We start from the raw sequence: 144,179 nt of genomic DNA, 5'->3' as shown, positions 1-144,179 counted from the left end.
CGTTTGATATAACGTGACTAGCCTTTAGCCTCATATCTAGCTTCCCAGAAAAAAGACGAGACGAAAACTGCGATAAAGCTTATATTCACGACGCTATAAAATGACAACCAACCGATGGATTTTTATTTTCTTTAAGCCATTATGAAGGCACGGTTTATGCACTCAAGTGACAATGAGGGGGGGGGGAGTCGGACTGTGTAATCGCAGACGTTACTAGTCTGTAGCCTGTAGTAGGTAGAGTAGAGTTAGAGTAGACAACTCACTTACCGTCCGGCCGTCTGGACGGTCTGGGCTGGGCTTCCACAGCACATTCCATGATAAAAAAATTCCGATCGTTGTACTAATAATAGTCCCCACGGCCACCGGAGCAGCACCAGCCGCAGGTGTAATTGCACCTGTAGATGATCCGATTCCCGCCTCCTGCTGCTCTGTCAGCTTCACTGTCTTCGTGAAACCAAAATTGGTTAGGCTTACTTGTTTTCGTTTAGACATTTTACTGGCTGTCAAAACGATCACTGTCTGTGTCAACAAGTAACAGCCACAGCACAGGTTACATACAAAGTGGGTCAAGTTTGATGTGTGCCGTGCAGGCTGCAGCGCCGCCGCGCTCCGAATGGTAATTGCAAGAATAGCATGCATGTTGCCATATTACGTGTGAATTAGTGCGCAAATCATTAATCATACATCCAAAATAGCATACGTTTATTATTATACACGATGATGATACAGAAAATTACAGAAAAATGAGAAATGCATGGCAAAAGTAGCATTTATTTTCAGTAATTTAGAGACCCCCCAAAAAATCGCAAATCAAGTTTGCAGGGGAGCTGATGTCTGATCTAGGGGAGCTATAGCGGACCGAGCTCCCCTCGTGGATCGCACCCTGATTACCTCTGATTACCTCTGATTGATTTTGTAGCCTGATATTTGAGAAAAGCTCTCAATAATGTTCATGACACCTGGAATAGAGGAAGCTGGGCTTGATAGTAACAACAAAATGTCGCCTGCGTACAACAACATGCTTTATGTTCTCTGCCTCCCGCTAGCACTCGTTAATTCTCGTTCCACAAAGGTGTCTTTGACAATGCTGCGTGTCTTGCTCAGACAGATCCAAGATGGCACCTTTAGATTTTTTGGGGACCAAAGAAATAACCTGAAGTAGACCCCCTTTCATCACAGAGTGAATTGCATCACATGCCCCAGCCTCAGTGTTCTCTCCAGCCATCCGATAATATTGCATTTCCCTTGCCATATTGGGTAGAAATCACACTGGAAAACATGCTCTCGCTGTACCAGCTCCCTGCCAGAGTAGTCCCCCATCCATGGCATCGGGTTCACGAGCAGGGGGGGGGGGGGGGGGGGGGGGGGTAGTCTCTCTCTCCCACTGCTGTAATACAGTATAAAATTGCCCTTTTCTCTCCAAAGACTCAGAGCTGTTCATTCCCAGTAATGGCACCTTAATGACTTAATTATTTCCCCAGGAAAACCACAGAAGAAGGCACCATTACTGGAAATGAACAGCTTGGAGACTTTGGAGAAAAAGGGTGATTTCCTACTGTATTTCGGCAGCGGCTTGTGTTTTCACCCCACGGCCTTTGTCGAGCTTTCTATTGATCCCAAAAACACAATGCAAATATAAATAAATGGTAAATGGCTGCATTTATATAGCGCCTTTATCCAAAGCGCTTTACAATTTGTTCCTCACATTTGACCCATTCACTCACACATTCACACACCGACGGTGGAGGCAACCATGCAAAGTGCCAACCTGCTCATCAGGAGCAATTAGGGGTTAAGTGTCTTGCTCAAGGACACTTCGACACGCTGCCTGGGATGACCGGGAATCGAACTGGGACCCTCCGGATTACCAGACGACTGCTCTACCTCCCGATAATTAGTTAGGAGCAATTTTGACTTAACCCTTAGAATCTGCGGTGGAGCGTTGTATATAAATACAGTATACATACAAGGCTCAATAGAGCTACTGTAGGGTTTGAGATGCTATTGAAGGACCAGAGGAGTGATCCTCCAATCACAACTGTTGCTTTTCCTGAATGCGGGATGACACTGTGAGGTGAGGTGTAGCGGCAGTCGAAGCTCTCAGGACGTACCTACGTAGGCAGTAGGCACACCATTTGAACCCTTTCACTACCATACTACAGAAGGTTAACCTTTCACTACCACACTACTGTCTGTAGTGTGGTAGTGAAATGGTTAACCTTCTGTAGTGTGGTAGTGAAAGGGTTAACCCTTTGTCGTGTGCAGTGATACCACGCCGTCTCAGCAGTTTTCTGAGCAGAAGTATGCACAGTTGCGCACGGATGTGCACGCACGCGCACACAAAAATGCGTTCACAACTTCACTCGACTCGTCGTCCGTGCGCCAAGTACCCGGTACTCAGCTATCACCTAGTCTTTGCATAACAATGGCATAGCAATAGCATAACAAAGAACGAGAAGTGCAAAACCAAAATACAAGCCCTGTGGGGGTTTGCTTGAGCTGTGGAGCTCTCACTATGTGACAAATGGTCCCGACTGGAAGGATGAGGCAGGGGACATGTACTGCTATTCCTAGCACTATTTGGGCAACTTTACACAATTCCTGTTAGTCTATTGAAGACATCTGTAAGGTTTTTTAAAAAAAAATGCATTGTTTTATATTTCTAACCAAGTACTCAAAACCATCATTTTCCAGCTTCAAGATTTCAGGCTGTTATGGCCTGGCTCCGCCCATAAGCACTTTGAGTGACAGTCAGTTCACACAGTCTGCGACTGGTAGACAGAGAGAGATAGAGAGAGAGAGAGAGAGAGAGGGGGGGGGGGGGCGAGAGAGAGAGAGAAAAAAAAGACAGGCCGTCTCTTCCTTTAGTTTTTTCTCTCCCTGCGGCAGCTTGTGGGGGGGGGGGGCCTCCCTTCCTCCCCTCTCCCGTGTGGCGCGGCAGGTCCCCCCCCCCCTCCCCCAAGTGCTCCCTCCCTCTCTCTCTCTGTCTCCCTCTCTCTCTCTCTCTCTCTGTCTCTCCCTCTCTCTCCCTCTCTCTCTCCCTCTCTATCTCTCTCTCTCTCTCTCCCTCCAGAGTATGCAGAGGTGTCGGGTTTCACTGCCTCGCAGTATGAGGAAGTGGTTTTCCACTCGCTGTCTAGTCTATGTAGATTGTGGGCGGGCATTAGCTACAACCACAGAGCCAATCACATCACTGTCTTCTACCCAGAGCCTGAATGACGTGACTCAGGCCTTCAAATCAGGATGGACTAATTTACTGGAGCAGGAAATTATCTGAGCTGAATCAGAGCAATCCGCCAATATGGTATTTAGACACTAAAACACATTGATACTAACTCCTATTACTATAATACAATGCTAGAGACTGAAAAATGACATTTATAGTACATGTCCCCTTTAAGTTGTGCTTCAGAAGGAAACGTAAGGTTATGTATATAACCTAGTTATATGAGTACTGGCTAAGCGTCCCGCTCTTAAAGCCTATCGAGATACCTCATCTCATGTACCTATTGTACTCCATCAACGGAAAAAACACGTACACCTACACCTGCCGGGTCCCGCCCCTATGGAGGCGTAGCCTATAAGACAGTGGGCCTGGTCACCAAACACTCTTCCTCGCCAAAATCCCGTTTCCAGTAAAAGATCCCTCAAAAGGGAACTCAGGGCCGCTTAAGAGCGGGACGCTTAGCCAGTACTCATATAACTAGGTTATATACATAACCTTACGTTATATTATCGTACTTGGCCATCGCGTCCCGCTCTTAAAGCCTATCGAGATAGGGGTTAGAGCGGACGCGAGGCCCGACAGATGCACCCCCTGAGGACCCGTAAGCCCACATCAAGGGGTTCGGGGAGCCCCGTCACCCCATCCTTCCTAATGAAGGGGGGGCGCAGTCAACTCCACCTGAGTGCGAGCAAGAGGGAACTAGAACCCCTTGAACACACAGCACAGGCGGAACCACGTGTGACCTACACACTGTGGCCCATACCCACACACTCCTGCTACCCTACCAAAGGACGGGAAGCAGGAAAGGCCACAGACCCCAGAACCACCTGGGAGACATGAGGTAAAACCTTACAAAGGGGCCCGGGGAGGACCATGAAGCTGCAGCACAGATGTCCTCCACCGAGGCCCCACCCAGGAGAGCGGCAGAGGCAGCCACTCCACGAGTGGAGTGCGCCCTGACGCCCCCAGGGGGATCCTGCCCAGCCAGCGTGTAGCAGAGGGCAATGCCCTCGCACAACCAATGGGACAGGCGCTGTTTCGACAGTGCCTTACCGGCATGAGAACCACCGTGACAGACAAAAAGCTGATCGGTAACCCTGAGGTCCTGAGTACGGCTGAGGTAAATTCCCAAAGCACGGACCGGACATGACAGGTGAAGGCCCGCATCTAACTCACTAGTGTGAGGAGGAGGACGAAACGCCTGAACCACAATATCCCGGGAGCGGAAGGAACTCCGGATATTCTTAGGCATGAAAGCAGGATTAGGTCGCAGACTGTCACCACAATCGGCCCGAAAAGACAGGCACTCTGGACGTACCGAAAGAGCACAGAGCTCACTCACGCGTTTAGCGGAGGTGACAGCCAGCAGGAACGCGGTCTTGAAAGACAGCTGTCCCAACGGCGCCTGCTCGAGCAGCTCAAACGGGGCCAAGGACAACCGACGAGGACCAATTGAAGATCCCAAGTCGGAGCCAAAGAGCGTTGCACCGGCTTAACGCGTCGAGCGCCAAGCAGGAAACGCTTCACAAGAGGGTGGCTGAACAAGACATTCCCCTCAAATCCCTCATGATAGGAGGATATAGCCGCCGCATATACCCTCACCGTTGAAGTCGACAGTCTACCAAGGAGAGACTGGAGATAACGCAGGACAGCATCCAGGGGGCAGGAGACTGGGTCTCGGCCCCCCGCCTTACACCACTCTTGGAACATACGCCATCTGCCCGCGTAAAGCGCGACAGTGGAGGGAGCATGTGCATTCCGGATGGTATCAACCACAGAAGGGTCCATCCTCTCCAGACTCACCCTCCCACCAGCCACACCAACAGTCATTGGCCCAACATCGGGTACTGGAACAGTGACCCGTTGTGCTGTGAGAGGGCCGTCGCTGACCAAGGAATGACCCAAGGAGGAGCGACCAGAAGCTGGATCAAGACCGGGAACCACACTGCCGTGCCCCGGTCCGGCGCGACCAGGATCACCGTCCTGCGCTCCCTCCGTATCCGCTCCACAGCTGACCCAACAGCTGTACAGGAGGAAAGGCGTACAGAAGACCGGGCGGCCATGGAAAGGTCGAGAAGGCATCCACCCCCAAGGGGAGATGATCTGCTCGACTGACCGAGAACCACAAGCGGCACTTGTGAGAGCGTCGGCACGCAAACAGATCTACCGAGGCCTCCCCGAACCGATCCCAGATCTGTCTGACTATGTCGGGGCGGAGTTCCCACTCGTCGTAATGAGGACCGCCCCGAGACATCATATCCGCGCCCATATTCTCTGTACCAGGAATGTGGAGCGCCCTCAGACTGCGCAGCCTGCGGGATGCCCATAGCCAAAGTTCGACCGCCGCCCGGAGCAGGCGGATGGAACGAGTCCCACCCTGCCTGTTGATATATGCCGCTGCCGTCATACTGTCTGTCCTGACCAAAACGTGCTCGCCTACCACCAGGTGGTCGAACCGTTTGAGGACCAGGAGGACCGCCTTCAATTCCAACACATTGATGTGCGGGGTAGATGGGCCAGCATGAACCTCCGTCCAGCTGCCCCCCACTGCGTGGGTCCGACACGTCCCTCCCCAACCCGTGAGAGAGGCGTCGGTGAAGACCGTGACGTGTGAGCGCCTGCTGCCCATGGGGACCCCAATGGTGAGGATACCCAGCCTCCTCCAATGGGCGAGATCTCCCCATATCGACAAAGGAACCGTCAACCGTTTCCATTTGTCCCTCACCGGATCTATTCTCATAGAGAAAAACCACCTCTGTATCCTCCTCATGAAGAGGAGGCCAAGAGGAACCACCGTGTGAGCAGATGCCATCATGCCGAGCAGACGCATCACTTGCAGCGCCGTGACCGTCCCTCCCAGATGGAACCCCCCGAGCGCGCGAAGGATAGACACCCGGCACTGCTCCGAGAGGGTTACAATCATGGGCCTCGACCTCAACGTCAAGCCCAAGTACTCCACCTGTTGACTGGGAAGAGGCGTACTCTTCTTCCAATTCACAGCAAAACCCAGCCTGGTGAGGAATTCCACCACCAGCCTGGTATGAGACCTGGCAACCTCCTCCGAACGACTGAGGAGTAGAATGTCGTCGAGATAGAATAGAACTCGTATCCCCCAACGACGTAAAGGCTCCAGCGCAGTCGCCACGCACTTGGTGAATGTGCGGGGAGCCAGAGAATAGCCGAACGGCAACCTCTGGTACTCGTACGCTACGCCCTGAAACAGGAACCGTAGGAACTTCCTGTGAGGAGGGAAAATCGGGATGTGAAAATACGCATCCTTCAGGTCTATGGAGGTGAACCAGTCTCCCCTTCTGACAGCAAGCAGAAGGAGTTTTACGGTCAACATTCTGAACGGTCTCGCTACAATCAACCGATTGAACGCGGACAGATCCAGTATAGGTCTGACCCCCCCTGTTTTCTTGGGTACCAGAAAATAACGGGAGTAGACGCCTGACATCGCGTCCTCTCTCGGAACCACGACGACGGCCTGCTTCGCCAACAGAGATAGGATCTCGTCGGCCAGGGCTGTCACTGCTTCTGACCCTGACAATAGGGTCGGCACTAAACCTGAGAACGGAGGGTGGGGTTGTGCGAACTGCAAAACAAGCCCCTCCCTCAACGTTCTCTCCACCCCTCCAAACGGCATTCTTGTCGCCATATGTGAAAATAATCCCACAGCGCACCCGCCGTCAACTGACGCTGGGCCGCAAGGAACAGTAGATAGTTGGCCCGGTCCCTCCCGCTATGCGACGCACCCAAGGGGGGACCCCGACAGAAAGGGCCGGTTTGATACGGGAGAAGCTGTCATCAAACTGGTTGACACACAGGGGGGGGCCCTGAACACCCCTCTAGCGCATGCTGAGGAGTTGTTCCGCAGCTAGACACGCAAGGCATGAGGACCCCATGGGCTCCTACACGCAGAAGCCCTGCAGTGATATTGCTACCACCCAAATCACGCTCGCCTCTTCTTTGCAGACCACTGCCGCTCTCACGGGAGTGGGAGGCATCAGCGCGATACCCCGCCTGGCGAAGGTGAGGCCGGGGTAACCCTTGCTGTACATTCAACAGAAGAGGTCTCGAGTCCCCCTGCTGACCACCGTAGCTAGTGGCAGCTGTAACACCTGGCTCATCCATCACACAACGTGTGGTGCAGGAGCCACGCGACAGTACAACATTCTCACGGACAGACCCAGGCTCAGCCATCAACTGGGTGTCAGCCCCTGTCCCCATGAGAAGTGAAGAATGGGGCCGCATGCGCTTCAAAGAAGGTTTGCGGCCCGCAGCCAAAGGAGAACGATCAGAGCCCCGCTTCCGTGGGTAACAGAGAGAGAATTGAACGGGGAGCGGGCTGCTCGCGGCAAAGTGACGACGGCTTGTTTTATCCAAGCCGAATTCACCCAAAATGGCCGATCCCTCGGCCGCCAAGGCTGTCGGCCTTGTGGAACCCTGTTGACTCTCCACCCAGGGCACCACTGGCGGGGGAAACATGGCCGCCTGTCGAGGATCTCGCCACAGTCGTTGACGCGACCGTGCTCCCACCTCTGGCTGCACAGCGTGAGGCGGTGTAGGACCCAGATCAACAACCGCCTGCGCCTCCACAGAATGACCAAAAAGACTTTCCGTGGAAAAAGGAGTCGTGAGGAGAGAAAACCTATCCTCTTCCCCAAGAGGAGATTGCTCCAACCAAACATGCCTAACAACAAACGTTGATAGCATCCTAATCCTCCCGCAGTTATAGCTTGCGACTGAGTCAAGATCTCTATAACACCACAAACATGCAACATGTTTACAATGTCGGCTGGACCCATAGCCCTACTACCCGACGCCAATGTGGATAGGAAACTAGCCAGCTGAGCCATAACACTGGCCGCCGCTACAAACCATCCTGCAGCAGTATACCACTCATCCGTCCATACTGCCACCCTCCGAGCCGATTCGCTCTCAAGCATCGGCCGGGTGGGACATCGTTCATCCCCGCCGGGGCACAGGAACAAAGCTACCTGGCTACGTAGCCACGGTACACCCAGCCTGCACCCTGTTGTTAGCCCGTTTACCCGTAAAAAAGGTAAATAGGACTCAGCGAAACCCCCCACATTAGCAACCGACTGACCTTCATCAATGAAGCGGGCAAGAGGAGGGAAAAGCGGCAATGTCCCGCGGCGGGGATTATTAGAACAACGACCCATTTCAGCGTCAACATTAGCATTAGCAGTAGTAGCATTAGTAGCATTAGCGTTAGCAGCGTGCTCCAGGATCGCCAGGAAAACGTCCACTGCAGTGGAACGATCACCAAGCCACCCCGGCCCTGGCGCCGAAACATACTCCACAGCATTACCAATACCAACATTGATGCCTGATGACACAGGGCCTACCTTTGTACAAGCCGGCTTGATAGCCAAACCTTGTACGCTGCCCCTTGGTCTGCCGCCGTCAGACGAGGAAACATCAACACAGGCCCGACGTGTCGCTGAAACATGCCTCGAAGATGCCAGGGGTAAGCAAACCTCCGGTAAGCCTTCAACATTACGCAATTTATCTAATCTTTTCATAACAACTAATTAACATAAGGTGCACTGCATCCGTTCTGATGGAAACGAAAATAGAGGAAGAGTGTTTGGTGACCAGGCCCACTGTCTTATAGGCTACGCCTCCATAGGGGCGGGACGCGGCAGGTGTAGGTGTACGTGTTTTTTTCGTTGATGGAGTACAATAGGTACATGAGATGAGGTATCTCGATAGGCTTTAAGAGCGGGACGCGATGGCCAAGTACGATAATATAACTGTCCGCCTGTAAACTGTAAATTACATTGTTAATTTAGTTTGTATTTACTTTTCTAGTTTAAGTTAATTCAATTAAAGAAATTGTAACTACAATATTGTATCTACAATTACATTTAAAACATTGTTTGTTTTTCAACCATATCTGTTGACAATATAATTTCTTTATATTGAAGGCTACATCCTGCTACCTTATTCAGCTTCTCTATTTCAAGGCAATATTTACAAAAACTAAACTAAAACTAGTAATTTCCTATACAAACATGTTTCCTACTATTTATGCATAATAATCATCTGTTCTGTGCGCACGCGAGGAAACATGTATGCGCATGCGCGTGCACGTGCAGTGAAAGGGTTGTCCTTCTGTAGTGTCGCAGTGAAAGGGTTAACCCTTTGGTAGAGTGGTAGTGAAATGGTTAATAGATTCCACTCCGCATGTTTTTCACACACCGCTGCAACAACAAAGGGATGCCATGAGATGTTTTTTTTAAGTGTCATACTGAATTGTAATTCCCACCACAAATCTGAAATCTGAAATATCACAGTTTCCATAAACAACTACCTTTAAGTTCAAGTTTTGTTTTATTTGTCACGTATAAAGTACATGTGCAGTACATTACAGTGAAATGCTTGGTTCTGTATGAACCCCCTGAGCATGTGCTTCATACAGTAAAACGAGTAAAAAGAATAAAGTCCAAACACTACACAAAATATACAATACAATATACAAACGAAAGTACAACCTAAAGTACAAAATGAAGTACAAAATGCAAACAATGAGGAACAAAAATGCTAACTTTTTCTTTCAGGAGTTCGCTTAAACTTTCAGGTGTATGTCTTGTGGAATGTGGAATGTGACGTCATCATCAGAATGTCAGTTTGTTCTAATCTCGCGAGTGCGAGCCCCGGCCCCGGGACACCTGGAGGTGTGTTGATGGAGAGCGCGGTCTGAAACACCTCCTTGACCTCCTCGACCCCCATGTCTCTGTGATGTCCTGATAGCTGGTCCCTCTGTCCTGTCTCGTTATAATACTGTAGCTCTTGCCAGTGATCTCTCCGGTGACCCTGTTAAATTGCTGCTGGTGTCCTGCAGCTTCTGGAGCCAACTGGGGGGGGGGGGGAGTTCACGCATATACGTGTTTGTCCGCCAAACGAATAACACCAACCATGCACGTATATATACGTTATTGAATCGTTATTTCTTTTATTCGCTATTTCCATTCATAAACATGCAGGCAGCTGTGTGTTATCACTGGGGATGGGTCTGAGATTGCAAAAGTCCAATACCGCCACCTAACGCCTTGCGGCCGCTATTGCACTCTGTTTGAAACGATGTGGCTTAGTGTCTGGGCCGAGCTGTGGCGTGCGGGCAGGGTCTAAATACTCGGGCAAGACAAGCGGTTATAACGGATGCATCGACAAGGGTAATTTAGCGTTGATTTCAGATTGATTATTGATCCAGGCGAGGAATGGCACGATTGATAGTGAAATGCAGTAAACGCTGTTTGGCAGAGTTTCCTGGGATTACACAGAATTACTCTGAAACTATACTCATATTCACCACGGTATAAAACGGGAATGTATTTGTTGAAGGTAGAGGCTCTGTGTAGGATTGTTAGTATCTGTCTAACTGCATATGTAACTGTTGTAACACTCTGGAGTACTACCAGGTAGCATAAGTATCTGTGTCTCCTCCCCCTTCTTTCTCTCCTCCCCCTTCTTTCTCTCCCCCCCAGTCTCTCAGTAAGAGAGGACTCATGTGTTAATGCTCCCACCATGTGAATAAACAAACCAAGCCAGTTAAAGGCTAAAGACTGGAAACCATGCCTCTTGACCACATTATTGTCGCCCTATAGCCGGATTCTGTTAACACTTTGCCGCCCAAGCACGAGTTACTCGTGATTTGGTGCCATGCGTTGTGGACCAGAGCCACGAGTTAACTCGTGGCGAGTTGTTATTGTTTTATTCCATATTAATAACGCTATTAACGTCCCCGATCGACTTGCAGGACCTACCTGCATATTTGATTTTCGAAACATGCAATACCGGCCAGATCCGCTTAGGGGCGCCATCGCTCCACTGCAGTATCATTGAGGGCGATTGAAAAAAAAAAGTACTGTCTGTGGGCGTTTCATATGAGCCTCGATCCCAGCAGAACATACTCCATCTTTGATCACGTTACCGAACGCAGATTTCAGCCTGGAATAATGGGATTTATGATCAGCCAATGGACATATCGATCTACCAGATTCCGATGACTAATGACGAAATGCTGCCGGCGATCACATGGGCTGACGGTAGGATACTATTCCCCCAAATTACAGCTGGATTGGACATTGTTTTAAAACGCAACGTGATCGATCAGTGAAAATGGCTACTTGAACGCACACTGTATTGCTAATCAATAATAGTAATCGGCGTCCCCCGCCACCCCCATTTCATCCATAGATGCTCTGTAATAGTCCGGATGCTACAAAGTTTGTTTTATTTCATTCGTATATATACAGCAAAAATGGCGTTTGATATAACGTGACTAGCTTTTAGCCTCATATCTATTGCAAATCTGGTATGTCATAAATGTATAGATGTAGCAGTACTGTCTATCTGTATGTCATGTATGTCATATATGTTACGATGAATTGAAAATGGGGGACCCTGATGTAAACAAGACGAAAGTCTTTCTCTGGTCTGCATCCCCTTAACAATTGTATGTATTGAGCTGTACTGTACTGTACCCATTCTGCAATCTGTTAATAAAGTTTTCAATCAATCAATCAATCAGCTCCCCAGAAAAAAGACGAGGCGAAAACTGCGATAAACCTTATATTCACGCTGCTATAAAATGACAACCAACCGATGGATTTTTATTTTCTTTAAGCCATTATGAAGGCACGGTTTATGCACTCAAGTGACAATGAGAATGGACAGATAGCAATACTATAAAGTATATATATATAGCTGTTAGAAAGTACATCGGTTTGTTGACAAAGCTCGGTCCTCTGGACTATAAATCGCTGCGGGACTTTGGTCGCCAAAGTGTTAACAGGTTATGGGCCCAGATAACGCTGGGGCAAATAGTGGAGGTACTGTAGTAAGCTTAGCTGAAGTTATAGGCTAGGATAGCACCGGGAGCACCGCGTGGCTAGTCGCTAGGCCAACAAGAGTAAAAGCTAAGCATACCATTAACGAAGAGAATGAAAGCCAAGAAGACCCACAGGAGAGCCAAGAAGGCAGCAGCCGGGAGTCGCTGGAAGGCAAGAGCCCAGAGGAGGCGGCGCCGGGGGAGACGGAGCATGCTGAGCACGGCGGAGGCGAGGGGGAGAACCCCACCTCGGAGTGCGTGGCGCCCGCTGGGCACGGCGGAGGCGAGGGGGAGAACCCCACCTTGGAACGCGTGGCGGCCACAGGGAGTAACAAAGGGCCACCATTCAATGGAAAAGCAGAGAACTATGAAGTCTGGGAAGAGCGCATTCTATGCTACATGCACGGTACGGGGCTGAAGGAGACGATCCTGACGGCCCCCACGGGAGAACTGACCGCGGAAGAGCAAGCCCTGGACGACCAACGGAATGCCAGCACGTACTGCGAGTTAGCGCCGATGCTCGACGACACCAGCCTGGGGCTGATATTTCGCGACACTAAAGACGGAGGCCGAGAAAGCCTGGCGGTACTGAGAGAGCATTTCATCGGGCGAGGAAGACCCCGTGTCATGGCCCTCTACATAGCACTGACGACCCTGAGGAAGGGACCAACCGAGACTGTGACAGAATACGTCAACAGAGCGGAGCGAATCACGACGTCATTGAGGGGTGCCGGAGAAGCACCAAGCGATGGGCTAATGATAGCGATGATAATGAGAGGACTACCGGAGCTGTACAAACCGTTCACACTCCTGGTAACACACGGTTCAACGGACATGACGTTGGGACAGTTCAAGGCTAAGCTAAGGAACTTCGAGGCCTCAGAAGATACCCAACCAGCCACCGCGGAGGCGAGAGAGAGGGCGCTAAAGGTCCGAGCGACACCAAAGGGAGAGGACCAGGACCGCGACAGAGCAAGCGTGTTGGCGATGTGGAGAGAAAGGCCATCAGAGAAGTAACTGCACGAGGACTGTCTGGTGTGGCCCCTGCAGATCGCCGCGGCACGCAAGCAGAGCGTGCATGATGAAACGCGACCAGGGCGCGCGACACGCACATGGACAAGATGGCGGCGATGGTCGGCGTGAGACGGATCGAGGCGACGACTGGAGAGTAGCGGAACGAGAGGACTTCATCCCCAGGGCACAGAGGGCGTACGTCACTAGGCCAACGCAGCTGCAACAGGCCCAAAGGAAGGGACTGATCGTGGACACAGGTGCGTCGTCCCACGTCATCAACGACAGGAGTTTGTTCAAGAACTTTGACAGAACCTTCCGCCCGGAGGGACACAGCATGGAGCTGGCAGACAGAAGGCGCATCCACGGGTTGGCGAGAGGGAGAGGGGACGCACAGGTATACCTCACGGACAGCGGGGGGCGTCGGCGTACAGTGACGTTAAGGAACGCTCTCTATGTGCCATCGTTCCCACAAGGACTATTCTCTGTAATGGCTGCTTCTGCGAACGGGGCCAGAGTGTCCTTCATGGAAGGTAAAAATTTTCTTGTAGAGCCCAACGGTATACAATTTGACATAGACGTGTATCAGAGAATGTATTACCTGAAAACAGAGTGTAATGACAATAATATGTGTAAAGTAACCGCCAGCCACGATATTCAGACATGGCATGAGATTATGGGTCATTGTAATTACGAGGATTTACTGAAACTGCAAATGGTGACAGAAGGCATGCACATTGAAGGCGACAAGCGTAGGCCTGATAAAGAATGTGTCGTGTGCATAAAGGGGAAGTTTGCTCAATCGAGAAACAGGAATCCCACAGAAAAAGTAAAAGTACCACTTGCGTTGGTTAACACAGACCATGCCGGTCCAGTAAGGAACGAGTCCATAGGAGGCTTTAGATATGTACAGTATTTTACAGACGTGTACACAGGGGCAGTGTTTGTTTACTTTCTTAAAGCAAAAAGTGACACACTCCAGGCCACGGAAAAATTCCTGGCGGACATAGCCCCTTATGGTACAGTAAGATGTTTGAGGTCCGACAACGGGACCGAATTCACAAACAGAGAGTTTCAATCACTGTTGAGGAAGAACAGGATAAGACAAGACGTCATGTCCATACTCCCCACACCAGAACGGAGTGGCAGAGAGAGAATGGCGCACCCTTTTCGAGATGGCTAGGTGTAAGCTAGTAGGCAGTAACTTACCTAAGAGCCTATGGCACTATACGGTACAAGAAGCCGCCTACACCAGAAACAGGTGCTTCAATAAGGACACAGGCACCACCCCATATACAGCACTGACAGGAAAGAAGTGTAGTCTAGCCAGAATGCACCATTTTGGATCAGAGTGTTATGCGTACCTGCAGGACAGAGGAAAGCTAGAGTCCAGGTGTGTGAAAGGGCTCTTTGTAGGGCACGACAAGGGAAGCCCCGCTTTCCTGGTTTATTATCCCGGTAAAGGGATAGTGCAGAAACACAGGCTAGTCAAGTTTGTCACAAAGACAACATGTGAGGGCGAGACACAGACAGAGGAGCCAGAGCTGGACTCCAGAGTAAGGTGCGTAGAAACCGAGACACACCAGCCCAGTGTACTTGGCACAGGCGTGCAGGGAGACAGTCAGCCACCCCCAGAGGGCGGTGACGAGGAGCACCCGAGGGTGGCGCCGAGTGCCCCAAGCAGTGGGAGGTACCCCTCGAGGGAACACAGACCCCCAAAGTATCTGACAGACTATGCTCGGAAAGGGAGTGATGAGGAGGACAGTACACCCATCACCGTTGATTACTGCTACAGGGTAGTCAGTGGGGTCCCGCAGACCTTTAAAGAGGCCATAATGTCCCCTGAAGCAAGTAAATGAGAGAGAGCGATGGACGAGGAGATGAGGTCCCTAGAGGACAACCACACCTTCACTCTCACCAAATTACCGGAGGGCAGACAGACAGTGGGAGGAAAATGGGTGTATTCAATCAAGGAGGGAATTGAAGGCCACGATAAATACAAAGCTAGGTTTGTAGCTAAGGGCTTCAGTCAGAGGGAGGGGATAGACTATGGTGAAACATTCTCCCCCACCGCCAATCTGACCAGTGTAAGGGTAGTGGTTCAGAAAGCAGCTGAGGACAATCTGATTCTACATCAGATGGATGTGAAGACAGCCTATCTGCACGCACCCATAGATCTATATGGAACAACCCGAGGGTTACGAAAAGGAAGGAGAGAAGTTAGTGTGTAAGCTGTAAAAATCCATTTACGGCCTAAAACAGTCTGGGCGAAATTGGAACGAGATGCTTCATACATGCCTTATCGAAGATCACTTCCTACAGAACCCAGTAGACCCCTGTGTTTACTCGAGGGAATCAAAGGAGTCGGGAAAGTGATCATCGTCATCTGGGTAGACGATTTGATCATAGCAGCGGACAACACCAGGGCCCTCATTTATCAACAGTTCTTAGAAAGTCTTCTACTTTCGTTCGTAAGCACAGAATTTAGAATGTGTGTACGCACAAAAAAAACTGGCGACGGATTTTCCGTCAATTTTCTACCTGCTGCATATGATTTCTAGAGGCATACAATCTATTTTGATGTCAGTATTGGGTAGCCTATATAAACAATAATACGAGAGCATATACAAGAACAATGAATCTCACTGCCATGTATGATGTAGCCTATACGCCATGTGTAGCCTGCCTATGTGATCAATACAAACATGAACTTGAATCCCATCATCATATTTACATAGTCTGTCCACTATGTTTATTACTTTGTTATTTCCCCCCCCTATCTATGTAAAATGACCTTGCATGGGTCTCTTGAAAGGCGCTATATAAAATGAAGCTATTATTATTATTGTTATTATTATTATTATTATTATTATTATTATTATTATTATTATTATTATTATTATTATTATTATTATTATTATTATTATTATTATTATCACGTCTGTGCGCGGAGCTCACAAAAAAGAAAAAAACTGTCTTTTACTGTTAGTCTCAGTGAAGTTTCAACGGAGCGAGGTAATCTATTCTAACCAACAAATTGAAGTAGAAAGCATTTCGTTGTGGCCAATCTTATTTGGAAACATGACACAAAATAATAGTATGTCGCTTTTTATTTGAAACAATATTTAATCGCGTTTGGAGGTGGGTGTTCTGCGTCTGCCCCCCGTGCCAAACAAGCAAGCCAACCTCTTGTGCATGAGCCCGTTATAATTACACTACTGTCGCTATTTCACAATGAACTATAATGAATTACGGTTCATACAGAACACGCGCCAGTGTCGGGAGTAATGCACGAAAGCTTATTTCCGCATTGAAACTAATGCATGAACTGAGGAGCGCATATGCCGTCCGTCTGCAGTAACGATATTCTACCACCGGGCGTCAGCTACACATGCTCCGAGCTGTGTGTAGATATACGCACAAAGTAAATTTCACGTTCAAATTGATAAATCCCACACTTTGCTTAGAAATGATCGTACGCACGGGTTACGCACATATCTGTGCGTACGCAACGTTGATAAATGAGGGCCCAGGAGCCTAGCTCAGGTGAAAGAGATGCTCTCCAATAGATTTAAGATGAAAGACCTTGGGAGGTTAAAACACTTTCTAGCAGTGGAGGTTTCTCTATGACAACACGTGAAACACAAATTCACTCATAATTCATAATTATTATTAATTTACATATACCTATATATATAAAAAAAAAAAAACTATATATATATATATATATTTTTTTTTAAATTATTATTATTATTCTTTTTTATTATAAATGTTTTCCACTGTAAAAAAAATGCCAGTGAATTTTTTTTTCTTCAAAAATGGCCAAAATTGACAGCTCTGAGCAGGCCTGCACTGCAGTATTGCCTGCAGTAATTATTCGTGAAGAAAACTTCACAGGTGTGACCCATTGTTAAATAAATAATAAATAACAGCGAATCAAAATAGGCTATTAACTTCATCTAAGAACGGTCTGTGCAGTTAAACTCTTGCCATTGAATGGAGGATTGATTGATTGACAGCCCTTGACATCCAATACACGGAGGTTGAATATGATTGGCAGCCTTGCAAATCCAATCAGAGATTTCTGCATTGCAAAGTCAAAATGGGTCCAGCTGCATGTGAGGAGGATAGGTTTAGCTCGGGCCAATCTCAAGTTTCTCAAGTTTCTTTATTAGTTGTCATACAGAAGTACAGAATACTTTTATACAAAATGTAACATAAAGAAGCATTTTGTATAAAAGTATTCTGTACTTCTGTATGACAACTAATAAAGAAACTTGAGAAACTTGAGATTGGCCCGAGCTAAACCTATCCTCCTCACATGCAGCTGGACCCATTTTGACTATGTGAAAGTTGAGACTATGAGAAAGTTGTTGTTTAGTAGTTAGTAAGCTGTACAGCTATAACAAGTCAGGCTAAATTAAACTTTGCGCCAACATTAGGACCGAAGTATAAACCAGCAACTGAGCAACATGAAGAAGTGGATTTATGCATCTGGATCAGAAAAAACGTTGTGGATGAAAAAGTAAGTAGGTTACAGTGCTTGTATGCTAACAGTAGCTAGGCAGCTTAGCCTACATCACAATGATAATCACCAAGCTAACTTACTGTACACACTGTAGGGCTGGGCAATTAATCGAAAACAGAATCGCGATATCGATTCATAGACCTATGCAATCTAATTTCTAAGTTATGACTATTTTCTTTTATTAAAAAAAAACGTTTTTTTCTTTTTTTGTTTTTTTATTATTATTTTATCTGGGTTGAACATGATTTGTGGAACTCCCTCTGGTGTTGTGGTCGTGGTATTCACTGACCTTTGGGAAGTATTTCGACATGCACATGGGTATCTTAGTGGTGTAGTGTATCTTGTAGACCAGGCCCATTGCAAGTTGCTGTACTCTGTCGTCTACTCTAAGCCATCCTATGTTGTCAAAGTGGACAGGGGTGAGGTGGGTTTTAGGAGTAAGGTCAAGCAGTAGTCTGACCAGTTTGTTTTGTGATGTTTGTAATCTTGTTTTTAGTGCCTTTGAGGTGCTTTGGTACCATGAGGTGCAAGCATAGTCGTAGTACCCTTGAATGAGTGCTCCTGTTAGAGTCTTCAAGGTATTCTTGTTTACCAGAGAGGAGATCCGGTACAGGAATCTAGTTCGTTGGTTGACTTAGTTTTATTACATTGGATCCCATTTTGTCACAGGAAAGATTTGCCTCTATAGGATGGAACCCAGGTAGGTAATTTCATCTTTCCTTTTAAGATAAGATAAGATATTCCTTTATTGATCCCCTTGGGGAAATTCAGGCATCATAGCAGCATGGGGGAAGGGGGGGGGGGTACAGGTAGTGAAAACAACACAAGCAGTGTAAACAAATAGGTCAATATAATTTACTATCTAACTAACTGAAATATACATTATTCATTATTCACAGTATCACAGTATCCACATAAGGTGCAGTATGCATAAGGTAGTGTTATTGTCCTACTTGGGTTCCTATTAGTTCTAGGTCGATGTCTGGCAGCAGTCGCTGCCCACTGTTGTGGAGCCTGATGGCCACTGGTATGAAGGACTGTCCGAGGCGGTTAGTTGAGTGTCGGGGGGGGTATGAGTCTGTGGCTTCCTTGTCACCTTCACCTAATATGTTTTGATCTGGTCAGGTGCGCTGTCACCTAAAATGTTTTGATCTGATCAGGTGCGCTGTCACCTAATATGATTTCATCTGGTCAGGTGCGCTGTCACCTAATATGTTTTCATCTGGTCAGGTCCGCTGTCACCTAATGTTAATATGTTTTCATCTGTGTCCACTGACCACTGACACACAGTGGGGGATGTTTTAAAAATATTATTTAATATATAATATAATATAATAATTTGTGCTTCACCTAAAAATTTGGTCAGCAGCCTCCACTGCTTTCTAGGTATGGATTTTTTTTTCTATGTCTGCCAATTGTGTATCAGTATCCCAGAAGAGATATGTGGAAAAGATTCTGAAACGTTTTGACATGCAGGTCTTAATACACCATGTGATCAAAAGCTGGACTACCAGGAGGATGCTCAGAAACTGACAGATGTGAAAATGTACAGGGAAGCAGTGGGTAGCCTTATCTATTTGACGACATGTACTCGCCCTGACCTATGTTTTGTAGTGAGTAAGTTGTCACAGCATTTTGCTGATCCCACAGAGGAGCACTGGATTACGGTAAAACATGTTTTTCGTTATCTTAAAGGTACAGCCGACAGACAACTGTGTTTCAGAAAGAGCAGCAAGGGCCTAGGGCTTAAAGCCTACAGTGATGCAGACTGGGCAGCTGACACCACAGATAGAAGGAGTACCACCGGATATTGTGTGAGTTTGAACCCAAACAGCTCATTGGTTTCGTGGAAAACAAAGAAACAGCCCACCGTGGCTTTATCAACTTGTGAAGCCGAATATATGGCTCTAGCTATGACCATACAGGAGTGCATCTACCTGGAACAACTGCTCGAAGGGATGGATACCTATGTATACAAGAATACTGTTGTTTATGAGGACAACCAGGGAACCATTGCGATTGCCAGAAACCCTGTGTGTTGGCAGAGATGTAACCATGTCGATATAAAATATAATTTCATTAGATCTGTCATCAGAGAAGAAAGGATGACACTGATGTATTGTCCCACGGACGACATGGTGGCAGATGCAATGACGAAACCTGCCTCCAAATTGAAATTGAAGAGATTTGCAAAGGCCATGTTTGGTGTGTAGATATTGACTGCCATGTTCTGTTGATGTTTTTGTGATTATATCATTTCCCACCCTCCAGAACATTTACAACAAGCGGTGCAGGGGGAAGGCGAAGAGAATCATCAAGGACTCCAGCCACCCGAACAACTGCCTCTTTGAACTGCTGCGGTCAGGCAAGCGATACCTGAGTCTTAAGGCGAGCACAGAAAGACTCAGAAGAAGCTTCTATCCCCAGGCCATCAGGCTGCTCAACGAACAATAAACACTATGCAACAACCATCAATTGCACATAGCACACACACCCACACGCACACACTCACTCAAACAAACATCACACTGCAGCACCCACTCTCCACACTTTAGATCACACAAACACACTTTATATTTATTGATAAAGGATTTGCACTACAACTCGTACACCTACTGTAAATTGTACCTAAATTGTACCTCATCCCATTTCTGCTTTGCACTATATAGTATTGTATATTAGTACACTGCATGGTATATTGTTATATGGTAACTCAGTTATGTCTATTATGCATCAAACATTGTACATATGTCTATACTGAACACTGTGACCTCATTTTTTACTTCTAATTTACATGCTATACTATGTTTTTTTATTTCATACTTATCTTGTCTTGCACTGGAGCGTAACAGTAAGAAGCATTTTGTATAAAAGTATTCTGTACTTCTGTATGACAACTATTAAAGAAACTTGAACCTTTGTAAAAATGTTTTTCCAAGAAGTCAGCCAGTATACTAAAAAGTGGGAGTGTTGAAGGTAGAGGCTCTGTGTAGGATTGTTAGTATCTGTCTAACTGCATATGTAACTGTTCACATTAGTGTCTGTCTACCTGCATATATATCTGTGTCCACTGGAGGGCGTTCTAGGCGGAGACACTCTGGAGTACTACCAGGTAGCATAAGTATCTGTGTCTCCTCCCCCTTCTTTCTCTCCCCCCCAGTCTCTCAGTAAGATAGGACTCATGTGTTAATGCTCCCACCATGTGAATAAACAAACCAAGCCAGTTAAAGGCTAAAGACTGGAAACCATGCCTCTTGACCACATTATTGTCACCCTATAGCCGGATTCTGTTAACAGTATTTTTTTGCATCTTGAAACTCAATGACAATCAACTATATCATTAGATCCATAGCTATAATATTTAATATAGTTTTAGCACTACAAACACCGGCATGTACTGTACCCCCATTTCATTACAGCGCTGGCACACACGGCCATACGCCCACAGCGACCTTTGGCGTCCAATGAGTTAATGTTGACGTGTCTGTCTGTGTATGTGTGTGTGTGTTTGCGTGTGTGCAGTTGTTGTTGTTGTATACTCATTCAGACAGATTAGAATGGATGAGAGTTTTTCTCTCGCCCGCTCGCATGCATGACCCCTTGAACCTCCATGGCTGAAGGAGAGGAGGAGTCACTGTGATGAAGGACAGGCCATAACTCTCTGCCACATTGCCCGGTGTGTTTTCCCCCCTTTAGTTTGTTTTTTTCACTCACCCTCATCACTCTCCTTTATCGCCCCCCTCTCACCTATCCCTCTCTTCATCGCCGAGACAAAGACCTGACTCGGCTTTTGCTTATTTCATTACAAGTTCATAACTCTCTCTCTCTCTCTCTCTCTCTCTCTCTCTCTCTCTCTCTCTCTCTCTCTCTCTCTCTCTCTCTGTGTCCTGCGAATGAGGACACTGATGTGATTGAATTACCCCTCCTCCTCCTATTCTGTCTCTCTCACTGTCTCTCTCTGTCTCTCTCTCTCTCTCTCTCCCTCTCTCTTGTGTTCGTGTGCCGTTGGCACTTTCCCCCTCCTCCGAGCTAGGGTTCAATGCTGGTGTTGCACTTTCTCTTGTCTTGCATAATGCTGCACAGCGGTCGTGTTGCGTTGCGCTGCTCGCCTCTCCTCTCCTCTGCTTTTCCCCAGGCATGCTGGTCACCATGGGAAACGGTGGCCCAGAAAACTGACCTTCATTCCTATATATTCTAGAAAGCCTCTTCCCTTCGTGGGTTTCTTCTTTACAGTTCTAGCTCTGAGGAGAAGGGAGTCTTCTGATTCGTTTGACCTCTACCCCGAGTGGCATGACACAGCAAGGCGATATGCAGGACATACCATTTAATTTGTCTCTGAATGACGCAATTACTGTCAGTTACCCAGTGGTCTTAAAGTTGCACTCTGTGCCGTGGTGTAGGAATGTACTGTACAACTGGAATAAGCATGTAACCTAGTGGTTGAGTGTACTGACTCCTCAGCGGGGGGCATAAAGGTTCGAGAGACGGGGTTGTAACCGGGAGGTCGTCGGTGAATAATGCTCTCCCTGGGGCCGTCCCTCAATACCAACCTCTGAAGTGTCCTTGAGCAAGGCACTTAACTCCCCCAAGTGCACAGTGTCAGACTGTGGCAGCTCCCAAGTGTGAATGTATGTAACTGTGTGAATGTGAAGCAGGGTGTTGCTGAACAAGCCTGCAGTAGTGGAAGAAGTAAAAGTAGAAATACTCTGTTAAATACCCTTTAAAAGTAAAAGTCCTCCATTCAAATTCTGATTAAGTAAAAGTAGAGTAGAGTGTCTAAAGTAAAAGTATGTATTCTACATGATGTTTGTGTATTCCAGTCCTTGGGAGCATTCAACCCTCGATCCATTGACCTCTAAAGGTCATGTTAAAGTGGTATGTGGTCCAGTTATGCTGCTCTGATTAAAGGTCATGTTAAAGTGGTATGTGGACCAGTTATGCTGCTCTGATTACGCCCTCTTGAAGTTGTCAGGTTTCAAATGTGAAAGTATATAATAATCTTCATACATTTGTGGGATATTTGTGGATATCCTGAAGAAGAATGTTCTCAGTCAACCGAGGTTTGGATTAGATACAGGGGAGGGGAATCATTCTATTATACCACACATTTATGCCATGTTTTCTATGCAAAGTCCTTTTTTTCAAAGTAACTAGTAACTGATGGATTCAGATAAATGTAATGGAGTAAAAGTATAAAGTTCCCTAAAATGAAAATACTCATGTAAAGTACAAGTAGCTCAAAATTGTACTAAAGTACAGAACAGTAAAAATACCTGCACCCGACAAAACGCCCCTGCCAGATCGTCCGTGGGTGAGTGAGTGATCAGAATTTGCAATACATAGTCCCAGTGGCAGTCCGGGTGGGAAAGAGAGCATCCAAGAGAACGTATGAATTTAGCACATTTGTACATGGGTAAGTGTACATAATCTTACAGTGTGCACCTTACATTTATAAAAGATTATTGCTGATTATTAAGTATATAGTGATGATGGTGAATTGTAAATATATGAATATCCACAACATCATGTTCAGAAATACTGCAAACTCATTGGGGGCCAACAGCAGAGGGCGCTGATGGCCCGTCAGCGCCAATGCTTTATCCAATGTATGGATAGCTTTACTTGCGAGTGCTTAAAATATATGAAATATTATAGCTATGGATCTAATTAACACATTGATTGTCAGTGAGTTGCTTCCAGTCAACATGCACAAAACAGATAATTTTTTCATACATACATTTCCGTTTTATACCGTGGTGAATATGAATATATTTCTAGAGCGTTCTGTCTAATCTCAATAAACTCATAACGATTTATGAATCGTTTTCAAATAAACGCTAGATTATCGATATTATATGTGTCATCATGCACGAACAGAAACGAGGTCTGAAAAATCGCTTCTCCGTACTTTGGTCGGCGCGAACCGCACACACACGCGTGCGCGCGCTCCGATGGCGGTAAAAGAAACATCTGATCAACCCAAGATTCGTAACATAGAGTCCTTACCTCACATCTGATGTCCTGCAAAAAGATTAATCCAATTCCTGATCGCCATTCCAAATATTGATCGTGTTTATTGATCCAATGTTATATGTCCAAAACACATAATCCACGCTGCTCCGATTGTCCCCAGTCCATGTGTGATAAACATTACTCTTGCCCGAGAAGGAAAACCTGGACCGGACTTCTTAGATCGATGCACAGCCCCAGCCAGAGGGATTCCAATGATGTGCAATACCGGCCGGGAGGCGTAGGTATTATCCCTTTGCGAGCTCAGACTCATTCCCAATGATAACATCAGGCTGGATGGATGAAAAATGTATGGATATAGCTAATAAAAGAAACAACGATTAAAACCAGAGATTTCTCGGGTTTGGCGCCCAGCGCATGGCGAGTTAACCCGAGATATCTCGGGTCTGGCCCCGAATGTGTTAATACAGTTCACACAGTTCAAACATAAGTCACAGGTTGACAGGACAGAGCTCTCTCTTCAACTAATCATAATCTAGTGTAATTTTAACAATTACCTTGTTTTTTTAATTATACCATTTTTATACCATTGGATGACCAGTAATGTTGGAGTAATGCTAATATGCTGTGGATTATTGCATAACTGAGACTAACTGTGTGTTGCGGGACGTCTCTTCCACAGCTGTGCCCAGAAAATCTTCTGACATTATTGACTAATTGATACATGATTGGGTGCAGCTGTGGACAAACAACTGTGTCAGAAGGGAACCTGGGGATTGGCTGATGGGCGCCTCCCTCAGCTCTCTGCTAGTTTTCCATAGGTGTGTGATGAGACCATGGAGACAAACCTGGGCTTTATAACGGGAGCTCACAGTCAACATGGCAGACCATTCCTTACGGAAGTCTCCGAATGTAAGTGCACAAACTCCCTTGGCTTTAGTTGCATCTTCCATCTTCTCCTCCACTGCGGGCGTGGAGGTCTACTCATCTGGGGGCTCCTCAATGCAACATCTACCCCAGTTAAGTGCCATTTTGTTAAACTGGGAACAGCAAGTTACCTGATAGAAGTGTCCTCTCCATTCCATCACCAGGCTGCACTGCGTTCAGGCCACCGTTAAGCAGCCCCAAATTAGGAGATTTCCTGCCCCCGTGTTTTGTGACGTAAATCCTCCAAATCCTCCTATACCTCTGTTAGACCTTCATCTGTTGTCCTGATGTGTTACTGTGTGTTATGTGTACTTTCACATGGTGGAGGGTATACTTACGGTCTTTTGTGTTACATTCACATGGTGGTGTGGGTGTAGTGGTCACTAATTGATGTCTTGTAATGAACACAGGTGTTTCTTGTAATTAGACACAGGTGCGGTGATGAGAGGCTCCACACTATATCAGCAGACCGGGGAGTGTTGTCACGGTCTCTCTCACCCTTCTTGTTTTTGTCCATGTTATTTTATGTCCTGAACCAAGGAGGCTGGTGTAACCAGCTCTCCACAATTGTCATTTAGAGACATAGGAAATAAATATAGTTATTTTTGCTAAAAACGTGTCAGACTACAACGCCGGAGACGCTGGATTCGCCTGTTCGAATCCAGCTCCCGGTGTGTCACCAGCTTGGCTGGCCGTTCACACTAAGGGTGCTTTCACATATAGTTTTGGTGGACTCTGTGCGGTTCTGGTGGTGAAGTTGCAACATTGTTGCATTCATCATTTGGTTCGTCTGCATTCACACAGCAATTTGTCAGGCGCACCAAACTATCTGAACAATGTCACATGGTCGAAAAGGGCGCTCGTCTATTGGACAATAGAGAGTGGAAATGTGTGTGTGTGGCTGCGAGCCTGTGTGTGCGCGCGCGCGCGTGTGTGTCTGTGTGTGTGGACTGATAGATAGTGTTGTTTTGCAGTGAATGCCGCACGCGCGGTAATAATAATAATATGCCGGGTGTTCCTTCGACCCAAGATGCACAGTTAGATAGATAGATAGATAGATAGTGTTGTTTTGCATAATAATAATAATAATAATAATAAGCCGGGTGTTCCTTCGACCCAAGATGCACAGTTATATAGATAGATAGTGTTGTTTTGCAGTGAATGCCGCGCGCGGTAGTAATAATAATAATAAGCACTTCCTATGGTCCGCGTTTGGTCCGATGAAGCGAACCGAGACCTATGTTTTTGGTCGGACCAGAGTTTGCGTGTTTGGTCTGCGGACCGAGTTCGACGCGCATTCACACAAACGCCAAAAAGCGGAATATCGAATTCTGGTCCGATAGTCCGGACCAAACAGCCCCTGTGTGAAAGCGACCTAATACAATTGGCAGTATTAGAGGGTGGGAAAGCTGGCGGGGTGGGTCCGGGTCGTTGTAAACAGCGACTCCTACAGTTCGGTCGGGGCCCCTGCTCAGCACGGATAGGATCTAAGGGGGGTAGTGTGATCCTTCCACATGTTACACCCTCTCAGTGAGAGTCCGCGCTGCCAGGTGAAAAGAAGCGGTTGATTGGCTAGACGTGTGTCGGAGGAAGCACGTGATAGCCTCCACTCTCCCAGACCGACTGTGGGGGGTAAGTGCGCAGCGACCAGGAAGGGGATTGGGAATTGGCATAACGACTAACATTGGGATGGGAGAAAATCGGAGGAAAAAAGGAGGGGGAAAAAGATAATAAAAAAAAAAAAAAAAAATCCACCACGTTGCAACCAAGGCCTAGGGGTAAACGAGCCATCTCAGCTTGACTGTTGAGGCCTTAGGGCAAAACATCCAGGCTTGGTTGTAACACTGTGTTAGTCCTTCATCTGTTGCCCTGCTGTGTTACTGTGTTAGACCTTCATCTGTTGCCCTGCTGTGTTACTGTCAGTGTTGGGACTAACGCGTTAAAGTAACGCGTTACAGTAACGAAGTTACTTTTGGCGATAACTAGTACTCTAACGCATTACTTTTGAAATTCAGTAACGCTACTTACGTTACTGAATGGTTCGTTAATGCGTTATTTGCGTTATATACGGCGTAGATTGATAGCGAGCGGTAGTGATTATTATTATTATTATTATTATCCTCATATCCTGTCTGGCTGCGGGGAAACGCTATGCTGGGGGCGTGTTTTGTTTACTATTCCTGATCCTGACTGATAATGGCAGCGCCCAGCTACTCGCGTATTTCTCTTTTGTCGAGCGAAAAGAAAATAACGTTTTAGTTATGTCATTTGTGTTTTGGCTCAAAGATACTGGAGTCTAACGTTAACTACCAGGACTCATCCAAATCCACTCGCCACCCGCATAGAATGATACCAGGCGACACACAGCAAATGGGACGGAAAACTTTTTACAACTACTTGGAGAGAGAATATACAGTACAACATGGAAATGAGATAAAGAAAATGTTTAAGGGGCTGCTGGTCTAACGTTACATCTCGACAGACACTGGTGAGTGCAGTGATGTGAATGTAAATGAATGGAAACTCAAGTTGATCAATCGAAATTTTGAATACAAATCTGCCAGGCAATCTCATCAATACTAATCAAACAATATAAATATAGTCCTTTCATGCACAATTGATATCCTAACTATTCTAACGTTGCAATGCACGATTGATATCTTAAACAACGTTGCAAGACGGTTATAATGAAACGCTCCGGCGACAGATATCAAGGCTGTTCCTCAAGCACTTATTTTCAACCTAAACGTGCATGCGCGCAACCTAAACGTGCATGCGCGCAACCTAAACGTGCCTGCGCTCAACCTCCCTGAGCAATTAGGCACGGTGCATTTCTTATTACGTCGGGACATTTGTGTTTGTGTCAGATTTGTATTTGTATCTAGACCACATTGCTTAGCAGAGTTCAGTGATGTGAATGGAAACTGTCAAGTTGATCAACTGATTTTGAGTATCTGTATCTGCATGGGAGCAATTTTTTTCTTCTTCAAGTAACTAAATAGTTACTTTTCACAGTAACGCATTACTTTTGGGTGTAAGTAACTAGTAACGTAACGGAGTTACTTTTGAAATGAGTAACTAGTAAAGTAACTGAGTTACTATTTTTCAGTAACTAGCACAACACTGGTTACTGTGTTACACCTTCATCTGTTGCCCTGCTGTGTTACTGTGTTACACCTTCATCTCTTGCCCTGCTGTGTTACTGTGTTGGGAATCAAACAGCCGGCGTCCAGGTCCATTTCCTCAACCTGTGATGACACATGTTGGCTGGCATGCGGTGGCAGGGGGACGGCTTCCTCTCAGATTGCTTACCAGGCTCACACCACGGCATGCCACTGTGTGCTTCTGATTGAGCCGATTCAAAAAGCACTCTCCCGAATTAGCCAAAGGATAGTGTTTCACCGTGAACTTGTTTACTGTAACTGAGTCCTTCATTTCCACAGATCATAAGACTATAGCCCAAGCTGGAGGATCATGGTCGGAAGAAACCATCATCAAGGCCTTTCTTTTGTGAGAGTTCCCTTAACACTTTGAGTGCCAGCAGGGGGCGCACGATTTAGCGCTTGAGTGCCAGCGCTGTAGTCAATGGGAGGGCGAGCACATTTGCGAACGCATAAACTATATCTTAAATGATGGCTATGTGTCTAATACGCCCGTTGCTTATCAATGACTTGTTCGCAGTCAACATTGTCGAAACGGATTGTTTTTTAATCGGTACATTTCCGTTTGATACCATTTTTGAAAAACTTTAGTTTTTGGAAACTTCCAGAAAAAAAGGTGATTCTGCAGGAATCGCCCTTTAGTGGAATACACAAAACACGTTGTCATTTTTCGGCCTATTTATGAATCGTTTTCAAATAAATGCTAGATTATCGATAGTATATGTGTACTTATGCACGCTAGAGAAGCGGGCTGAAAAATCGATTATCCATTTCCTGATCAGCACACACACGCACACACACACATATGGGACACGCTGAGATATAGGTGAAATCACTGACTGCGCCCAGAGACGAGTGGTTAGGCAAAAAATTGTTCAGAGTATATTTGCTTAGAAAACGTAATTGTCGAATTCAATTATTTTAAATTTCTCCACGTGGTAAATACACAGGTCACAACATGTTTACAGGAACGTTTTGGAGTTGTATTTGGAGTGTATTTCGTGACTGTAGGGCACTGTAGGGAACGTCAGGCTCTAACTCTGCCCCACTTCCAGTGATGAAGCTAAGCTACGCTAACGGAGCGGCTGTTTTAAGCCTAATGCATGCACAGAGACAAAAAAGGTATGTATCTTCTTGTCTAACTCCAGGGAAGATGTTAAATAAGCTAATTTCCCAAAATGTTGGAGTTTTCCTTTAACAAAAGAATACTACTTACAGCACCTGTAAGTGTCAAACTCTTCATTGTTCACACTTACAGTCCGGCAGATGGGTACAAAGTACAAACAACACCTACATCTTGGCAGGACAACCATGCTTTTTATAAAGCAGTCGTGGGCACTCTCCACTGAACCAAGTCTAAACCAACCAAACAAACACAAGTGTGTTCCACTCAGGGAACACTCACACACTCTTTAGAGGAGGTGGTCTGAAGCCATTATAGTACTTGAGGTCCTGCTGTATTGTGGTTATTGGCACTGGTTCACTGCCGTCATAGAAACAACAAAGGCCTGTCGGCCGAGTTCCGTAGATCAGCACAGCGGTGCCAATAACCACAGTGCGGCCTTGAGTGTGTTATTGCTTACATACAACTTTTTCTTTGGATATTCCACAACTTTTTCTTTGGATATTCCACATTCCCTTATTAGTACTTTTTTATTGAGACAGTAGGAAGGCTGACAGGGTGACCGGGGATACACAGGTGAGGGATCTTACCATATAGGCCAGCAGGGGGTTCGAGGGGTCTTGACCACCACACCATCATACAACCTTTTTTTGTTTGACTTTTTTGTTTTACATTTATATTTCGTAATTTAACTGACGCTTCTGTACAACAAGTTATGTACAACAAGGATACAACTCTGCTAAGGATAAGTAACAATGTTCATCAAACAGTGTTGAACTTCAGTGCTAAAGTCTTGAGTGCATATTAGTGTAGACATATTAGTTTAAATAGTTTAAATAGTTTTAAAATATATATATATATATGTATATTTTTCAGATATTGATTGAAGAAGTGTGTTTTTAGTCAACAGCAGAAAATAAGATTTTTATACTGTATATATATAATTGTGTAAAACATTAAACAGACAGAAGATCAGGGTTTTAATCGATTTATTTTGGTGCTCCGCAAAGAAAAATCATAGTTTTTATTACGTTAGTAGCTTAGTTGTAGCTGTATAGTGGCTATAATGCAACAGGTGATTGTAATCTTGAATGAGTTAATTAAATAAGACAGGGAATGTACCGTTTCCTATTGCAGCTAGCTAAGCACTACCTACAAAAAAAAAAAAAAAACATTAACAAAACCTGTCAGAGTTTTTCTTTCCACTACTTTTATTCGATCCATCATGTGCCATGACATGTGGAAAATCCAGTGGATAGGTAACTGGATATTTGTCTTTTCAAGAGGCACAATGTGAGCAGCAGTGGCAGACCCACCTGCACCTCCTATGCTGGAGCTTTCAGGAGGACGTCTCCTTCGCACACAAACACCAGTGTGTCTGACTCTTAACACATTGGTTGCCAGCCGGATATGACGATTTATCACTTGGATGCCACCACGTTAATCAATGGGAGGACGAGCACATTTGCGAACGCATAAACTATATCTTAAATTATGGTTATGTGTCTAATACACCCGTCGCTTATCAATGACTTGCTTGCAGTCAACATGTACAACACGGATTGTTTTTTCATCAGTACATTTCCGTTTTATACCGTTTTGAATACGAGTATAGTTTCGGAGAGTTCTAGTAATTTCAGAGAAATTCCGCGAAAATAGCCATTTACTGGAATACACAAAACACGTTGTCATTTTCCGGCTGATTTATGAATAGTTTTCAAATAAACGCTAGATTATCGAGAGTATTTGTGTTCTTATGCACGAAACAAAAGCGGGCTGAAAAATAATTTATTCGTGCCGCGCTCAGCGCCTAACGCCACACACACGTTGTGAAATCTGTGAAAAACAACTCTGATTAACCCAAAACTGGTAACATAGATTCCTTACCTCAGATCAGATGTTCTGCAAAAAGATGAATCCAATTCCTGATCGCCATTCCAAATATTGATCACGTTTATTGATCCAACGTTATAGTCCGAAACGCATGATCCAAGCTGCTTCCAGCCTCGCCAGTGAATCTGGTAACACGACACTGCTTGCCAGAGGTGGGGAAACCCTGGGGCGTTTTTCTCTGCTGCACTTTTTCACTCAATCCAATCCAATGATGTGCATTACCATTTGGGAGACGATAGGGGGCGGTATTTGCCCTTTCGAGCTCAGAGCCATTCCCAATGATAATGTCAGGCTGGACGGATGAAAAATGAATGGATATTGCTAATAAAAGAAATAACGATTAAATAACGAGAAATCTCGTTATTGGCAACCAACGCATGGCGGCCAACAACAAGAACCAATGTGGTTAACCACCAAAACCTGCACAGACTACAACATATGACGTATATCATGCCAGTTAGGGTACCTTGTGTATACTGTTTAAATGTACTCTTGCTCATAGTATACATTCAGATTCAAATTCTTTATTGACATATTTATTGTAACATATAATATAACACAGACCCTCATCTGCACCTTTGTTTACAGAGTTAATTATATTGTCTATTTTCTCTCATATTTCTATATCCAGATCTAATTTCATTGCCTATATTTATGCCTTTCTACTATTACCCTGCCCATACCTGTACCTCCCCTGCCCCCCCCCCCCCCCCCCCCCCCCATGCTGCTATTCTCTCAGGAGAGGACGGCTTGCTTCCAACTCCCAACTTTCAGGTTATTGAAACAGTTGTGTAATCAATTGTTTCCAGATGGTTGGCTTTCTGAGAAGCCTGCTGAACGGAGCTTCTCGAGTTTCTGTAACATCACTGTGACCCCCGGCTTGTGTCTATTGACCACCACATGACCACTATCAACCCCCAGCTGCAGATATACCTCCGTTGAAAAGTGAAACCACCTGTGAGTCCCAAGAACAAACGCCAGCCGCCTGGTTTGGGTGGGCGAATAATAATACGATCCTAATCCCATTCAAATCACGTGTTCACGGCTCAAGGTTTGACTGAATAGAGCCCTCAGAGATACTGTGGACAGTGGCGTCGCCCCCAGAGCCTTTTTAGGGGGTGGGGGGCACCCTTTTAAATTTGTATAGATCCCCTAAAAATATTTTTCCCCCTAGAGGAGCATAGGGCTATGTAGTCAGGAGACAGCTGAAATCCGGCCAATTTTCCACCGTCGACTGAAAACACACCTGAAATTTTAAAAGGAAAAGAGAAAAAATATATATATTTTACCGTCTTTTTACTATTATGTACCTTACTACTATGTTACTATACCTATAATACTATCTATCATGCTATATATCTATACTACTATGATCTCAGAGTGTAACACCCAATTCGATACTATTTGACAAACAATGCCACTGACCCTTAGCTGCCAGAGATGTACCCCTCCTGGTGACTTGTTGTAAGTCGCTTTGGATAGAAGTGTCAGCTAAATTACTAAATGTAAATGTACATGTGAATGTCGTTTTGACATACCAAGCTCTAGCCCCATCATTAAGTGTAGAATAGAGGAAAATATTAGGAAACATAAGAAATGGTTGTTTTCAAAGAAGACAGAGAAATAACAGTTGTCAGGCCTGGTCAGCTCTGTCTGGGCCCTCCAGGGATGGAGTGACCAGTAAATCCGATAATAGTTAAAGTTTTTTTTATATAGTTGGTTGGTCTGGTGACAAAACAAAAAATGTGTTTTCTAAACACAGGTACCAGCAGGGGTGTAAAGTACTTGAGTAATTGTACTTTGTTACAATACTTTAGTACAGTTTTTGGGGATTTGTACTTTACTCGAGTATTATTAGGTTTGTATACTTTTACTCAATTACATTTCAGAGAAAAAATACATACTTTTTACTCCTTTTATTTAAAATGCAGACCTACAAAGTGCAAAGTACAAATCTCGAAGGTCCAACTATTTTAATTAGTATATTTATTTCTCTGGCCGAACTAACGTTAACATTATTAATCCTGCAGCCGCACTTTATTTAAAAACAGCCAATAAAATCCCCATCAGTGGAAAATGAACCCGCCCATACCCATGCTGATTGGTCCTTGTGCAAGACTAGAAAGCGGGGATCTTTGATTAAACACCTGCTATCAGAAGAATAGACAGTCAGAAAAAAAGTTTTTACTTTAACTTTTTAGTACTTACCGGTAAGTACATTTAAAAGTAGAAACTTTTGGACTTTTACTTGTGTGTTTTTAGCCAGATACTCTGACTTTTACTTGAGTACGATTTTTACACCTCTGGGTACCAGGAACACCATATTAGTTTGTTGGGAAGGGGGCTAAATAATGCTCCAAACCTTTGACTCCAATTTATGCTAATTCCATGCAGCCTTTTGCATGAAATACAAATATATAATTTTTGCCTTTTCTTTTTAGAAATGGTGTATTAGCCTATTTCTGTATATTGTAGTCCCTAAACAGGGAATTGTATACATTGGGAAGCTGATACACTCCTGTGTCTCCAATGATCCAATGCTAGTCACCATAGTATCCATTTCCATGTAGTGAGAGCCTATTTTGAAACTTGACCTCACTGTATAAAATGACCTATTGTGACCTCTAGGATAATCACAGCCTCGTGAAAATGTACAACTGCAAACCAAAGACCTGGGCCATTCAGAGTATCTATGGCATGCCTAGGTATATTGAAAATAAGGGGGGGGGGGACATTTTAAGAAAAGAGGTGGTCACCATCCATTCACCGAAAAATGTAATTCTTGCAGAAGTCTCAAGATGTCAAAGGTTTTTGATACCAGATCATACATTTTTCAAAGGTGTTCCTCAAGGTCCTGGGCCCTCATTTATCAATTTTTCTTAGAAAGTATTCTATTTCCATATGTAAGCACAGAATTTATAATGTGTGCACGCACAAAAAAAACTGGATTTATCAACCGTGCGTACACTACGCTCCTCCGTGTTGATAAATACCTCTTTGTTCTACCGTCAATGCTCGTGCATGATTATCCATATATGGTCATGAAACACCCCCCATGGGATGTGAAATAATGGACTGACCCGAGCGGAACTCTGAGAAACTCCACGGGAGATTGTTCACTGAGGCGCTGTCGAACCAAGAAGACACAACCGGTGTTATGGGATAAATAAAAGGCTGACTTGTACACGGTGATGTCAGATATCAACGGCTCCCTAAGACCATTGCTGCAATTCTGCCTGGACAGCTCAAAATACTAATAAAGACCGTTCGTTGACCACTGTTTGGCGTTGGTGGTTTGATTGATTGATTGATTGAAAAGTTTATTAACAGATTGCAGAATGGGTACAGTACAGTACAGCTCAATACATACAATTGTTAAGGGGATGCAGACCAGAGAAAGACTTTCGTCTTGTTTACATCAGGGTCCCCCATTTTCAATTCATCATGTGTGTGTCATTATAACCGTGCTGTAATATGAATGCCTTTATTAGTTGTGTTCGATTGGCTATAATATGATTTTTAGAGGCATCTATTTTGAATGAATGAATGAATGAAAACTTTATTTAACAGATTGCAGAATGGGTACAATACAGTACGGCTCAATACACACAATTGTTAACACTTTAATCGCCGATGACGTGTTTAGACGTCATTCCTCGCCATGCTCATTCTGCCGAAGATGCCGTAACTCGTCTTTGATATCAATAATTCAAAAATCTGTGATCGAAATCATATTTCTCCTCCGGAGACATGAGATGTACTGGTGAGCTCCACTCAACTGTCTAACGGTTCAAGAGCGCCATCTGGTGGCCGATCGGTAGGGGGGGCGCGCCAAACAGGAAGTGCTCATCCATAATCCGTCCGGGCACTCGCGATCGGTAGCCGGACTCCATCTCAACACACTAGATAATCAATCGCTCGCCCTAACTCAATAAACAACGTTATTTGGACGTATATAGTATTATACAACCTGGAAATGGTTCATCAGGATCAACATCCCATAATCGAAAACTGTCTACTCCACGCTGATCGTCCAACGGCGCGAGGAACATACGGTAAGATCCAGCGTTATTTTCTAACGTATTCTATACTAACTGATCTGATGATCATATGACCCACACTAGATGAATGGTATAACGTTGCCCACGGAATTATAAACGCCCCCTCGCCCATCCGGTCAATATCAGATGATACGTAGTAACAAATCAAGTTCTGGAGAAAGCTGCAGAAAACGATAAAAACATACTTATACTTTAGACCATATTTTAGTATGAATATGTGAATGAAAAAGTATATCGTTGCTACACCCTGAACAATGGATATAGGACATTGAATGGGCCATAATAATGGCAATTTAGCAATAGAATTTAAAAAGTTATAGCCCTGCAAAGAAGGGGAACTTCTCCATAGACAAATAGAGCTGGCTAGGGATGGTAAATTATGAATTTGAACCATGGCGATCAAAGTGTTAATGGTATGCAGACCAGAGAAAGACGTTTGTCTTGTTTACAGTTGTTGTCGGTATTAGCCTAATACCGACAACAAAATAGATGCCTCTAAAAATCATATACTATTAGGTAGCCTATATGAATTACATCAGCCATAGCCTACATTATGCAACAGTAACTTGCGCATACCAGTGTATGCGACGGACCAGTGTATACCTTATATCATATCATATTCATATTCATATAATAGTTTACTCTATCAGCATACCAGCATGTAATACGTTCTGAGTGTGTATCTACCTCAACTCCTTATTATTTTGCGCATAGATTGCAGAAATACGGGAACGTTTTGATTTATATTAAAAGGCTTTGACATTGTAAAACTAAATACGTGGAATTCTGTAAGCATAATACAAGTCATATCACCCACACGATATATGCTCTGTGTCCAGAGCATGTATGCTTTTCATTCATTTAAGACACATTATTGCAAGGGTTTTGTAATACACATACACCCTGTTCTCATTGCAATGCGTTTTTTATTCTTTCTTATACAGTAGGAAGGGGGAAGAACACTATATCGTGGGTGTTCATATGACTTGTATTCTGCTTACAGCTTCGAAATTCCACTTGTTTCGTTTAACGTAAAGCCTTTTAAATATAATCAAGACCTATTATTCCAAATGCTATTTATAGGGTTTTGACCATAATTACACTACTGTTGCTATTTTACAATTAACTATAATGAATTACGGTTCATACAGAACACGCCAGTGTTGAAACTAATGCACAGAAGCTTATTTCCTTGTTGTAATAATATATTCTACCAACGGGCGCCAGCTACGCATGCTCTGGGCTGTACGTAGACATACGCACAAAGTCAAGTTCACGTTCAAATTGATAAATCCCACACTTTGCTTAGAAATGGTCGTACGCATGGGTTAAGCATATATCTGTGCGTACGCAACGTTGATGAATGAGGGCCCTGGTGTCTTAATGGGATATTTTGGAAAGATTCATGACCATGTTTAAATTTTGCACCAAAACTGTGTAATAAATGGTATCAACCCCCCTAAAATGTTTGCAACATCTTTTGAGACATAATTGAGCACAGCAATGGCCATCAATGGCATAGATATAATGTCCCAAGCCTCTATACCAGGGGTAGGCAACCCTAGGCACGCGTGCCTGCATAGGCACGCGGGGGCATTTGCATAGGCACAGGGGGCAGCACTAAAAAAAAATAAAAAAAAATAATTTTTTTTTTTTTTTTTGAAATATTATAGTGAACTATTTTGCACTGTTGTCGCATTTATCTTGTTGAAATCCTCCCACAGGTTCTTTTTACTTCCACATATTTAATTGAGACCCTTTATTTGTTTATTATTTCAATTTAGCTGGAAATACATTGCTACATCATTCAGTAACATTTGCAGAGCCTTATAACAAAAACATTATTACGGTCACCATTGTGACCAGTGGGATTAATCAACAAATTGTATTATTTATTTTTCTATTTCATTGAACATTGCACATGTTAAAAGCCATTTTTTTACTCAAAATGTGAGTATTACCAAGTCAACTTGTGTTCTTAAAACAATGACAATAAACATAGTTTTATTAGGTCGAAATAATGTGGTTGTGTACTTATTTTTCTGTTAACTTATTATGGATTGAAAACTGAAAACCTTAATGCACAGTAACTGAACTCAATATTTTTAAGTTCTGGTAACTAATAATCTTTTTTTTACAGTGTAGTCTTGCGATCAATCAAAACTTATTTACACGATATACCTCACATTCACCCTCCATTCACATCCTGGTGTTCTCCTGGTGTTCTCTATTAGGCCTGTAGGTGGAGCTATGACAGCACACGTACAGTACACACACCGATGGTGTGTGATGTGTCCAAAAATGAATGGGCAAATGTGAGTGAAATGGTCGCACTGTATGCAGCTGTTTGTCTGCATTGCATTCCCCCCCCCCCCCAACTCAGATTTAGGGTTGATACAACCATCATAATAATATTGTTAATAATAACAATAACAATAATGATGTAATAATGTAAAAATTATCATTAAAAAGACCTGATTATGAGAAAAAAAAATTACGATGCATGGAATATTGTTGAGGCACACTAGTTACAACTATATTTCAAACAGGCACTCCATGTCAAAAAGGTTGCTGACCCCTGCTCTATACACTCAGGATTCTAATAATTTGAATAGGCAAGATTCAAAACACGTTTATTGCATATTGACATACAGTGTCTAACTGCATCTCAAATGATCCCTTAGGGTCCCAGCTTTCCAGTGGCACTTGTATGTGACACCTACTGCTGACTTTGACCTCTACCTCGGAACCACCTTGAAAAGGTATTAGGGCTTAAGTGGTTAATGACCCCTTTAGTGAGCTTTTGTTTTGAATCATTCTCGGGCAAAAACGGTCGCTCATGGTCCAAGTTCTGATTGAAAAGTTGTCTCCATTCCCCTGTCAAAACGCATGGGAGATTTGAGGATTAGAGGATGTTTATTTAAAATGTTTATTTAGCTTTTCCCGGCGGAGGGGCATGACCCCGGACCCCCTAGAGCAGGGGTGGGCAATTATTTTTCCCAGGGGGCCGAATGAGCAACTGAAAATATGTTGGAGGGCCGGGCCAAAATTCCAAACTCAATTATGCATAATATACATTTTTATTTCTATATAAAAAGGAGTAAATGGCATTGTTTTGACCCCTGGTAAGAGTGTATGTTATTATTTGGCAATTAAAAGGTGAGGTTAGCTTTCAAAAATATCATTTATTCAAATAGAATTTATTTCCAAAATGATAAACAAAATGTGAAACATTAATAACAAAGGGCATTTTGAGTTTCATATACTATTGAAACAAGGATTTTCTTAGCTTTCTAAAGACATAGCATCATCTTATAGCAAAAATAAACAAGACATGTCACTGAACTGTGTAAAGAAAAGTGTCCCAGTTTTGTAGCCTTTTTTACTTTACATGCCTATATTAAACATTTAATGTTTTCAGAACTGTGCAAAACAAAGAAAAAAAAAGATCAAGTGTCCCATTTCACTTGTTATATTTCCACATTTGAGTGTTCTTCAGTTCTTTTTTTTTCATTCAGTGTGAGAAATCCAGTCTCTGTTGAGCTTTAACAAGTCCATCAAAGTCAGGTTGCATGTCTGAGGTGGAGATGCGAAGCACAGCTGCCAGATGTTCATCAGTGAGAGAGGATCTGTACCTGGACTTGGTAAACGTCATGACTGAGAATGTCTGTTCACGTAGGTGGATCCAAAGAGAACCAACATCTTCTGAGCATGTCTCCATGTTTGGAAAGTTCTCCTCCTTGAGAGCAGAGTAGAACTCTAGCAGTGATGCTGACTTAAAGTGCTCTTTCAGTAGTGAATCAGACTGCAGGTCAATGAGTTCAAGCTGAACAACTATCAACACTGCAGGTAAAGGGAGAGGAAACCAGCTGCATTTCATCCTCAATCTTTTTGAAATCTTGAAAACGCCTTGAAAATTCATCATGCAGTGCTCCCAACAGTGCCGGTGATCAGCTGATGGTTTGACTTCTTTCAGGGTTTTCATGTGTTTGAGATTGTTGCTGCCTAGTTGCCTTGAAATTAATTGCAACTTTGTCATGAAGGCTTTCACATGGCTATGCATTTCATGAGCAAAAATGCCCTTGCCCTGCAGTTGTGTGTTCAGTAGGGATGGGTACCGTTCACATTTGAACCGATACGGTACCTGTGAATCGATACCGGTACCCAACGGTACCTTTTTTCTGTACTTTAGTCTCTAAAAATGTAATCTACCTACCTCAGTTGTGAAAAAATCCAAACTTCAAATAACCACACTTTCGACCGTTTTCGGCTTGCCCCGACTGCTTTGTTGTTGAATCAAGTCAAATCCTAGGTAAGCGTATATTGTGCGTGTGAACGTTGACATGAAGAAAAAAAAAAAAAAAGAAAAAAAAAATTATTATCATGTAATCCAGGGGTGGCCAACCAGTCAGAGACTAAGAGCCACAAAAAAATGACTGTGGTACCACAAAGAGCCACACCATATACCAGCGTTTCTCAACCTTTTTTTTCAGTCACGGCACCCTTCATGTGTTTATAGGTCTCACCCTCTGGCCTCTGAAGTTGCTAATGTCTTTTTTATTTGGGCCTCACAGGGTTAAAAGTACCCTGTGAGACCCACGGTTGCAAAATTACAAAATCACTTTTAGCCATTTAAAAAAAATAATGTTTATTTAAAAAATGTTAAAGGGGAACTATTTTACTATTTCTTTCACTATTTGGGCACTTTTACACAATTCCTGTGAGTCTATGGAACACCTAGGTTTTTTTCCAAAAAATGCATTGTTTTGTATTTCTAATCAAGTACTAAAAACCGCATTTTTCTACCTCAAGATCTTAAGCCGTTTTGAGGCTGGGCTCCAACCACTGTGTGGCCTGGTGCCAACTGCCACATCAACTGCCACATTATTATGCAGCTGAGAAATCTCTGACATCACAGATATGCACATTTTCAGATGACTCAGTTCAGTGAGGGTGAATATTGTGAGAGGAGAATTGGAAGAATTCGCCAATATGAGAATTAGAGACATATATCCTATTAATATAAGTCCACATAGCTAAGAAACAATGGTAAACACTGAAAAAAGCCATTTATAAGATAGTTCCCCTTTAAGCACATGTATAGTCAATTGGTCCTGTTCAGCCTTACAATGCTATTTGATAGTAAATGTGTTTATATGTCCCACCCTCTGGCCTCTGAAGTTGCTAATTTCTTTTTAATTTGGGCCTCACAGGGTTAACCTCTTAAGCCCGAGATATACAGTAAAAGTGTATATTTTCAGCATTATGTTTGTTTACCAATTATTTTAACTGTTATTAGTGAAATATAAGATTATAGAAATCTCAGGGCATTGAGTCGGAAACCGGCGCATATTGACAGGAGGAAGTGGCACAGCCAAAAGTGAGTGTAGTCTTTTGAAGGAAGAGACTCAGGGCTTTCAAATTTCGAAAAACTACCCTACCCAGCTCACACCAGCCCCTGTCAATCATCTGACTTCTGGATTTACTTTTTAATTTCTCTTATTTTTTGGGATTATCTCCCACAAACCTGAACGTTATTGCCATAAAACAGAACACAGTTAGTTTCTCTACCTTTCTGTGAACGTCTTGCAAAAAACGGTGTTGCAATATGATGAAGAATGGTGGAGAAATTTACATTATAAAAAAGATGGCAGAATTCAGTACTGTATCTACAAAACCTTCTGTTTAATCATCTTCCCTTTATTCATTTGCTTAAATTTTTCAGGTCTGGTCAATTTTAGCATGGTGTTATTTACAGTCAAAGATAATTTTTTTTTAAATAGAATTGATATTCTCCTTTGGTTCATTACAATTTACTCAAGCCTAGTAACAGACACACTATTTCTGACACTGATCCATATATGTCCCTAGATTCAGATACCAAGAACATGCAAATGGACCATTTAAAAAAAAAATGTAAATGTTTATTCTACGTCCTTATGGAATGAGTGACATAAAAAAAAAAAAAGCAAAAAAAAAAAAAAAAGTAAAAAAAAGCAAAAAAAAAAATTTTTTTATTTTTTTTTTATGGATGGAAGAGCCGCACATTGACGGGCAAAGAGCCGCATGCGGCTCGCGAGCCGCGGGTTGGCCACCCCTGATGTAATCTTTCGCGGGCCGGTCAGAATCATCCCGCGGGCCGCATCCGGCCCGCGGGCCGTACAATGCCCAGGTCTGCCCTAGAGGGAGCTTAGCCCCTGGCTGTGGATGTCTGCCTTCCAGCACCAGTTCCTGCCCCCTGTGGCTCACAGGTCAGCAAACCGCAGATCACATGTGAGGCCTTCAGATTCCTGCCACACAGAGGTCGAGTCCAACATGGCGGCCACTCTGAATATCTCTAGCTAACTTTTGGCTCATTATTCAGAAAGTTACCGGCTCGTTGTGTAACACGATGATGCAGCGGCTGAATTCACAACGTCTGTAGCTGGGAAGGTACAGATCTGTGGCTGCCGGTTGTGGATGTTCCTGTGGAATTGAGAAGGCGAGCGATGCGGACAGGAGCCGGTTATTAGCAGTGACCTTGTTGAACTTCAGGTGAGAGGAGAAGAAACAGCCCTCCCCCCGACACACCGTGTCAGTGTCAACGCTGCGGCTGCAGGGTAAGATCATTAGGCTGATGTCCTGGGACCCATCTCACTTCAGGACAAGTGTCCCCTGGACTGACTAGCTGTGAAGTATTTTGAACTTATTCATATATACAGTGGTGGAAAGTAGCTAAATATTTTCACTCAAGTACTGTACTTAAGTACAATTTCGAGCGACTTGTACTTTTAGGGAACTTCATACACTCCACCAAATTTCAATGGAAATGTTGTACTTTTTACCCCACTACATTTATCTGAACAAATCAGTTACTAGTTACTTTGAAGAAAAGGATTTTGCATAGAAAACATGGCAAAGATGTATGAAGATTATATACTTTCACATTTGAAGCCTGTCAACTTCAAGAGGACGTAATCAGAGTAGCATAACTGGACCACATACCACTTTAAAGGGGAACTCCACTTTTTTTTGGAAATTAGCTTATTTAACATCTTCCCTGGAGTTAGACAAGAAGATGCATACCTTTTTTGTCTCTGTGCGTGCATTTTAGCTTTGGGAATAGACGCTCCGTTAGCATAGCTTAGCTTCATCACTGGAAGTGAGGCAGGACAGTAGCCTTACAGTGCCTTACAGTGTATTGCAAGGTCTGACATTGACCAAACTTGATATGCATGACCTTGGTGGGCTCTAGGTCAACTCCTGAAAAGGGGGTCAATGTCAGACCTTGCAATCAAAAGTTAGGGGGCGCACTGAAATTATGGCAAGGGTTATTAGCCCCCTAACTTTTGATTGCAAAGTCTGACATTGACCCCCTTTTCAGGAGTTGACCTAGAGCCCACCAAGGTCATGCATATCAAGTTTGGTCAATGTCAGACCTTGCAATACACTGTAAGGCACTGTAAGGCTACTGTCCTGCCTCACTTCCAGTGATGAAGCTAAGCTATGCTAATGGAGCGTCTATTCCCAAAGCTAAAATGCACGCACAGAGACAAAAAAGGTATGCATCTTCTTGTCTAACTCCAGGGAAGATGTTAAATAAGCTAATTTCCAAAAAAAGTGGAGTTCCCCTTTAACACAACATTTAATCAGAGCAGCATGACTGGACCACATATCACTTTAAAGGGGAACTATCTTACTGTTTATTTCACTATTTGGGCAATTTTACACAATTCCTGTGAGTCTATCGAACACATCTGTAAGTAAAAAAAAAAATGCATTGTTTTGTATTTCTAATCAAGTACTCTAAAGCAGCATTTTTCCACTTCAAGATTTCAAGCTGTTTGTGGCTAGGCTCCGCCCATACTCAGAATGCGATTTGAGTGACAGACCCCCACCTGTAGCTCCGCCCATACTACTCTACTAACGTCAAAGTGAACCTAATACACAAACAAATATGGCTCAAGCATACGTTTTCGAATACAATACAATCCACAAAGGGATGACACCGGTACCCATGCCATACGATATGAAATGCACACACACACACACGGAAGAGTACCGTAATACACAAACGGATGAATGAACGAGGTCCTACTGCTAAATAACTAATTACGACGTACTTACTGATTCGATGCTTTCTTTCGGTCCCGAAGACTTGGTACAGGCTAGCTCCCTTCTTCTTTAGCAACAGCCAGGAAATCACGGCAGCATTCCTCTTCATAATAATATCCAATAGTTGCCATTGTAGGCGAACGCCCAGCTGTAGTCTGGGGAGCTCTCAACTCGGCGACAAATAATGTTACCTCCTCGGCCGGTTTGACTATAGTATTTTTATGATTTACCAGAAGTGTTGAGTCCAATGTAGTCTGGTGAAAATGCACGTTATCATCCATAAGTGTGATTGTTTTGTCCTCTTCTAATAGTCTCCACAAGTCGCGATTGCCATAGCTCACAAACTTGGCCCAACATATCTTGCCCGTTTTGCTCATAACGTTTTTTAAATGCTAACCCAATGCTAACTCACTGTTAAACTTCAATTCCACGCATTTGCTTGCATACTGCAATAAATAATGGTTGAGTGTGTGCGCCTGGTGGCAACAAACATAGAGGGGGCGGGCGTTATTATGCAGATGAGAATTATTGGACGTCAGAGGTACACGTAGGGTTCGAATGACTCAGTTCAGCGAGGGAGAATCTTGTGACATGTGAATTGGAAGAATGCGCCAAAATGAGAATTAGAGACATAGACCCCATTGATACAAACCCACATTGCTAGAAAACAATGCTAAACACCGGAAAAGGCCATTTATAAGATAGTTCCCCTTTAACATAACCTACCTGTATAGAGGTTAATGGAACAAGGTTTGAATACTCCCAACATACACACGTCATGTAGAAATAAAATGCATAATCTTCCTTCAGATACTTAAGTACATTCAATAGCAAATACTTCGCTACTTTTACTTAAGTAGAATTTGAATGGAGGACTTTTACCAGAGTACTAATTTATCTGGGTATTTCTACTTTTAGTTAAGTATAGGAACTGTGTATGTAGTGGCCGACTGTCATTCCTGGGTGTGCTGACAGTCGTCCACGATGCACCCGCTAATGTGCCTTTTCACGCTGTACCAAAGTTGTGATGTTGAATGAATTGAATGTCCAAAGTTGCCGCCGGTTCGGTTTACAGGGTTTATTGTTGTCCAAAGGTAAATGATAGTAAATGAAGGGTTAAACAGAACAGTCATCAATTGCTCCGTGGTCAGTTCCAACAGTGAAACAGTTTTTGAGGTAAATCCTCAGCAGGTGCATGGGATTGTAGTGATCACCTAGGATATTTATAGAAGTGGGCTATATTGGGTGGTGAGCCCTCTAGTGTCCAAACATAATAAGACAGTCTAAACAGTGCATGGTTCTAATATATAATATAATATATATATATAATAATATATAAATCCACCAAGTCGGTTTCTGCCTCTACACACCGGCCCCTTAATTGTGCACCAAAACACAATTATAAAATTATATATGCATCAAAGAGGCAAAGAAGCCGACATAACCTACAGTCAATGCTAATGTCCTCAATAATAATAAACAATATGAAATCACAATTCTAAACACGAAGAAGTCAAATCAAGTCAAGAGTTTTATTTGTCACGGCATACAAGTATACAATGAAATGCGGGACCTGGGTCCTGGTTTTCGCTTGTTGTCCCTGTGCATGGGAAGAACAAATTAATTAGTGGCTCAAATAACAGTCAAGGTAACTCAATGATAATATTCAAAGTGTTTTTTTTTGTTTTGTTTTAACAAACAGAGCCATATAGCTCTGATAGACTTATAGCCAATGTCTATTCAAAGTTCAACAGAGCCCTATAGCGCTGATAGGCATACAGCCAATGTCTAATCAATGGTCAACATAGCCCTATAGCTCTATAGGCATATAGCCAATGTTTACCGGTTGTGACTCTCCATCAGGGTCATCAGGACTGTCAGCGGTAAGTCGGTCGGGAGGTCTCAGCCATTCTTCCCCAGGTTTCCTTACGCCGTCGTCTTTTGTAGTTTCTCCTCTTGGAAACTGGCATATTCAAAAGTGTTTGGCCATCACCGGCCCCGGTAACACCATGGGCTTCCATGGGCTTCACTTGATAAGCTTCTTCAGGTAGTTGCTTTTCCATTTCTTTGTCTTTGTTTTCATTGTCGCAGGCTCCTGTAGTGATGTCAAAACTCTTGCTCCGTTTCTCGTATTCTTTTGAAGTTGTATCATCTTTCTTAGATGTTCTGTCTTTCTTCCCTCTCTGAGACTCAGCGGTCAGAGAATCATCTACTGGCTCATCCTCCACAGAATCTACAATCTGATATGAATCCCACACTTCTTCTGATACTTCTATCTTGGTGCTGCTCTTTCCCGTTGGCTTGTCATCTCCTCCAACACTCTTATCCTCCTCAGCAGGTCTTTGCAGAGTAGAGCTACGTTTTAGGAGATGCACTTCTATGCTTGTTTGATGTAGATCAGTGTGAGACTGAGGGGCTTGGGTATGAGAGGTTGTTGGCAGCACATGCCGGCTTCGACCAGCAGGGGCAGCACATCTTGTTTTAGCAGTATGGCTTGGCCACTGGTCCACCTCTTCTACTCCATCGTCTTCCTCTTCTTTATCACTGTACTCCTCCTCGTCTTCATCACTGTCCTCCTCGTCCTCATCACTGTCCTCCTCTCCTTCATCACTATTGTCTTCAGCAGGTCCTTGCAGAGTAGAGCTACGTTTTGGGAGATGCACTTCTATGCTGCCGTCTTTCTCCTCTTCAGGACGGTGCCGCTTGGTCAGCCCTTTTGGACTGGCTGCGACTGCTGTTGTCCTGCTTCTGGGAGCTCTTGTTTTAAACACTGGAGGGTCAGTAGTGGTTTTGTTATGTGCATCTTCCTCTTCCTCTGCTTCATTCTCTGAGGAGCTGCAGTCGTGCACATCATCTGGTTTCCCAGTACACTCTTCATCTGTGGAATCATCTGATGCCTTTCTCTCATCATCATTTTCCTCGTCTTCATCAGGTGTACATGTAGCAGAGTTAGTGGTTGGTTTTGCTGGTGCCGTTTCAGGTTCTTCTTGCATTTCATTTGCAGCACTCTCCTCCACAGCTGCCACACTGTATTTCTCCCTTTCAATGTCTGCCACAGTGATTTCCTCTGTCACTGCTTCTTCCTCTTTGTTTTCGTCATCAGCGTCCTATTCTTCATCATCGACGTCGTCCTTCTCACTGTCCGATTGCGATGGTTCTACTTCTAATACGGCGTATAGTCCGTTCTATAATCCACAGCATCACAATTTAATTAGTCCGACGCTAGAATGCTCCACAGCGTTCGCAAGGAAGCGCAACAAGGTAATGTCCCGAGTCAGTTCCATTCATAATACAGCAGCGTCCACCAAACAATTCCACATCGCGGTAGGCCATTTGGCTATCCACGTCCTTCAATATCCGTTATTCAGGTCTTCATCAACAGAGGTATTATTTATGAATCTTCTTACCTCTGCTTTTCCTTGGTGAGGGAGGTTATCCAACTTTTTACTCACGTCCTTCTTTCACGAGGAGACCTTCAAACTTTGTAGTGGCCAACTGTCATTCCTGGGTGTGCTGACAGTCGTCCACGATGCACCCGTGGCTTCTTTCATGAGGAGAGTTTCAAACTTTGTACTCACGTCCTTCTTTCAGGAGGAGACCTTCAAACTTTGTAGTGGCCGACTGTCATTCCTGGGTGTGGTGACAGTCGTCCACGATGCACCCGCTAATGTGCCTTTTCACGCTGTACCAAAGTTGTGATATTGAATGAATTGAATGTTGAGGTTCGGTTTACAGGGTTTATTGTTGTCCAAAGGTAAATGATAGTAAATGAAGGGTTAAACAGAACAGTCGTCAATTGCTCCGTGGTCAGTTCCAACAGTGAAACAGTTCTTCCACCACTGCATATTGTCTGTAAAGTGAAATAGTCTTTTTTGAAGGAGAGGCTTCACTTAATATTACTTCGCAATGTGTTTTTGATATGATTTGATGTGATTTTATTATAGTGTTGTGAACAGATTCTGGTAGTACATCACAGCGGACAGATGACAGGGTAATCGAACGCTATATACAATAAGATCTAGTAACGAAAAGTAATTATTTGTCATTATGATCAGGTCTCAGGTCGTGCACTTGTCCATGTTATTACACAGTAATTACCCTGTAATTGTAAAATAAATGTGATCGGTTGATCTAGAGGACAAAACCCCTATATTCCTCAACACCTGCCCATTCTGTCCCCTAGTGCCAGTTAATCCCATCAGTGCGTGGCCGTGGATTATGCCAGAGCTATTTCTGGGGGTAAACACAACTTTCTCTCTTTTAGATGTCTTTTTTTATCCTTGTTGGGAATCTCAAACCCTGTCCTCTTTTATCGATCCTCCAATCACAACAGTTGCTTCCCTCGGTTGTGATTGGAGGAGCAAGAAAATATCACAGGACACACCCCCTCTCACGAGTTGTGTTTTGATGAGACATAAATTCAAGTTTCAAGTTTAGTTTTATTTGTCACATATAAGGCTCATTATATGATCCTCCTGAAATTGTGCTTCATACAGTAAAAAGTTAAATAATGAAGACCAAACACCATACAAAACATATATGTTGTTACTACTGTATTGCACATCGTTGCGGGCAAGACCACCCGCATTTCATTGTATACTTGTATGCTGCCGTGATAAATAAAACTCTTGACTTGACTATACAATATACAAAACGAAAATGTACAAAATGCCAAAATAAGGTAGAGAGGTAGTGCAAATCTTTTAGGAATAAATAGAAAAAATGTAGTGTGTAAAAAATATGGTGTGTTTAAAAAGTGTTAACGTGTTGAGGTGAATTCGTCAATCATTTCAACTCCCCGTGTCTAATAGTTTTCTGTTTTTTTTCTACCAAGGAGGCTCATTTGGTAACTCCCTGTGGCCTCGCTGTGTGTAGGCTGGTACGTTTGGAGGCAGACAGAGAGGGCTCATTTTAATGGTACGTTTGGAGGCAGACAGAGAGGGCTCATTTTAATGGTACGTTTGGAGGCAGACAGAGAGGGCTCATTTTAATGGTACGTTTGGAGGCAGACAGAGAGGGCTCATTTTAACCCAACCACCTCCAATGCATAGCCCCCCCCCCCTACCCAACCTCCCCCAATGTACAGTTTTTACGTCAAATGTATATACTCTTTTTTCTGGACTCTTTTTGTATCACAAACTACTGTATTTGCAAATCTGGTATGTCATAAATGTATAGATGTAGCAGTACTGTCTATCTGTATGTCATGTATGTCATATATGTCCTGATGAATTGAAAATGGGGGACCCTGATGTAAACAAGACAAAAGTCTTTCTCTGGTCTGCATCCCCTTAACAATTGTGTGTATTAGGGCGGCTACGTGGCGTAGTGGGCAAGGCGCTCGCCACGAATGACGGAGACGCTGGGCTTGCCTGTTCGAGCCCAGCGCTCCACATTGCTTTCAGTTTAGCTGGTCGTTCATACTAATACACATTGGCCGTATTAGGGGGTGGGAAACTGATGGGTGGGGATCGGGCGTTGTGAACAGCGACTCCTACAGGTCGGTTGGTGCGCCTGCTCAGTAGAATCAGGAAGTGTCGGGGGCAGCGTGAGCCTCCCACACGTTACTCCTTGCCACTGAGAGATCGAGCTGCGCAGGTGAAAAGATGCGACTGCTGTTACCTCAAGTACCGGAGGGGACTTGTGCTATGTATGACTTAGTCCACATTGCAGCCGGCTTGTGGGAGGCAAGAAACAGCGTTCGTGACAGGGGAGGGTTGAATTGGATGATACGAAATTGGGATGGGAGAAAATATAGAAAATGGGAGAAAAAGTTAGTTTTAATGGTACGTTTGAAGGCAGACAGAGAGGGCTCATTTTAATGGTACGTTTGTGTCACAGCTCCTACCTGGCTTCTCTCTCTCTCTCTTTCTCTCTCTCTCCCTCTCTTGTTAAGCCAGGTGGAGAGTGCAGGTGTGCCGCTGCCACGTCTGTGGGCCAATTACGTCAGTAATATAACCCCGCCCCAGATGTCATGAGGCTGCCAGATCGTAACTTCGTATTTCCCAGTTAGTCATGTTATTCTGCTCTCTCTCATATTTATTGTTCTCTAGTCCATTGTGCTTCGACAATGTCTAACCCTTGTTCTCATCCTTCCCCGCAGTCCTACCCTGTGCTCTGACCCCTGCCTGCCTGACAAACTCTCCTTGCCTTTCCCGGAACATATGAGGACCTGCACCCATTTTGATCCCTGCCTGGCTAACTACCCTGTACCCGCTCTGACCCCTGCCATTTTAATGACCCCTGAGCTCACACTAATGCAATGCAACACATCCACTTAATCTTCTTTGGCTCTGAGCAGAGAGGATGTCCTCAGACTCCACACCTATACGATCAACACAGAGAGACTTAATGAATGTGTCAGAGAGAAGAGAAATAGAGAGAGAGAGATAAAGAAAGAATGAATGAATGAATGAATGAATGAGTGAGTGAATGAATGAAAGAAAGAAAGAGAGAGATGGATGACTCAGAGCAATGATGTGTTCTAAGATTCCCTGGCTTTAAGCACAAACTCTATACACATGTAGAGATTATTATTATTAGAGATGATTATATACACACACACACGCGCATATGCAGGCATGCATGCACACACACACACACATCCTTGGATTGTCACAATTGACGTTTCCTGGGTACGAAGACATGTTCATGATTCATATCTTGGTAGATACACTGTGTTATACAAGTGTGATTATATGCTACATGAAAAGCTGGGATGTTACAAGTGCCGTATTATCCACCATCCCCCACTATATTCACTTCATGTCACAAGCCTTCCAGTCTCTCCTCTTGATTTAAAAACGGTGTGCTGTATTGCAGCTGAGGACAATACACTATACTAAAGCAATTACATTGTCCTATCCACCAGTGGATCCAGGACTCTTTTGATATAGTGCATATTTACATACGTAATCATATCGCGTGACGTGGAAACGCCGGCGCTCTGCTCTGGAAAACAAAGGATGACACACATCCACCCCACTTGTGTCTGGATCATAATATAATCACAAAATTGCCGGCGGAGCCAAGGTCTTCAGCAGCAAGGTCGTCAGCACCAAGGTGAGAACCCCACTTGATTTCCCTTTCCACTAATAAAGAAGAGGAGGACTACTGGTCTCTGCTGCAGGGATGAAGAGATCTGTTTTTTTGGATGAACGGGGAAGGTAGGTGTCTGAGCACCTAGCAGTAAAAGGTAAAGACGGAGTGTTTATGGAGCTATCGGTTTACAGATTTACGGAGCGAGGCAACCCTCCCTGTGTAGTTTACGACTTAATGCAGAGTTTAGTTTCCTGTTGTAATCAAGTTCATGTATTGGTATTGTGACTTTGGCAGTAATTCCCCTTTACTGCAGCTGGCTCCGCCCTCACACTCTAGGGTTGTTTCATCTTTACTGCAGCTGGCTCCGCCGTCACACTCTTGTTTCATCTTTACTGCAGCTGGCTCCGCCCTCACACTCTAGGGTTGTTTCATCTTTACTGCAGCTGGCTCCGCCCTCACACTCTCGGTTGTTTTATCTTTACTGTAGCTGGCTCCGCCCTCACACTCTAGGGTTGTTTCATCTTTACTGCAGCTGGCTCCGCCGTCACACTCTTGTTTCATCTCTACTGCAGCTGGCTCCGCCCTCACACTCTAGGGTTGTTTCATCTTTACTGCAGCTGGCTCCGCCCTCACACTCTCGGTTGTTTCATCTTTACTGCAGCTGGCTCCGCCCTCACACTCTTGGCTGTTTCATCTTTACTGTAGCTGGCTCCGCCCTCACACTCTCGGTTGTTTCATCTTTACTGTAGCTGGCTCCGCCCTCACACTCTTGGTTGTTTCATCTTTACTGTAGCTGGCTCCGCCCTCACACTTTGTTTCATCTTTACTGTAGCTGGCTCCGCCCTCACACTCTGTTGTTTCATCTTTACTGTAGCTGGCTCCGCTCTCACACTCTTGGTTGTTTCATCTTTACTGTAGCTGGCTCCGCCCTCACACTCTCTGTTGTTTCATCTTTACTGTAGCTGGCTCCGCTCTCACACTCTTGGTTGTTTCATCTTTACTGTAGCTGGCTCCGCTCTCACACTCTTGGTTGTTTCATCTTTCACCATTAAAAATGTCACGTCATAATCTGTACCAAAAGAAAAACTGCGAAAGTCCAAACATGGTTATAAGTTGTAACTAATATAACTAATTCACACTATCACTATGCTAGTGACGCGGACCAATCAGAAACGAGAAAAAGTAGGAGTGACCTTCGTGGTATTAAAGAGATAAATCCGGTATGTCGGTATATAAGAACCAAGAGGAATAAACACACACACAAACAACACAAGATTGTACATCACTATGACATTTATCGCTTCTTGCACTCGCACTCCAAAACAATTCATCACAAAAGTTCTTCACCTGCATGAGTCAAATTCAAATGTTTAGTCGGCGCTCAACTCTTTATTTATTGATTGAAAAGGTCACGTCGCTGGATAACGTGATATCCTTTTCTCTTTATAGTGGAACTGATGGACTGCTATCACAACACTGGTTATTGTTATTGGACACGACTGTGTGTATCCTGGTAGTAGAGGCTGGTGTAGCCTGCAGAGAGGGCTGTAGAGTCGGTGCTGTGCTCTTTACGTGCTGTCGAGACTCCAGAGCAGCAGGTAGAGAGAGAGAGAGGTGGAGAGAAATATGGAGAGAGGGAGATAAAGAGATATAAGGAGAGAGAGGGAGAGAGATGGAGAGATAGAGAGATGGAGATGTAGATAAAGAGATAGAGATGTAGATAAAGAGAGTGAGAGATGGAGAAAAATATGGAGGGAGAGAGAGATGGAGATGTAGATAAAGAGAGAGAGAGATGGAGATAAAGAGAGAGAGATGGAGAGAGATAGAGAGAGAGAAAACGGAAGAATAAAAAGTTAAATTAGTAATATGGCCAGAGCCCAGTGGCAGCAGGAGGGAGGTGCTGTAATATTGATGAGTGGAGAGCGGAGTGAATGACTCACCCGGCACTGGAGACAAGGGGAGAAAACACGAAGACCTGCACACCTTCAACTCTATACCTCCAGAAGAAATCTACCCTTCTCAAGAGCAAAGTCTCCGGGAGTAGTTTGTTCGTAGTGTTTTCTTTTTTCATTACCCTGGTAGGGACGCGGAACGTTGAGATTCATCTTAGTCAGGCGGCCGCCGAGGACTAATTATTTCACCAAATGAAGCTTGGCAGGGTCACGGCTGCAGCTCTGGGAGCTCACGGCAAGCTTCACGGCACACTGCCGACGGCACCAGCGCTGACCCGGCTATGCGTGTTTAAAACGCCGGGTGCATTTGCATAAAGTTCCCAAAAGAAAAAACACCTTATGGTAATGTGTGTTTGTGTTTGTGATGGATAATGACTTGTGTTTATGCGTGTTGATCATTTACCTTACCCGGTAAAATGAGACATTTGAAAATGTTTAGAGCCAAAATAAGAAGTGCGATGGAGCTGAAAGGACGATGAAACGATGTTGACTGGAAACGATGTATTCCTTTTTATTTTCAGTGATCTGTCTTCTTGGTGACAGCACACAGATTTATTTATTTATTTATTTAGTTTGTTTATTTCCTATCCCTCATTCCCCACAGGATTTATGGGAATCCTATTTGATGTATAATCGTTCGGTTTTTAGAAGCTTTGTGCAGCACCCCTGGGGGACTTGTTTGGGGGCCTTCAAAACAAACGATCGATACCTTCAATCTGTGATGGTCATGACTAAGCATATTTACAGCACACACACACACACACATACACACACACTCCCCATTCCAATACTCAAGTGAGCCACAACCCCGCCCCTATTACCCCCACCACTAACAAGACCCCCACATATACATACATGACATGCATGAGCTGCATAAGTCACGGACAGACAGTGGTGATGGTAGGGTGACTATGAAGCATAAGTGCATCACACACACACACACACACATTTTAATACTTTATTTGGTTCCACAAATTATATTACATAAACAGGGAATCAAATGTATCTGGGCCAAGCAGCACTGAACACTTAAGGGTACACATAGCACCTCCTTCTCCACGTGCCAATAATAGCTGAGACAGAGCAATATTTGGCAATTTGTTTGGCTTTTCTTTTAGACATTGCAGCAATTCTCAGACCGGTCATGGTGCATTTGTGTACATGGCCAAGACTTCCGAACACAAGTACACTATATCTACACCTATACCCAAGGTCAGCCATCACACTGAGCAGTGGTTGGTATTTGATATACTTGTCCCAGAAGGCCTGGTCCATGTACAGATCAAAGGTACAGCCTACTTCTATGACCAGCACCTCCCTGTGGCTGGTGTCAACAAAAACAACGTCCGGTGTATTTGGTATGTTAGCAAAAACATCGTTGGTAAGGCCAAACCACTCTGGTTTCACTCTGGCATGTTTGTACATTGCTGCACTAGATGGTGATATGTTCCGTACCACATCAGACACAATGTCCACAATACGGTCATGACGAGCGATGTACAGGTGTTTGTATGCATTACATCCGTTTGTTATGTGTGCAATGTCTAGGTGTTGTGAATCCTGATGGTTTAAACAGAATGGACTGTGAGTTTGAGGATACCAAGTGGACAGATTGTATTGAGTGGGTAATACCTGCAGTCTTGCTTTGATGGTCAATTTTAAAACATCCTCACCAACAGCGGCGTTCTTATACACTGAGTGTGAGACTGAGTGGTCAGCAAACTCCAAACAAGCTTGCTTTCCCTGTAGTCTGAGTCCACACCAGTGCTGCCTGATCTCAGACTGCTTCATGCTAAGCAGAACCCTCCTTGCAGAGTCTCTGTGCAGTCTCTTCCTGCGGTGTTGTGATGTTGGCCTTCACAACCACCCAGGAGGGGTCTGTGATAAGTTCATCAGAGACAGGGACTTCAGTCTGTGTGTTGGTGGGTCTTGTCCATTTCAGCTGAACTCCAGTCTGGTTGCAGAGGTCATTGAGATCTGGCCAGTCAGACCAGACCCCGAAGCCCTTGGCCCGAGAGTCCAGTTTCCCAGAGTCTTTCTTCCTGAAGCCAAGGAAGTTATTCTGGTCTGCGGTGGCCAGGGGGATCTTCCTTCTGCGTAGATCCAGCAGGAGAGAGGCCCTGGTCATTTCTCTGACGGTGACATCATCATTGTTAAGCATGTGGAGCAGGTGGGCTAGCCTGGTGGCTATGTAGGTCCACTCGACATTGGGGACTCCCAGCCCTCCCTCTCCACATGGGAGAAAGATCATGCCCCATGTGGAGTGTGTGTTGAGGCCTACCCACTTTCTGACCAGCTGAACAGTTGTTTGTCATTTCTCTCAGTGCCTTGAGAGGGATGTGTACATTGGCAAAAAGGTGTTGGATTTTAGCCAGAGCCACCTCTCTCACAGCCTGGAACTTCATGATGACGGGGAGGGGGGGCAGGTCAATCAGGTGTAGACGATGGAGAAACTCTGTAGTGAGCTCCTCGACCTGCTCCCCCCACTCTCCAGCGATGTTAAACCTGTGGCCAAGGTATGGGTAGGTCTCATTACGGGAATACACCTTGATGGGTTGGCCCATTACAAGAAAGGAGGGGGGCTTGTCGTTCTTGGCCTTATACCAGCGGTTGCCTCCACTGCGGCGCTCATGGAGTACGGCGCACTTGGCTTGCTTCACCTCCAGCCCTGACCACTGGAGGAACTCATCAGTGCGTGCCAGCATGTTAATGATGACATCTTCCTGTCGTGATGACACCTGCACGTCGTCCACGTATCCCTGAACAGGATTTGGGGATCGGACATGCAGAGGAGCGCACTGGTAAATCCACTTCATCCACTGGTTGAGTGCTAGGATGAAGTTCACGGCACTCCAGGGACAACCAGTTTTTATTCCCACCTTCAGTGCAATCGGCTCTGTGAGCTGCTGCCCATAGATAACTTGGATAAATGAAAAGGCAGGTGTATTTCCTCTAATATTTTTAACATCACCTCATGGGAGAGTGTACCAAATGCGTCTCTAAAGTCCAAAAACACTGTGTAGAATTTGGATGATTCATGTTTGAAATAGTCTATTCCGGTTTTTAAGCAAAACACATGTTCGTTCATTCCCTGTCTGTTTATATAAGCTTTCTGATGGGGGGATAGAATCCCTATGTCCACCAGCCAGGGTAAGATGCGGGTGAGTAGGCACTTCATAAAGACTTTATATATAGTGGGCAATAGTGAAATGTCACACCAAGTGGAAGGATCATCTGGGATATTTTCCTTTTTTGGGATATTTTCCTTTTTTGGTATTCTATGGATGAGGGCCCCTTTCCATGAATCAGGCACCTTCTCATTGATCAGGCAGGCATTGAAGATATGTGTGAGTGTCTGTGTTGACGTGGGCCTGGTAGCTCTCAACGTCTCATAGATGACACACACACACACACACACACAGCAATGAGCCACAATTGGCGTGTGAGTCATGGCAGCCCCAGGATGTGATAATGGTACCGCGAGCCTGTCGAGCGACCGGGTCTGCGGGTCACAGAGACGTCACGGTGGTATCTTGTGGAAAAAAAACTACAAGTTGGCTCATGATCAGAAGGTCGCCGGGTTCGAAAATCTGGGTGGGGGGATGTGACTGAGCCATCCTCCCCCGTCCCTCAATAACCACGGCTGACGTGCCCCTGAGCGAGAGCCAATTAACCACGGCTGACGTGCCCCTGAGCAAGAGCCAATTAACCACGGCTGACATGCCCCTGAGCAAGAGCCAATTGACCACCCGCTGCACCAACAGCAGGAGCAGCAGCGCTGGGCAGCGCTGGGCAGCGGAGGTGGGGGAGTGCGCGGAGGTGTGCGAGTGCGTAGCAGGGTGTTTATTGAAACAAGAATGCACTTATTAGCACATTGTTCCTGGATAAAGGTTATAGATGAAAACATCGGCGTTCACAGTGTATCTGCGACGCTGAGGGGTTCAGGTTTGATTTGTTCACTCCTGCATCCTCCCTCTCACTCTCCACTGCGTTATATTTCTATAAAAACACATCATAAAAAAGAAAATGACTTGGGTCCTTGGGCTAATACTGCCTGTTTGATGTGTGTGTGTACGCGTGTGTGTGTGTGTATGCACGTGTGTTTATTGGGGTTTGATGTTTGCGAGCTGCATTAATGAGCTGCGGTCTCTGGGGGCCTCTGCTATGGATCTTAAAAGTATTGGATTCTCACCTCGTTAGCATGCTAAAGCACGGTGACCAGTGTGGCCCGCAGGGGTGTCGCATCGGCATGGAAACCCAACTGGAAGTAACGGATGATAGACGTCCACTCTACTGTCGTGGTTCCACCCCCGCTACACCTCTGTCTTTGCTGTGAATGCTTGATAAACACCTACACCCCTGCACACACACACACACACATTTGAAATGTTTATTTATATCCACATGAACAGAAGTACAAGGAAGCCTCATACAAAGGACATAAACACCGCCAGTGCAGTCAGAAAGTATGAAAGAGCAGCCAGTTACAAAGTGCATGGGCGGTTCATTTCCATTTTATACCATTTTGAAAAACCCTCGTTTTTTAAACGTTCAGAAAAAATTTAAGATTCTGCAGAAATCGCGTTTTACTGTAATACACAAACACGTTGTCATTTTTCTGCCTATTTATGAATAGTTTTCAAATAAACGCTAGATTATCGATAGTATATGTGTACTTATGCACGCTATAGAAGCGGGCTGAAAAATCAATTATCCATTTCCTGATCAGCACACACACACACACATACACACATATGGCACACGCTGATATATAGGTGGTAAAATAGATTCCTTACCTCAGATCAGATGTTCTCCAAAAAGATTATTCCAATTCCTGATCGTTATTCCAAATATCGATCGTGTTTATTGATCCAACGCTGGATACTCGAAACACATTATTCTCCACTGTTCTGATGGTCCACAATGAATCCGATCGGCTCGAGTTACATGCCTGAGAAGTAAAATCTGGAAGCCGGATTTTTTTTCTACATCCGTTTTCATTGACTCCATTCCAAAGGCTGCAATACCACGCAGAGAGACGATAGGGGGTGGTATTTTCCCAATGGAGCTCAGAGAGAGTTCCAGTGGCAACGTGAGGCTAGATTGATGAAATATGAATGGAAATCGCGAATAAAAAAATAAAAACGAGATCTCTCGTCGGGTGGCACTCAGCGGTTGGCATGAACTAACGAGATTTCTCGTCCGTGGCACTCAAAGTGTTAAGCACTCTGGCATATTGGCCTATGGTCAAGTGTTGCCTTGACAAAAGACAAAAGACAGGCTTCACTTCAAATTAGGGCACACAATAGCATCTGCAAATGATTTATAGATGTTTTATGAATGTCTTAACAAATCATTTGTTAAACATGAAAAGACAAGTCTGGTAATTGCTTCGTGTGTATTCATAAAAGTCCACAAATAAACAAACTATTAGACATTTGTTAATGATGAATAGGCTTCACTTTAGATTAGGGCACACAATAGCATCTGCAAATGATTTATAGATTTTATGAATGTCTTAACAAATAATTTGTTGAACATGAACAAATAAATGGATGTACAGTATAGTCCTTGACATAGTATAGTCCTCCCTCCCCATCAACCTGGACCCCATGCAATTTGCATACCGCCCCAACAGGTCCACGGAGGACGCCATAGCCCATGTGCTGCACACAGCAGCATCACACCTGGACAAGAGGCAGGGGAACTATGTGAGAATGCTGTTCATCGACTACAGCTCAGCATTCAATACCATAGTCCCCTCCAAACTCATAGCCAAGCTCAGGGACCTGGGCTTGAACTATGACCTCTGCCAGTGGGTCTTGGACTTCCTGACGGGCAGACCCCAGGTGGTGAGAGCAGGCAACTGCAACTCCTCATCCATCACTCTCAACATAGGGGCCCCCCAGGGCTGTGTTCTGAGTCCCCTCCTCTACTCCCTGTACACACATGACTGTGTGGCACAGCGGAACAACAACACAATCATCAAATTAGCTGACGACACAGTAGTGGTGGGCCTGATCTCTGCAAACGACGAGAGGGCCTACCTGGAGGTCAAAAGTTCTAGCGGGATGGTGTCAAGAGAACAGCCTCTCCCTGAACGTCAGCAAAACAAAGGAGATGATTGTGGACTTTAGGAGGTCGGGGGTCAGAGACTACAGCCCCCTCAGCATCGACGGGGCACCGGTTGAGAGAGTGAACAGTTTTAAGTACCTCGGAGTCCACATATCCGAGGACTTGACATGGACCACACACATTGACAGTGTTGTGAAGAAGGCACAGCAACGCCTCTACTTCCTCAGGCACCTAAGGGAGTTCCAAGTCAGTCAGAAGATCCTTAAGAACTTCTACTCATGCACAATAGAGAGCATCCTGACTGGCAATATCCCCAATAGCCCGTTCAGCCGAACGCACAATTGGAGAGGGGCTTCCCACTCTCCAGGACATTTACAACAAGCGGTGCATGGGTAAGGCTAAGAGAATGATCAAAGACTCAAACCACCCAAACAACGGCCTCTTTGAACTGCTGCAGTCAGGCAAGCGATACCGGAGTCTCATGGCAAGCACAGAGAGACTCAGAAGAAGCTTCTATCCCCAGGCCATCATGATGCTCAATGAACAATAACACTATGTAACAACCATCAAATGCACTCACAGCACACACATCCACACGCACACACTCACTTTAAACAAACAACTCACTGCAGCACCCACTTTAGAACACCTAAACACACTTTATATTTATTGTTAAAGAATTTGCACTACAACCCATACCTCATTACACCTTACTGTAAATTGTACCTAAATTGTACCTCATCCCATTTCTGCTTTGCACTGTATAGTATATTGTATTGTAACTCAGTTACTTCTACTCTGCATGGTACATTGTATATATGTATATACTGAACACTTTTGTCTACGTACTTGACTTCTATTTTATACTTGCTATACTTATTTTATACTTATCTATCTTTGTCTAGCACAGTCTCTGGAGCGTAACAGAAAGAAGCATTTTGTATAAAAGTATTCTGTACTTCTGAATGACAACTAATAAAGAAACTTGAGTCGTTTTTTCATATCCATTTTTCAAAGCATCTACAAATGTGTTATTACACATTAAACAACATTATTTAATGATGAACAAATCAAGTACAAACAATGTTGATAATGAGTTATAAATAATGTAGAACTAATTTGTAAATGTTATACAAATATAGTTATAAATGATTTAATAATAATTTACGCATGTATATAAATGATTTTTTCATGATTAGTTCATTATCTACAATTACCTTATAAAGGTCTTATAACTGAGTGTTATTATAAAGTGTTACCGACTCTTCTTCATATTTGAAGTTTTATTTAACTTCACATTAGCTCTCCACCGGCACGACGCAGGATCAGTTGGTTCGGAAAGGGAGGGGGCGTCAGATTTTCACAGCTCAGTGGTTGTAGCTAATGGGAAATTACGTTTTAATGGATTATGACAATTGAAAAATGTCTTGGGCACAAACTTTTTTGAAGTAGCTACCTGTTCAACTCAGATCTGGTCTTTGATATGTGGTTCTAAATCAGATGAAGGTCTGATTTTTAGCGACTTTCATGCGACTTTTACGTCACCCTAGATTGGCATTTGTCACAATTTTTACGCCCATCTATTGTTCATTCACGCAAGCGGGTCAGTTATGAAGCGTGATCAGTTCACACTGGAATCTGATGCTTGACAAACAAAGAAATCTGATCTGATCAATAAATTAGAATTGAGCACTAAGGCTTGCAGTGTGAACGTAGCCACTGGAGGGCTGGTGCAGAATGGTGACTCATCACTCTCCATCACTCCCACTCTTATCTTTCCCAAGGCACGCAGGACCGCTGCCGTGGGCTGCGCGTGGCAAATTGTGGTCACACATCCACTCGCTCATGGTCCGTTCACACCCAAAGCAACCAAGTCTAGCAGCGTGGCTGCATTCAATTCACTTCCAAAGTAGAGGAGCGTAAGCAGTACCTCGCGTGCACCTCGTGGCTGCATACACTCCTCTACATTGGAAATTCATTCAATTGGCTGGCTGGTCTTTAAGGTCCCTCGAGTTTGCTCTGAACAGGGTACATTTCTCCAAGTGGATCAATAAAGGAATATCTTATCTTAAATCTGCATTTTGCTACAATGCCCCTCTAGCTCATGGAATGAACTCCAATAGTCCGCTTGAGATTATCCTCTTTGTTGCAAAGTTTAAAAAACCTTGATCTCCAACGTTTGTCAATCAAGTTGTACGTTTATATGCCTTTTTTGCTTATTTCTGTATGTACACTCGACGTGACCATAAATGAGGGAAACCTCAGTTGCCTTTCGGGTTTAACCCTTTGGTAGTGTGGTAGTGAAAGGGTTAAAAAAAAGGTTTGAAATGAAATTGCGCTGCTAGATTTGGCTGCTTTGGGTGAGAACGGACCATCAGTCACAGACGCTATTTGGCAGTCGGTCACAAACTATCCTGCAGGGATGTTTTGTGGGAAGAATACCGGGGGTCCGCGTGGTTTGGTGATCGCTGTATCACCGGCTGATCCACCGTCCACAGAGATTTCTCCTGGTGCTCCTGGACTCCACCAACCGCCCCGGCCGGTCCTTCGTGCCGGCGGCCATCAGGCTCCACAACCGTGGGCATGGACTGCTGCCAGCAGTTGGAGAACTAACGAAAGGTTATGACTATAACCTAGTTACATGAGTACCACTCAGGTGAAATCTCAGTATAGTCACCATATACTGTGTCTAGCCACAATCAGTGATAAAAAAAATTCTATTGTGCCTCACAAGATGACTATTGGGAAGAAAACAATGTCATGGGGGCAGTTTCAGAAATCACTGCATATATTTATGTTCACGCAGGTTCTCTTACTTTTCCTGTTATCTCTATACCTAAAAGTGTATCCTACACAATCATGTTCAATGTTTATGGAATCCAAACAATGTGTAGCCAGTGAAAAATCATAGCATCAATCAAGCTTAATTTATGCTTGGCCGCTCAACCTTTGAAAGAGTCTTAGAAATTAGTCCATGGGTACGCTGTCTTTGGAAAAGTTATTCCCTCCATCTCAGCTTAAATCATGGTTTGGGCATAGAATTAAATGCATGTCTTGTCTATTGATGTAAACAATTTGATGGTTTCCACACTTTACCATAAATGTTTTTAAATAAAGTTAACATTGATTACTTTAACAGTTAACAAATAAAGCACAATATGGATAGTTAAATAAATTATAATCAAATTATCAAAAATTTGCTCCAGTGGACACCAGAGCTCAGCCCGCGGCGAGAATGTGCTGCTGCGAGCGGCATCGCCTCTGAGGAGGTGGCTACAACATCAACACACAGTGACTACATGCAGTCACTGTGTGTTGTTGTAGCCAGCGGGTAAATCGCGATTTTTTTATTTGTTTGTCATGACAAACCAATTACATAATCCAACATATGTGTAAAGGCACAACATATTCCAGTTAACGGTATATTTTTTTAATGATTTGTTACGGCGTAGTCGTTCTATATGAATTGAAAATGGGGGACCCTGATGTAAACAAGACAAACGTCTTTCTCAGGTCTGCATCCCCTTAACAATTGTGTGTATTGAGCCGTACTGTATTGTATGGTACCCATTCTGCAATCTGTTAAATAAAGTTTTCATTCATTCAGTCAATACTTCCATGCGTATAAATTGAGGAAGCGAGCGAGTCCGCGGTGGATAGGGGGGCGGGTCACGTGGGGGTCGCGGCCAATCAGAGGAACCCGGAAACCGAATTCCGTTGCGGAAAGGATACACGCCTCCTGGACAGCCCACTCACTGCAGAACAAATGGAGCAGCTGAGGGAACACATTGATCCTCTGCAACCCTCTGAGTCATTTGGCACGGACATTTTCTTGAACGCTGCAGTATGTTCAAGGGTTACTTGGGGAAACTTTGTAAGGGCAGACTAGTATTTCTCGCTAGTCGCTAATCTTATCAAGTGAAAATATCTTTGAAAACTTATTTGGTACAATAAGTCCAATATTGAGTAGAATTACAGTTAAGGTCAGAATTATTGATACCCTTGATAAAGATGAGCATACAAGCCTGTATAAAATAAACAACACAGGTAATGAGCTATATTTTATGCTAAAAAAATTAAATATGGGAAAACTATGTTATTTTATTCTAATACTATTGTTAAGATTATTTTTTAACAAGTAATCTTTTTTCTCTAAAAAATATAGGGGTCAAAGGGCCAGCCAATGAACTTCCACAAGGTCAAATGTTGATGCAGATTTGTTTTCTGTGAACTTTACTCAAAGGAACAATCATTTTGACACCTATATTTGAGAAAAATATATATTACTTGTTAAAATAAAACTCTGAGCAATTGTATTAGAATAAAATAATAGTTTTCCCATATTATTTTGCATAAAATATAGCTCATTACTACCTGTGTTTTATACAGGCTTTTATGCTCATCTTTATCAAGGGTATCAATAATTCTGACCTTAACTGTCATTCTACTCAATATTGGACTTATTGTACCAAATATAAAGATATTTTCACTTGATAAGATTTAAAATGTTGTCCAACACTGTTACAGCTACTTAAGGGCGGTTGACCATTGAACTGTCAAGAAGTCTCTTGCATTGTACTGATACCAACAGAAACAAAACTAAACAAAACAATCACGTGCGCTGGGCTGTCTTCCTGCAGGGTCTTTGGGGGTTCTGCTGCAGGAAGATGAACAGCTTCTGTCTGACCTGGAAGATGCAACACAAATATTTTTATATAAATCTGACAATACCCAGAGTCATGAAAAGTGTAATCAGGATATTGTCTTTTTCAGGATAATTTCAAATAAAAAAACGTAATGTTTTTGACTACACAAAATAGTTGAATAAGACCTATTCAGGAATACCTCTCTCACCCGTTATACGAGACCAAAGCCACTCTTCACGGAAATTGGAGTTATGCAGGCATATCATCATGTGGGCTTTCAGAGCAGAGTAAGTTGTGTAGTGGCTTGGCAGGCGCTCATAGCAGGTGGAGGAGGTAGGTAGGCTAGATGGGGAGTGCACAATTTCAAGCCTGAGGACTGGGGCTGGCACTTCCCAACCAACCCAGAACCTCATAAGCTGCCGCAAGTCTTCGGAGGATGCTAGGATGAAAGAACATTTAAAATGAATAAATAGTAGATTCATATATTTCTTAACAAATTGATTAGAAAAAGAGGATGCAGACCAGAAAAAGACTTTCGTCTCATTTACATCAGGGTCCCCCATTTTCAATTAATCAAGACATTTATGACATACAAATATACAGTAGTTTCATCAAGACATTTATGACATACCAGACATACAAATACAGTACTGTTTAAGAAAAAGAGACTATAAAAAAATATATACACATTCCAAGGGAAAGAAAATGTACATTGGAGGGGGGGTTGGACATTAACCGGGGCCAGTTTCTAATTGCAGTCTCCCGTAGGTGCTCTTTGAGAGCGGTTTTGAAGGTGGGTAGGGATTAAAATTTGTTTTACGGCTGTGGGTAGGGCGTTCCACATTGATGTGGCATAATTGCAAAACGTGTTTAGTCCCTTGTTTGAGCCGAATCTGGATTTAACATGATTTGTGGAGCTCCCTCTGGTGGTGTGGGCATGGTATTCACTGACCTTTGGGAAGTATTTCGACATGATTTGTGGAGCTCCCTCTGGTGGTGTGGGCATGGTATTCACTGACCTTTGGGAAGTATTTCGACATGTACATGGGTATCTTAGTGGTGTAGTGTATCTTGTAGACCAGGCCCATTGCAAGTTGCTGTACTCTGTCATCTACTCTAAGCCATCCTAGGTTGTCAAAATGGGCAGGGGTGAGGTGGGTTTTAGGAGTAAGGTCAAGCAGTAGTCTGACCAGTTTGTTTTGTGATGTTTGTAGTCTTGTTTTTAGGGCCTTTGAGGTGCTTTGGTACCATGAGGTGCTAGCATAGTCGTAGTACCCTTGAATGAGTGCTCCTGTTAACACATTCGGGACCATTGGGCTTAGGCTAATTAATGGCAAGAGGGCCGGGGAATGTAAACAAACGTGTGGCTTTTTGTAGAGCTAAATCTATACTGTATAGCAGGGCTATTCAACTGGCGGCCCCGCGGGCCGGATGATTCTGACCGGCCCGCCAAAGATTACATGATAATAATTTTTTTTTTTTTTATATATATTTTTTTTTACTTTTTTCTTTTCATGTCAACGTTAACACGCACAATTGAGCCAAAAGTCACTCAATTAATGACAGATTTCATTGATAAATTGAGGGAAAACTTTCGATTTGATGAATTTGACATGTCCAGAGAATTGATGCATTTTGTGAGCAACCCATTTGCCAATGTAGCTGCTATTTCCACAAAAGGACAAGAGTTCCTTGCATCACTTCACATTGATGAAGGTCTCCTGCAACTTGAAATAATTGACATGCAAGCATCATCTGCTCTGAAGCAGGCACTTGAGAATGAATCCACCACAACATTTTGGATAAAGTGTATTCATGTCAAGACATTCCCCAAAATAAAAACGCTGGCAATATCTGTGCTAACAATGTTTGGCTCAACATACACCTGTGAATCCAGTTTCTCTCACATGAATGCCATTAAAACAAGCAACGTGCCTCCACATGTGGACAATGCCACCGTCTGTAGCTTTTTGGTCTTCCATGAGACCAATGGACCAGTCTCATGTAGACTAACACAGTACCCTGTTGTGCTGCGTCGGTCTGTGACATCTGCTGCCCAGTCCGCATCACTGTAAGCCTGTAACCTCAAATCAGAATTACACTTCTTGTAACACAACATCTGCCCATATCCTTCATCTGAAATCTCTTTGTGAGAATCTCTTTTACAGCCTTCATTGCATTCTCATTACTGGCTGCAAGAACCAAATCATCAACCCATATAATCATGATTACCTTCTCATGCTCAGTTTCTCTTGTATATACACAGTTGTATATATCAGCAGGGTTTTGCACAAATTCATTCACAATTAGATAGTCATGTAACATGTTGTTCCAATTCCGGCCAGACTGTTTTAGACCATACAGTGACTTCTCTAGTTTACACACCAATGTCTTTGTGCCAGATGTCTGTTCATAACCCTCTGGCTGTTCCATGTATATCTCATAATCTATCGGTGCATGTAGGTAGGTTTTAACGTCCATCTGATTTAAAATCAAATTTTCTTGTGCAGCTTTCTGCATCAACACTCTGACACTGGTCAGGTCGGCTGTGGGAGAAAAAGTCTCTCCATAGTCAACACCCCTTCTCTGATTGTAGCCTTTAGCAACATATCGTGCCTTGTATTTATCTGAACCATCTGCATACACCCATTGACCCCCCACTGCAACTTTGCCCTGTGGCAAGTTGGTCAAAGTAAATGTACCGTTCTCTCTCAGTGATTGCATTTCATCCTCCATGGCACTGACCCATTCCTTTGATTCGGGTGACTTCACTGCATCACTGTAAGTTAAAGGTATGTTACACAACATTCTGTAACAATAATCAACATTAACCTGTGTCTGGTCTTGACTTACTTCATATACACTATCACCAAAATAATCTGGCTTCTTCCGGTCCCTGGAAGGATAGCGTGGAGACTCCTGTTTGACCTCCTGTTCCTCTCTAGCCTGATCCTGGCTGTTCTCTGGCCTGGTCACAGGAATCTGCTGTTTAGCAGTCTCTGGACTAGCATCCATTTGTTTGCTTGTGCTAGCCCTAAGTGGCCCATCTATGGATATCTCAGTCTGTGTCTGCTGCTCACCTACTGTTTTTGGCATAAATCTGACCAGTCTGTGCTTCCTCACCTTTCCACTGTCGGGGTAGAAAAGCAGGTAAGCTGGGCTCTTCTTGTCATACCCGACAAAGAAGCCCTTCTCACTCCTAGGGTCTAACTTTTTCTTGTGCTGTCTGTAGGAATAACACAGAGTTCCAAACTTCTGCATCCTAGACATATTAGGACGTTTCCCTGTCATTAGCATGTAAGGTGTCTGTTTAGTGCGATTGTTAAAACATCTATTCCTTACTTGAGATGCAGTCTGTACTGCATAAGGCCATAATGCTTTTGGGAGCTTGCTCTCTAATAGCATGCATCTAGCCATGTCGAAAAGAGTCCTAAACTGGCGTTCTGCAGTACCATTCTGATGTGGCGAATATGGTGATGACGTCTCATGCTTTATACCATTTCCCCTCAGTAGCCCTTGGTACTCTTTACCAGTGTATTCTGTACCGTTATCAGACCGGATGCGTCTGATCCTCCCATATGAGGCGGTGTCAGCTATGAACTGCTCTGTTGCTTGCACAGTATCACTCTTATGCTTAAGATGATAGATAAACACAGTACTTGAGTAGTCGTCAGTAAACGTAAGTGTAAATCTATGCCCATCTATGGACACTGGGTCTATAGGACCCGCTAGGTCTGTGTGCACCAACTCTAGAACCTTTTTGGCTCTCACATCAGGCTTCCTGTTGAAGCTTTGTACAAACTTTCCCTGAGTGCACACTTCACAGTTCAGTTTAGACTTGTCAATTTTCCCCTTAATAGTCATACCATCAACAATAGGCTGGAGTTTCTCAACATCAGCATAATTGCAGTGTCCTAGAATTTCATGCCATGTCTGTATATCAAAACAGCCCTTGCTCTGATCACATTGGTCATCCACTATGGGCAAATAATACAGCCTATTATGCTCATGGATGTGAAATTCAGTACCGTCTCTGTGCTGTAGGATGTCTTCTCCTTGTCTGAAGATCACAGTGGCTCCAGTGTCAGTGGTGGCTGCTCTCACAGAGAAGATGTCCTGCGGGAATGAGGGGAATCAGTGTTGTAGTCAGTCGACTCCCTCTGCTGTCAATCAAGCACACCTTCGCGTCCCCTCTGTGCTCTGCGACCCTGTTGCTCCTCGTGCCGTCAGCCAACTCCACGCAGTGAGACTCGGCCTGGAATCCGTCATCGAACACTTTGAACTTGGCCAGGTCGGTGATTATATGCGCAGTCGCACCGGTGTCCACCATCAGGCCCTTCTTCTTAACACCACGTCCTGGATCGCCTTCACTCGTCAGAAACGCATATGTGTTGTTGTCATGACAACTCACTTGCACAGACACGCCTCGCGCATCGTTCTGCTCCGGTCTCCGTCTGCAGGTCGCCCCTTGATGTGTGGAGCTTTTACAGTGGTGACACCACAGCTTGCGTCGACAGGTCCTTCTCATATGCCCACTTTGGCCACATCTGTAGCATATAATGTCTGTACGCTGTGCGCTCTGAATGCGCGCGCTCTGGGCATTCTGTGCACCCCGGTCAGACAGGGCTTGGGCTCGCATAACATTGTCATCCGATGCGGTAACGCGCATTTTCTCAGTGTCCTCAAAACTCCTGAGCTTAGTCTTAAACTCAGAAAACACTATAGTCTCATCACTCTGTGTGACATGTATCGCAAAGGGTTTAAATGCCTCGGGCAGTCCTTTTAATACCATAGCCACGAGTAGACTATCACTCAAAGTCTAATTTGCGTTTATCAGTGCAGTTATTGCCCTTTCTGCCCGAATTACATAGTCAGTCACCGTTTCACTGCTAGACTTGTGCAGTGTAGTCAGCTCTATATAGAGACTGATAATCCTTGGCTTCCCTGAACCCGCATAATAATTGCGCAATATTCCGATGGCTTTCCGTCCATCATCAGACGCTTCTCGCATTACCAGCGATAAACTCTTATCGTCCAGAAACTGGATGAGCTCTGCGTATATCAATGCATTTTTCTCACCATCTTCTCTCAACTCGTCAGCAGACGCCTCATCAGGGAGATCCATTTCGAGAGTGTCCTTTAGTCTCTGTAGCCGGAGATGGCCCATGAACTTAGTCTTCCACAGTTCATACTTTTGTTCATCTCCGTCAAACGCTAGACGAGACCAACGCAAACTCCCTTCCGATTGTCTGGTCGTCATGATTCTAGCGCTCTGGGCCCATAACCTGTTGAATGTCGGATATTGCGTATTGGCTAGACATCATAACCTATGACTATACAGTATATAGAGAGAAGGAATAAAACGCTGAGAGACAGGATCCGTGTATCAAGGAAGCAACATTTTTATTTGTGAAGGTCGCTCTTACACTCAGCTGGTATTAATGAGTCCATCACTCAGCTGGTGTCAATCAGTCAATTACTCTGAATGGATGACGGGAGAGCACACTCATTATTGTCAACAATTACCAATAACCGTGTTCGTCTAACTAGCCACATAGGCCGTTCACCTGGATGGCTATCAGAATGGTGTCCGTTCGGGCTGTAATTTACGTGAAGGGGATCTTACCGTGGTCGGGGCTGATCCCCCTGAGCATTTCCCCGTTATCGATCGCCATCTGGTAGATCGATATGTCCATTGGCTGATGATAAATCCCCTTATTGCATGGTGAAATCTGCGATCCGAAACATAATCCAAGCTACAGGCTGTAGATCCAGAATCCTGCTACTGGAATCTCCTTGAAAAAAAAAAAAAAAAGAAACTGATACCTTCAGCCACAGGGCACACTGCAGTGGCGCGATGACGCCCCTAAGAGGATCAGGCCGGTATTGCAGTATTGAAAATCTGCAGTGCCGCTCGGCGACCTTGAACAGGTTATTAAAATGGAATAAAAGCAATAACAACTTCCCACAGATATGTCCGTGATTCTGTCCACAACGCATGGATTCGAAACATGGATAAATACGTGGCCCGTCCCCAATGTGTTAAGAGTCTTCAAGGTATTCTTGTTTACTAGAGGAGATCCGGTACAAGAATCTTGTTCGTTAACACAAATACACGATTTTGTATAGCCCACAGTTATAATCCTGTGAAAATGATACATTCTTCAATAAAAGTGCAAAGAAAACCCATAATCAGTGTCTTTGTCACATCCAGCACGTCATCGTCGTCATCGGTCTGTTGAGCCTCCGGCCATTTTATTGACTGCAGGACCATCTGTAATAGTGTGTGTGAACATACAGTCAGTGCCGTATCACTACTGTTTTAGCTTTTCAAATATATACAATTGCCATTAACACATTGGCGGCCACTGGGATGAGTCTAATATCACTAGAGACGACCAGCATAATGTAAACAGACTTGGGGCTGTTTGTAGAGCTAAATCTATACTTTATAGTATTGCTATCTGTCCATTCTCATTGTCAATTGGGACCATAAACCGTCCCTTCAAAATGGCTTAAAGAAAAAAAAATCATCAATACGTTCTCATTTTATAGCGCCGTGAATATAAGCGTTATACGGCATTTGGTCTAGTATATTTCCTGGAAGGCTAGATAAAGGGCTAATAGCTACTAACGTTATATCCAATGGCATTTCCGTTATACATAAGCTACAGTTAAAACTCAAACTGCATATGATCGGCACGATCCTCAAGCATGTAAGCATGAAAGGGGGGGGGACGACGACGTTGTTTCTTATTATTGATTACCAATAACCGTGTTCGTCTAAGTAGCCACATACGCTAATCGCCTGGTTGAGTATCATAACAAGGCCCGATCAGCATGTAATTTACGTGAAAAAGATCTTACCATGAGCCGGTTGGATCCCCCCGAGCATTTCCCCGTTATCGATCGCCATCTGGTAGATCGATATGTCCATTGGCTGATGATAAATCCCCTTATTGCATAGTGAAATCCGCGATCCAAAACATATTCCGTGCAACAGACAATAGCTATCACTTCAGGTGAGTAGAAAACTACATTAGAGATCCAAAAAAAAGAAGACAACTTCGGCCACAGGGAACACTGCATTATCGCGATAGCGCCCCTAAGAGGATCTGGCCGGTAATGCACTTTCTCGAATTCAAAGAGTAGGGTACATCTGCAGTGCAGCTCGGCGACCTTGAATAGGTTATTAAAATGGAATAAAAGCCAAAACAACTTGCCACGGATATATCCATCCTTCTGTCCTTTAACACATTCGGGGCCATTGGGATGAGTCTAATTAACACTTTGAGCGCCACGCCGTGTTTTCCTTTTTACCCCCTTGAATGCCACGGTCCACTCCCAATGTTAACGTTAATATCGCCTAATCTATGTTTTAAATTATGGCTATGTGTCTAATCTGCCCATCGCTTATCAAAGAATCATTTTCCAGTCAGTGTTGTCAAGGCAGATTGGTTTTTTATCGCATCATTTCCGTTTGAGAGCATTTTGAAAAGCACCCGTTTTCAGGTGAAAAACAACCTATTCTATGATAATCGCCTTTTACTGGAATATTCCAGAACGTTGATATTTGCCGTAGATGATCAATAGTATACGTGCACGCACGCACGTTCGAGCCGCGCGCTGATAATAGCTGCTTTCATTTCCTCATGGATTTTACAGTGAAACAGCTAGAGCACATATCACAAAAAAGCTTATATCTCCTCGAAAACAAGTCTGATTATCCTAACACTGATAACATAGATTCCTTACCTGACATCAGATGGTATCCAAATGGTATATTCCAATTCCTGATCACCATTCGAAAAAATCGATAAGTATATTGATCCAACGTGTGTACAGTATAACCCATGCTCGCCGCGGCTCAGAGGATCCAGAATGAACTCTGGTAACTCCGGCTGCATCAGTGGACTGGAAAATGTGGACTGGAATATTTTTTTCCCCCCATCCATTTTCATTGAGTCCATTCCAAAAGGGTGATTTACCATCTGGGAGACGATAGGGGGTGCTTTTTTCACATCTGATTGCCGGCGGCCCCTGGATTTCCAACGGTAGGCTCGGGTGATGCAATATGATTTCAGATCGCTAAAAAAAAATCCGAGAAAAGCCGTGATGTGGCTTTCAACGTAACTATCGTAAACCCGAGATTAGCCGTGAGTGGCAATCAAAGTGTTAATGGCAAGAGGACCGGGGAATGTAAACAAACGTGTGGCTTTTTGTAGAGCTAAATCTATACTGTATAGTATTGCTATCTGTCCATTCTCATTGTCAATTGAGTTCATAAACCGTCCCTTCAAAATGGCTTAAAGAAAAAAAAATGCATCAATAGGTTCTCATTTTATAGTGCCGTGAATATAAGCTTTATAGCGGATTTGGTCTCGTATATTTCCTGGAAGCCGAGATACAGGGCTAATAGCTCATAACGTTAAATCCAATGGCATTTCGGTTATAGATACGCTCCAGTTAAAACTCAAACTGCATATGATCGGTACGATCCTCACGCATGTATGCATGAAAGGGGGGGGGGGGGGGGGCGGGGGACGTCGTTTCTGATTATCGATTACCAATAACCGCGTTAGCCTCATTAGCCACATAGGCCAAAAAACAAGGCCCGATCGGGATGTACTTTACGTGAAAAAGATCTTACTCTGGTCCGGTGGGATCGCCCCGAGCATTTCCCCGTTATCGATCGCCATCTGGTAGATCGATATGTCCATTGGCTGATGATAAATCCCCTTATTGCATGGTGAAATCTGCGATGCAAAACGTAATCCAAGCTACTATGCTACACATCCAGAATCCTGCTACTGGAAACAAAAAAAAAAGTAAAAAAAAACAGTCCACCGTTCGGCCACAGGGAACACTGCATTATCGCGATAGCGCCCCTAAGAGGATCTGGCCGGTATTGCACCTTCTCGAATTCATAGAGTAGGGTAAATCTGCAGTGCCGCTCGGCGACCTTGAATAGGTTATTAAAATGGAATAAAAGCAATAACAACTTTCCACGGATTTATCCGTGCCTCTGTCCACAACGGGTGGAATCGAAACACGGAGATATACGTCCTTGGGCGCCATTGTGTTAAGCATGGATTCGAAAGCCGGATATATCCGTGATTGGGCGCCATTGTGTTAATAGAAACACTACAATTCTCAGAATGTTTTCCACCCACTATCAATTCACCTCAGGAGTGAGGTCCACATCAGACTCCCTGGGGAAGAGTAGGGGCACCACATCTGGCCTGCAGGTAATAAGCGGCCAGATGCCTGTATCCTTCAGGCCCTTTCTCAGCTGTTTAATTTGGCCCATCACTCGAGTAAGGACCTGTATTTGAAGCAAATCAGTTGGATGGTGTAGCATTCATACACATGCAGTTGGAGAAAAGGATTTATTGTTCTGTTGTTTGTCAACTTCTGTTCCACTCAAGGCCTATTGGTGCCAAAACTAGACCCTGCGCCTAGATTGAGCTTGAGCCTAAAGCTGTTTTTGATTCCACTGTTGGTGCTACACATTTAGCATGGAACAAACCAGTCATACTCCGCCCTTTTCACACCCACTTAATGTCCTCCTTGCTTTTATGTACGGAGCCTACAACCAAATCTCATTTTATGAACTTCAATTTCACCCCAAAGGTTGCGATTCATCAATTTGAAATAATCATATCAGATTTCAAAATAATATATGTTCATGGACATGCATGAGGCATGTGAAGGTGAATGGCAGAGGATACATTGGTTATAAACTTAATTAGGGAAAAGACAGGGGGCATGTGTTACAAAATCATCACAACATGTAAAAATGCAGGATAGACAATATCCAAGAATAGCAGATTTACACTCTTACATGTAATTTAAAGCAGACTTTAGCATATTTTCTATACGAACCAGATGATCCAGGTCTGGGCAGTCCTCCAATGTCAGGTGGGATGCCGCAGTCTCTCTAGTTCCACCCGTGATGACACTAATTACTGCTTGGCTAAGTCCTGACAGTGTAGGGCCACCATGAAGAAAGGAGTGCCCAATAATCCTCCCCGCCATGATCACTCTCAAGTAGAACTGCAGAGGCAGAAGGGACACAGTGATCCCTCTCTCCCTCAAAGAGTCATCACTCCTGTATTGCCTGAAATTACATTGTTGGGTAATATTAACAACATTATTTTAGATCACATACTTTCACTTTTATGAAATAAGCACATAAAATATAGGCTTTTTAAAGGCACAAGTCTACTTGGATATGGTTTCAATTATGCATTAAGCATCAACTATGGAACCATCCTCCCCCCTGCAACTACTCCCCCATGCCGCTGCTGCAAAAGAGAATCCTCATATCAAAATCTCTATCAATGACATCCAACGCCTTGTCTTAACTTTGTGTGTTTCTTTGCCTATGTAGCACTAGATACCGTAGTGCAACAAAACTGTTTAAATATAATTTAGGATTAATGCAGTCAAACACATAACATTTTCTTGTATAAAACTTGTTCTGTGGGAGATATGCAAAGACAGATAGTGAAAATGTCAGTTTCATGACTCAACTGTTGAATAAAACAAGTACACAAAGGCATTTTGGTCCCACATGTGACACAAGGCACCCGAGGCATCTTTGAGAACTCCACCGAGTCATATGGCAATGCTTCTGTGCTCATCTCTTCTTGAAGAGGAACAATAAATATTAAATAATGTGTTATGGTTTGACACCGACCCCAAACGCACGACACAAGAGAGTAGGTATTCAGAGTTGCCAAAAACAAGGGCTTGTTTATTGAGACTAATTAATGAGCACAGAATAGGCAAGTCTAACAAGACAGGTACACAAGCAAGGGGGAAAATGTTCTGCTGCTCTGCAGCTTCTCCCGTGGTGGTAGTAGGGGGTAGCAGATGCTGACGTCTGAGCCGCTCTGCAGACTTCTCTCGGCAGAATCTCCGAGTTGTTGCGAGACCGAGAGAGGGAGAGAGGGAGCGAGTCAACAAGGGTGCAGGTAGAACGAGCAGGAGAACAGGAGGGGTGACTTGTACCCAAATACAAAGTTATCCAAGTGAACTAATCCTTGTGTAAATACACACAGTGAGCAAAGTTCCAAAACACAATCCCAAGTGATTCGTGTAAATACACACAGTGAGCACTGTTCCAAAAACACAATCCCAAGTGAATATCTTCGGTGCAAAAATAGACACTGAGAGTGAAGTCCAAAAAACAATCCAATGTGAATAATATCTTCGGTGTGAGCAACACACAGTGGGAGATGTAAAGTCCCAAAATATTATCCCAGTGAGAACAACAAAAAGGCGATCGCTGGGTGAGTGACTGTCTGATAAAAAAGGTGGTAATCTTCAGTGTTATAGAAACACACGAAAACGGAATTTGATCAAGACAGTCAGTAAAAAACTCACCCAGACGTAGTGCGTAATGGTGCTGGAACAGCAGCGGAGCGAGCGCGTCGCCACGGGGAAAAGGTGTCCAAGAGGAAGGCTTCTTGGAATAACCTGGAGGTAAAGCACAAAGAGCAACAGCAGCAGCAGCAGGAACGGAGAATGCAAACAGAGAAATATCAAAACGATCCAACAAAACTAGAGTGGGGAAACGGGGTATAAATAATACGGGATTGATTGATTGACAAGCAGTGACAGCTGGGGAATGTGATTGAAAAGCGTGTGGACGGGAGAGAACCAATCAACGACGTCTCTGACGACGTCACTGGGAAGAAGCGTGTGAATAGGGGAATGAAATGATTAACAGAAAACTCAAAGGGACAGAGCGAGTGGGAGAGCAGCGGACCAATCATCACAGTACTTCAAGAAGCCCGTGGTGGGGAAAGAGCCAAACCTTACAGTACCCCCCCCTCCACGGGAGCCACCCGGCGACCCACACGGCCCCGGCCTGCCCGGACGGGACCCAAGGAAGCCGGCGATCAGGGGCACTGGAGAGGGGGACAAAGACAGAGGCCCGGAGAGGGGGACCGGAGACGTGGACAGAGGACCGGCGAGGGAGGCCGGAGACGGGGACTGGGACCCGACAGTGGAGGCCGGGCACAGGGACAGAGAACCGGCGAGGAGGGCCGGAGACGGGGACTGGGGCCCGACAGCGGAGGCCGGGCACGGGGACAGAGGACCGGCGAGGGAGGCCGGAGACGGGGACTGGGACCCGTTGAGGGGGCTGGACGGCACCTGAAGACACCGGGCACGACAGGAGGAGCTCCACCCCTTGATGGCACCGGAGGACCAGGCGATGTGGGGCTCGTGCAGCGCGAGCCAGGGCCTGCCCAGGACCACAGGGACAAGAGGAGAGCTGGTGACGAAAAACTGGAGCCTCTCAACGTGGTCACCAGCAACGGTGAGAAGGACTGGACAGGTGCGTTGAGTGACGTCAGCCAGGCGGCGATGATCCATTGCGAAGACCTCCAAGGGCCTCTCGAGGTCCTCAAGTGGAATGTTGGCCCGGGTGGCAAACCCAACGTCCATGAAACTCCCCTCAGCACCAGAGTCCATGAGTGCACCCACCGTCGCCCGCTGGTCCGCCCAGGCTAGGGTGACGTCCGCCAGACGGTTGGGTGGTGCACGGGTGGGGGAACAGGAAAGACGGCTCACCAGGATCTCCCGGGGTCTTGGCGAGCCTGGTCCTCTTGGCCGGGCACGGCAATTGGAGACACGGTGTCCACCCCGGCCACAGTAGAGGCAACGGCCGGAGAAGAGCCTGGACTCCCGTTCGGCCGGGCTAAGGCGGTTGCGTCCCAGCTGCATGGGTTCCTCCTCGGTCACGGCTCGGGAGGGAACAAACCCACCAATCACGGAGGGGGCAGGGCGGTCAGCACTGTAGAGGCGGCTGCCGGGAAAAGGAGCCCCTGAGCGGCGGTCGATGGCACAGTCGTAAGGCCGGCGAGGCGGAAAGACCTGAGCCCTGGACTCCCTGAAAACCCCCTCGGGGTCGTGGTACTCGGGGGGTACGTCTGGGGTACAGAAAACCTCCTCGAGGTCGTGGTCCTCGGGGGGTACGTCTGGGGTACAGAAAACCTCCTCGAGGTCGTGGTCCTCGGGGGGTACGTCTGGGGTACTGAAAACCTCCTCGAGGTCGTGGTCCTCGGGGGGTGCGTCTGGGGGTCCCCGTCGGGTTCTCTCACGTCTTCTCTCCTGGAGGCGTCCGTCGATGCGGATGGCAAGGCTGAACAGGTCCTCGAGTGAATCAGGTAACTCCCGGGTCGCGAGCTGGTCCCTGACTGCGTCACTGAGCCCACTCATGAAGGTTAGGCGAAGTGCTGGGTCGTTCCATCCACTCTCCACCGCCGCCAGTCGAAACTCCAGGACGTAGTCAGTTACCCTGCCGCTCCCCTGTCGGAAGGTCCCCAACCGGGCTCCAGGGTCCAGACCTCGGGCTGGATGGTGGAACACTCTGCGGAGCTCCGCCACGAAGTCTGGATAGGAAAAAACAAAATCTGCCTCCATTGCCCAGGAGGAAGTGACCCACTGGGCAGCATGGCCTGAAAGCAAGTTCGTCATATAGGCCACTTGGGACCCTCTAGCAGAAAAACGGCTTGGTTGATGACGGAAAACCAACTCACATTGCATGATGAATGTGGCACACTCCTCGGGATTGCCGTCGAACAGCCGTGGGACGGAGAGACGGGGTTCCCGAGGTGCGGGATCTGCTGGGACTGCGGGGAATGCTCCTGAAGGAAGTGAGGGAATTAAAGCGTTAACGGTGTCGCTCAGCGTGTGAAGCTGAACGAGAATAACCGACTGTTGTCCTGCCAGAGCGGCCAGGGACCCTTGAATAAGCAGGACCTGCTCTCGGAGTCCCTGTACAGCAGCTGCAGCCGCATCCAGCTGTAGGCTGTGTTCCTTGGCTGACTCTAACTGGACTGCCGCTGCTGTGCTGACTCTCTTGCGGGCGCAGACCGCGCAGGCCAGTACAAACCCCTTGACGTCGTTCCTCATGGTGGGCCACCAGAATCGACGAGCCAGGAAGGAGAACGTGCGATGAACGCCCGGGTGGCAGGCGAACCGGCTGGTATGGCCCCACTGGAGGACCCGGGACCGGACTGAGTTGGGGACAAAGAGATGATTAACCGGTACATTGCCTGGAGCGCGATGGAAGCGTAGGGCACGCCTTACCACCCCCTCGATGCCCAAGGTGACTACTCTCTCTGTGTCGGCTGGGGTCGTCATATTGGTTGGATCGTAATGTTATGGTTTGACACCGACCCCAAACGCACGACACAAGAGTAGGTATTCAGAGTTGCCAAAAACAAGGGCTTGTTTATTGAGACTAATTAATGAGCACAGAATAGGCAAGTCTAACAAGACAGGTACACAAGCAAGGGGGAAAATGTTCTGCTGCTCTGCAGCTTCTCCCGTGGTGGTAGTAGGGGGTAGCAGATGCTGACGTCTGAGCCGCTCTGCAGACTTCTCTCGGCAGAATCTCCGAGGTGTTGCGAGACCGAGAGAGGGAGAGAGGGAGCGAGTCAACAAGGGTGCAGGTAGAACGAGCAGGAGAACAGGATGGGTGACTTGTACCCAAATACAAAGTTATCCAAGTGAACTAATCCTCGTGTAAATACACACAGTGAGCAAAGTTCCAAAACACAATCCCAAGTGAATATCTTCGTGTAAATACACACAGTGAGCACTGTTCCAAAACACAATCCCAAGTGAATATCTTCGGTGCAAAAATAGACACTGAGAGTGAAGTCCAAAAAACAATCCAATGTGAATAATATCTTCGGTGTGAGCAACACACAGTGGGAGATGTAAAGTCCCAAAATATTATCCCAGTGAGAACAACAAAAAGGCGATCGCTGGGTGAGTGACTGTCTGATAAAAAAGGTGGTAATCTTCAGTGTTATAGAAACACACGAAAACGGAATTTGATCAAGACAGTCAGTAAAAAACTCACCCAGACGTAGTGCGTAATGGTGCTGGAACAGCAGCGGAGCGAGCGCGTCGCCACGGGGAAAAGGTGTCCAAGAGGAAGGCTTCTTGGAATAACCTGGAGGTAAAGCACAAAGAGCAACAGCAGCAGCAGCAGGAATGGAGAATGCAAACAGAGAAATATCAAAACGATCCAACAAAACTAGAGTGGGGAAACGGGGTATAAATAATACGGGATTGATTGATTGACAAGCAGTGACAGCTGGGGAATGTGATTGAAAAGCGTGTGGACGGGAGAGAACCAATCAACGACGTCTCTGACGACGTCACTGGGAAGAAGCGTGTGAATAGGGGAATGAAATGATTAACAGAAAACTCAAAGGGACAGAGCGAGTGGGAGAGCAGCGGACCAATCATCACAGTACTTCAAGAAGCCCGTGGTGGGGAAAGAGCCAAACCTTACATAATGTACTTTTTCCGTTACTCTACGCCGATTTGAAACAGCAGACATGAGTAGCCCTCAACGTCTGTAGGGATTTCGCACAGCTTACGCCACCACCTCCTCCTGGTTTGTAATGAGAGGGTAATAAAAGTTATTTTAGTAAAGATATTATGATCACTTTCACGATTGTCCCAAATCCACAGCCAAAAGTTTTAACAAAATTTCTGTCACTGTTTGAACAAGAAAAATACATTTGAATAAACGGAAATCAACCGCTGTAGTTTTATAAAAAAAAATAAAAAAAAATAAACATGCAATTACTCTCGAAAACGTCCTATTTAGACTTTAAGTAGCCAGCTTTTTGATAGAAAGCACATTTAAAAGCTGCTTTCACAGTTATACATGTTGAGGTGAGAAAATCTGGACTTTGAAAATGGCTGGAGGGTCACTTGTAAAAATATATTTATTTTATTATTATTACCTGTAGATTTGTAGAACATCCGTCTGTCTGTCATGTATTGGGAATGGTATGGGAATGGAAAACAGCAGCATCATCATAATTGATCACCTCCTGATGTTTGCAGTCTTCCGGTAGTGACACCACCCGTGGGGCACCCTGGGCCCGGTGCATGCAGGGAGACGAGGGGGGTGTGTGTCCAACTGTCTAGCTCCGGGGGGGATGTTGACTGGGCTGGTTTCCCAGAAAATTGTGTATAAGTATAAGAACTGAGGAGGGCAGTAATACGCCATGTTGCGTCTACACTGCCGGAAATTCAAAAGAAGAAGACGACACCACCCATTTCCCAAGCCCAGCATGGGCCAATTCAAGATCAGAAGATCCATGGGGGGTCAGGTCGGTTGGCGCCGACAGAACATATTAAAATCTGTTATTTTAGCTGCCCGGACTGGAGGGTTGGAAAAACGCTTCTTTCCCTTGTGCTGCTCTCCCTTGGTGAACATGGAAGGGAATTGCCTAAAGAAAGAAATATAAATATATATATATAGCAGGGCTTTAAGCGGCATGAGTCCTACTCAAACATCTCCCTCCTAAATTGTCACCTACATCATCACTCAACCTTCATCAAGCCTGTCTGTCTTGTGATTTCATAGACGTCACGCCTTATATGCTTGGATAAAAAAATATATAAAAAAAACCTAATCCCTCTTTCCTACAAGCTTTGTCGCACTTAACTATTCAATTGAGTTATTGCACTGTATTAACCCCTCTTTCTCCTCACAGGTTAGCTATGCATGAGTGTCGCCTTTTATTTATTTACCACGGCCTGTCGCCTTAAATTCGAGCTGTTTGACGTACACTTGTTGGATAAATTACTAAAATGAAATGAAAATTATATATACTGTATATAGAGAGAGTCAGTCAAAAGGAATGTTGGGGTAGAACACAGATCAAATTGATATTTACATGTAAATATACATATCTGTAATATATCTAACATTTGCAAGCTGTGCTTTAACATCCTTGGGTAAGACATAACCTTTGTAACGCCTGTTGCACCATGTCCCTTGGCTCTCCACTTGACATTGTAGCATTGGGGGGGGGGACTTGCAGTAGGCCTAGCAGCAGACATGGCTCAGGGTACTGTCACAGGGCTTCTTCTTCTTGTGAATTTCCGGCAGTGTAAGGCTATGTGTCCACTAAAAGCCTTTTTTTCAAGGTGGACCGCTTTGAAAAAAGAAAAAAAAAGCTCCAAGCGTTTTTCTGAGGCTCGCGCCAGCCGCGCCTCCGCCCCTTCCTCGATGAGTTACATTGATGAGCGCGCTCCTTTCCAAAAGTTGAACTAGTTTCAACTTTATGTGCTGGGAGCGCTCCGCCAAAAAACGCTGCCGCCGAGAGCTCATAAACGCGATGTGCGGCTCTGGGAAGAGGAGCGCGCCTGACGCTTCTCCAGCATAGAAATGAATGACAGAAAGGAGCTGACAACTCATAAAATGTCCCTGGTGGACACAAGCCCTAACGCAACTTGGCGTATTACTGCCCTCCTCAGTTCTTATACTTCGCCCACAATTGAGAGTTTACACTCTTCTCTCCATCCTTCGCTCTCGATCCATCCAGTACTTGATCCCCCTCATCTCCCTGCATGCACCGGGCTCAGGGAACGCCCGGACCGCCAGCCCAGCCCCATCGCCGGAAGCGGGGCAGACATCCAGCCCAGCCCACCACAGCCAGGAAACACACCCCAAACACAATCAAAACACTACTCCCAAACGCCCCTGCAAACATGCCGCGACCCGCGCATCCACCACGCCCCCCAGCCACACGAGCCCCCCAGCCACACGAGCCCCCCAGCCACACGGGCCCCCCAGACACACAAGCCCCCCAGCCACACAAGCCCCCCAGCCACACAAGTCCCCCAGACACACGAGTCGCCAAGTCACACGAGTCGCCAAGTCACACGAGTCTCCCAGTCACACGAGTCTCCAAGTCACACGAGTCTCCCAGTCACACGAGTCTCCCAGTCACACAAGTCTCCAAGTCACACAAGTCTCCTAGTCACACAAGCCCCCCAGCCACACAAGCCCCCCAGACACACGAGTCCCCCAGCCACACGAGTCTCCAAGTCACGAGTCTCCAAGTCACACAAGTCTCCCAGTCACACAAGTCTCCCAGTCACACAAGTCTCCAAGTCACACAAGTCTCCCAGTCACACAAGTCTCCAAGTCACACAAGTCTCCCAGTCACACAAGTCTCCCAGTCACACAATTATCCCAGTCACACAAGTCTCCAAGTCACACAAGTCTCCCAGTCACATAAGTCTCCAAGCCACACAAGTCACCCGAGTCTCCCAGTCACACAAGTCCCCCAGTCACACAAGGCCCCCAGACACACGCGCAACCAGGAGACTCGCGCGACCGGGAGACGCGGCAAACACACAGGCCACAACACGTCCACAGGAACGCCCGGGAGCCGCACCCGATTGTACACCTCCCGACTGCAGTGAAACACACAGGCCACAACACGTCCACAGCGATAAGCGATGTACGAGCGGTCAGGACGACTGAGAAACGATAGGAATTGTCCATTGGTTCACCCAGCCCACTTGACCATTCCTAGCATTTCCATTGGCTATATTGACATACAAGATGATAAATAGATAGATATAGCGGAGGATTATGCAGTCCAGAGGAAACAACCAATCTAGATATGTCACGATTCAATGCTTTACTTCTGCGTACTGGGCGACGGAGAGATACAATGTCAATGTTGAGATCACAATCTCCTAGATGCACCGAGTGAATCCACAGTCACTTGCTCCTCAATAGGAAACCAACCTACATTTACCATGAAGGACTGGTTCTAACCGAACCGTTCGTTATACAAGTATCATAGAGTCGTTTCAAAGGTACTCACAGTTGCACGAGGGTTTCGGACAGACATACAGGATGGTTTGAAATCTCTGCGTTGCTAATAAACATTTAAAATATTCTTTATAAACTGCTCAAAACGGCATTATTTCCGGCGTTGGGTGCATGATGCGCATGCGCTGTGATCACACCAGGCAGCCAATGCCGGAAATAATGCCGTTTTGAGCAGTTTATAAAAAATATTTAAAATGTTTATTAGCAACGCCAACCTTTCAAACCATCCCGTATCTCTGTTCGAAACCCTCGTGCAACTGTGAGTACCTTTGACATTTCTCTGTGATACTTGTATAACGAATGGTTCGGTTAGAACCAGTCCTTCAGGGTAAATCTAGGTTGATTTCCTATTAAGGAGCAAGTGACTGTGGGTTCACTCGGTGCATCACAGTCACGAAAGGGGCTAACAATCTCCGGATTCTGAAACTAAATGGCGAGTCCTTATCACAAAGCAAACTATATATATACTAATTACAACAAGACATTCATTAATTGCATTGTACTGTTCACGTGTGGTGCCGTCGTCGCATAAGTAAGGATAGTTTGAATGACATTTCAGCACCAAGTCCACCGAAGTTATTATTACTTCAAAGCGCTACTGCCTATATTGATAAAACAAGGTGTAATAAGGATGTTTTAGGTGGTGGTAGTTTCTCTGTAAGGACATTATAGCTGAAATATATAGCCTAGCTAGTCTATAGTCGGTCTGATATATATTAGAGAAATAGTAAAGTAATATTCGCCAAACAATCTGACGGGCCAGATATTATTACGGCCCGCCACAGTCTGAGCATGCGTAGTGAGCTGTGGCGTCATCGTTTATCTAGACTATGCGTTTACAGTGGCTGCACGGATCCACTGAACGGATATTTTGGAAAATCTTCACTTTAAAATGCGTTTGAGAAAATCTCCGTTTATGTCTCTGAAAACACCCTTTACGTGTGGATGAAAGGCCCAATCGTGGAATAAAATGTGCGTTTGGCAAAAGATCCAGATACGTGGGGACATGGCCTGAATCTATCCAGCAGGATTTTTTCTAGGACTTTTGACAGCATGCTGGTTAGAGCACAAGTCAGCTGATTATAATTGAGTACACCTGTTGCATGCTCAATTAACACATAGGGATCTGATTGGTTGATTTAAGAATGTGTCTACCTGGTGCCAAAATGTACCCACTATTAATAGCCGTGACTCAGCACTTGCTTTCCATGTGTTTTGGGTGGTTGTCTTTAACATGGCGCACATAGAGGAAAGAAAATGCACAACATATCTAGTTGTGGCAGTTCTTTTACTCTTGTGTTTGTTGACCCCATGTCTAGATGGCTTTGGGTTGAGAAAATTGGATGAGAATGTGGCAGGCAGTAAGACCACAACGATGGAAGTCAGAACAACAGGGAGGATTCTCTTTGATGGGAAAGACCTGGACTTGGTCAAGACTGCCAAACAAAACCGTGGATCCCTGCATGGTGACTCTTATCAAGCAGATGGGCCAGGTACAGAATTTGCTCCCGTTTCTCTCATTCATGCTATAGACCACTTGCACAATGTGGAGGCGGCATATCCAGTCGGTTACGTCTTCTTCTGGTCCCATCACAATACATAGACTTTAGCAACTTCTCTCCCGTGAGTTAAACAACTTTATCGTCACTTTTATTTTTGAATTACTTAAGAATTATTTAATAAGCAAACGTTTGTAAAGTGTGTGCCAGCGGGGTCTTCTAATGTTTTCATGTACAAAAGTTTACTGTTAGCCACATTAGCATTTTACCTCCACCTAATGCAATACAATACAACCAACAGTTTACCAGATTAACAGAAAGCAACTTTGCAGAATATAAAACGTGGGTCTAAACGGATGCCATGTCGATACAAATTTGAGTTTGTCTCATTTCATGCCCCATATCTAACGGATTATTTAGGCAGAGCTAAATGCTAATGTGGCTCCACCGTTAGAGTTAGCTACATTAGCATTTAGCTCTGCCTAAATCCCATACATTAATCTGTTAGATATGGGGCATGAAATGAGACATAACTCAATTCGTGTCGATGTGGCATCTGTTAGACCCACTTTATATTCTGCAAAGCTGCATTATAACTAACTGAACTTTTGTATATGAAATGCAGCCCAAAACCTTAAAAGACCCCGCTGACAAACACACTTTACAAACGTTTGCTTATTAAATCATTTCTAAAAGTAATTAAAAAAGAAGTGACTATAAAGTTGTTTGACGTGAGAGGTTGCTAAAGTCTATGTATTGTGATGGGACTGGAAGACTTAACCGGATATGCCGCCTGCACATTGTGCAAGTGGACCATGGTATTACCATCAGTATCATGGTTTAAATCTCATTTATACCATGGTATTGAATACAACATTGGTACCATGGTGATGCTTGGCTTTTACCATTAATACAATGGCTGGTTCCATGGTAAAATAAAAATTGCCACCAATTTCCATGCTACTTTTTGGGAGTGGACATACTAATGTGAATTCTCGCGTATTTGTTCTGTTTTTTTAGAGGTGCCGGAAGGTCAAGCATATGGCCATTATCATGAAAAGCAGTGGCTGCACATGGGTCCTTCGTTGCAATGTGGTGGAGACCAGATGCAGTTCAGAGCCATGGGACCAGGAGCATCATACTTCCAGCTGGACCGAGGTAAGACCGCTTTACCTGGTGCTATAGATGCTCAAGACGTGTGGCTGCCATGTTTATGCTGCAACAATGTCATTCTCCACTAATAAGCTTTTCATTCTTAACAGGACATGCGCCTCCACTGCCTCTGTTCCAGGTGCCTCCAACCTGTGGCTACTCTATGCGCAGGAACACAATGGGCCTGGTTTTAGTGGCTCCGTACAATGGCTGCAATATGATGCAAGAGGTAACTCGTTAGCCTGTTTTATTCGGCTTACTAGTCAAAAGTGCGATGACCCTTTTTAGATGTGAACCTATTTAATGTTGTCTGGAATTTGTTAGTTTACCCGTGAAATGGATTTTCTAATGGTAATTTGCCCTTTCAGAATGGATGTCATGTTTTGCCAATGCGTTGGCAGGGGATTCCAGTAACTCTCTCTTGCCCCACATCGCCCCAAGACTCAACTGAAGCAACCACTGCAGAGCCAATGGCCACTACAACAGAGCCTTCGACAACCGAGGAGACAACCCCTGAAGTGACTGCAACGCAACCTCCAGTACCACCTCACTTGCATCCACACTTCCACCCACATGGCCATGCCTGGAATCCTTATCTCTTCCCTCCCTTTAATGCCTTTCGTCCCCCTCAAGAGCCAATGGCCACTACAACGGAGCCTTTGACAACCGAGGAGACAACCCCTAAAGTGACTGCAACGCAACCTCCAGTACCACCTCACTTGCATCCACACTTCCACCCACATGGCCATGCCTGGAATCCTTATCTCTTCCCTCCCTTTAATGCCTTTCGTCCCCCTCAAGAGCCAATGGCCACTACAACGGAGCCTTTGACAACCGAGGAGACAACCCCTAAAGTGACTGCAACGCAACCTCCAGTACCACCTCACTTGCATCCACACTTCCACCCATATGGCCATGCCTGGAATCCTTATCTCTTCCCTCCCTTTAATCCCCTTCGTCCTCCTCAAGAGCCAATGGCCACTACAACAGAGCCTTCGACAACCGAGGAGATGACCCCTGAAGTGACTGCAACGCAACCTCCAGTACCACCTCACTTGCATCCACACTTCCACCCATATGGCCATGCCTGGAATCCTTATCTCTTCCCTCCCTTTAATGCCTTTCGTCCCCCTCAAGAGCCAATGGCCACTACAACGGAGCCTTCGACAACCGAGGAGACAACCCCTAAAGTGACTGCAACGCAACCTCCAGTACCACCTCACTTGCATCCACACTTCCACCCATATGGCCATGCCTGGAATCCTTATCTCTTCCCTCCCTTTAATGCCTTTCGTCCCCTTCAAGAGCCAATGGCCACTTCAACCGAGGAGACTACCCCTAAAGTGACTGCAACGCAACCTCCAGTACCATCTCTCTTGCATCCCCACATCCACCCACATGGCCATGCCTGGAATCCTTATCTCTTCCCTCCCTTTAATGCCTTTCGTCCCCCTCAAGAGCCAATGGCCACTACAACGGAGCCTTCGACAACCGAGGAGACTACCCCTAAAGTGACTGCAACGCAACCTCCAGTACCATCTCTTTTGCATCCCCACATCCACCCACATGGCCATGCCTGGAATCCTTATCTCTTCCCTCCCTTTAATGCCTTTCGTCCCCCTCAAGAGCCAATGGCCACTACAACAGAGCCTTCGACAACCAAGGAGATTACTCCTAAAATGACTGCAACGCAACCTCCAGTACCATCTCACTTGCATCCCCACTTCCACCCACATGGCCATCCTTTCGTTCCCCTCAAAAGCCAATGGCCACTACAACAGAGCCTTCAACAACCGAGGAGACCTAAAGTGACTGCAACGCAACCTCCAGTACCATCTCACTTGCATCCCCACTTCCACCCACATGGCCATCCTTTCGTTCCCCTCAAGAGCCAATGGCCACTACAACAGAGCCTTCAACAACCGAGGAGACCTAAAGTGACTGCAACGCAACCTCCAGTACCATCTCACTTGCATCCCCACTTCCACCCACATGGCCATCCTTTCGTTCCCCTCAAGAGCCAATCGCCACTACAACAGAGCCTTCAACAACCGAGGAGACCTAAAGTGACTGCAACGCAACCTCCAGTACCACCTCACTTGCATCCACATGGCCATGCCTGAAATCCTTATCTCTTCCCTCCCTTTTATCCATTTCACCCCCTTCAAGTTCCTTTTATTGCTCGAGAGCCAATGACTACTACAACAGAGCCTTAACAACCAGACAGCCCCCAAGAGGGCACATGGCAACCTCCAGTACCACCTCACTTTCACCCACATGGCCATGTCCACCCAACCACCACTATGCAGGCTAATTTCAGTTGTTTCTGCTATTTGTAATGGAGAAATAAAAGTGAAGAGAAACTATTCTTGTGTCTTGTAATAATTTGGTGCTTTGAAGTTCAAACAAGTGGAGAAACGAGCATTTGTGGCTTTACATTTACAAGTTAAAGGATATTTCACATTAGTAGAATGTATTTTCCACTTCTTCCAGGTTTCGGGCTACTCCACTTCCATGTCATCAGGGCTTGATGTTAACTTTTTGGCTCACTAGCCACTGTGGCTAGTGGTTTTCCAAGTCACTATACCACTCAGCATTTTCACTAGCCCTGGGCAGGTGTCAACATCAAGCCCTGCATGTCATACTTCTTAAGTGTAACTGACCGCCAAGGGTAAAGATGCCTATCATCTTTACTGTCAGTAAGCTTTGATTTGCGTTGGTCTAGATGATCAATTTCTCTGTATTGGCTCAGAATACTGAGCCCTCTATTTATCTATTTAAGAAAAATATTTCGGAGCCACTTGTGCACTTTCATTTAGTGTCCACATGGGGGCAGAGCTCGTCTTCCTTTAGTGTAAAGTCACAGCTTCCTGTGTGACCAAGGCGGAAGTAATTCAGAGATAACGACGGAGCAGGCAGCGATGATAGAAGGACCTTACTCCAGTTAAATTAACTACCCTTGGTAAAGCGGAATAAGGTATGTCGAACACTCAAATGTATTATTATTATTACTGTTGTTGAAGATATGTTGTTGTATATTTATGTGTGTAACCGCCAAACATTTATAAACATATAAAGTGGTGCACTCACGAAGTAGATTCTAATCAAAGGCACCTGCTGCCGGACAAGTAACGTTATTATATATCTGTTTTTCCCTGAGTGCCTTTGTTATGGAAGACGAGTTCACCTTTTAAATATCTTTGAATGCAATTGTTTGTTTGAACACTTTGGTATAATAATGAACCACATGTGAAATATATAACTAATTGTATGTTTGTGTTTGACTGTCCTATGCAGTTTTCACGTTGCAAACGGGGTGCAAACGGAGCAAATGATGCAACCGTCACTACCTGTACAAACACGGTGCAACTACCAAAGAAAAGCTACAGTACTGCTAAGCTGAAATGCAAGAGAAAAAAGAGAAAATAAATAAAAGCATCTGTACGAAACATAACCGCATCTTTATTTCAACACCAAGCCGGGGGGGCAGTTACATTAAGTAAACGATACTTCGGAGTTAAATGTATTGGTTTGGTTTTCAATGTCTCTACAGATGTAATGAGTATCAAATTCGATCAGTGTGCTGTGCATCTTTGCCTTACATAGAATGTTGGTGTTTCTTGATACCTTGCTGGAGGAACCGTTCTGGGAAGAATGGTTGACTGGGATGGAGTTGTGACCAATTCCTTAACTGCTGCTTCTGGGTTTCTTGTATGTAGCCTAGATAAAATGATGTACATCATACTGTTGGTGCTTCAACATTATCTACCCTGGAGTTAGACAAGAAGATGCATACCTTTTTCTTCTCTGTGCATGCAGTAGGAGTAGGAAGACGTGCACAGTTAGCCTAGCTTAGCGTCAGTCACTGGAAGTTGGCTCCTCCATTAGCTTAGTTCCCAACGTCTTCCTACTCCTACTGCATGCACAGAGAAGAAAATGTATCTTCTTGTCTAACTCCAGGGTAGATTGCAAATAAGCTAATTTCCCAAAATGTTGAGTTTTCCTTTAAATGTGCAGTTTGTTATTCAACAGAGGCCTACTTGGAGTGGCTATTCTCTTGTCTGATTTCTACTCTTGACACTATGCTATTTTTGACGAGGGGCGAGACAAACGTAGCTTCCCTACTGAACTCTAGGACAATAGGAACCGATTTTTGAACTAACATTACTTGGTCAACTATCTCTTATACACTATTTTTGGCCCTCCCTGTAGAATCGGTGGTGGCTGGTAAATTATTCTAGGTGGGGCGGTGCCATATCAGTTTCAGTAACTACAGTATATAACCAGACCTGCAAACTGAGAGAGGTGAAAAGGTGACATGTTTACAAACCTGTAGGTTTGTGGGCATTGTACCCCAGAAGAAAAGTGTTGTGATTTTAACATGTAAACGAAGCACTCGGAGAAGAAAATAATTGGGAAAAGAAAACCCTATCCATACAATAAAATGGGTCATATATAACGCAGAAGCTGAGACTACGTTTTTTTTGCTGCCGGTAGGTGCAGTCTCATGTCGCCCTAACCCTTCAGGAAGCTCAAATATCAATAACATGGTATTTCTAGTCAGCTTTCTTGCATCTCTCTCTCTCTCTATAACACACAACCCTGCCCCCCTTCGGTCGACAGAATCCAACAGCAAAAACGTCCTGAAACAGCAGGGTCCTAGAAATGGGTAATCAAAAGAAAAATGTAATCCACTTCGCTAGATGGCACTGTCATGCGAAACGAGGGACCCGAGACTGTGGCCCTGAAACTGTATGTCTCCGGGGGTGCAGCTACCACTATCCCATCATGGGTGATTGAGCAATCAATCAATTCTAGAAAAGCACATCAATAAAATCTCAACATGACATTAAATTCCAAACAAAAAATAAGAAGCATTTATACAGGGGTATATTGTTTTTCACATAGAAATGATCACAATGTATTTGGACACCCCTCTTTGATAAGTTTAACAGACAGCTTTCTTTGATTAACACGATCAGAGGCTTTGGAAGCATCAATAAACTACACAAAAACTCATGAGTTTTGACATCTATATGTGTTTATCATTTTTTAAAGACATATATAGCCATGTCAGTGCCATATTTTGCTTTATTATGTGTGGAGTTAATCAACTAATTGAATCTATCCAGCAGGATTTTTTCCTAGGACTTTTGACAGCATGCTGGTTAGAGCACAAGTCAGCTGATTATAATTGAGTACACCTGTTGCGTTCTCAATTATAATTGAGCACACCTGTTGCATGCTCAATTAACACATAGGGTTATTGAAGGTAGGATCTGATTGGTTGATTTAAGAATGTGTCTACCTGGTGCAAAGATGTACCCACTATTAATAGCTGTGACTCAGCACTTGCTTTCCATGTGTTTTGGGTGGTTGTCTTTAACATGGCGCACATAGAGGAAAGAAAATGCACAACATATTTAGTTGTGGCAGTTCTTTTACTCTTGTGTTTGTTGACCCCATGTCTAGATGGCTTTGGGTTGAGAAAATTGGATGAGAATGTGGCAGGCAGCAGTAAGACCACAACGATCGAAGTCAGAACAACAGGGAGGATTCTCTTTGATGGGAAAGACCTGGACTTGGTCAAGACTGCCAAACAAAACAGTGGATCCCTGCATGGTGACTCTTATCAAGCAGATGGGCCAGGTACAGAATTTGCTCCCGTTTTCTCTTATGCATGCTAGACCACTTGCACAATGTGGAGGCAGCATACCCGGTTACGTCTTCCAACGTGTAGACTTCTTCCGGTCCCATCACAATACATGGACTTTAGCAACTTTTCTCCCGTCAATTAAACAACTTTATCATCACTTTTCTTTTCGAATTACTTAAAATTATTTAAGCAAACGTTTGTAAAGTCTTTGTCAGCGGGGTATTTTAAGGTTTTTGGGCTCTTATTTCATGTACAAAAGTTTACTGTTAGCCACATTAGCATTTAGCTCCGCCTAATACAATACAATACAACCAACAGTTTACCAGATTGACAGAAAGCAACTTTCCATAATATCAAACATGGGTCTAACGGATGCCATGTCGATACTAATTGAGTTATAGGTCACATTTCATGCCCCATATCTAATGGTTTAATGCATGGGATTTATGCATAGCTAAATGCTAATGTGGCTAACTAACTGTAAACTTTTGTACATGACATACAGCCCAAAAGACCCCGCTGACAAACACACTTTACAAACGTTTGCTTATTAAATAATTTAAATAATTAAAGAAAGTGCCTAAAGTTGTTTAATTGGCGGGGGAAAAGTTGCGAAGGGACGGGAATAAGTCTACACGTAGGAAGTGCAAGTGGACCATGGTATTACCATCAGTATCATGGTTTAAATCCATGACGGGAATAAGTCTACACGTAGGAAGTGCAAGTGGACCATGGTATTACCATCAGTATCATGGTTTAAATCCTTGATTTATACCATGGTATTGAATACAACATTGGTACCATGGTGATGCTTGGCTTTTACCATTAATACAATGGCTGGTTCCATGGTAAAATAAAAATTGCCACCAACTGCCATGCTACTTTCTGGGAGTGGACATACTAATGTGAATTCTCCATTTGTTCTGTTTTTTTTAGAGGTGCCGGAAGGTCAAGCATATGGCCATTATCATGAAAAGCAGTGGCTGCACATGGGTCCTTCGTTGCAATGTGGTGGAGACCAGATGCAGTTCAGAGCCATGGGACCAGGAGCCTCGTACTTCCAGTTGGACCGAGGTAAGCCCGCTTTACCTGGTGCTATAAATGCTCAAGACGTGTGGCTGCCATGTTTATGCTGCAACAATGTCTTTCTCCACTAATAAGCTTTTCATTATTAACAGGACATGCGCCTCCACTGCCTCTGTTCCAGGTGCCTCCAACCTGTGGCTACTCTATGCGCAGGAACACAATGGGCCTGGTTTTAGTGGCTCCGTACAATGGCTGCAATATGATGCAAGAGGTAACTCATCATTAGCCTGTTTTATTCGGCTTACCAGTCAAAAGTGTGGTGACTATTTTAGATGTAAACTTATTTAATTCTAATTGTCTGGAATTTGTTAGTTTACCTGTGAAATGGATTTTCTAATGGTAATTTGCCCTTTCAGAATGGATGTCATGTTTTGCCAATGCGTTGGCGGGGGATTCCAGTAACGCTCTCTTGCCCCCGAGACTCGACTGAACCTACACCTGAAGCAACCACTGCAGAGCCTGATATTGATCATCCGTCTCCTGAAGTACCACCACACTTCCACCCACATCGCCATGTCTGGAATCCTTTTTTCCCTCCCTTTAATCCCTTTCGTCCCCCTCAAGAGCCAATGGCCACTACAACAGAAGTGACTGCAACGCAACCTCCAGTACCATCTCACTTGCATCCACACTTCCACCCACATGGCCATGCCTGGAATCCTTATCTCTTCCCTCCTTTTAATCCCTTTCGTCCCCCTCAAGAGCCAATGGCCACTACAACAGAGCCATCGACAACCGAGGAGATGACCCCTAAAGTGACTGCAACGCAACCTCCAGTACCATCTCACTTGCATCCACACTTCCACCCACACGGCCATGCCTGGAATCCTTATCTTTTTCATCCCCCTCAAGAGTCAATGGCCACTACAACGGAGCCTTCGACAACGGGGCCTTCGGCGACTGAGGAGATGACCCCTGAAGTGACTGCAACGCAACCTCCAGTACCACCTCACTTGCATCCACACGGCCATGCCTGGAATCCTTATCTCTTCCCTCCCTTTCGTCCCCCTCAAGAGCCAATGGCCACTACAATAGAGCCTTCGACAACGGGGCCTTCGGCGACTGAGGAGACGACCCCTGAAGTGACTGCAACGAAACCTCCAGTACCACCTCACTTGCATCCACACTTCCACCCACATGGCCATGCCTGGAATCCTTATATCTTCCCTCACTTTAATCCCTTTCGTCCCCCTCAAGAGCCAATGGCCACTACAACGGAGCCTTCGACAACCGAGGAGACGACCCCTAAAGTGACTGCAACGCAACCTCCAGTACCATCTCACTTGCAGCCACACTTCCACCCACATGGCCATGCCTGGAATCCTTATCTTTTCCCTCCCTTTAGTCCCCCTAAGAGCCAATGACTACCACAACAGAGCCATGACAACTCTCTAAGAGGGCACATGGCAACCTCCACTACAGTCTAGCTTTCATCCGCACTTCCACCCAACCACCACTACTCAGGCTAATTTCAGTGGTTTCTGCTATTTGTTATGGAGAGAAATAAAAGTGAAGAGAAACTATGTTCTTGTGTCTTGTAATTAATTTGGTGCTTTGTTGAAGTTCAAACAAGTGGGAGACATGAACATTTGTGGCTTTACATTTACAAGTTAAAGGATATTACTACCTGCAATCTTGCCATCATCTGTTCCACTTCTTCCCGGTTTCTGGCTCCTCCACTTCCATGTCTAATGTTTTAACTTCTGACGTAAACGATACTGCTGTAAAGATTTTAAATAGACAATTTCTGAGTCAAAGGTATTTGTTTGTTTCAATGTCTTTACAGATATACTGTATGACCAGATTTGAGTATCAAATTTGATCGCTGTGTATCTTTGCCTTACATAGAATGTTGGTGTTTCGTGCTACCTTGCTGGAGGAAGTCAAACTGCCTCATTCCTCACCGATCGCCACAGTATTATCAACGATGGGATTGGGAATGAGTATTTTAAACGTTATGGTTTCATTGGCTAAAGTATTGTCTTTTACTTTCAAATAGTTAAACTAACTTACTCTAACCTATAAAGGATACATTGAAGAAGAGAAAAAAAAATAGGGACCGTGCAGATCGAGAAACTTCTAAATGTTAACTAGATATTAGCCCCATCAATCCCTTGCAAAAACGAATGGCCATATGTGTTTTGAATATAAGCAGGGTTTAACTATTTGGACTGTCGTCGTCATGGCACCCACTTTGGGAAAGCCTGCCCTAGTAAGCTACATCACATTTTATCCATTAACGGAGCACTCAAGACATCTTATTTAATTTTCTTATGTTTTCCCATGTGAAGGGCAGCCAATAGCGCACATACTCATTTTCACCACTCAATAGGGCACTTAAGTGTTGCAAAAATGAGGTATGGATGTAGTGCAAATCTAGTTAATAGATCAAATATGGTGTGTCTAAGGTGAGTGTTTGTTTAAGGTGAGTGTTCATGTGGATCTGTGTGCAGTGAGTGTAGATGGGTGGGTTGATGTTACATAAAGTCATTGAGCAGTGCGCACCCTGATGGCTGGGGGATGGAAGCTCCTTTTGAGTCTCTCTGTACTGGCCATGAGACTCCGGTAGCGCTTGCCTGACCGCAGCAGTGCAAAGAGGCAGTTGTTTGGGTGACTATAGTCTTTGACTATTCTTAGCCTTGGCCCTGCAACACTTGGTGTAAAAAGTCTATTCAATTCTGGCTCAATATTAGAATATAAAACATGGTTGTGAAACTCAACTTTTAAGTGATAATTGTGGCGGACAATTATGAGTGCTGTTTGGAAAAGCATGACACTGTTCATCTACTAATCTGCTCACTACTAATATACTCACCTGTTCATAACAAGGTGACAAAAACATCATTCCTCCGCCTAAGAAACATAGCTAAAGTACGACCATTTATAATTCAAAAGGACAAGGACTAAAATAAAAAATATAAATACTCCAACTCATTCAAAACTCTGCAGCTAGGCTATTAACTAGAACCAAGAGGAGAGACCACATCAACCCAGTGGTATCTGCGCTGGCAACATTTAGAATTTATTTTAAGGTCCTCCTTACATACAAAGCACTAAATGGAATAGGATCAAGCTGCCTCCATTAACACTATCATAATCTATCATAATAATCAAAGAGAAGTCGCCTATTCTCAGTCCTTGCCCCACAATGGTGGAATGAACTACCCACCCCAGTTAGGACAGCCGAAACACGTCCAATCTTTCGCTGTCGACTAAAGACGCACTTCTTCAACCATTATTTGAATAAAAAAATAAATAAAAAAATCTAACCCTAACTAAACGTACTGTCATGCACTTGTCCTAATAAACTAACCTACACTGTAGCACTCAACACTTTGATGAACATTGTTGCTCAGCTGATAGAGTTGTGCCCTTCCTGATGGCTTGTCGTACAGAACATGTAAGTCGCTTTGGATAAAAGCGTCAGCTAAATGACTAAATGTAAATGTACTACTGGTTGATTGAAGGTTCCCAGCTAAAGAAAATCGTGAATGCAGCCTTTGGTAATTACACACCAAAGCTATGGAACAACTTACCTATATGGACGTAGGAAGGCTAGATCACTAAATATTTTCAAAAGTAAGCTAAAAGCGTGTGTTGGACAGCCCATGTATTTGCGGTTGTAAAGTCAATCCAAATCACTTGGAGTGTCAATGTGAAATAAATATCACCAGAAAGTACTCAGCCTCTACTGTCTTTGAACACAATTTACCATCTTTAGATAATAAAGTACTGAACCTCTACTGTCTTTAACTATGAAAGAACACAACACTCTAACTTACCATCTTTAGATAATAAAGTACTGAACCTCTACTGTCTTTAACACTTTGAGCGCCACGCCTGGTTTTCCGTTTTACCGGCTGAATGCCACCATCGGCGCCAATGTTAACGTTAATATCGCCTAATCTATGTTTTAAATTATGGCTATGTGTCTAATCTGCCCATCGCATTATCAAAGACTATTTTCCAGTCAGTGCTGTCAAGGCAGATTGTTTTTTTATCGCGTTGTTTCCGTTTCAGAGCAGTTAGAAAAGCCCCCGTTTTGATATAAAAAACAGCTCATTCTGGCGCATTCTATGAAAATCGTCTTTTAGTGGAATATTCCACAACGTTGATATTCGTCTGCCTTTTTATGAATCGTTTTCAAATAAACGCTAGATGATCAATATTATACGTGCACGCAAGCACATTACGGCCGCGCACGGATAATCGCTCCGTTGATTTCCTCACGGACTTTTACAGTGAAACCGAAAGAAGACATTTCACAAAACAGCTTATAACTTCATCAAACTTACTCTGATTATCCTAACACTGATAACATAGAGTCCTTACCTGACATCAGATGGTATCCAACTGGTATATTCCAATTCCTGATCACCATTCGAAAAAATCGATACGTGTATGGATCCAACGCGATACTGTAGATCTCCATGATCAGCGGGGATCTGAGGTTCCAGAATGAACTGTGGTAACCCCGGCTGGATCAGTGAACTGGAAAATGTGGAGTACCGGATTTTTTTCCCCATTCATTTTCATTGAGTCCATTCCAAAATCACTTATGTCATCTGGGAGATGACAGGGGGCGCTTTTTTCCACAGTGATCACCGGCGCCGCTCGGCTATACTCGGGTAGGCTCGGGTGATGCAATAATTTTTCAGATTGCTAAAAAATAAATAAATAAATCCGAGAAATCTCGTGAGTGGCTAGCAACCACCTATAAAAAAAAAAACGAGAAATCTCGTGAGTGGCACTCAAAGTGTTAACTATGAAAGACCACAACACTCTAACTTACCATGCATATTTAGATAATAAAGTACTCAACCTCTACTGTTTTAACTGAATTAACACAACACTCACTTACCATCTTTAAATAATAAAGTGCTCAACCTCTAATGTATTTAACTATGAAAGACCACAACACTTTAACTTACCATCTTTAGATAAATTATCTGGCTCAGTAAAAAAAAAGAACCGGAATTCTCGAAGTCAACTTCCTGTTTTGATTGATTGATTGATTGAAAAGTTTATTAACAGATTGCAGAATGGGTACAGTACAGTACAGCTCAATACATACAATTGTTAAGGGGATGCAGACCAGAGAAAGACTTTCGTCTTGTTTACATCAGGGTCCCCCATTTTCAATTCATCATAACATATATGACATACAGATATACAGTACTGCTACATCTATACATGTATGACATCAGATTTGCAAATACAGTACTGTTTGTGATACAAAAAGTGTCCAGAAAAAGAGTGTATATACATTTGACGTAGAAACTGTACATTGGGGGAGGTTGGGTGGGTGGGGTTGGGTGAGTGGGGGCTGTACATTGGAATTGGGGGGGGGGGTTGGGTAGGGGGGACGACACTGCACACTGTACATTGGAATACTGACAAAGCCATACTTGGTCATTTACTGTACAACTAGAGTTAGTTCAGACTGAAGCACAACTTGTCTCATCCTTCCAGTCGGGAGATCAAGCAACCCCCCACCTACGGGGCTTGTATTTTGGTAGTCGGTATCCTTTTATTATGCAAAGTCTAGGTGATAAGTGCCGGCCGGGGTATACTGCGCGACGAGTCATTTTTGTGTGCGCGTGTGCACATCATTGCTACACACCGGTCACCTAGAATAAGTGTTTTGGGACATTTGGTGCCAATTTAGTGCTATTACTTCTGCCTCAGTGACGTAGCCTAAACGGCGTTTAACCGCGTTTGACCACCACTGCATGCCTGGTTAAGGGGATGCAGACCAGAGAAAGACGTTTGTCTTGTTTACATCAGGGTCCCCCTTTCTTCTTTCATTATTCTATTTTCCGCTTTGATCCGTAAATGGATTTAGACATTGAATAATTGAGTTACTTACTTACCTAGGACAGAATAATTATGAGAGAGAGAGACACACACAATATAATACAGTTTCAATTCTAATTGACAGACAGAAAACGAGTTTGGATTGATCAACCAAGCTGCCGGGCCCTGTAGAGAGTGTCTAGATTGCAGTATATATACACGTACAGATATATGGGTATATACTGTCCGGCGAAACGCATTTAAGACATAGGGTACTCTACTGAGGACGTATTTCTGAAATTAAGACGCCAAGGCGCAAAATCAAACAGAGTTACACATTTAAATGCTGCATCTAGGAGTGCCACAGTTGGGCTGTCAATCAAATGGAGTCATGCCTGGGCGTGTCCCGGCCCCTGTATATAAGGACGCACAGTTCGAGCCTGGCTCATTTGCACAGATAACAGAGAGACAGACACATGTTCGGATGCATGGAGATTATTTCGCGCGTTTCACGATTCGACCCCAATCGCCTCATTTTCACGATTCGCAATCTACAGACCGCTGGCTGTAGCGAGTCATGCCTGGGCGTGTCCCGGCCCCTGTATATAAGGACGCACAGTTTGAGCCCGGCTCATTTGCACAGATAACAGAGAGACAGACACACTGTGTTGTCCCTGGAGTTGGAGAGCAGGGTTTGCGTATTGTTGCTCAGACTGAGCCCTGTGATGTCACCCTGGTGTTGGGACCAAACATGGAGCGGAGTTATGGTGTTCCTGTCCCAAACCTTGATGTCATGACCGTTGCCTCCCGAAAAGAACCGCAGAGCTGTTCCACTGCGTCCATTGAACGCGACTGCCAGCACCGGATAGCCGTTCTGGAACATCTTGAACGGCTGGCTTTGACGGCAGTCCCACAGCTTACCTTCTTCTACGGGGGAAGGGCAGCAGGAGTTGACTATCTGTGTGTCCATTCAGAGAATTGACCACGTCCCCCATTGTGGTGTCCCACACACACACCTGCTTGTCCTTGCTCGCAGAGAACATGCGGTTGTGGGAGTATTTCAGCTCCAGCACGTCATCGTTGTGGCCACTCAGGTTACCCGTTTGGTTCCAATTCGTTCCTTCCGTTCCTTCCTTGCTCGCAGAGAACATGCGGTTTAAGAGGACAGTAACGTTATTTTCAGCCCGATTGTTTTTTTGTATTTTATTTTTTTAAACAAACATATAAACAAACATGACAACACACGATAAGATATACAAGCATTAATTGTCAGGGCACATCCAATGAGATCACCTTTTGGTTAGTTGTCTTATATAAGATATACCCATAATACCTGTTATCTAAAAAAAAAACCTACACACATATGCTCAGCTCGAACCCCCCCCTCCCGGACCCCACCTTGAGAAGTACCTCCACTATCCCTCGCACCTAACCAGACACTACCATTATAAGCTAGCTTTTATTCTCTCCACCACTTCTAACCACATTGACATTTTGGATTCATTGAGACCCAGATTTCTTGCTGTAGATATTTCATGGTAAATTACATCGAGATATGTAAGAAACCAAACTTTACGGCACATTTTTTCCGGTTGAAACCAGCGTGATGCGATCAGCTTTTTGGCTACTGTGATACCCGATAAAACCAATCTCTTTAGCTGTGGATTCACTGCAAACTCAAAAACATCATTCAACAGCAATACCGAGGGGTGTACAGGTATATTCCAAGATACGAGTTTTGATATTTGTTGGGTCACATCTTTCCAGAATGCCTTAACTGGTGAGCAGTCCCAATACATGTGCATAAATGTCCCTTCGTCCCCATTTGTACATTGGGTGCATTTGGAATCTTGTTTGAGCCCCATTCGGCACAGTCTTATAGGAGTCAAGTATGTCCTGTGAATATAGTTAAGATTGATTTGTTGATGATCCGGGTTCCTTGATGTAAGTCGGACATTTGCCCAGGCTCCTTGCCAATCAAAGTCATTTTCCAGGTCTGGTATATCCCTCCTCCAGACAGAGTCAAGTTGGAGGGTTTCATACGAGGACGTTAGTAATTGATGATAAAATTCTGAAACAAAACCTCTCGATGTCTCTCTTGAGTAGAAGAATTTGTGGTATCTGTGGTGTTCAATTGGTCTGTCTAATGGAACACCGTGAGACTTCAAACATAGCTCTAACTGTTTGTGAAAAAGCCATGTGGACTTGGTGAGATTAAATTTTTTGCGTATTTCTTTATCACTACAAAAACCCTGTTTGTTAAAAACATCCCCTAATGAGTGTATGCCTTGCTCTTCCCATATAGGGAATCTTATAGGTCGTTTCCCAATTAAGAGAGCATTGTTATTGAATAAGGGAGTATGATTGTGCCATTCTTGTGGGTTAGGATTTTTTTTTTGTGATTCACGCCATATCCGGATCGCATGAGTAATTATGGGGCCAAATTTTCGTTCACAGTGCTTGATTGGTAGTTTAGTGTATGCTATGTCCTTCAGTCTATGTGGGGCTACTATGTTTTCTTCTATTTTTCTCCAAGATGCTAATGCTTGGGAGTCAAACCATGTTGTCAATGGACTTAATGAGTACGCCTTAAAATATAGGAAAAAATCTGGAAATGCCATGCCACCATCTGCTTTATTTCTCTGTGCGGTGGATCTTTTTATACGTGGTGGTTTGTTATTCCAAATAAATTTGTATGTGGAGGAGTGTAATCTTTTCCAGTAACCCTCTGGAGGGGGTAACGGTAGCATTGAACAGAAGAAGTTGATTTTAGGTAGTACATCCATCTTAACTATTGATATCCGTGCTTGTACTGTGTTCTTAAGTTTTGCCCATCTATCAAGGTCGTCTTTGATTTTGTTTTGGATTTTTGTGTAGTTGTGCTTCACCGTTTGTCTTATGGTAGGGAATATTTCCACTCCCAAGCATCTGAAATGTTTTACCATCGGTATCTGTCCTGGGAGGGTTGTATCTTTTTTTGCAGGGGTGTTAAGTGGAAGGAAAGCCGACTTCGGCCAATTTATCTTAAATCCCGATAAATCACCAAAGTCCTCAATCAACTTGAGCAGATGAGGCAATGTGGTGTTGGGGTTTTTCATGAACAATATTACATCGTCCGCATATAAACAAATTTTTTGTTGTGTGCCCTTGATTACGATAGGTTCTATGGATTGGGATTGTCTTATATATTGTGCTAAAGGCTCTAATGATAGATTGAACAGTCCGGGACTAAGAGGACAACCCTGTCTGGCAGAGCGTGATACCGGAAATATTTCAGAGATGATTGTGCCTGTTGTAATCATGGCCGATGGGTCTTTGTATAATACTTTAATCATATCGATGAATCCTTTTCCTAACCCCATCCTTTCTAGCACTGCCCACAGATACGACCATTCCAGCCTGTCAAAGGCCTTCATAGCATCCAGGGACAGCATCGCCTTAGGTATGGTGTCCTCCTTGTCGGCATCAAGTACGTGCAGTATACGTCTTATGTTCTCAGTGATCAGGCGGCCTCCTATGAAGCCAGTTTGGTCCGGGTGAACTAAAGACGTCATATGCTTTTGTAATCTGATGGCTAATACCTTAGAGTACAGTTTGATATCTGTTCCGAGGAGGCTTACAGGTCTATAACTACCGCACTCGTTGGGGTCTTTGTCTTTTTTAAGGAGGACTGTTATGAGTGCAATATTGTCAATTTTATGGAAGTTCCCCTCCTTGACTGAGTATAAGATCATATTTAGTAATAAGGGACCAATTATGTCCCAACAAGAAAGGTACATTTCTGATGGGAAACCGTCTCTTCCTGGAGCCTTACCACTTTTCATTGCGGTTATGGCCTTCTTGAGTTCCTCTAGTGTGATCGGTATTTCTAACTGTTTAGCGTCATCCTCTGAAAGTTTAGGGAGAATAATTTGATTAAGAAATGTGTCCATTTTGTTTTGATCGAAGGTCATTTCTGATTTATATAAATCGGAGTAGAATACTTTGAATGTATCGTTTATTTTTACAGGATCTGTTACAAGTACTTGTTGTGCTCTAATGGTAGTTATATCTGCAAATGTTGCATTAATTCTTAATCGCATGGCTAATAGGTGGCTGGGTTTGGAACCATGGGAGTACTGCTGTTGTCTTGTGCTGCGTATTTGTATTTCCGATTGTTGTCTGTATATGGCATTGATCTCTATTTTTAGTACGTTAACTTGGTTTTCTAGTCGAGTTGAGTTGTTGTATTTCAGAGAATTAAATAACGTTGAGTAAATCGTTTCCAGCTCATCCAGTTTTGTGCTTTGATTCTTGCGCATTTTGGAGGAAAAGCTATCCGTGAAGTCTTTGATCATTCCCTTTACCGACATCCATATTATTCTGGGGTCTTGCACCGAGTTTGCATTCTCCCGTTGGAATACTATAAGAGCTTCTTTGAGTTGTGTAATGAATTCCTTGTTGTTAAGCAGCAACGAGTTAAATCGATATCTTGGGGCTCGGGAGGATAGTATACCAAATGTACCTTTAAGGAGTAAATAACAGTGATCTGATAGTGCGTTGGGTATCATTTCCACTTCATAATTATCAAATAGTCTCTGTGATGCAAAGACATAATGTATTCTGGATAGTGTCTTATGTCTCGCAGATCGACAAGAGTACTTTCGGGTCGTGGGATTAAGTAACCGCCATAAGTCCTTTACACCTGTAATCTTTGACCAATCCTTTAATGCCTTCGATGAATTCTTTTGTTCGCTGGAAAAGGCGAGGTAAGATTTGTCTATCCTTGGGTTCCAGATGGCATTAAAATCCGCTCCTATTATAAATGAGTAATCGGGAATGTCTAACATTGCATTGGTTAGTGTAGTGAAGAAATCTTCTTCGTACAAATTTGGGGCGTATACCGCTATCAACGCTATTTTCCTGTTCTTATGTTCAATCTTAGCTATAGTTATCCGACCTTCTACATCAGACCATACTCCCTTTAGTACAATATTCAACTTACGTTTAACGACTATTGCTACACCCCGAGTTCTCGTACCAATAGAGGAGTGACTGATATTATGGTATATGTTGTCCGCTAATTTACCTATGTCTTTCCCTAGAATGTGTGTTTCGCTTAGCAGAGCAATGTCCACATGTTCTTTTTTCATCAGTGTGAGCACGCTTTTGCGTTTGAGTTGGTTATTTATTCCCCCGGTGTTCCATATCATTATATTCAAACTAGCCATAGTCTATACATGTTGCATTGTAATTTTTGGTAATGCTTCTAGAGTGCGAGGCAATAATAGATATACATCCCACTAGTGAGGTCCCGTTGAGAGCCAAGCTTAAAAACATACATATATACAAATAAAAATCCCCTACCCTTCCCTCCCACCGAGAGTCGTACAGGATTGTGTTCCATGAACACAACCTTTGCGTATGACTCTCTCCCTTGCACCACCGGATATCCCAGAATGATCCAATTATCCTTAACATTCCTATGTATACCATAGGATCTAACACTCTAAATTCTACCATAAGTAGAATGTCGACTGTGGCTTGGCCACTTACCCGTAAAAAATAAATAAATAAAAATTTAAATGAGATAAACTAAAAATAAATACCAAAAATAAGCTTCAATTGTCATGTCTTAATCACTTACATTTTATATGAACTTGTAATTTATAGTAATTTATAGTAACTCATGAATAATATGAAGGTATTGAACTGAAGAGAGAGCAAGTAAAAGGAATAGAACATTAACTTAGATCTTAAAAGAGCATTGCTATGCTTAAACATCTAAAGTATTAATTGGAGAAGTAGTGAAATTATTTCCCATTAATAAAAAACAATTTTTAAATACGTATATGCAGCATTTCCCCCGACCGGGGTGGGCGATGATCGTTGTGTAGAGTGATCTTTCAGCCGGCCGGCTATGATGGCTCTGTGGTTCTGCATCTAGATAGCTGTTGATTATTCCCCCGAGGGGCTTCTGGTAGAATGAATGACCACGTATTGCTGATATTCCAAATGCTCCATATATCAAAGAATGCTTCGATGTTCTAGATTATTCCAATATGTCATTTTTACATTGTCTGAATGTTCCAGTATGTTCTGGAGTGTTCCAATCTTAAATCCAATATGTCCGCAATAATATAAACACGTCGGGGGAAGCATTCAAAAACTCTGAGCACGTAGGTCTCTCTGTCCCAAATCCTCGGTTATTAAAGGTTGTACTATATGGTGACCTTGCATAACTGAAATTTAAAAGGCCATTTATACACTATTCTGCTCCTGTTCAGACAGGAATTTGGCTGCATCTTCAGGCGAGTTGAGGAGAACCTTTGCTCCTTGTTTGTCAACGACGCGAAGTATTGCAGGGTATATTAGTAGGGGTCTGTATTTCCCCAGGTATAGTTGAGACATCACCGTCTTGAACTTGGCACGCAGTTCCACTACCTCACGACAATAATCTTCAAAGCAGTGTATTGGTACCTCCATGTATTTCAGATTGCCTTTCATCCTGCGAGTTTCACGCATAATCATTTCTTTTATTCTGACTTGGCGCAGTACAACTAATATCACTCTGGGCTTAGCGTTATTGCCAATGGAGCGGGGACCCAATCTGAAGCACTCATCCACCTCCGGTATTTTAGGAAGGATTCCTGTTCCCAAGATTTTCTGTAATTCTGTGGCAAACTCTTCAGGGTTTTCACATCTCACTGATTCGTCCAGACCGACAATACGAATATTCAGCCTGCGTTTTTGATATTCCATCTCGAATATTTTGGCTTTCTGTTCTTTATTGATTCGCGTGAGCTCCAACGTTATTCCGCTGAGCTCCGTCTTGATTTCATTGTAGTTCCCCTTCATCTCAGCAGTTAGGTTAACTGTGTTAGCCTCTACTTCCTTGTAGATGTGAGTGAAATTGATTTCGTGGGCTTCCACTACTTTCTCCAGAGCCTCGGTGCGTTTATTCTGTGCGTCGGCGTCCGCTCTCAGCGCATCAATTTTGCCTTCAATAGATTCTTTAATAGCATCTACTTTTTGAGTTATTATCTTCTCCGACAGTTGTGATTGGTGGATCATTTCCTTCATTATTGTCTTCCCCATTTCATCCATTTTCCGGATGATATGTTCGGTATCTGTGGAGGTGTTTGATGGGGATGAACTTGAAGCGGCCTCTGTCAAGTCAATATTTTCTGCTGTCCGCTGTACGAATCCTGGGTCCCGCGGCGGGACCTCTTCGACTGGTTTTGCACTCGTTTTATCTCTCTTTGGTGACATCTCGATTCTTTTGGTCAATATAGTTAGTTGATAGTCTCAGTTGATATATGCGTCAAGTTTTAAACGCATTAATGGTATATAAATATGTTTTTAAAACGAAAAAAAAAATAACGGGTGAGCAGCTGTGTCACATGCGACCTACTCCATTCTAAAATAGCTTTTCAGCCCGATTGTTTATTCATTTCACTGCAAACCATCTGATCAATATATCAACCCATACTACATAAAGCCGTTACTGATGATCAAGGAATTATAAATGACCCCCCCCCCCCCTTTTCTCCATGCATGATGAAGCATAATGTATACATTTAAAAAAAAAAATGTATATAGCGTGTATGGGAAAGAAACGCCAATCGATAATCTATCATATGCGTTTGGGCCTATAACTAGCGTTTTTGGAATTACAGCAGAAAAGATTAAAAACATACTTATATTCTCGAAGGTATTAAGACAACAATGTATGAATGAAAAAGTATAACGTTCCCACATCCGGAACGATAGATAATCGATGTTGAATGGGCCATAGTAATGTCAATATAGCAATACAATTTAAAAAGTTATAGCCCTGCAAAGAAGGTAAACATCTCCATAGGCTTACAGAGCTGGCAGAGAGTGGTATAAGATGGGCACAACCCCCGGTGGTCAATGTGTTAATACAAATAAATAATAATAAAAAGTAGCAGTAAGTAATAGTAGGCGACCTTTCTTGGACAGTATCTTACTTTAATTTTCTTTTTGTGAACTTTCATGTCTTTTGTCTTTGATATAATGACATTTAAATGTCCCTCAAGGGATTAATTATGTACACCTTTTACCCTAACCTTAACATTAAAACGTTGGACATAAATAAAATGAGGTAAGAAGAACCAGTGCTAAAATAAATCCACACAACAATAGAGGAAGAATAACATACAATACCAGAAGACTAACTTCTGTGAAATAAAGCAACACATTATAATAAAGCGTGTCAGTTAAAATGTGTTTTATGAAGTGATCTTTGTGATTTTGCCAGCCGAAGATAATGTTTTGCTGAATGTGTTGACTTGCTCTGGAGAATGTGATGCATATTCAGGACCTGTCGCAAGAAAAAGATGGAAGGTACTGCTGTCAGTTGGCATGTTTTTATATTGGCACCAAGCTAATATAATTGTGTGTCTGCAGAAACAAGAGCTTTGATATACGGACAGTGATGTATCCGTCTGTGATGGATCACGGTTTATGTGGGTTTTAGATCGCGGTAGAAAGAATAATCAGATCAACGCAAGGTTTCATATATAGAGTCCTTACCTGGTATCTGATGTAATGCAAAAAAAAGAATCCAATTATATGATCGCCATTCCAGTTATCCACAGCGATCATGTCCCCGACATTACCGAGCGTTACACACGGACGGGCGGGGTTAGTATTCCATGCCGTCGTTGTAAAGGCCTGGGCCCTCATTTATCAATGGTGCGTAAACCGTGCGTACGATCATTTCTAAGCAAAGTGTGGGACTTATCAATTTGAACGTGTGCTTGAGATTGTGCGTATATATACGCACAGCTCAGACCGTGCATACCTGGCGCCCAGCGGTAGAATAAGAAAACTGCAAGCGGAAATAAGCTTTCGTGCATTAGTTTCTGTAAAAGTGTAAAAATTGCCGGATTTAGCACGAGGCTAATTTCCATCCGTTGTCCCCAAACATAAAAACAGGACTCGTAGAAACAGTAAGAAATGTACAAATACATAAAAACAGGACACGTAATTTTTTTTACAAATACATAACAGCATGTCACATGTGTTCACATGCCTGGTTGGACTTCAGCCATTTTTTTGTTGCCCTCTAAAAGAAGCAAGGGTGGGGCTTTCCCTTATGGAAATGGGGAGACTGTTCCATGTTTGACTGCCTTTTATGGACAGGACGTTTTGGCCAAACGTGGTCAGTCTACTTTGGACCATGCAGTCACCTCTGGTGTCTGACCTGGTGCAGAGTCCAGTGTTTCTTTTTTTCTAGATGAATTCCTGTACAGGAGGCGTGTATCGCTTCCGCAACGGAATTCGGTTTCCTCGTTCCTCTGATTGGCCGCGACCCCCGCGTGACCCGCCCCCCTATCCACCAGAGCGGCCGCGGACGTGCTCGCTTCCTCAATTTATACGCATGGAAGTATTGCCTGAATGAATGAACTTTATTTAACAGATTGCAGAATGGGTATAATACAGTACGGCTCAATACACACAATTGTTAAGGGGATGCAGACCTGAGAAAGATGTTTGTCTTGTTTACATCAGGGTCCCCCATTTTCAATTCATATAGAACGACGCGATATTTTATTTGTTTGTCATGACAAACCAATTACATAATCCAACATATTTGTAAAGGCACAACATATTCCAGTCAACGGTATCTTTTTTTAATGATTTGTTACGGCGCAATCAATACTTCCATGCATTCGGGACCTCCATGTTTGGGGGTATTCATCAGACAAATCGGATGCAGGGATTCGGCTCCCATCAGGCGGGCAAGAACTGCAGGTTTTCAGCCTCTCCCCTCTCTCCTGGAGCTTAAGGGGGAGCTTAGTATTCGTGCCGCGGAGGAGGTGGCTACAACATCAACACGTGTTGGCGTAGCCAGCGGGTAAATCGTGATTTTTTTTAATTTGTTTGTCATGACAAACCAATTACATAATCCAACATATGTGTAAAGGCACAACATATTCCAGTTAACGGTATATTTTTTTAATGATTTGTTACGGCGTAGTCGTTCTATATGAATTGAAAATGGGGGACCCTGATGTAAACAAGACAAACGTCTTTCGCAGGTCTGCATCCCCTTAACAATTGTGTGTATTGAGCCGTACTGTATTGTACCCATTCTGCAATCTGTTAAATAAAGTTTTCATTCATTCATTCAGTCAATACTTCCATGCGTATAAATTGAGGAAGCGAGCGCGTCCGCGGCCGCTCTCTGCAGCGCGCGGCAGAGCGGTGGATAGGGGGGCGGGTCACGTGGGGGTCGCAGCCAATCAGAGGAACGAGGAAACCGAATTCCGTTGCGGAAGCGATACACGCATACAGGAGGGGGAGCTAGTCCATGTAGGCATTTGTAGATGAAACAAGAGCTTTTTAAGACTTTGAAATTTTCAAAGCTCAAAAAGCTATATTGTTTAAAAATATTGCAATGGTGGTATGCCAATGGTTTCCTTGCAAATACCTTGATGGCTCTATGATAAAGCTGTTCGATGTGTTTTATGACAGTGACACCAGCAAATGACTATTTTGTGAAGCAGTATTCAATATGTGAGAATATCATGCAATGAAGATACGTTTTTGCAGCATCAACTGTTAAAAAAGGCCGGATTTGTCTAAAATGAACTAAATAAAAATTAATTGTGCGTTTCACTTTAGTCGTTATGCCAATTCCCAATCCCCTTCCTGGTCGCTGCGCACTTACCCCCCACAGTCGGTCTGGGAGAGTGGAGGCTACCACGTGCTTCCTCCGACACACGTCCAGCCAATCAACCGCTTCTTTTCACCTGGCAGCGCGGATTCTCACTGAGAGGGTGTAGCGTGTGGAAGGATCACACTATCCCACTTAGATCCTATCCGCGCTTAGCAGGCGCCCCGACCGAACTGTAGGAGTCGCTGTTTACAACGACCCGGACCCACCCCGCCAGCTTCTCCCACCCTCTAATACTGCCAATTGTATTAGTGTGAACGGCCAGCCAAGCTGGTGACAACCCCGGCGCTGTGAGCTGGATTCGTGACGAACGCAATCTCTGTTATGCCACCTGACCGCCCTTTTTGACATGTTTCTTAAAGGATAGGTTCGAGTGCAAGATGATGCCGAGGTACTTGAAATGAGACAACTTTGCCAAAAGTACTTGATGGTTGACAGTGTCAAACGCCTTTCTAAGATCCAGGAACACAGCACCTACATATGGGTTTTTGTCCAACATATATTTAACCTTTTCAATAAAAACACAGTTTGCCGACTCAGTGAAGTGCTGAGCGCGGAAGCCAAATTGAAGTGGGTGGAGTGGGGTGTGACCTTTGTCCAGATGTTTAATCATAAGTTTCGACACCCACTTTTCAGCAACCTTAGATATGGTGGATAGGATGCTGATTGGCCTGTAGTTGGCTACCGACATCCTGCTACCAGATTTAAAAATTGGTGTTACCGTGGCCACCTTCTTCCAGGAAGATGGTACCTCCTTTGAACTGATCGATTGATTCACTAATATGGTGATAGGTTTTACTAGAGCGTCGGAGTGTGTTTTTATAAAATCTGTGTCCAGGCCATAAGTGTCCCTGGCCTTAGAGCGTTTCACCGCCACAACGATTTTTCTTACCTCATCCTCTGTTATTTCCTCCAGCTCAAAGAGGGGCTCGGCCTTCACAGTTGGGCTGGGTGATGCACCAGAGGGGGCAAAGAGTTTTGTTATTTCCAATACACTATTTAAAAAATAATTATTAAAAGTACACGCCAGTACAGTAGGGTCTTTAATCAGGATGTCGTTGACTTTTAATTCCAGGATGTCATTTACCTGTTTGTTCTGTTTACCTAGTAATTTATTTAAGATATGCCATACCTTTTTACCGTTTCCTTTTGCATCTTCAATTACACTGATAAAAAAGTTGGCTTTGGCCTTTCTTAACACTTTGGCGACCAAAGTCCCGCTGCGATTTATAGTCCAGAGGACCGAGTGTTGTCAACAAACCGATGTACTTTCTAACAGCTATATATATACTTTATAGTATTGCTATCTGTCCATTCTCATTGTCACTTGAGTGCATAAACCGTGCTTTCATAATGGCTTAAAGAAAATAAAAATCCATCCGTTGGTTGTCATTTTATAGCGCCGTGAATATAAGGTTTTTCGCCTCGTCTTTTTTCTGGGGAGCTAGATAATAGGCTAAAGGCTAGTCACGTTATATCAAACGCCATTTCTGCTGTATATATACGAATGAAATAAAACAAACTGCGTAGCATCCGGACTATTACAGAGCATCTATGGATGAAATGGGGGCGGCGGGGGACGCCGATTACCATTATTGATTAGCAATACAGTGTGCGTTCAAGTAGCCATTTTCACTGATCGATCACGTTGCGTTTTAAAACATTGTCCAATCCAGCTGTAATTTGGGGGAATAGTATCCTACCTTCAGCCCATGTGATCGTCGGCAGCATTTCGTCATTAGTCATCGGAATCTGGTAGATCGATATGTCCATTGGCTGATCATAAATCCCATTATCCCAGGCTGAAATCTGCGTTTGGTAACGTGATCAAAGATGGAGTATGTTCGGCTGGGATCGAGGCTCATATGAAACGCCCACAGACAGTAAACATTTATTTTTTCAATCGCCCTCAATGATACTGCAGTGGAGCGATGGCGCCCCTAAGCAGATCTGGCCGGTATTGCATGTTTCAAAAATCAAATATGCGGGTAGGTCCTGCAAGTCGATCGGGGACGTTAATAGCATTATTAATATGGAATAAAACAATAACAACTCTGGTCCACAACGCATGGCACCGTAACACGTATAAACTCGTGGCTGATCCTTAAAGTGTTAAGGTCCGAGTCACCTTATTGCGTGCATGGGTAAATTTCTGCCTGTCTGTCGACAGTCCAGATTTCAGGCTTTGTTTAAGGAGTGAGTCCCTAAGCCGTAGTAGTGAACTGCAGCTTTGGTCCCACCAGGGGAGTTGATGCTCCTTCCTGGCCTTTTGGCTTCCCCCCCCCCCCTGGAGAAAGAGGACATTATTTCCTTGATTTTATCTGTGAACAGACTACAGTTTGTCTCTGTGCTAGCAGAGGAAAGGGTCTCATCCCAGCTTATATTTTTAATAGCATCTCTAAAGCATTGTTGCATGTTTTTGGGGATGAAGTTAGAAGAGGAGTTTTTATTTGGTGCTTAAGGAACCGTTTTTTATTTAATTTCCTAGCGAAAAAAATAAAATTATGATCAGAAAGGCCGGTCAGAAAATTTTAGGTTTTAGCAATTCTGTCAGCTTTGTTTGTGAATAATAGGTCTATCCTGGTTTGGGAGGTTTTGGTTACTCTGGTCGGTTGCTCAATTAATTGTACTAGGTTATGGGCATCCATGAATTCGGTATGACCCGTAATTCATTATAGTTAATTGTACAATAGCGACAGTAGTGTAATTATTGTCAAACCCTAAATAGCATTCATTTCCGAATGAATGCAGCACGGTTTAACGTTGCATTTGGCTGATAAGGAACGCATGACTCAGGCCTAATTTTATTTAATTAAATTGTAATGTTATTACTGAGGTTTCTGTAATTAAAATATCACTTAAATGCAGGTGATCGGGGTTATCCACTAAAGCCATTCTCGAAGTCAACTTCCTGTCTGTTGTTGCTACGCAACTGCAGCATGGGGGGAAACTGTCCCGCCTGGTACATTGTGTACGCTTCATTTAGTGGAGAAACGGATCGTTAAAGCGGCAAATTAAAGACAATCAAGCGGAATTGTCTTCAGTCCTTCACAATGCCAAAGAGCTGCTGTGTTACGCGTTGTACTAATGACAAAAACAGAAATCCAAATCCAAGTTTCAAGTTTCTTTAATACTTTTATACAAAATGCTTCTTTCTGTTACGCTCCAGAGACTGCTAGACAAAACGATAAGTATGAAATAAAATAGTATAGCATGTAAAAAATAGAAGTAAAAAATAGAAGTCACGTACGTAGACACAGTGTTCAGTATGTACATATGTACAATGTTCAATGCAGAATAGAAGTAACTGAGTTACCATACAATATACTATGCAATATACTAATATACAATATACTATATAGTGCAAAGCAGAAATGGGATGAGGTACAATTTACAGTAAGGTGTACTGAGGTATGGGTTGTAGTGCAAATCCTTTACCAATAAATATAAAGTGTGTTTAGGTGTTCTAAAGTGTGGAGAGTGGGTGCTGCAGTGTGTTGTTCGTTTAAAGTGAGTGTGTGCGTGTGGATGTGTGCTGTGCTGCGAGTGCATTTGATGGTTGTTGCATAGTGTTATTGTTCGTTGAGCAACCTGATGGCCTGGGGATAGAAGCTTCTTCTGAGTCTTTCTCAAGTTTTATACCATCACGGAGGAAAAAGTGGCTGGCAGCTAACGTTAGCTACGTTAACCTAGACAAATAGCTACATGCTGAGCTAACGTTAATTATATCATATCGAACCGATAGGAGCTCATCTTACCTAATCTTACGTGGATATAATAATATAATTTATAATTTAGGACCTGCTCAGAGGTCATCAATCGGCACACATGCGATGCATGCATGCAATTCGTATCTGCGATTAACCCATCCCGTCGTCCTTCCCCCCCAAGGGCAGCCGGGAGCAGACAGGCGTCAACGTGAGCCGCGCCAGGGGACCAATCCAAGTGCTCCTGTCCGTCTTCGTCAAGGACGCCACAGCGTTAGCGATCTATTGTTGTGCATGTTTTTCCATTGGGTTTATCTTATCGGAGGGGAAACCCTTGCGAGCACGGGGAGAACATGTAAACTCCACACAGAAAGGCCTGGGAGATACCCCACCTGGGTAACTGGCATCATGGAAACCTGGTCCCCAAGCGGGAATCGAACCCTGGACCTTCTTGCTGTGAGGCGACAGTGTTAACCACTACACCACTGGATGTTTGATCGGGTAGTGGCACACCACGTAAGATTAGATAAGATAAGCTCCTATCGGTTCGATATGATGTAATTAACGTTAGCTTAGCATGTAGCTACCACGACCACAACACCAGAGGGAGTTAGCCGAACGTTAGCCGCCAGCCACTTTTTCCTCCATGATGCATCAGCTGGTATTATATAAAACTTGCGATTTGGATTTCTGTGTTTGTTATTAGTACAAAACGTAACACAGCAGCTTCAATTTGGGTATTCGAGAGATGGCCATGTCTGTAGGTGTTTTGTATGGACATGATGTCAAGTCAATCAGGGCGAGCTTCTTTGACTCATATCTCGCCTTAGAATCACCAGAAAGGCTTTCGAAATAGCGAAATGCCATGTTGGCCTCAATATTTTCAAAACAAATCGTATGAAAATGTTATGAAATGAACAAGAATGTGATAAAACATGTAATAAAAACGGAGCTCAACGCATGCATTTGATGGTAGAAATCAGTTTGTTACCCTCATACCAAGATGGCGGCGGTCTCGTGACATCAGAGTGTCTTCGAGAATGGCTAGAATCGTCTCTGACCAACAACGAATACAGCCGTCGCTTATCAATGACTTGCTTGTAGTCAACATGTACGAAATGGATTGTTTTTATCAGTACATTTCCGTGGCATTATACCGTTTTGAATGCCATTTACTGAAATACACAAAACACGTTGTCATTTCCCGGCTGATTTATGAATAGTTTTAAACGCTAGATTATCGAGAGTATTTGTGTTCTTATGCACGATACAAAAGCAGGCTGAAAAATTATTTATTCATGCCGCGCTCAGCGCCTAACGTCACACACAAACACGTTGTGAAATCTGTGAAAAACAACTCTGATTAACCCAAAACGGGTAACTTAGATTTCTTACCTCAGATCAGATGTTCTGCAAAAAGATGAATCCAATTCCTGATCGCCATTCCAAATATTGATCGCGTTTATTGATCCAACGTTATAGTCCGAAACGCATTATCGAAAGCTGCTCCGAGCCTCGGCAGGGAATCTGGTAACAGACACTGCTTGCCAGAGATGGGAAAACCCTGGACCGGAGTTTTTCTCTGATGCACTTTTTCACTCAATCTAATCCAATGATGTGCATTACCATCCGGGAGACGATAGGGGGCGGTATTTGCCCTTTTCAAGCTCAGAGCCATTCCCAATGATAATGTCAGGCTGGACGGATGAAAATTTAATGGATATCGCTAATAAAAGAAATAACGATTATTGGCAACCAACGCATGGTGGCCAATAACGAGATCTCTCATTGTTGGCAACCAATGTACTAACATTCGGGGCCATTGGGATTAGACGGGGCCCACTCTATACGGCCAGCATATCATAACAAGGTTTCATTGTGCGTGAGGCTGTTTGTAGAGCTAAATCTATACTTTATATTATTGCTATCCGTCCATTCTCATTGTCAATTGACACTATAAACCGTCCCTTCAATATGCCTTAAATAAATATTTTTTTCTACAATACGTTCCCATTTTATAGCGTCTTGAATATGAACGTTATAGCAGAATAATCTTGGGTATTTCCTGGAACGCGAGTTACAAGGCGCTAAGCTAATAACGTTAAATCGAATGGCGTTTTGACCATAGACAAGCTAGAGATAAAACTCAAAATGCATATTGTCGGTATCATGGTCCACCATGAATGCATGAAGGGGGGGCGGGGGGACGTTGTTTCTGATTATTGATTACCAATAACGGCATTAGTCTCAGTAGCCTAATTCGCTGACCGGGTGGATGGCTATGAGAGCAAGGCCCGATCGGACTGTAATTGACGTCAAATCGATCTTACCTGTGGCCGGTTGGACTGCAAAAAGGATTTCCCAGTTATCGATCGCCATCTGGTAGATCCATATGTCCATTGGCTGATGTTATATCCTTTACTGCATACTGAATTCAGCGTCCCAAAAACTAGTTCAGGTGATCGGCTACACGCATAGCTTTAGGCTAACAGAAAAATCCAATCATAATAAAAATGCACCCCTATGAGGATCTGGCCGGTAATGCACTTTTCAGAATTCCAAGAGTAGGGTAAATCTGCAGTGCCGCTCGGTGACATTGAGTAGGATATTACAATGGAATAAAAGCCTAAACAACCTTGCCGGCCCTTTAACACTTTCAGTGCCAGCCACGAGAAACTCGTTAGTTCATGCCAACCGTTGAGTGCCAACCACGAGAAATCTCGTTATTAATCGTTATTTTTTTTATTATCGATTTCCATTAATTTGTCATCAATCTAGCCTCACGTTACCATTGGGACTGGCTTTGAGCTCGAACAGGGAAAATACAGCCCCCTATCGTCTCTCCGGATTGTATTGTACCCATTGGATTGGACTGAATGAAATGGATGGTAAAAAAAGACTCCGGAATCCACATTTTACTTATCAGGCATGTAACCGGAGACATTCCCAGTCATTGCCCACCCTCAGAACAGCGTGGATTATGTGTTTCCAGTACCCAGCGTTGGATCAATAAACGCGATTGATATTTGGAATGGCGATCAGGAATTGGAATAATCTTTTTGGAGAACATCTGATCTGAGGTAAGGAATCAATTTGACCAGTCTTGGGATAATCAGAGCTTTTTACACCTATATCTCAGCGTGTCCCATATGTGTGTGTGTGTGCGTGTGTGTGCTGATCAGGAAATGGATAATCGATTTTTCAGCCCGCTTCTCTAGCGTGCATAAGTACACATATACTATAGATAATCTAGCGTTTATTTGAAAACTATTCATAAATAGGCAGAAAAATTACAATGTGTTTTGTGTATTCCAGTAAAGGGCGATTCCTGCAGAATCTCCTTTTTTTCTGGAAGTTTAAAAACAACGAGCATTTTTCAAAATGGTATAAAACAGAAATGTACAGATTAAAAAACAATCCGTTTCGACAATGTTGACTGCAAACAAGTCATTGATAAGTGACGGGCGTATTAGACACATAGCCATAATTAGTGTGGGTGACCTGGCGAAGCCAGGTTGCCACCCACACTATAGTAATCTATACTATTCTTTATTTATTCTTATTTATTCCGCCGATTTTGCAAACACAACTCCTGCCAGAGCGTTTGCGCCCCATACACGTTAACGGTATCAAAACGAGCGGCTTGCTCCAAGTCACAGCGCTATTGCTGTTCGGAAAGTTGCACCGCACCGTTTGGCTACAAATCAACTTTAAACGGGAACATTTCGGTCCCATTGGAAATGAATGGCAAGTTAGAGTGGAGGAGTTGAAATTATTATTATTATTACAGTGATCTCAATTTTGGACGTAGGAAAAATAAAAATAAATGGAATTGGACATTTCTATCTCAACTGATGACCATTTGTTTGAAGGTTCTCCTCCACATAGACACCAATGTAATCGCACTCTGAGAATACGATGATTTTATCGATTTTCCCCCCTTGTGTTCCGATCGCCACCAAGGCCACAATTGTCGACGGAATCCCACAATATCGCACACAACCCTTCACCTACTCCTTGAAGTGCTCATCTGCGCTTCACAACGCTTCATCTCTTATCGTTTGCTTTTAATCATTGTGACAATGCAGGCATGCATCTGCCCTCATTGAAATGCATTGTATCGAAAGTGCAAGTCATTCGTGCCTAATTAGGTAACAGGTGTGTGGCTCATGGCCCATGGCTACAGCTGACCTGCCAATGACCTCTCATGGACTTAACCCTTAACACTATGGCGACCGGCGCCCCACAGAGATTTAGACCTCAGAGGACAGGATTGTAAACAAACCGATGTACTTTCTAAGAGCTTTATATATAATTTATAGTATTGCTATCTGTCCATTCTCATTGTCACTTGAGTGCATAAACCGTGCCTTCATAATGGCTTAAAGAAAATAAAAATCCATCGGTTGGTTGTCATTTTATAGCGTCGTGAATATAAGGTATATCACGCTTTTCGTCTAGGCTTTTCTGCAGGAGGCTGCAAAAAAGGCTAAACGTTTACGCCATTTCTGCTGTATATATACGAATGAAATAAAACAAACTGCGTAGCATCCGGACTATTACAGATCCTTAGACCACGGCCCTTAGGCCACACCCCCTTAGTAAAAAAAACCGGAAAAGTCAGAATTGTTTTAAAAACTCGGAAAAGTCTAAACATTTTTAAAAAAACTCGGAAAAGTCAGATTTTTTTTGGAAATCGGAAAAGTCCAAAAAATTTATAAAACTTGGAAAAGTCTGAACATTTTCAAAAACTCGGAAAAGTCCGGAAAATTTATAAAACTCGGAAAAGTCTGAACAATTTATAAAACTCGGAAAAGTCAGAAAAATAAAAGAAACTGAAAATTCCAAAAAAAAATTAAAACTGAAAAGTCCCAAAAAAAAGAAACGTTTTTTAATACGTTTTTTTTTGGTCATAGAGACTCGCGAGAGACCCTCTCCCGTTGGCCGGCGGTGCACAGGCGTCACCCACACTTTCACAATTTCCCCCACGCGAAATTGTCTAGTTTGTCAATAATATCCATGTGTTCCATCTGTTCTAAATTGCCTTAGTGAATAAAACATTCAACATTTCATATATTCCTATATAGGACTAGTTGCCTGTAAGAACTGAAATAGGCAACACATACTGTAACATAACTTTACATCTAAAAACAATCACAAAACTGACAGATAGGGTTGCCAACTTTCTCACTACGAAAAAAAAGGTGTCCTGAAGGGGACACCAAATGAGCATGCATGTTTTGCTGTGCTGTCTCGCACCTATAACCAACAGCCCCTCAGGTCACCTCAAATAACCCTATCTGGGTTTTTCACAGAAAGAAATCCATGGAATGTTAACCTTCTATTGTATGTCTTATTGCACAATCTTAACAGGTAAAACAATGTGAGGGAAATATGTAATGTCATTATAGATCTGTGTTGAAAATACATATTATATCTCCGATAGCCTTGACTAGTTTAATATGACCAACTATGAACTAGTCTGACTACAGCAGACTGTCTCTTTAACAACGAATCAAGGTTAGGAGCAGTTGGCCTCTGGTGTGAAAGACATAGCAATAACACCTCCTAGCCAAGGCTTGTTTATTCATTTCTCCCACTAGGGCAGATTTTGTTTACCTTTCTGTCATATCTGGATGTCTAATGTACGTCATTTCAATTATGTATTTAATCTGTGTCTGACCAGACCTCTTGGTCACTTTCTGGTCAGACGCTCGTGTGTCTATAAACTGATCTCTGTGGAAGCACAGCTATTAAACTATGTTCTATATTTTTATAACAACCTGACTATCCAATATGGCTCATTTTAAATATTCCACAACAACAGTCAACAAAATGTTGAATCTGCACCTTTTTAGATAATTTACCAATTTGACCATAACAATAGTCTGAACTGAACAATCAATGGGCTTGTCAGTTTAGCTGTCAGAAACCAAAATATTTTGCCCCTCACCCCAACAGAATAGTCATGAAATGGGCCAAGTAAACATTTATTGGAAACACCGACTTAAAATCAGCAACGTCACAGCAAACTTCAATAATTTCATAGGAATACACAAAGATAAAACGACACAACATTACAATGGCGAGAGCCTCGTCAGATAGAGCTGGAGCAGCGTCATTTTAAACAAATAAATACAAAATACAAAGAATGACACATCTTGTGAAATAAGCAGCCAGCCTGTCTTAACATGCATGTCTTGTCAACAGGATACATTATTATGATATCAGCAGTGACTGGTTGGGAGTAATGAGTATTAGTTAGTAGTTACATGAACTTGAAGTCGGCTTTTTATCTATGAAGTCGATGGGAGGCCAAGCTCGATTCTTATGCATCCAATCACGGGGGAGCACCACAAGACGGGGATAAGCTATTTGTTGTATGAACATTTGAAATTTCTGGCCAGGTTTTATTTTTCTCGTATCCTCCTGTTGAGAAGAACAGAAGAATGAAAAATAAAAAAAATGGGGGACCCTGATGCAGGGCTGGGCGAAGATTCAAAGCCAACTGGCCGGCTATCGTGCCCCCGGCGGGGCTCTTAGCGGTGGACAGTGTCTCCTCTTCGGACCAGTTGATCGTGGACAGCATTAAAGGGGAGATGAAGCATTGAACAATGTGATCCTAGTTTGTTTGTTGTGTACCTTGTGTAAGACAGGGTCCTATAATAAAATGTGAAATCCTGCTTATTTGTCTGAAAAATCAAATATAATTTCCCTGTTTTCGCCATGGGCGGTGCCATTTTAGATGGTGACGTCACGATGTTGGTTTGGTGTATACACTGCTGGTTGTCGTGTAATGTTCCTATACCTCAATGACCTTTAGTTGTAGCCTTTAATGTATGTCCGTGTATCACAATACAACATGCCGTGAGCATACACAATTGCACTCTGAACTCTACTCAAGTCCCGCCCACTCCCTTAGGCTATTGGCTTACACCACATCTCCCTTTTTGGACTGTTAGAATAACATTAACATTTCCCAGTTCCACACAACATCTTCACATAACATTCACTTACAGAATAAATGTGTTTATGAAACTGCTTAAACAATGCACTTTTTACGTGTACATTAGAACATCAAACAATGTTCCTCTCACAGATCTAGTCTATGAGGTCTGACTACCTCTCTGCCTGACCTTGGTGAGACCAGAGGTGAGTCCATACTAGACAGTACTGGTTGGGGAGAACCAGGCACAACAGGAATATCCTCCTGTGGTGTATGACTGTGTCGGGCTTCGCGTCTCTGTTTTCGTCTGATTGTGCCATGTGGCCCGCTGACAAGGTAGGACCGTGGTGTGTGATGTGCGGCTGTCACTGTGCCTGGTGACTTCATATCGGTGACCCACACCGGATCTCCTGGTGACAGCGTTGTGATATTCTTCACCCTGTGTCTCTGGTCGAAGTGCTTCGAATCCATCCATCTCTTCTCTCTTGCTGAAGTCTCCTTAGATCGGGAAGTGCTGGCTCCAACACCGCTGGGAAGGTAGGCACTGTTGAGCAGCTGCGCTGGGCTGAAACCATTACTCAAAGGCGTCGCCCTGTATGCGAGCATGGCTATATATGGATCTGATGATTTCTTCAGCAGGTTTTTAATCGTTTTGACTGCTCGTTCCGATTCGGCGTTCGATTGGGGAAATCTCGGACTGCTGGTTGTGTGCACAAAGCCATAATGTGCAGCGAAGGCTTGCATGTCCTGTCCCGAAAATTGGGGCCCGTTGTCAAATATCAAAGTCTCTGGAATTCCATGCCGAGCAAACATCGATTTGAGGTGAACTATGACATCTGATGATCTTGTTGGGCCTAGTTTGGCTATCCACATACCTGGAGTAGTAGTCAACTACGAGCAGATAGTTGCTACCGTTCAGGGAGAACAGGTCTGCCTCCAGCTTCTGCCAGGGCCTGTCGGGGAGTGTAGTTGGCATGAGTGGCTCACGGGTGTTCACCCGCTCTACAGTTCAGAACTAGCTCCTCTATCTGACTTCTCAACCCTGGCCACCACACTTAGTGCACTGCAACCTTGCCCAGGCCCGACGGGGCCCGGCCCGGCCCGGCGGGTTCGGGCTGGGTAGGGCTTTTTTTTTTAATAAATAATTCGGGCTCGGCCGGGCCGGGCACCGCGGTTTTTTATTTTCTTTATTTTTTTATTGCGTTTTTTTTGTTTGTTCATATAACTAGGGTTATATGATAACCTTCGTTTTAAGATTCGCTTTCTCTTTTGCGCCAGAGAAACATTTGGATGTAATTACTGCAGCGCGCAGAGAGAACTCAGGGGACAAGTTCAACTCGATTGGTTGTGTTGGGATGTATGTAGCCGGTTTTGTTAACGGTGTTCAACGCGTTGCTGACGTCTGGTGAGTGATGTTTACTATTTGCTGGGTCGCGACTGCTACTTGTTTTGTTGTGATTTTCATTACGTTGCTCTGCTCGAAATCTGATTTCTGTTTTTTGTTTGTTTGACTGAGTAGGCTATTGTGTGTCGTGTGTGTGTGTGTGTGCGTGTGTCAAAGAAGATTCTATAGCCTTCAATACGTTTTACGAGGCTGATGTGTGACAGTGTGAGTCAGTCTATATAAGCGAGCACTGGGAGAGACGGCATTGCGAAACAGGCTATGTAAATGCTTCTTAGTTTTGTTTATTTATTACGTTCATATAAAACCGTGTTTCGAATATTTAAAACAAATACAAAAAAAATTATATTTTAATAATAATAATAATAATTTTTTTCTGGTTTTCACGCGGGCTAGGGCTTAAAATATTATTTACAGTCGGGCTTATTTTCGGGCAGGGCCTGAAGTTCAAGGGCTCGGGCAGGGCTCGGGCTTTATTTCAAGGCCCTTGCAGACCACTACACCACACAGCCTGCCTCGCCCGGTCTCCACACTTGACCAACCCCTGGTGGCCCTTGTGTATCTTTTCCAATACACTGTTTCTCATTGTGGAGGGGATCACCAATCTCGTGCTTCTCAGTAGCAGTCCATCATGCACACTCAGGACCTGCCAGAGCGTTCGCGCCCCATACACGTGAAAGGTATCAAAACGACCGGCTTGCTCCTTTTTCGGAAAGTTTCACAGCACTGTTTGGCTACAAATCGACTTTAAACAGGAAATTTTCAGTCCCATTGGAAATTAATGGCAACCTCCCATGGCTGAGGAGACCTCGACCAGGCCAGCGGGCCAGGAAGACCTGCGATCCTGGGGCTGTGGCGTCTGGATCCACGCCCCTTCCCAGACGCTCCCCTGCGGACCAGACGACTCCCCACCCAGGGATCCAGCACAGGAGTGGCCACGGCGCAAGCACCCGTTGTCATCGGCGCCGCTGGCCCGGCCACTCCGTCCCACGGTGCAAAATCCCGAGCGGCCGCCTGGTCGGTACACAGGACCGAAGCGCCCAGGATACCGAGCGTGAAGCTTGCTCCGTCTCTCCTCTCTGCAGGGTTCTGGTTTGGCTGGTTCATTCTGTTCACGTTGGGCAGTCTGTCTTTTTGTACCTTGCAGTGGCTTGCGACTGTAGACTATGAAAGCCTGGTAGACCTGGTGAAAGTTCTGCAGCTGGATGGTGTGAAGCAGACCGGAGGAGTCGGTGACATCGCCATCAATCCAACCGAAGGTGAGGACATCTGGCACTGGGACAGATTTGGTCTGAGACTCCTCTCTGCCACTCGCACTCCACCGTGAACTGTTTCCCGTTGAGATTGGAGGCGGCGACAACCAGGTGAGAAACAGAGGACAGGTCACTGAGGCTCAGAATCAGAACCTTGTATGGTGGGAGAAGCTCTGTGCCCAAAGACAGATCCACTGCATGTAAACATGAGGATCCATTCCTCTGTGCAGCCAAACACCCAACTCATCATCTCTCGAATTCGGCGTCGTCCTCCAGGTCTGCCATGGTGGTGGCTCGTCCTCCGGAACCTCCCAGGGCTGAGGAGACCTCGCCGGCGAGGAAGACCTGCGATCCTGGGAACCCCATCCCCTGGGGCTGTGGCGTCAGGATCCGCGCCCCTTCCCCGACGCTCCCCTGCGGACCAGACGACTCCCCACCGAGGGATCCAGCACAGGAGTGGCCGCGGCGCAAGCACCCGTTGTCATCGGCGCCACTCCGTCCCACGGTGCCAAATCCCGAGCGGCCGCCTGGTCGGCACACAGGACCGAAGCGCCCAGGATACCGAGCGCGAAGCTCGCTCCGTCTCTCCTCTCTGCAGGGTTCTGGTTTGGCTGGTTCATTCTGTTCATGTTGGGCAGTCTGTCTTTTTGCACCTTGCAGTGGCTTGTGACTGTGACTATGAAAGCCTGGTAGACCTGGTGAAAGTTCTGCAGCTGGATGGTGTGAAGCAGACCGGAGGAGTTGACGGTGACATCGCCATCAATCCAACCGAATGTGAGGACATCTGGCACTGGGACAGATTTGGTCTGAGACTCCTCTCTCTGCCACTCGCACTCCACCGTGAACTGTTTCCCGTTGAGATTGGAGGCGGCGACAACCAGGTGAGAAACAGAGGACAGGTCACTGAGGCTCAGAATCAGAACCTTGTATGGTGGGAGAAGCTCTGTGCCCAAAGACAGATCCACTGCATGAGGATCCATTCCTCTGTGCAGCCAAACACCCAACTCATCATCTCTCGAATTTGGCGTCGTCCTCCAGGTCTGCCATGGTGGTGGCTCGTCCTCCGGAACCTCCCAGGGCTGAGGAGACCTCGACCAGGCCGGCGAGGAAGACCTGCGATCCTGGGAACCCCATCCCCTCGGGCTGTGGCGTCGGGATCCGCGCCCCTTCCCCGACGCTCCCCTGCGGACCAGACGACTCCCCACCCAGGGATCCAGCACAGGAGTGGCCACGGCGCAAGCACCCGTTGTCATCGGCGCCGCTGGCCCGGCCACTCCGTCCCACGGTGCCAAATCCAGAGCGGCCGCCTGGTCGGCACACAGGACCGAAGCGCCCAGGATACCGAGCGCGAAGCTTGCTCCGTCTCTCCTCTCTGCAGGGTTCTGGTTTGGCTGGTTCATTCTGTTCACGTTGGGCAGTCTGTCTTTTTGCACCTTGCAGTGGCTTGCGACTGTGACTATGAAAGCCTGGTAGACCTGGTGAAAGTTCTGCAGCTGGATGGTGTGAAGCAGACCGGAGGAGTTGACGGTGACATCGCCATCAATCCAACCGAAGGTGAGGACATCTGGCACTGGGACAGATTTGGTCTGAGACTCCTCTCTCTGCCACTCGCACTCCACCGTGAACTGTTTCCCGTTGAGATTGGAGGCGGCGACAACCAGGTGAGAAACAGAGGACAGGTCACTGAGGCTCAGAATCAGAACCTTGTATGGTGGGAGAAGCTCTGTGCCCAAAGACAGATCCACTGCATGCAAACATGAGGATCCATTCCTCTGTGCAGCCAAACACCCAACTCATCATCTCTCGAATTCGGCGTCGTCCTCCAGGTCTGCCATGGTGGTGGCTCGTCCTCCGGAACCTCCCAGGGCTGAGGAGACATCGACCAGGCCAGCGAGGAAGACCTGCGATCCTGGGAACCCCATCCCCTGGGACTGTGGCGTCGGGATCCGCGCCCCTTCCCCGACGCTCTCCTGCGGACCAGACGAAAGATATTAATAATAATAATCATGATAATCATACAGATATTTTATATCATTTGAAAGCCCTAGTTGTTATCTTCAAAATGGTACTATATATATTTACTTTGAGCATTAATTTTCATAATGAAATGTTGATGCCTAGGGCTAAAGATAATGTGCGATTTTGGCCACTGGTAGCACTCATGAGCCGAAGACACCTCGGGCCGTGTTCGGTAGCGCCGAAGAAGAAGCTTTACACACGAATCCCGCGGGGAAAACAGTGAAATATTTGTCAAAATTCTGTCCGTAACTCTAAGCAGATCAAGCGTGTCCTTAGAATTCTGTCCGTAACTCCAAGCAGATCAAACGTGTTTTTAGAAATCCATACGTAAATCTAAGCAGATCAAACGTTTTATGAAACACAGATTGAGAGGTGTGTGTGTGGATCGTTTTTACGATTGTGGATTCTACTTCTGCGTTTGTTTATTTTTGATAGACCTCGAAGAAGAAGCGTCACACACGAATCCCCACGGGGAAAACAGCGAAATATTTTTCTCAAAATTCCGTACGTAACTCCAAGTTGATCAAGCGTGTCCTTAGAATTCCGTACGTAAATCTAACCAGATCAAGCTGTTTTTAGAATTCCGTACATAAATCTAAACAAATCAAGCGTGTTTTTATGATTTATGAACCACAAATTGAGAGGTGTGTGTGGATCGTTTTTACGATTGTGGATTCTGAGGTGTGTGTGTGTGGATTGTTTTTACGATTGTGGATTCTACTTTTGCGTTTGTTTATTTTTGATAGAAATCTACCCCCATACAGCCAGGACAAAGACATCTCTATCTTTGACTAAGAGAGTTTGTTATCCTCGCTCCTCTCAGTTTTCGACTGAAGCGACCAGGTATATAAGTTTAAGCAATACGAAATCATGCCTTTTTTCACTACTTTATCATGAATAAATCAAATTGAGAACTGGATTGAGAAACTATATATTAGGTGGGGAAAACAAAATGTTAACATTCTAATTACAGTATGTTTGGGATAATGTAAAGAGAGCCATACCCTGTTGGTGTTTATTTTGCAATAATGAACATCTCTTCGAATGATTCAGTTTATTACACTTACTTATGAAAACAATAATTAAATAATTAAACACAAGGCTTAACCCTTTATCTGCCAGGGATTATTCTGATTTTATACCGTCCTCTGCCAGCTCTATTTGTCTATGGAGATGTTCCCCTTCTTTGCAGGGCTATAACTTTTTTAATTGTATTGCTAAATTGACATTACTATGGCCCATTCAACATCAAGTATCTATCGTTTAGGATGTAGCAACGTTCTACTTTTTCATGCACACATTCATACTAAAATATGGTCTAAAGTATAAATATGTTTTTATCGTTTTCTGCAGCATTCCATAGAACGTGAGTTATAGCCACAAATACATATAGATCATCAAATGTAGTTTGATACCGATTGACGTCAGATAAAAAATTTCAATTGTACAGGGTCCTAATCGTCATGCCTCATCATCTGCTGGTGACCGGAGGGGGGGGGTTATAAGTCTGTGGCCGACGTTAAATGATTCATGTACTATGGGTGATATGTTGATCGGAGCAGTGTGTATAATAATAATCAAACACGCTGAAACTCACCGCGGCTTCCTCTGACCGTTGGGTGATCAGCGTGGAGCAGAAATATCGCTATTATGGGATGTTGTTATATGCAATCCATTTCCAGGTTGTATACTACTATATACGTCCAAATCATGTTGTTTATCGAGTTATTGGCAACGGATCGCTATCCAGTGTATCAAGCTGGAGTCCCGCTAACGATAGCGAGTGGCCGGACGAAATATGGGTGAGCACCACTTCCGGCGCGTCACTTCCGGTTTTGGCGATTCGCCGATCGGCCACCAGATGGCGGTCTTGAACCGTTGGAGAGTTGAGAGGAGATCAACAGCAAGTCTCAAGTCTCCGTGGGTGAAATATGATTGCCATGACAGATTTTTGAAATATTGATCTCAAAGACGATGTACAACGTCATTGGCAGATTACGCATGGCGGAGAATGACGTGTTAAGTCGTCCTTGGCGATTAAAGGGTTAATGATGAAAGATTTATAAATAAATAAATTTCACCTCAGGTGTTATCAGGTTAGAACCTCACTGTTTTGTTTAGGTCCTAGTCTGGAGTTCTCAAATGTTCAAAATAACATGGCTCACTTTTGCATTATCTTCATCAGATGGGGTCTAGAAAACGAGGACATTGCCAGAGAGTCATACCTGATGACGATGCAAGATCTCCTAGCCCCTTCCGTGACTGCGATGTGCAAGCCAGGGGCTTTTGAATCCGCAGTCACTCGCAGCTCTATAGCTCGCAGGCTCATTTGGACCACCAAGCACTGCTTATAAGCTCGCGGTGGGTCCGAAATATATCAGATATAAATTTCAAAGGTACCCAGAGTACAATTAGGGGTTCACACACAGCCGCGCCGGGGTCTGAAAGCTCGGAGTTCCTAATAAACATTTAAAATAATTTTTTGGAGCTGCGAGTGACTGCGGATTCAAAAGCCCCTGGCTTGCACATCGCAGTCACGGAAGGGGCTATGTTTCTCCTTGAAATGTTCAAATGATGGGTGGTGATGCCTGGCTGAAGGGGGGTTGGAAGTCCTTTCTTTCTAACACGTGTTTGGGATCAATATTTAATTTTTTCGCCATGGCATTCATAATTCATCCAGCCTTCCTCCGGATCGCAGCTGGACCCTGTTCTGATATTGCAACGCATCAATACCGCCGCCTGGGTCAGGGAGCATGCTCAGCTGCACTTTTAGCTTGTTGACATCAACGTCAGAGGAGTAGTGCTCCACCACAGTATCGAGGTCTTTGGAAGAGCCCTTTTCCGCTCTGATACTGTCAACAAGTAGCCTCTCCACACAGGAAACCACAGAGGTGTCCAACGTGTGGAACCGCTCCTCCAGGGTTTTTATCATTTTGGAAAGCAGAGGCTCCCAGTGCTTTTCTCTATATGTTTGTTTTACTGTGAGGACGGTTGGATCCTCTGCTTCCTCATCATCCTCCCTGACAGGGAGCGAACTTAACTTTTTGACTCACCGGCCAGTGGCGGGTAGATGGGAAGAATCTACCCGCCAAGCATATTTCTTACCTGCCAAATTTTTTTTGATTAAAAAAAAATATATATTTTATATAATTTAATTTTTTTAAATAAAATATATATTATATAATCATACTTGTAGTTGTATTATCTGCGAGTCATCGCCACCACGCAATAAGTCAAAATGCTCGCTATCTGCAAACAGCTCCACTGTCTGTGTGTATACTTGAGTAGCCTCCAGCTCCAGCAAGGATTCTCCGGCCCTGCAGCTAGACCCTATATTCAGCTAGACCCTACATTCAGCATGCAAGGATTATCCGGCGATGCAGCTGGACCCTATTGGTATAACGTTACGTTTTTTTTGTCAAATCACATTCAACATGCCCTCAGCTAGAATACGCATTCAATCAATGTTATAAGACATTGATATCAGGAGCTATCTGTAGCTACTGCTAGCCCGGTAGATAACGTTAAGACAATTTAGTTTACTGGGACAGATAGATCTAACGTGAGCTAGCTAACGTGAGCTAGCTAACGTGAGCTAGCTAACGAGGGAACGGAGGTATTATGCACTCGAGTCGACTATTGCTGGAGCATTTGTTGATATCAGCAGCTATCAGTAGCTAGCCAGCTAGATACCGTTAGACAATGCCTCGTCATGTATTAAACTAAAAGTGAATAGTTGACTGGGTCATTGTTTAAACAGTAACGGTAGCTCATGGAGGTCCGCTCTTCTAGACTAGAGCAGACTGCCTGTGTTGACACGAGCACTGCGAGCAGAAGCCCTTAGCCAATAGTATACCGCTGCAGGGCTGGGCGGATATGACTCGTTGCCACGGTTTCTTTCAAAATAAGAGTATCATACGAGCCTAATGTTGCTAACTGCCGGAGCCATCGATATTATGACTGGAGATGCGCTTGGGGCGGAAATGAGACCCGCACAGATTTTCAAAATAAGAGTATCGTTATGAACTTGATTGATTACACGCCACACGGCGGGCAGCCCGTGTCAAGCGCCAAAGGTAAAAACTGAGCGCCCCTGGCGGGCGGCTGGCTTTAGTTTCGGTCCCTGCTCCCTGATTAGCCATCTTGGTGGCCTTTTGGTTCTTGGTAGGCTAGGGATATCGACATCTAGAGATCCTGCCTGTTCTACACACTTCTGCCACAGATCTGCAAATCATGAATCTGACTGCATGCGCAGCATGCTTGCTTTGAGGCAGTCTGTGGCTTCCTTGGCTTTGGATATTGTGATAGTTTTGCCCTGCAAAACCTTGCTGACCATCTCGGCCTTTGAGAACACTTTCGTGTTCTGTCTGTGGGGCTGTTTGTAGTATTGCTATCTGTCCATTCTCATTGTGAATTGAGACCATAAACCGTCCCTTCAAAATGGCTTAAAGAAAAAAAGATTTCATCAATACGTTCTCATTTTATAGCGCCGTGAATATAAGCATTATACCGGATTTGGTCTAGTATATTTCCTGGAAGCTGAGATAATGGGCTAATAGCTAATAACGTTAAATCCAATGGCATTTCTGTTATAGATACGCTCCAGTTAAAACTCAAACTGCATATGATCGGCATGATCCTATGCATGAAATAACCGCGTTCGCCTCATTAGCCTCATAGGCCGAACGCCTTGATGGCTATCAAAACAAGGCCCGATCGAGATGTACTTTACGTGAAAAAGATCTTACCGTGGTCCGGTGGGATCCCCCCGAGCATTTCCCCGTTATCGATCGCCATCTGGTAGATCGATATGTCCATTGGCTGATGATAAATCCCCTTATTGCATGGTGAAATCTGCGATGCAAAACGTAATCCAAGCTACAGGCTGCAGATCCAGAATCGAGCTAACATAAAACTCCATTGAAAGTAAAAAAAAGAAAATAGTCCACAGTTCGGCCACAGGGAACACTGCATTATCGCGATAGCGCCCCTAAGAGGATCTGGCCGGTATTGCACTTTGTCGAATTCAAAGAGTAGGGCACATCTGCAGTGCCACTCGGCGACCTTGAATAGGTTATTAAAATGGAATAAAAGCAATAACAACTTGCCACGGATTTATCCATGCTTCTGTCCACAACGGGTGGAATCGAAACACGGATATATACGTTGTTCGTCCCCATTGTGTTAATGCAGAGGATCCAAATTTTCAATGACACTTCTGATGGACGAAGCACGCATTGTCCATCTTGTCTGGCACAGTGGCCGCAGTGCAATCATAATAATAATAATAAATAATAATAGATTCAATTTGTACCGCACTTTATATTCGCGAGAATTTCAGATTGCTACAGGAGATATAGACAAAAAGTTAAAAGTAAATAAAACAATTAAAATTAATAAAAACAATTAAAATGAATAAAACAACCAATGAAATGGAAGAACATAAAAGTAAAATAAAATAATAATAAAATGAATAGAAGTAACAAATAAAAGTAAAAGAAAAATTCAGGCAAAAGCCTTGTTAAAAAGAAATGTTTTTAGGCCCCTTTTAAAAGCCACAACGGATTGTGGTGCTCTCAGGTGGATGGGGAGAGCATTCCATAGTCTGGGTGCAGAGCAGAAGGCTCGATCGCCCATGGTGTGCAGCTTAGTCCTGGGGGCTTTGAGGAGGTAGGCTGTGCCGGAGCGGAGGGAGCGTGAGGAGGACTGGGGGGTGAGGAGTTCCTTGAGATAGGCAGGGGCACCACCGTGTACGCACTGGTGAGTGAGGAGGAAGACCTTGTACTCAATCCTGTGTTCCACGGGGAGCCAGTGAAGGGATCTGAGGGTGGGGGTTATGTGATCATATTTGCGCACCCTCATCAGGATCCTAGCAGCGACATTCTGGATGGTTTGCAGTTTTTTATGCTTTTACTAGGGATCCCGATGAGGAGTGCATTGCAATAATCCAGCCTGGAGGAAACAAAAGCGTGGACGAGTTTAGTGATGTTTCGGAGGTGAAAGAAAGAGGTCTTGCAGAGGTGTTTGATGTGTGTTTCGTATGTGAGGTGGGGGTCCATTTTCACGCCCAAGTTGGTGACAAGGGTGGAGAGGGGAATGTCCTGACCGGAGAAGGAGATGGTGGTGATGGTGGTTGACCGGACCTGGTGTGGGGTACCGATCAGCATGGCTTGTGTTTTGGAACTGTTGACCTGGAGAAACCTGTGGTTCATCTACGCCTTAGTCTCCTCCAGGCAAGCGGTCAGTGTGGGGGGTGATGAAGGTGATGATGGTGTGATCCGGATGTACAGCTGGGTGTCGTCAGCGTGCAGTCTGATCTCCGTGTTGGAGCTTCTGGAAACCTGCCAACCGCTTTGGTGAGTCCCGGACAAAGTTGACCAAATCCTGGACCAAGTCGATAGTGTTCCGTACTAATTGGACATCTTGTGTTGCATCCTGCAGGACGAGATTGAGAATGTGAGACGAACAGTGCACAAAGAAGGCATTTGGCTGCTCCTCTTTTATCCTTGCCTGAACACCGGAGAACCGGCCTGATATAGCACTGGCTCCATCATAGCACTGGCCGTCCTTGATGATTTTGGTCAACGTGGCAGCATCAGTCTGATCTGTGTTGTACAGACCAAGGAAATCTTCGTAGACTTCAAAATGCTCACTCACATGACGAAGTGACTTGCTCCTTGTTAGTAAGGTCAGAAGTTTCGTCAACAATCAAAGAGATGAATTGGTTGGAATTCACTTCTTCTGCAATCGCACGCAGGCAGGGATGAGCTAACATTTCGAGCATTTCATTTTGGACCATGTCCAAGCCATTTTTCCTTGCGGATAAGCCACTCGGCAAGCTCTTCTGAGTCAGTTGCACGTACTTTCAGAAGCTGACCTGCTCATCGGGAGCAATTAGGGGTTAAGTGTCTCGCACAAGGACACTTAGACACGCTGCCCCGGGAGAAGCTGGAATCAAACCGGGAACCTCCGGATTACCAGACGACTGCTCTACCTCCCGAGCCACTGTCACCCCACTACAGGCATTCCAATGAGAAGATTCATGCTGCAGGATTTGTTGAACATCTGATGTTCAGCTGTACAACAATTCCAGTGTCATGTTTGATCCAGGGCAGGATTTCATGAAGATCATTGTGTTTTACGAGCCTGAACAACAGTACAGGCTGCTACAACGCTCGTTTCAAACAGAACACGTGAATAAACTTCTCTCACTGTCAAAATAATTATGTTGACACGATCTCTTCACAGGGGTTTTCTGGAGAGTGGGATGGCATTTTTTTATTAGCAAGAAATCGAAGCTGGCTGCTACAGTGGTCAGCCTCAGCAGTTAGTAGCTACGTTGTGAAATCATGCAAGATTATTCTGCCGTGCGAGGCTAGCGGTGGCAGTAACTGTTTTGATTGATGTGTGTGTGTGACTTGGACTTGGACTCGAGCATTGACTGCATTCGGACTCGGAAGGTGCAGACGAGGACTCAGACTTGTTAATTGATAAATAGTTATTTATTTTTTAATATTTTTGTAATAGGCCCTAATCATTTGGCATACGGATATTGATGGCTATATTAACACTTTCAGTGCCCAGCAGGGGGCACACGATTTAGTGCTTGAATGCCCACCATCCACTTCAATGTTAGCGTTAATATCGCCTATCTATGTTTTAAATTATGGCTATGTGTCTAATCTGCCCGTCGCTTATCAATGACTCATTTCCCAGTCAACATTGTTGAAGCGGATTGTTTTTTTATCGGTTCATTTCCGTATGCACGCTGCGAGCTGAAAATCGATTATCTTAGTTCCTGATCGCTCGCACTGCCAAACAGCCATATCACACATAGGGGAAAAGCTTATATCTCCGTGAAAACAGGTCTGATTATCCTAAGACTGGTAAAATAGATTCCTTACCTGAGATCAGATGGTATCCAAAAAGATTATTCCAATTCCTGATCGCCATTCCAAAAATCGATCCTTTTATTGATCCAATGCTACGTACTGTAAACACATATTCCACGCTGTTCTGAGGCGCCGCAATGACTGGGATCATCTCCGGTTACATGCGTGAGAAGTAAAATGTGGATTCCGGAGTTTTTTTTTCTCATCCATTTTCATTGAGTCCATTCCAAAAGGGTGCATTACCATCTGGGAGACGATAGGGGGCGCTTTTTTCACATCTGAGCTCCTGATGGGGCTGGTTTCCCAACGGTAGACTCGGTTGATGAAATATGAATTCAGATCGCTAATAAAAAAATATTCATGCTAATTGTCGTGCTGGACATTCAGGGGGCGGACTGCTAACACGTGTTACGTCGTCCGTGGCATCCAAAGTGTTAATGGCAAAGTAAATAACATTGAAATGGTGGCTGCTGTGTCAGTTATGTTTAACACAATCGCGCCCGGCCACGGATAAATCCGTGTTTCGAATCCAACGGTTGACGTGGCAAGTTTGTTTTGGCTTTTATTCCATTGTAATAACCTACTCGATGTCACCGAGCAGCACTGCAGAAGTACCCTACTCTTTGAATTCGAAAAAGTGCATTACCGGCCAGATCCTCTTAGCGGCGCTATCTCGATAATGCAGTGTTCCCTGTGGGAGAAGTTGTCTTGTTTTTTCTGGATTTCCAATGTAGTTTTCTGCTAACATGAAGCGATGCCTATAGCCTGTAGCTTGGAATACGTTTTGGGACGCGGATTTCAGTGTGCAGTAAAGGAATATATCATCAGCCAATGGACATATCGATCTACCAGATGGCGATCGATAACTGGGAAATCCTTTGGGGGATCCAACCCGCCCGCAGTAAGATCTTTTTCACGTAAATTACATGCTGATCAGGGCTTGTTATCATAGCCAACCCACCCGGTCAGCGAATGTGGCTACTGAGGCTAACGCAGTTATGGTAATCAATAATCAGAAACGACGTCCCCCGCCCCCCCCTTTCATGCATTCATGGTGGACCATCATACCGATCATATGCAGTTTGAGTTTTAACTGTAGCTTCTGTATATCCAAAATGCCATTGGATTTAACGTTAGTAGCTTAGCGGCCTGTATCTCGCCTTCCAGGAAATATACTAGACCAAATCCCTTATAACGCTTATATTCAAGATGCTATAAAATGAGAACGTATTGATGATTTTTTTTTTTCTTGAAGCCATTTTGAAGGGACGGTTTATGGTGTCAATTGACAATGAGAATGGACAGATAGCAATACTATAAAGTATAGATTTAGCTCTACAAACAGCCCCATGAACTATGCAAGTCTATTATGAAATGCTGGCCGTCTAGAATGATTTTAGACGGATCCAAGTGGCCGCGAAAGTGTTAAAGGGGAACTATTTTACTATTTCTTTCACTATTTGGGCACTTTTACACAATTCCTGTGAGTCTATGGAACACCTCTGTAATATATATATATTTTTTTTATTCATTGTTTTGTATTTCTAATCAAGTCCTCAAAAACAGCATTTTTCTACCTCAAGATCTCGAGCCGTTTTGAGCCTGGGCTCCTAAACCACTGCGCCGGGTCTCGCCGCCTGAACATTAACATGCAGCGGTGTCTTTCTGACATCACATATGGCGCACATTTTCAAATGACTCAGTTCAGTGAGGGTGAATATTGTGAGAGGAGAATTGGAAGAATGCGCCAATATGAGAATTTTGAGACATAGATCATATTAATATAAGTCCACATTAGGGCTGGGCGATATGACGATATAAATATCGGGTACAGTTCATTAACGATACACTTTTTTAACGTATCGTGGATATCGTGATGTTTTGACCAAGAGGATTGTGTCGCGTCAATCTGGTCCACCCCGTTCAAACTTTTGAACAACGCCGCTCCCACACACACACTACTGCATCAAAGTTAGTACTTATGATTATTACATGGCGTTTTCACATTCGCCGAAATGCTTGCTTGTGATTGGTCAATAGCCCCCCGACAGCGGTCATTATTTTTCAATAATGACCGCTGTTTTTTCAATAATGACCGCAGTGCGCAGCTGTTGGCAATCAAGCCCACATCAGTGCAGCAAATCAGACACACCTGCCACGCTGCACTGACAGCGGAGTGTCAGCGGAGCCAGAACAGAGGCTGCCCGCGATAATAATAATCACTTTATTTGGGCTGACAGAGCCACAGAACAACTGCGATTTGTCAAATGAATTAGGTATATTGTTAGTAAGTTAGCCATGTAATAAGCGGGATAATGTATAGCGCTGCACTGACAGCGGAGTGTCAGCGGAGCCAGAACAGAGGCTGCCCGCGATAATAATAATCACTTTATTTGGGCTGACAGAGCCACAGAACAACTGTGATTTGTCAAATGAATTAGGTATATTGTTAGTAAGTTAGCCATGTAATAAGCGGGATAATGTATAGCCTACTCGGTCATTGTCGCAAAATAATTGACCTTCACTGACCTCGGCGCGGCGCCTCGGTATTTTAAACTACGTGTCGGTCAATTATTTTGCGACAATGACCTCGTAGCCATACATTATCCCTTACTTAACAAAGGCATTCGTTTTGTGGCATCAACATTATATAGTTACACATTATATAGTTACACATCAGCGTATTTACCCAAACATAGCAATGTCCGATGACGACATAGATAGCAAGCGTTACTGTTCATATCTCAGTCCGTGCCGAGTTGTGCGTGCCCATTCTGCGGTCTGTTAATAAGGTTTTCAATCAGACAGATGTATGGAAAGGCTTTTATTATAACATTTGTTGCAGTAAAATCATTATGCCTCGTTGTCATGCTGCGGTGCGCTAGTAATCACTCGTCGGCTGCGGTGAGCTGTTGTTGTTGTCGTTGAGCTGAGCTCTCGTTAAAATCAATGGAGGGCATTCAGGAATGTAAAAAAAGAATAGCGCTGCTTGCCGATTGGTGCTAAGAACAGCAGGGCGGGTACAATTATCAAAATCTAAATTATTCTGTTGCCGGCTGAATGATTGAATGAATGAACGTTATTAACGATTGCAGAATGGGTACAATACAGTACAGCTCAATACAACAACAGTGGACTGACTGGAGGATGAAGACCAGAAAAAGACTTTCGGCATTTTTACATAAGGGTCCTCCATTTTCAATTCATCAAAACATTTAGAGACATACAAATATACAGTAGTTTCATAAAAATGCTAAAATCCTATTGATTGATTGATTGATTGATTTAAAACTTTATTAACATATTGCAGAATGGGTACAGTACAGCTCAATACATACAATTGTTAAGGGGATGCAGACCAGAGAAAGACTTTCGTCTTGTTTACATCAGGGTCCCCCATTTTCAATTCATCATATTTCATATCTAAATCATATAATATCTCATTGCTAAATATATGCAATATATAATCTAATAATCCAATAATCTAAACCTAATATATAATATAAAAATGCTAAATGCATGGGTATTTTATTTTGTCTTTAATGTTAGCTTGCAAACTCAAATACTGTCTTGGTAAGCCTCATAATGAATTGTTTGGGGAAAAAAAGAAAAACATCGTGATGCGTATCGTGTATCGCCGAAAGGTCAGAAAATATCGTGATATCATATTTAGGCCATATCGCCCAGCCCTAGTCCACATAGCTAGGAAACAATGCTAAACACTGAAAAAGGCCATTTATAAGATAGTTCCCCTTAATGTAGACCTTTTTTAATTTGTATGTAAGCTCTTTGACTGCCAGAGTGAAGTGGACTCAACCTTGATGACTTGGACTCGGACTTGGACTCAGACTAGGGTAATTGGGACTCGACTCGGGCTCTTCTTTGGTGACTCGGACTCTGACTCGAACACTGGGGACTCTAGACTCGACTCGAGATTTAGTGACTCGACTACAACACTGGTGTGTGCTTTATGTTGTCCAGGAGGTTTAATACGAACTCTGTGTGCTACACAAAACATGCAGGACAACGGGAGGTCCTTGGGCTCGAGCCCTGGCATCAATTACGGATGGCCAGTGATGCATCCTTTGTCTGAGCACGCAGTGGAGTGGCACTATTAACACTTTGGATGCCACGCCTGAGATTTCTCGGGTTTACCCCCCGACCGCTGAATGCCACGTCACGAGTATTCTCTTTTTTTTTTTTTTTTTTTTTTTTTTTTATATTTATAATTATTATTAGCGTTCTGAAATCATATTGCATCAAGCGAGCCTACCGTTGGCGATCCAGGCACCGCCGGCACTCAGATGTGAAAAAAGCGCCCCCTATCGTCTCCCAGATGGTAAATCACCCTTTTGGATTGGACTCAATGAAAATTAATGGGAGAACGGATTTCTGACTCCACATTTTACTTCTCACTGATGTAACTGGGGTCTACCAGAGTTCATTCTGGAACCTTGGTGCCACGGCGAATATGTGTTATACTGTACACACGGTGGATCAATACAATTATCTATTTTTTCGAATGGTGATCAGGAATTGGAATATACCATTTGGATACCATCTGATGTCAGGTAAGGAATCTATGTTATCAGTCTTAGGATAATCAGACTCGTTTTCACGGAGATATAAGCGTTTCCACTATATGTGATATTGCTGTTTCACTGGCTGCGTTTACATGGACAGTTTATTCCCCTTTTCATTCGGAATTAACGTTAAATCCTATTTAAAGTTATCATGTAAACATCTGAAAATACTTAATTCCGAATGAAAATGGCCATTCCGAAATAAAATCCATTCCGATGTAGGTGGCCGGTTTATTCCGTTTATCATTCCGAATTAAAGCTTTTTCTGTCCATGTAAACGCTTTTTCGGAATTAGTTCCCCCCGGTCTTTCTGCGCATGATCGCGCATAGGCTACAGTACACATAGATGATCGCGAACAGGGGCACATATTGTTCCATAGCATACGCCTTCAGTTGATCATGACAAATCCTCTCTTACCTTGACGATTAAAAAGCCTCCATAATTTAGTAAATAAAGCTGTAGCCAGCCAGCTAGTATTGATGCTATACAAAATGCTATCCACAAAATAGCTACAGAGCTAACCAACTAAATATAATGGTATCCTGAGGTAACGTTAGATACAGCGTTTGCTAGTCGAAATGACTGGACACACACAGGGACAAGTTAAACATCAATCAATTAATTTATTCCAACAGGTAGTTTGAGCTGCATGTGAGCCGCGGTCTTTCTCTCCTCTCCTTTGGAAACTAATGATGATACGTAACGTTAGCTAGAAAAAGCACAGAACCGGCCGGCAAAAGTCAAGCTGCTAGCAACAGACACTATAATACTTCCGTCGGGGGATTTCAAAATAAAAGAGCGACGTCTAAAAGCACCGTAAATAGGTTTATTTTGTACATTATCTAACGTTAACACGAACCTAAACTAACTTTAGATTAGTTTAGGTTCGTGTAACGGTAGATATTGTAAAGAATAAACGTATTTACGGTGCTTTTAGACGTCGCTTTTATTTTGAAACCCCCCGCCCGGAAGTAAAAATTATGCTTATTTGTCTGCTTGTTATCAATGGGTTGCTATATACGGGGTACAATGTTACATAGGCTGTGCGTCGATGTTGCAGAAGCATAAAGGCCTGCAACACCTTTGCTTTGTCGATGTTGTGGTGCAGTTGCTTTGAAGTTGCTGTAGCATTTAGAGGCCTTTAACGTTAGCAGAATAGACACACCGAGAGTCTGGTTAATGTTGTTTGGTACGCTAGCACAGTAGCTGAGAATACCGGTCGCAGCTGGTTTGTTTACTTCTGGTAAACGTAATGACGTTAACATCCTGTTTACGTTTACCCAATCAGAAGCCTTCCCAACCCCAAACCTTACGATGACTCGAAAACTCCCGATTAGACAGTGACTTTCATGTAAACACCTTGTCGGAATTAAGATTTGACATGTAAACTCGCATGATTTTTTTTTACATCCGAATGATTTAATTCCGAAGTTATAATTCGGAATTAAAAGTCACCATGTAACCGCAGCCACTGTAAAAGCCATCAGGAAATAAGAGCAGCGATTATCAGCGCGCGGCATGAGCGTGCGTGCACACACATATACTATCGATCATCTAGCGTTTATTTGAAAACGATTCATAAATAGGCTGACAAATGACAACGTTCTGGAATATTCCAGTAAAAGACGATTATCATCATAGGGTTGTTTTTTCCGCGAAAACGAATGATTTTCAAAATGCTATCAAACGGAAATGAAGCGATAAAAAAACAATCTTGCCTTGACAATGTTGACTGGAAAATGAGTCTTTGATAAGCGACGGGCAGATTAGACACATAGCCATAATTTAAAACATAGATTAGGCGATATTAACTAACTAATATAACTTCCGGTTTGAGAACAACATGTAGCAGACACGTTTGGTCAAAGCTCCGCTCCCGTCAACGTTAATTTCGCTTCAAAACCTTATTTGCAAAACACTAATGAGTTTAAACCTCATCGTATATATTAAATAAGACCTTCTACTAACTATATCAAAAGAAATAAAGATTCAACATGGGACCTAAGGAAAAGAAAGAGACTGGAAAGAAACACGGAATAGACAGTACAACGGAGCAGGCTGTGACACGCTCATCGAGGGATACAGCAGCGGCCAGTACAACGGCACCGATGGTGACTTGCCCCGTTGGGGAGACAGTAGCTGATAATATAACGGGCCCGATGACGACTTACCCCGAGAGGGAGACAGCAGACGCCAATACAACGGCACCGGCGGGGACGAGCTCCGTGAGAGAGAAAGCAGTGGAATTTGAGAAGAAAATATCCGACAACACCGCCGTGATTCCCAACGCTCCTACAACCTCAACTGATACAGGCAGGGAGGATACACCACCCGATTTCAAGTCTCTGACTAACCTGATAAAGGATCGGATGGACGACTTCAAATTACACATCGATGCTAAATTCGAAGAGTTTAAAATAGTGGCCGCAAATCAATCCGAGCGTATTACTGCAGTGGAAAACACTATGCTCGAAATCACATTGAAAGTCGAGGAGAACAAGAAGACTGTTCACAATGGATTCATGGAGCTACCGGCGGAGATAAAACAGGTGGACAAATCGCTTTGGAAGAAAATACAAGACATCGAATAGGAAGCAATGGAGAGGCGGCTCGAGACCGAACGTCACTACCGTAGATATAATGTCCGTATTGTGGGATTGGATGAATCAGACGACACATTTCCAACAGTGTTTTTTTTTTATCCACTTTTTCTCCCATTTTCTATATTTTCTCCCATCCCAATTTCGTATCATCCAATTCAACCCTCCCCTGTCACGAACGCTGTTTCATGCCTCCCACAAGCCGGCTGCAATGTGGACTAAGTCATACATAGCATAAGTCCCCTCCGGTACTTGAGGTAACAGCAGTCGCATCTTTTCACCTGCGCAGCTCGATCTCTCAGTGGCGAGGAGTAACGAGTGGGAGGCTCACGCTGCCCCTGACACTTCCTGATTCTACTGCGCAGGCGCACCAACCGACCTGTAGGAGTCGCTGTCCACAACGCCCAATCCCCACCCATCAGTTTCCCACCCCCTAATACGGCCAATGTGTATTAGTATGAACGACCAGCTAAACTGAAAGCAATGTGGAGCGCTGGGCTCGAACAGGCATAGAATCGGTACACGGGACCCCAAAGGCATCAAGACGAGGTTTATCATTGCTACTCTGCGCAAAACAGAAATAAGAGACGCGATCATTAGAGAGGCACGCAATCAATGGGGGAGACTGAAATATAATGACAAACCAGTGTCTTTCTACGAGGATTTATGCAGGGAGGCCATTTCCCGACGTGCACCTTACAAAGAGGTGCTGCAGAAACTTTACAGGAGAAAACTCAAACCCAGCCATCGCTACCCAGCGTCTCTCTCCATCCTGGGGGAAGATTGTAAAAGATTCGGGTTACGCTCGCCTAAAGACGCCAAAGAATACATCGACTAAATGTAAATACATGAATCAACATGATATCGGCCCCCGGGGGCCGGTCGCACCATAGGCCCGTCTCAGAAGACAAGCCTACTCATCTCTCTCTTTTTCTTACTTTTTATTATTTTTATTAGAATGACTTTGCCACGGCTCAACTACAAAAGCGACAGCAGATAAGCCTGTAGGCAACACCGAGGCACAAAGTGTTTAATACGAAAAGATAGGCACTATATTTATAGATTTCTGGTTTTTGGGCAGGCAATAATCCAACATTGACATTGGGAACACTCTGGAATGATCTGGATTCTTCTTTCGACCGTTCAGGGACACACTGGAATATACTGGAAAACACTAGAAGGACATAACTCTTGGACAGGAAGAATATTCTGGAACATAACATCAGTGTTTATAAATTTATAAGGGTATTCTACAACTTTCTAGAATACACTGTACTCGTACAATGAAGGCCTGTAACAATAACATCCGGTATGTATATGCATATGAACCAGATATGGAAGTTCAATAAGGTCTTAAAAACATCATCCTCATCTAAAGGTATAAGCATGACAAGGTTATTCTAATATTTTAAGCAATTGCTCCACTGCTTTAGGGATTTGCATAATTTAGTTTTAAAAATCTCTTTTTGTTGAGTTTTATTTTATTTCTTATTTTTTTAGTTTTTTTCTTTTTTCTTTTTCTTCTCTTTTCTTTTCCTCCTTTTTTTCCTGAAGGTTCCAACATATACAAGTTAGTAGAAGGTTCAAATAAATATATCAATGGAGGTATATTTTTCATTTTTCACACTATTTTTATTACATTAATGGGAAGGCGCAAGACCAAGAGTGACATTCTATTAAATTAGAATGAAGGTTTTAGATCATATGGCAATTAGCATAGGAAGGTTAGGGTTAAAAGGCTCATTTTGGGCAACCCGGTGGTTTAAGGGAGAGAGTCATACGCGTAGGATGTGTCTATGGAACACAGTCCTGTACGACTCTCTGAGGGAGGGGGATGTAGGGGATTATTATTTGTATATATGTATGTTTTTAAGGTCGGCTCTCAACGGGACCTCAATAGTTGGATGTATATCCATTGTATATTCGCACTCTAGAAGCATTACAAACAACTACACAACAACATGTATAGATTATGGCTAGTTTGAATATAATGATCTGGAATACTGGGGGAATAAATAATCAACACAAACGCAAAAGCGTGCTCACACTGATGAAAAACAAACAGGTTGACGTGGCTCTGCTAAGCATTTTATTTACATTACATTACATTTTAGGGGAAGACATTAGCGGACGTTAGCGGACAACATATACCATAACATTAGTCACTCTTCCTTTGGAACGAGAACCAGTGGAGTTGCCATAGTCGTAAAACGGAAGTTGAATATTGAATTGAAGGGAGTATGGTCTGATGCAGATGGTCGGATAACTATAGCTAAGATTGTACACAAGAACAGGAAAATAGCGTTGGTAGCAGTATACGCCCCAAATTTGTACGAAGCTAATTTCTTCACTATACTTACCAGAACAATGTTAGACCTTCCTGAATACTCATTTATAATTGGTGCAGATTTTAATGCCATTTGGGATCCAGGGATGGATAAATCTTATCCCTCCTTTTCCAACGAACAGAAAAATTCATCTAATGCGTTAAAGGATTGGTCGAAGAATACAGGTGTAAATGATCTATGGCGATCACTCAACCCCACGACCCGGAAGTACTCTTGACGATCTGCAAGACATAACACACTATCCAGAATAGATTATTTTTTGCATCCCCGAGACTTTGATAACTATGATGTGGAAATGGTACCCAATGCATTATCAGATCACTGTTATTTACTCCTAAAAGGATAATTTGGTATACTGTCATCTCGAGCCCCAAGATGGCGATTTAACGCGAAGCTGCTTAATAACAAGGAATTCATTACACAACTCAAAGAAGCTCTCTGTATTCCTACTGGAGAATGCGAATTCGATGCAGGACCCCAGAATGTTATGGATGTCTGTAAAAGGATTGAATGGCTTTTCCTCCAAAATACGCAAGAATTGATGCTCAAAACTGGCGGAACTGGAAACACTTTACTCTACGTTATTTACTTCATTACAATACAACGACTCTGTTCGACTGGAAACTCAAATGAATGTGCTAAAAAAAGAGATTAACGCCATTTATAAACAACAATCTGAAGTACAAATACGTAGCACAAGACAACAGCATTACTCTCAAGGTTCTAAACCAAGTCACCTACTAGCTATGCGATTAAGAGTCAACGCAAAATTTGCAGATATAACTACCATTAAAGCACAACAAGGACTTGTTACAGACCCTAAAAAAATAAATGCGACATTCAAAGAGTTCTACTCCAACTTGTATAAATCAGAAACGACCTTCGATCAAAACAAAATGGACACATATCTTAATCAAATTAACCTCCCCAAACTTTCAGAGGGTGACGCTAAACAGTTAGAAACACCCATCACACTAGAGCAGTGGTTCCCAACCTTTTTCCCCCCAGGGACCCCCAAACATCTCTGATGAAATTCGCGGACCCCCTCCTAATAAGATACCATAAAATACTTTTTTTTTTTTTTTTCATTTTAATAACAAACTGCTTATACACAGGCATATGCATCACAATTAGACCCACTATGCTTCTTTGACTTGTGCCTTCAATCAACAAATCTCATCTTGCACCATATGCATTTCAAAATGTTTGGCCAATATTCAAATGCTGTATTCATCCTCTCAAATCAGGCCCTAATGGTGAACGGTTTGCATTTATGGAACAAATCAATGCAACAAATTAAACTAAATATGAGACAGGAAATTCCAATCAGTAGCAGAGAGAATCTGTCCTAGCTGGGTTTAATACCTTTTTTTTGTCATTTTAATAACAAACTGCTTATACACAGGCATATGCATCACAATTAGACCCACTATGCTTCTTTAACGTGTGCCTTCAATCAACAAATCTCATCTTGCACCATATGCATTTCAAAATGTTTGGCCAATATTCAAATCCTGTATTCATCCTCTCAAATCAGTCCCTAATGGTGAACGGTTTGCATTTATGTAACAAATCAATGCAACAAATTAAACTAAATATGAGACAGGAAATTCCAATCAGTAGCAGAGAGAATCTGTCCTAGCTGGGTTTAATACCTTTTTTTGTCATTTTAATAACAAACTGCTTATACACAGGCATATGCATCATAATTAGACCCACTATGCTTCTTTGACTTGTGCCTTCAATCAACAAATCTAATCTTGCACCATATGTATTTCAAAATTTTGGCCAATATTCAAATCCTGTATTCATCCTCTCAAATCAGGCCCTAATGGTGAACGGTTTGCATTTATGTTGAATGAAGTAAGAATCCACTGCAGTAAAAATATCCTCACCTCGAGTGGTGGTAGTAAGGTTGACTGACATGAGAATGTCCTGCTTCAGATCCTCATTTTCGATATATTGCACATAAACGATGAGCACAGCCTCGTCTGCGACAGTTGTAGTTTCATCAAGTTGTATGGCAAATGGACCCTTTCTAAGCTTTTCTGACAGCTGCTGCTCGCAATCACTTGACATCTTATCAATTCGGTCTTTCACTACATTGTTCGAGAGTGGTACTGATTTTAGTTTATCCGCCACCTGTGGGCCGCACAGTTTCTAAACCATTTTGATGCAGGCTGGTTTGATGAGCTGCTCGCCAATATTGTGCGGTTTCTTTGCTTTTGCAATTAAAAGCGAACACTCAAAGGAGGCTTCGGTAGCCTTCTGTAAATCACTGCCACCCCTGCTCCACGCTACTCTAACATCAACAGGCTTGTTCGCCTTGAGAGACTGTTCTTTCCTCCGAAAAAAGTCCGGATCCTTCCCAACGGTTTCTGGGTGCTTAGACGCCTGATGTCTCTTCAGCTTGCTGGGCTTCAGGCTCGAGTTTGCCAACTTTTCTCCACAAATCACACACTCAGGTCGTTTGTCTGGTCCCTCAGTGAAGCCCATGGTGATGTAATTTTCGCGATTGCTGTAGGTCCTAACTTTTTTTGCAGATGAGCTGCCGTCATCTCCTTTTCGTTTGTCACACATTTTCGCCTCTGGCGGCTGACTGCAGACGAGCCGAGAAAGTTAACTAGCGTGCTAGGCTAGCTACAGAAAGTGATACAGTCAACTGATTTGCGTTTTAGCGGCTACCCGGTAGCCTACTGTTAACGTTCAAAAATCATGTCTAGATGTTTATTTATTTATCTTTATTTTTTATTGTAGTGGAGAGACTATTCATAAAAATATGCTAATTAAATATTTCTCTGAAAAAAAAAAAAAAATAAAAAAAAAAAAAAATAAAAAAAAAATACCTCAAATCATCTGTGGTCTGGCGGACCCCCTGCACCCCCTGGCGGACCCCCAGGGGGTCCGCGGACCCCAGGTTGGGAATCACTGCACTAGAGGAACTCAGGAAGGCCATATCCGAAATGCAAAGTGGTAGGGCTCCTGGAAGAGACGCTATCCCACCAGAAATGTACCTCTCATGTTGGGACATAATTGGACCCCTATTACTTAATATGATTTCATACTCAGTCAAGGAGGGGAACTTCCATAAGAACGACAATATTGCACTCATAACAGTCCTCCTTAAAAAAGACAAAGACCCCACCGAGTGCGGTAGTTATAGACCCTTAAGCCTCCTCGGAACCGATATCAAACTGTACTCTAAGGTATTAGCCATCAGACTTCAAAAGCATATGACGTCTTTAGTTCATCCGGATCAAACTGGCTTCATAAGAGGCCGCTTGATCACGGATAACATAAGACGATTACTACACGTACTAGATGCCAGCAAGGTCGACACCACACCTAAGGCGATGCTGTCCCTGGATGCAATGAAAGCTTTTGATAGGTTGGAATGGTCGTATCTATGGGCAGTATTAGAAAGGATGGGGTTAGGAAAAGGATTCATTGATATGATTAAAGTATTATACAAAGACCCATCGGCCATGATTACAACAGGTATAATCACCTCCGAAATCTTTCCGGTATCACGCTCTTCTAGACAGGGTTGCCCTCTTAGTCCCGGACTATTCGATTTATCATTAGAGCCTTTAGCACAATATATAAGACAATCCCAATCCATAGAACCAATCGTAATCAAGGGCACACAACATACATTTTTTTATATGCGGACGACGTAATACTGTTCATGCAAAACCCTAACACCGCAATGCCTCATCTTCTCAAGTTGATTGATGACTTTGGCGATCTATCGGGATTTAAGATAAATTGGCCGAAGTCGGCTTTCCTTCCACTTAACGCCCCTGCAAAAAAATATATACTCCTTCCAGAAGAAATACCAATGGTTAAACACTTTAGATGTTTGGGAGTTGAAGTATTCCCTACCATAAGCCTTACATACAAAGCTCTAAATGGACAGGGACCTAGCTACATCGCCAACACTCTAATAAATTACACACCAGCAAGAACACTGCGATCATCAGCTGCTGGACTACTAGAGGCTCCCAGAAGCAGTCAAAAGAGGATCGGTAATGCAGCCTTTATCAACTATGCCCCAAAACTATGGAACAAACTACCCCAAAACATCAGGGAAGCCAACTCGCTAGACATCTTTAAAAGACAGCTTAAAACCTATCTCTTTGCTCAGGCATTTCACTGATAGATATCTGCTACCACCTAGTGGCAAGAGGAAACATCAGGGATATCCTGACACAACTTGTATTTATTCTTACCCTGCCTACTCTTTTACACTGCCTATCAAATTCATGTGTCGGTTATTGCACGTTTTACTTCTTACTGATG

This window comes from Notolepis coatsorum, assembly GCF_963971535.1.
Source record: "Notolepis coatsorum genome assembly, chromosome: 4".
NCBI lineage: Eukaryota > Metazoa > Chordata > Actinopteri > Aulopiformes > Paralepididae > Notolepis > Notolepis coatsorum.
Note: the sequence above shows the minus strand (reverse complement) of the source record.